We start from the raw sequence: 141,009 nt of genomic DNA, 5'->3' as shown, positions 1-141,009 counted from the left end.
CTATCACTTCATGCAGAAGACGGCTGATGGGATGACAGCGCACAGCCGCCAAGACAAACAGAGCAGAGGCCAAGGAAGCAAAAGCTGGCAAGCCCATGAGCCATCCATCCATCAGTGCATCCATCAGCCAATCTGTGCTGTGGCATCTTCAAGTGACAGAACAGGCTCCTTTATGGGATATGGGGGGATCTAGGGTTTGGCAAAAGCAGAGGTTTCCATGGGATAATCAACTTCTGGGGAATCAGGGGAGCTTGACAGCATCTCATCGTGGGTAGATGTCCCGGGGTTGGTATACCTCCCAAGCAAGCCTCTCCCACTCTTCCTTTCTGTTTCTAGCACTGCTGGAAGGGAGTTTGGAGCACAGAACAACCTGCCTGATTTCAGAGCAGGGAGGACGCAAGTCGGAGCCATGGAGAGCCAGCAGGGACAATCGGATCAGCCATGGGGTTCCCAGACATGAACTGGCACCTCAGCAACCCATTCCTCAAGCTGGGATCTCCAAGGGTTCCTGCTTCCCAAGCACAGGAGCTAGAACTAGGGGTGCTGGGGTTGCTGCCTGGCTTGAAGTGGTTTCCATCATACAGAGGGTTTACAGTTTGGTCTAATGGCTCTCAGTACCCCCACTGTACAAATTGTTCCAGCACCCCTGTTCCCAGGTGGTTGTTGTGCTGGCCTTCCTGCCTAGGAGGTACGGGGGCATGCCAGGGGGCTGGGATGCGCCAGAGTTGTAAGATGCTGAAAAGTATCCCACTTCCTCCCCCATACTTCACCTCCTGTCCCGTCCTCTGCAACAGCCCCAGAACCCCAGAAGGGCTCCGTCAGGAGAAGACCATTGGGACAGTCCAGGTGGAGATGGCAAAACTCTGTGTCTTGTATGGGTGAATCTAGGTGATGGCCAGGCTGGGTGGGGATGGGGAGGATACCTGAGACATCCAGGACCGTGTGGGTGGCAGGTAAGGTCGCAGCAGGATGGCCTCTGGGATAGATCCAAAAGCTCTTGGAACAACATCGACCCCTAAACCTGCCCCTGAAACTCAGGTGCCAATTCCTCCAGTGGGAACAGGATGCTACCTGAGCCCTTCCCGGGCAGGCCATGAAGTGGGGGGAGGACGCTTGTTGGGGCCTGCTGCCACGAACACTGGGTGCTGGGTGGTAATGTGCTGCATCTACTTTGCTGCTTGTCTGGGGACCCAGATCCCCTGGCACTGGGCCCGTTGGGCAGCTCTGTTTGGGCTCCAGGAAGCTCTGATTAATGGTGTTTTTTCCCTACATTTTTTGGCCCAGCTGTTATTAGCAAGTTGGCTGGAGCCACCTCCTGCTTCCTACAATAATAAACCCCCATTAAGAAGGCATTTGTCACTGCAGCAAAGGAGTAAAACAGCCCAGATGCATCTGCACGAGGGGGTGCTGTCAGCTTTGCAAGGAGCCAGACACTGGTGGGCTGGAATTTAAAGGGGCAGGCACTCTCGCAGGGCACAAGCTAACAAAGCAAGGTAGAAAAAAGTATCCCATTAAGGACCTCATGCCAGTGACACATGGGGCTTGGAGCTGGTGCTGAGCTACTCCTGGTCACTGCCCCCTCTTTAGAGGAGAGAAATTTGCCCTGTTTCCCTTTTCACCCTCTCTCTCTATCATTTGTGTTTTTCTTTCACTATGAATAATGGCTTGGTTTATACTTGTTCTTGGATTAAATATTAAACTGATAAGACTTTTCAAGAGTTCTCCAGTGCTGAAAACAATCCAGAGGGTTGTTTGTTTTGTTTTTGTATCCCAACAGCTGGGCCGAGAGCCCATAAATAGCTCAAATGAGTCTCCACTAGAGCTAAATATTGACACAAGGCATCATCAATTGCATTCTTCATGGCCAGCCAGGAGAGAGATGGTGTCAGGACTGAACCCCCACTCTGGCACTTCGAGTGCAGAAGGTGGAGGCCCACAAGGATTTTAAAAATTAATACTTGCCACTCCAGGCTTGTATTACACTCCCAAGGTTACTGCTTTTCTCTGACTTTGGCTTGGTAAATGCTGCCACCACCCAAATGCCAAAAAAACCCCTTTGACCACAGGAAGGAGCACTTGGGAATTCCTTCCAGTGGGGTACCCTCAAACCTTTCACCCCCTCGGGGAAGAGCTGAGAAAGGAAACAAAGGAAATTAGCTGTTGCTACCAGCTAATCAAACAACGTTCACAAACCTCTAAGGACACCTAAAATCCAATCCTGTTCTTAAAAAAGGTAAATTTTATTAGAAACAAAAAGGAAGAAAATACATCTGGAACATAGGTTTTTGCTAGATTTTAAAAGAGCAATTCCAAAAATCAAGTACCAAGAATAGCTTTCTTGGGGTCCAACTTAAAAGTTACAAGCAAACAAAAGCACCTGGGGTTAGCACAGGGGAGATCCACAAGCCAAAATAAAGAAATAAACCTGATCAAGCCTAATTAAACATTCCCTATCTAATGATTTTTTCTAGGTATGGAAGATGAATTTTCATACCTGGTTTAAGCTTTACATAGCATTCCTGCTTATAGCATTGCTGTTCCCTGTCTCCTTCTCCGGAGAACAACAGAAAAAAGGGAAGTTTTTTTTTCCATTTTAAAAAGTTCTAGCCTTCCCATTGGCTCTTTTGGGCAGGTGCGCACTCCTTTTCTTTTACCTGTGGGCTTGTTAACCCTTTACAGGTAAAGGAAACAGATAACAGACACCAAGATTTTACAGCTAACTGGGTGGCTGAGTGTCCATAAAAAGGAGCTACCCCTACCCCCACTTCATTTATCACCGATGGAGTTACATTCTTTGGACTCTCCATCGCAGATGTTCTACTCTCCACCACCCCCATTGGCCACTTGGCCACTTTCCTTCCAGATTGGCCGAGACGACCCCGAAATCCCCAGGTGAGCCAATGAAAAAGCTGTTTCCCTGGGGGGAAATTCTTCTCCGGTGTTTTGCTTTTTTTCTTTTGGCAAGGTGGAAACAAAACATTCAAATATTGGCTGGGAGATGCCTAACTGAGTCCACCGCTCTCCTTTCCCCACCCCACGACCACTGGGTGTAGAGCGCACCTTCACCCCACCACAGGAAACTCCAGCAAGAGGGAGCCAGATGCTTTCAATTAGCCACCTTTCCTCCTGACGGCTGTTTCCCGGCCCTCCTGCTATGTCACTTTCCACAAACGGCTAGCTTGTGGCTCTGAAGTTCAGGTTCCTGGCTGGAGAGAGGAAGCAATGCAGAGGGGTTGCCCTCAGGGCTGTCCCTACCTTTATGCAAAGTACACAGCTGCATAGGGCACCAGGAAATTTGGGGCACCACATTTCCTGGTGCCCAGCACAGCTGCTTGCTGCTCCAGCCCCTCCCCCGCCTCTTCGCCAGGGCCCCTGCCCCTGCTTCGCCCCAGCCCCGCCCCCACTCCGCCCCTTCCCCAAAGCCCCCACCCTGCTCTGCCCCTGCCCCGCCCTTTCCCACCCCTGCTCCGCCCCAGCCCCGCAGGACTGCAGCAGGGCCGGGACTTGCACTCACCAGAGGCGGGAAGTGCAGCAACCTGGCCCCAGCCATGCTGCTGGTGAGTGCTGGGGGGTGGTTCCCCCATGCCCCCCAAGCTAGCCCCCCCCCTCGGAGGCCTGCCGCCCCCTACCCCGTGGAGGGGCAGCGTAGGGCCCCAGAATAGCTAGGGACAGCCCTGGTTGCCCTGCCATCACTCCGGAGAAGAAGAAGGCCGCCGATGCTTGGGATTGCACCTAGGGTGACCAGATGAAACAGACAAAATATCGGGACACATGGGGGAAGCAAAAAAAAAAATGTGGCTGGAGCGGAGTTGCTGAAGCAAAAAAAAAAAAAAACCCGCCAGAGCGGCTAAAGCCGCAATATCAGGAGACAAATGGCATCCCGACCTTTCATCAGTTGGGACGCAGGACAAAGAACTAAAAATCGGGACGTCTGGTCACCTTAATTGCACCACTCCACACTTGGTAATAGAAACCTCTGCTCAAACCTCTGGGAGAAGAACCTCCATAGCAAATGTATCCCACTGATCAGTGTGTGTCATGTGTCCTGCACTGTGCCTGGGAGTCTCTTACAGCCCCACCTAAGGAGCCTTGACTCTAGCTGCAGCAGGTTGGGCTGTTAGCTCTGGCGGTCCCTGATTCAGTGCCTGGTGCGGAGGCCAAGATGGCAGCTGTTATGCAGCCACGCCAGGCAGGAGAGATCCCTCAACAGAAGGAAATCTACCCGTGCCCTTAACAAGTGGAGGAACCAAATGAGAATAATATAGACGCTTGGAACCAGTGGCCATGAGCTCTTTGCCTGCAGCATAGCAAGGAGCAGAAGCCTTGCATGCAGCAGTACAAGAATGTTAGGAGTTGGTACAGCCAGCCTGGGGAAATTAAGGAATTTAGGATTAAGGGACAATGGGAGGAAGTGATAAAACCCATCTGGAGGCCCAAGGATGGGAGATGCCCTCCAGATGGAGGTCCTCCTACTAAGGCTACTTCAAGCAATGAGAGCTGGCCAGGAAGACTCGCAAGCATATTTAGGAAAGGTCTTCTGGCCTTGGAATGGTTTTATTAGCACAGTTAGCAAAACCACAACCACTCCAACCCAGCAAAGTAGACAAAAACAATACAAAATGGTCCAGGGGTCTGGCATCTGAGTGCTTGTCTACATAGTCACACCGTCTCCTAGAGACATCTAGAATTGATGAGCCCCCAGTGGGCCGATCTCTGGCATGCCAAGAAGATCCCAAAGGCATAAGCCATAGTTAGCTCTCTGACCGGGACATGCGGCAGGCGTGAATATTCCGAAAGCTGTCTTGCCTCCTCTGTCCATATCTAAACTCCCTCACCCTAATACTTTTGGAGTGCTCTCTTCCTAAAGGTTAATACATCATTTACCTCAAGCTCATTATTTTATATGCCAATAAGTGACCATAGCTGGTTGAACATCTGCTGATGTTCATATCCTAGAATATCCCAAACTAGCATAAACTGGAATTCTGGCCCATTGACAGCTCAGGTGCACTTGGTTATTACAGCCATCTGTCTCATGATATCTTATGCCCCAGGATTACTCCTGCTTAGCTGCTTCTGCTGAGACTTCTGGGTGTTATGCTTCAACCTGGCTAGACTCTTGCCTGATGCCTGTCAGCTTCTTGTTCTAATGTATACCTTATGCCTTGCCGAGCAAACACCTACAAGCGATAGGCTGCAGATCGAAAAGTCAATGACAGTTTGTTTTGGATGAAACGTTTTGTCCAAACTGAAACATTTGTTTCGATCTCGAGCATTCAGTTTCAGGTTTGTTTTTAATAAAACTACAGGACCAAACAGAAAGTTGTCAAAACGGAAAGTTGGTTCAAACTGAAAACTTGAAACACTCGTTTTTTGGAGGACTTATTTTGTAATAGGTTTATTTCCCCCCCACCAAAACAATTTGGTGAATTCACACCGTGCTTTGGGTTCAACGAATGTTGCAGTTTTTTTGCAGGCAACAGTTTTGGATGAAAAATTTCCCCAGCTCTGGTCAGAGTTGGAGTAGGAAGTGGGGAGTGGGCTGGAGTGCTCAGCTCTGTCAGAACAATGTTTGGGAAGAAAAGGGCTTTCCCTGCAACTCTCGTCATCATCCTCAAAGCACCCTCTTGCCTCTCCCTCTTTCCCCTCTCCGAGTCACTTGTTACCCTCTGTCCCCTACCCAGTCACCCCTCTGAACTGTCTCCCCTGCCCCAAAATCTGAGCCCCCCATCTCCTCCTTTATTCTCCCCCCTGTGCCCTGCCTTTCCTCCAATCTCTGCCCCACTTTGTCCCCAATTTCCAGCTCCTCCCATGTCCCCAGCATCACCTACCCCCTGCCCTTTCGCTTGGGACCTCCACCCCGCTCTGTCTGACTCAAAGGAGGCTGGGGGCTTAGCTGTGCAATGGTTCCCCAGAGGGTGGCTCCAGCAGGGGGTTCCATCGCCAGGTCAGACAGGTCCCCTTGTCCATGACCTTTCTTCAGCCCCCCTTGGTGCAGGGAAGAGGCTGCTCAGTACCTGATGATGGGAGAGGAGGAGACGTGGGGGAAGGGCAGGCTGGGGGCAGCAGGGCCAGCACTGCGCCCCCCGCCCGGCAACCACTCAGGAGGAGGAAGGCGGGTTTGGAAATCAACCTGTCTGTGCCCCAGCCACAGGCCCCTTTCCCCTCTGTTCCCAGCCTTCTCTCTGCAGGGCTCCCTGAGCCAGTGCTGGGCCTCAGCTCTGGAGGGCGCTGGTCCTTGGGGGACACTTCCACCACTGGCTGCTCCCGCTAGTCTGTGTGGCCATGGTGGGCTCTGCTGCGTTCAGCTGAAGGCCGCCCTGGGACCTGACGTCAGCAATGGGGCCAGGCAGAGGGTTCCCTAAGCATGCTGGACTAGGGGGGACGTCCCGCCCGCTGGGTCCCCCGAGTCCACTCTCTATACGAGGCCTGGTGCCCTCCTTCCCCGGCGGGGAGGGGCCGGTGTCGCTCTGGGGTTCAGTTTCCCACACGGCAAACCCCATCAGGCAACGGTTACATGTGGGTACGTTGCTGCTGGCTGGACAGCCCGGCTGGGAGAGCCACACTTCCCTGGTGGGTCACAAGCGAGTCCGTCAGCACAACCACAGAACACTCACTTCTTTTTTAAACTCAGACAGGTGTGAAAGGGGTAGGAAGGGACATTTTCCACTGAATTATTGGAATTGGGATGTTTTTTCATTTTCAAAATTTGTGAAAATTGGCTGGCTTTCTTGTGAAACACATGCTCCCTGGCCTGAGGCCAACTGCTCCTTTTTTTCCCTTTTTTTTTTAGTCATAGAGGAGCCATTTTAAAACTTCAGACACCTTCTCATGCTGCCCAGGCAGGTACCGTGCGTCCCCATAGCGCAGCTCAGTGCTCAGGGACGGCAGCCGCACTAACTGGCCATTTGCACAGCTTTCTGGGATCTCTCCTGCCAGCAGTGGTGAGTGCAGGGGGAGGGGGCTCAGCACCGGGCTGGGGCCATGGCCTGGATGGGGGCAGCGAGTGCTCAGAACCGGGCTGGGGCCATGGTTCAGCTCTGGGTACCTGACTGGAGACCCGCGCCGCTGATCATAGAATCATAGAATATCAGGGTTGGAAGGGACCTCAGGAGGTCATCTAGTCCAACCCCCTGCTCAAAGCAGGACCAATCCCCAACTCAATCATCCCAGCCAGGGCTTTGTCAAGCCTGACCTTAAAAACTTCTAAGGAAGGAGATTCCACCACCTCCCTAGGTAACCCATTCCAGTGTTTCACCACCCTCCTAGTGAAAAAGTTTTTCCTAATATCCAACCTAAACCTCCCCCACTGCAACTTGAGACCATTACTCCTCGTTCTGTTATCTGCTACCACTGAGAACAGTCTAGAGCCATCCTCTTTGGAACCCCCTTTCAGGTAGTTGAAAGCAGCTATCAAATCCCCCCTCATTCTTCTCTTCCACAGACTAAACAATCCCAGTTCCCTCACCCTCTCCTCATAAGTCATGTGTTCCAGTCCCCTAATCATTTTTGTTGCCCTCCGCTGGACATTTTCCAGTTTTTCCACATCCTTCTTGTAGTGTGGGGCCCAAAACTGGACTCCGTACTCCAGATGAGGCCTCACCAATGTCTAATAGAGGGGAACGATCACGTCCCTTGATCTGCTGGTAATGTCCCTACTTATACATCCCAAAATGCCATTGGCCTTCTTGGCAACAAGGGCACACTGCTGACTCATGTCCAGCTTCTCGTCCACTGTAACCCCTAGGTCCTTTTCTGCAGAACTGCTGCCGAGCCATTCGGTCCCTAGTCTGTAGCGGTGCATGGGATTCTTCCGTCCTAAGTGCAGGACTCTGAACTTCTCCTTGTTGAACCTTATCAGAATTCTTTTGGCCCAATCCTCTAATTTGTCTAGGTCTCTCTATTTCCTATCCCTACCCTTCAGCGTATCTACCTCTCCTCCCAGTTTAGTGTCATCTGCAAAGTCGCTGAGGGTGCAATCCACACCATCCTCCAGATCATTCATTAAGATATTGAACAAAACCGGCCCGAGGACCGACTCTTGGGGCACTCCACTTGATACTGGCTGCCAACTAGATATGGTGCCATTGAGCACTACCCATTGAGACCGACAGTCTAGCCAACTTTCTATCCACCTTATCATCCATTCATCCAGCCCATACTTCTTTAACTTGCTGGCAAGAATACTGTGGGAGACCATGTCAAAAGCTTTGCTAAAGTCAAGGAATAACACGTCCACTGCTTTCCCCTCATCCACAGGGCCAGTTATCTCGTCATAGAAGGCAATTAGATTAGTCAGGCATGACTTGCCCTTGGTGAATCCATGCTGACTGTTCCTGATCACTTTCCTCTCCTCTAAGTGCTTCAGAATTGATTCCTTGAGGACCGACCTGCTCCATGATTTTTCCAGGGACTGAGGTGAGGCTGACTGGCCTGTAGTTTCCAGGATCCTCCTTCTTCCCTTTTTTAAAGTTGGGCACTACATTAGCCTTTCTCCATTTGTCCGGGACTTCCCCCGATCGCCATGAGTTTTCAAAGATAATGGCCAATGGCTCTGCAATCACATCCGCCAACTCCTTTAGCACTCTTGGATGCAGCGCATCCGGCCCCATGGACTTGTGCTCGTCCAGCTTTTCTAAATAGTCCCGAACTACTTCTTTCTCCACAGAGGGCTGGTCACCTCCCCCCATGCTGTGCTGCCCAGTGCAGCAGTCTGGGAGCTGACCTTGCTCGTGAAGACAGAGGCAAAAAAAAGCATTGAGTACATTAGCTTTTTCCACATCCTCTGTCACTAGGTTGCCTCCCTCATTCAGTAAGGGGCCCACACTTCCCTTGACTTTCTTCTTGTTGCTAACATACCTGAAGAAACCCTTCTTGTTACTCTTAACATCTCTTGCTAGCTGCAACTCCAAGTGTGATTTGGCCTTCCTGATTTCACTCCTGCATGCCCGAGCAATATTTTTATAGTCTTCCCTGGTCATTTGTCCAATCTTCCACTTCTTGTAAGCTGCTTTTTTGTGTTCAAGATCAGCAAGGATTTCACTGTTAAGCCAAGCTGGTTGCCTGCCATATTTACTATTCTTTCTACACATCGGGATGGTTTATCCCTGTAACCTCAATAAGGATTCTTTAAAATACAGCCAGCTCTCCTGGACTCCTTTCCCCCTCATGTTGTTCTCCCAGGGGATCCTGCCCATCAGGTCCATGAGGTTGTCAAAGTCTGCTTTTCTGAAGTCCAGGGATGATGGATCAGACAGGCCCAGCAGGGGTGCTGGGGGGTGCTGGAATGTGCTGTTCCCCCGTGTCGAGGAAGGGGCATAGTGGGGAACCTGCTGCCATGGGGCACACGGGGTCTCCCAGGCCCCGGGGAAGCTGCTCCACATTGCATTACTGTGAGCAACAGCCCTGGAAGTGCTGCCCTGTGGCTTTCCTGGAGCTCTGCTCCCGGCTCCTGCTACCCAAGCTGCCCAGGCTAGGCTCCTACTACTCAGGCTGGCTCGGCCCCACTGGGTGTCTGGGTGTCTTGTCTGTCAGGCCTAGGAGCCCAGTTAGGAGGCAGCTGATTAGTTATGGGACCTGACCCTGCTCCTTCTTAAAGGGCCAGTATCACCAATGCAGCCGAGGAGCAGGGACTGGGGGAGGATGGGCAAGAGCTGGAGGTTGGCGAGGGACCGGACAGGAGGAGCAATGCAGGGGCTGGGCTGGAGGGCTCATAGCAGGTGAGGGGACAGGCCAGATCTGCGGGGATGGGGAGGGAGGAGAAGAGGACAGGAGAGGCTGGGGGACAGGGACAGACAGGTCTGTGACCACTAAAGCACATTCCCCTCCAGAGCCTGTCTTTGCTCTAACCCCGTATAATGAGCCAGCATCCCACCCTGCATCGCCCAGCAGGGCCCAGGACAGACGGACACCGGGGAGATGCACAGACACATCGGCAGGTCCTGAGTTGTAACAGGTTCCAATAGAGGCTAGGAGAGGGAAGATGAAGAAGGTGGGAAATTGGGGGCTAAGGGGAGGGGAAGATGTGGGGACAGAGGAGAAGGGGTGAGGGAGTCCATCGGGAACAGGAAATCTCCTTTGCAGTTTGAAAGTCCCATTCCCTGGCAGCTGTGGGAAGGTTTTCCCAGCTCTCAGCAAGGCCGGGCGAGCCATGACCTTGTCGCTGTGTCTGTGCAGAGCAGAGGACACAGCACAGTTAAACAACCTTCAGGGCCAGGGGGTGGGATGGGGCGGAAGGGATTGGGTTTGGTTAATAATCAGAGATTAATTCTAAAGGTTGAACAAAATTCTGCTGATGGCCCGCTGCCCCGTCCCCCAGCTCTGCTGGTGCCCCTCAGTCTTGACTCACAGCCCCCTGCTATTCCATCCCCACCAGCTCTGCTGATGCCCTCAGTCCTGGCCCGCAGCCCCCTGCTATCCCAGCCCTGGTGTCCCTCCTGCCCCGCTCTGCCGATGCCCCTCAATGCTGCCCTCTACCCCGCTGGCATTCCAGGCCTGGCATCCCACCTTTCAGAGATGGATAAAGGCTCAGTTACAAGCCGTTGTCTAGACACGGTAAACACAGCCGAAGGCTCTCAGGCAAAGGGCAGGCAGGCAGCAAGAGGCGGCCAGGGGATAAAAAGCAGGAACGTTCCCAGCCCAGCGGGACACCAAAGGAAATTCCTGCAAACCAGCGGGGAACCCAAATCTTCTTATGCTGCTGCTCGTAGGAGGCTCGTCCGGCACAGCCGTCGGGCTGACGCGTTCTCAGCAGAGCCGCGGGAGCCCAGCCAGATGCGATGCCCTCTTCTGAATGCTGAGTCAGCACCTCATGCTGCACGGGCAGGGTGGATCCGTTTGCTGCCACACCAAGCCATGGGGCCACACGCAGGTGGAGGGGCTGGGTGTGCCCACCCCTGGAGTGCCTGCTGGGCGTGAGTGGGACACACGTGATTCCGAGGCTTCTGCCCCGGGTGAATCCCGCTGCTGAGAGGGCCTAGGAACCGCAAGGAGAGTAAAGCATGGAGGCAGCAGCCCCTGTACAGGATCTGACCACTAGAGAGGGATAGAGAACTGCACCAGGTTGGCCCATGTGATCAGTTCCCCACTCCTCCAGGGAGTCTCCCATGCATAACAGCACAGATGGGGACAGAATTTCCTCAGTTTCTCTCTCCACTTTCAAAGCAAAGCAGTCAGGCCTTTGGTTTTCTATACCCGGATCCCTCCCTCTAAATTCCCCTCACAGGTCACCTTGGGTGGAATGCGGCCTGAGTGGGATAAGCCCATTAGCTGGAGGTTTCTGTGATGAGCATCGACAGCAAGATAATTAACACTTGGAGCATATTGAAATAGCACATTAAGTTAGGCTCCCGCATTAGTCCCCCGCGGGGATGAATGGGGGTGGGGAATTTCACAGTCTCTGCATTGCTTGCTCTCAGCCTGCTGGCTCAGCAGCACCGCACAGTGCTGGGACTGTATTATGGGGGTTACTGCCGGAGCCAGAAATGTTCTGCCCCTGGAGCTCGGGCAGTGGGGAGAGCCAGCAGGGTAATGCACAGTGACTGAATTTCTACTGCCCCAGCTTGCTACCCACCTGGCTGGATGGGCAGGGAGCTGCCCCCCAGACCTCTCATCGCTCTCCTCACTGGCGTGTGCCTGAAACGAAAAGGGAGGGCTAAAGGGCTGCCAGGTTGGAGACCAGACCAGAAATGCCCTCAAGGGCTTCGCTGAGATGAACACCAGAGCCAGCCAGTCCGGTTGTTTCTCCATGTAGGGGCGTATGAAGTCCTCCTGCCAGTTCCAGTAGCCACAGAGCAGCTAGTGGTAGTGGGAGGCCCGGCAGAGCCCGGTCCATGGAGATTTGCACTCACAGCTCACTTGAGGCAAGGCCTTTCTGGGCAGCAGGGTCCAAATCCAAGGATCTGTCAAAGCTGAGTGGTGTAAGTGCTGCCTAGGAAAGGCTGAAGGAGGGCTGCGTGTCGGGAGTGAAAGGTATCCGCAGAGCTGTGTGCGGGGGGAGCCCAGGGATGGGATAGCAGGGGGCTGCAGGTCAGGAGTGAGGGGCATCAGTAGAACTGGGTCAAGAAATGTACCCAGTCTTATCACCTGGCTTTCCGAGCACTAAATCCACATGAATAACCCCGCAAGCCCATCTCTGCATGCAATCAACCACACTGCTGCTCCGTGGCGCAGGAAGGGTTAATCCCGAAGGCCCTGTGCTGCCAGAGTGGTCCCTAATTCCCAGAGATGGAGCAGTGACCTTGCCATCACCTCTTCGCTGACTGTGCCTAGCGCTCCTGGCTGGGCAGGGGAGCATGGCTGAGCAGTGAGAATGTCCAGGGAGTGGAAATGGGAGGAGACTTTCCGACTCCTACCGGAGCAGGCCAAGAGCATGACACTGAGCACAGCCCCACGGCAGCATGCCAGCCCTGAGTTACAGCACTGCTGGTCTTGCAGGGGACGAGCAAGTCAGGCCAATGTCCCCCTGGTTTGCTGGTGCCTAGGGACGGGGCCAACTCCATGCTCCTTGGCACTGGGCTTCCCCTGGGCACTGTGTCCAGATCGCCCTATGGCTGTGACTTCTGCACCCGCTCCAGGCCCTGTCTGCACGACAGCCCAGAACTGAGTTTAGAGCCAGAGACGCAGACGGCCCCAAGCCTGGCTCCGGCCTGTTGGGCCATTAGTGACTGTGGCAGCTAACAGGGCTTTGACCTGGCCAGAGGCCAGGCTGGGATGTAGGGGGAGAGGTACCTGGGGGTGGGGGGTGGGGTCAGAGATGGGCCTGGGATTCAAGAGACAGGTTCAATTCCTAGCTCTGCTGCTGAACCCCACCCCGGCCCTGTGATCATGGGCAAGTCATTGCATGTCCCTGTTCCCCAGCTGGAAAACAGAGCCAGCCTGTCCCTCCCTCACCAGGGAGGGTGAGGGCTAACGTGGGTATCAGAAGCCATGGTGAGGGGCCCAGATGACACCCGAAAGCAGGTCATTCCACTGTAGACAGAACCTCCTAACTGTGTCTGCACCGTCAGTCTGCCTTGCTCCCAACTCCCTGGTCACTCAGGGGCATCCCCCAGCACAGGGCCCCATGTGCCACTCCCCATTCATGCCCTCTGGGTGCTCTTGTCCCTGCCTCAGGAGAGCTGCCAGACTGTACCAATGCCCTCCTAGTCTACTGGACCCACAACCCACCTGCTGCGGGTTTGAGCTGGGGGAAGATCCGCTACGCGGACACAGCTCTGCCATGCCAGGGCTGGATGAGAGCATCCCAACCTGGGCACAAAGCCATGGCTGATGCTGCTGAGAGGGAGCAGTGGTCACTTCATACCGTGCCAATAAACCACCCACAGCAGAAACCCTGCCCAGCACGGAGAAGGCTGAGCCTGACAGGAGGCCCGGTGGTACACCTCTTCATGCCCATACATGGCCACAATACACTCAACCACAATGGAAAACAACATGGCACAGATGGACCCATCACCCCAGTCGGGGCACCGAGCCACATGAGTGAGGGACACTTTGTCACCACAACGTGAGTTGGAGTAAAAGAAATTTGATTGCAGAGCCATTGGTCATTGGCCATTATCTCTGAAAATTCATGGCGATCAGGAGAGGTCCCGGACGACTGGAAAAAGGCAAATATAGTGCCCATCTTTAAAAAAGGGAAAAAAGAGAAACCGGAGAACTACAGCCTCACTTCAGTCCCCAGCAAAATCATGGAGCAGGTCCTCTAGGAATCCATTTTGAAGCACTTGGAGGAGAGGAAGGTGATCAGAAACAAGTCAACATGGATTCACCAAGGGCAAGTCATGCCTGACCAACCTGATTGCCTTCTGTGATGAGGCTCTGTGGATAAGGGGAAGGCGGTGGATGTGATATATCTTGACTTTAGCAAAGCTTTTGATATAGTATCCCACAGTATTCTTGCCAGCAAGTTAAAAAAGTGTGGATTGGATGAATGGACTATAAGGTGGGTAGAAAGCTGGCTAGATTGTCAGGCTCAACAGGTAGTGATCAACGGCTTGATGTCTAGTTGGCAGCCGGTATCAAGCGGAGTGCCCCAGGGGTCGGTCCTGGGGCCGGTTTTGTTCAACATCTTTATTAATGATCTGGATGATGGAATTAATTGCACCCTCAGCAAGTTCGCAGATGACACTAAACTGGGGGGAGAGGTAGATATGCTGGAGGGTAGGGATAGGGTCCAGAGTGACCTAGACAAATTGGAGGATTGGGCCAAAAGAAATCTGATGAGGTTCAACAAGGACAAGTGAAGAGTTCTGCACTTAGGAAGGAAGAATCCCATGCACCACTACAGGCTGGGGACCGACTGGGTCAGCATCAGTTCTGCAGAAAAGGACCTGGGGATTACAGTGGACAAGAAGATGGACATGAGTCAGCAGTGTGCCCTTGTTGCCAAGAAGGCTAGATTTCAGTAAGGCGTTTGATACTGTGCCACATGGGGAATTATTAGTTAAATTGGAAAAGATGGGGATCAATATGAAAATTGAAAGGTGGATAAGGAATTGGTTAACAGGGAGACTACAGCGGCTGGAGTCAGTGCAAAATGTCTGCTGAAGGAGTCAGCTGTCAGGCTGGAGGGAGGTTACCAGTGGAGTTCCTCAGGGATTGGTTTTGGGACAAATCTTACTTAATCTTTTTATTACCTCGGCACAAAAAGTGGGAGTGTGCTAATAAAGTTTGCGGATGATACAAAGCTGGGAGGTATTGCCAATTTAGAGAGAGACCGGGATATCATACAGGAAGATCTGGATGACCTTCCAAATTGGAGTGATAGTAATAGGATGAAATTTAATACTGAGAAGTGTAAGGTCATGCATTTAGGGATTAATAACAAGAATTTTAGTTATAAACTGGGGACACATCAATTAGAAGTAACGGAGGAGGAGAAGGACCTTGGAGTATTGGTTGATCACAGGATGACTATGAGCTGCCAATGTGATATGGCTGTGAAAAAAGCTAATGCGGTCTTGGGATGCATCAGGCAAGGTATTTCCAGTAGAGATAAGGAGGTGTTAGTACCATTATACAAGGCACTGGTGAGACCTCACCTGAAATACTGTGTGCAGTTCTGGTCTCCCATGTTTAAGAAGGATGAATTCAAACTGCAACAGGTACAGAGAAGGGCTACTAGGATGATCCGAGGAATGGAAAACCTGTCTTATGAAAGGAGACTCAGGGAGCTTGGCTTGTTTAGCCTAACCAAAAGAGGGTTGAGGGGAGATATGATTGATCTCTATAAATATATCAGAGGGATAAATACCGGAGAGGGAGAGAAATTATTTAAGCTCAGTACCAATGTGGACACAAGAACAAATGGATATAAACTGGTCATCGGGAAGTTTAGACTTAAAATTAGATGAAGGTTTCTAACCATCAAAGGAGTGAAGTTGTGAAATAGCCTTCCAAGGGAAGCAGTGGAGGCAAAAGACCTATCTGGCTTTAAGATTAAACTCGATAAGTTTATGGAGGAGATGGTATGATGGGATAATATGATTTTGGCAATTAATTGATCTTTAAATATTCATGGTAAATAGGCCCAATGGCCTGTGATGGGATGTTAGATGGGGTGGGATCTGAGTTACGACAGTTTCCTGGGTGTCTGGCTGGTGAATCTTGCCCACATGCTCAGGGTTTAGCTGATCGCCATATTTGGGGTCGGGAAGGAATTTTCCTCCAGGGCAGACTGGAAGAGGCACTGGAGGTTTTTCACCTTCCTCTGTAGCATGGGGCACGGGTCACTTGCTGGAGGATTCTCTGCACCTTGAAGTCTTTAAACCATGATTTGAGGACTTCAATGGCTCAGACATATTTGGGAGGTTTATTGCAGGACTGGGTGGGTGAGATTCTGTGGCCTGCATTGTGCAGGAGGTCAGACTAGATGATCATAATGGTCCCTTCTGACCTTAATATCTATGAATCTATATTGGACTGTATTAGTAGGAGCATTGCCAGCAGATCGAGGGAAGTGATCATTCCCCTCTATTCAGCATTGGTAAGGCCACACCTGGAGTATTGTGTCCAGTTTTGGTCCTCCCACTACAGAAGGGCTGTGCACAAATTGGAGAGAGTCCAGCGGAGGGCAACGAAAATGATTGGGGGCTGGGGCACATGACCTACGAGGAGAGGCTGAGGGAACTGGAATTATTTAGTCTGCAGAAGAGAAGAGTGAGTGGGGATTTGATAGCAGCCTTCAACTACCTGAAGAGGGGTACCAAAGAGGATGGAGCTCAGCTGTTCTCAGTGGTGGCAGATGACAGAACAAGGAGCAATGGTCGCAAGTTGCAGTGGGGGAGGTCTCGGTTGGATATTAAGAAACACTATTTCACTAGGAGGCTGGTGAAGCACTGGAATGGGTTACCTAGGGAGGTGGTGGAATCTCCATCCTTAGAGGTTTTTAAGGCCCAGCCTGACAAAGCCCTGGTTGTGATGATTTAGTTGGTGTTGGTCCTGCTTTGAGCAGGAGATTGGACTAGATGACCTCCTGAGGTCTCTTCCAACCCTAATATTCTATGATTCTATGAAAACAAAAAAAAAATTCTGCCAAACTAAGAATTCTTGGGGCTAGTTTCCATTTTGGTCAAAATTTTTGGCCAAAATCCAGCAACTCAAACACAGGTTCTGGGCAAAAACCTTCCCCTCGGGGGGGTTTGAAAACCAAAACTCTTCCCCAAAAGTAAATGTTTATACAGAGCTATTGAATGAAAATGGTTTTCAAACCCAGATTTTTTTTTTTTTTTGGTTAAAAAAAAATAAAATGGAAAAATCCACAGGGAAAATTTCAAAAAGGAAACAAGATTTAAAAGGAAATGTACATGGAGAAATAATCGGCGTTTTCCAACTGGCCCCTGCCATCAGGACTGTGAGAGGGTAATAAGGTAGAAGGGTGGACTCAGGGCGAGTGTGCCCCCTTGTGTCTGGGTATGGCAGAGAAGCACGCCCTGCTGATGGTAACTCCTGTCCCACAGTGCTCTGCCTCATCTGTAGGGCCCTACCAAAGTCACGGCCAGGAAAAACTCCTCACGGACTGTGAAATCTGGTCTGCCCCCGTGAAATCTGGTCTTTTGTGTGTTTTTACCCCATGCTATACAGCTTTCCTGGGGGAAACCCGCATTTCTCAAATTGGGGAGTTGCAGGCGGAGTTGCAAGGTTATTTTAGAGGAGTTGCAGTATTGCCACCCTTACTTCTGCACTGCTGCCTTCAGAGCTGGGCAGCCAGAGAGTGGCGGCTATTGGCCGAGCGCCCAGCTCCGAAGGCAGCACCCCACCAGCAGTAGTGCAGGAGTAAGAGTGGCAATACCATACCATGCCACCCTTACTCATGCACTGCTGCTTTCAGGGACAGCTGGAGAGTGGTGGCTAGGGACTGAGGGCCCAGCAGCGCAGAAGTAAGGGTGGCAATGCCATACCAGGCCATCCTTACTTCTGCGCTGCTGCTGGCGGTGGCTCTGCCTTCAGAGCTGGGCTCCTGGCCAGCCGCTGCCCTCTCCAGCCGCCCAGCTCTGAAGGCAGCGCCACCACCAGCAGCAGAGCAGAAGTAAGGGTAGCAGTACCGCAACCCGCCTCCCCCCCCCAATAACCTTGTGACATCCCACAACTCCTTTTCGGTTCAGGACCCCTACAATTACAGCACCATCAAATTTCAGATTTAAATAGCTGAAATAATGAAATTTATTATTTTTAAATTCCTATGACCGTGAAATTGACCAAAATGGACCATGAATTTGGTAGGGCCCTACTCATCTAACAGCTCAGCCCTCTGGCTGGGTGACGTTTTGGTCCCATCCCTTCCAGGGTACCAGAAAGGCCAACAAATAACAGTCCTTACATCAGGTCTGTGGCCCCACCGCATCCCCCCTTTGCTCAGGGCTTCCTGGTGTTCTTATCCCCTTCCCACGTCCCTTTATTTCCCCAGTGGCTAGCAGAGAAACCCAGTTGCAGCAGCTCTGTGAATAGTTCCCTTAATAAAGGCCTGGAGCCCGCTCCTGCCACTCTCCAACCCATGGGGCAAGAAACGAGTAGGGCAGGTAACAGCGGGGATGGGGGAGGGGCCCTGGCACCCACGCCACCGCAGACATGTGGGGTGAAAGCAGCGTTCCCTGGTGCCTGCTGGGCATGCTGGCCTCTGAGGCTGGGGAGGAGCAGCAGGGAATGGGTGCTTTGGAAAGTAGGAAGGTTCCTCTGGGAGCTGCTGGGACATTCGCCTGGAGGGACCCGGGTGCCCCCTGTTCCTCTCTCCCGGCCATGCTCCCCAGGGCTGTCTGGTGGGCACGCTGTTCACCAGCCCATCAGCCAGGGAAGCCCCTCTCCTCTGCCCCCCATTTCACTCTGACCTAGTACAGGCCGCTCCCTGATCAGCTTCCCAGCTTCTAGGCTCCCTGGCTTAGTCCTGGCTCTGCCTGTGTGTGGCACAGGGAGCCCAGGCACCTCACTGGGGCTAAGGATTCCCCTGGGCTGCCAGCCTACCGGGTGAGGCATTGCACTGCTGAGCCATGGAACCTGTAATGTAGACAGGGATCAGGCCCTCACATCCTCTGCCCTTGCTCCACACCCCAATCCTGTCCCCACATTGGCCCCGTGACAGGAGCAGCCTGTGGGGGAAGTCTTGAGTTCTCCCCAGGGCTCTCAGCCTGTGGGATGAGACCAGGGCAGAGCAGCATAGGGCTGGCTAGTGAGGGCAGGCTTTGGGCCTCCGAACAGCTGGCCCAGAGGCACAGGGGCTGAGCTATTTGCCTGGGGAGGGCCCAAGCGCTCTGGGCCCAATTCTCCAAGATCAGCCCACCGCCACTGCCCATCGAAGGCCAGTCCTCTGCGCACCCCAGATCCCAGGCATTCGCACACACTGGCTCTTCATGACAACATTGGCCTGAGTGATTTTCCTGCAGCCACAGGGCACAGTGGGGCCAAGTCGCAGCTAGTGCCTGGCCCCCAGCCCCTGGCTTCTAGCCCGTGCTTCCCTCCTCTAGCCCAGGGCTGCAGGACTCGCCAGTTCCCCTTTCGCTGGAGCAGGGCCATCCAGCCTGGCTGAGGGTGGTTGACAGGAGTCCTCTGGCTAATGGACATTGCGCTCTGCTGGTCCTTGGCTACCACGGTAACTCTCCAGCCCCCAGCACAGCCCACCTGGCAGGGTAGGGGCAGGGTAGGGTGACCTTACCTTCCTTCAGCTAGGGGACCCCGTGGCATAACATAGAGCAGCCTGGCTGCGGCTCTCATGCTCACTGGCACCGGGATCAGCGCAGGCCTAGGGTAGAGGGTGCCGCAGGCATTCCCCAACGCCCCTTTCTCTCCCGGCTGAGTGGATCTCGCTCACAGGGAAGACCCGGCACACTGACCCGGCCTGGGTGGCAAATTCACAACCCTGAGGAGCCATCCCTGAGCTCCCCCTGCAGGCAGGGCGTGCAGCCATCTCCCCATGGCCAACCAGGCTCTGCCCTCTCTCCCCCCCATGCCGCTGCCAGTTCACATTCAGGTGACACACTCCCCTGCCCCCCATGCTCCTAGCCAGAGGCTGTGAGAGGGTGGGGCAAGGAATGGCTCACTGCTCCGCGGGGGGGGGGGCGGGAGGGACTTGTGAGTTAGTTCTGCCTCCCCTCCCCTCCCCAGTGCACTGCAACTGACCTGGCAATTAACAGGGCTGTTATCCAGGAATGCCCAGGAACAGGGAACTACTTAATGATTACATTAGATTAACCCTCTGAATCTTACCTACCTTTGCAGGACTCTCTCCCGCAGGTGCTCTCAGCATCTTTAAGCCCCAGCGGGCCAGAGACAGAACAGCAGAGTTTAAAGCCGACCCGTCGGATTTAAGCCTGGTCTAAGCTATGAAATCCAAGGGCCTCTGCAATCATGCCAGCTGACTGGGATTTGCTTATTATTAGTCAGGACCCCCTTGCACTCGGTGCTGTACGGACCCAGAGCTCTGCCCCGAAGAGCTCACATCTGCCAATGAGACAGGAGACAACCAGGAGCCCAGCAAAGAGCCAGGGCGCCCCACACTGCTATTACAACCAGTGTCATGAGGGCCTGCCACAGCTCACCAGCTGCCTAACCACTACCGAGTTCTTTGCAGCCCATGCGGCAGAGGCGAGTTGTCAGGGGGGTCGGGAAGAGGACAATGAGGCTACTGTTGGGGGGTTTACTGGGGGACTCCTCTGTGCACAGGGCGGTGTGGAAGAACACACAAAGGGGCTGGTGGGGATGAAGAATGGGAATGTCATTGGAGTGGAGCTGCTGTTTGATCCCACAAGATGGTCCCATCTAGTCTTGGGATCTAGGAATCTCAATAGCTTATACCCCATTCCACGAACAGCCAACTGTCTGCAGCCACCACTGCACTGGGGATGAAAGGAAGAAGGCAGAAAGGGAGATGTGGGTGTGCAGGGGGTTAGGAGAGGAAGTGTAGCCTTACGGTTACAGCACTAGGCTAGGAGTCAGCAAATCCAACTTTGATTCCTGGCTCCACCACAGACAGCTTGGGCTGCCTTGGCCCACTCCCTGTGCCTCAGTTCCCCCCGTAATGGGGGAGAATGATCCTTCTTTTCTTCCATCTTCTGGCTGTGGAAACCCTCTTCTCTTTGGGGAAGGGACTGCCTGTCACTGATCCTGCCCTGATCTTGATTGGCACAACAGTTATAATCCCACATATGTTCTTATACCATGCCTAGCACTGTGGCATCTGGGCACCAAAGAGAAGACAGATAGATAGATAGATAGATAGATATTACTGTGGTAATATGAGGCTGGATCCAACATTAGCGAGGGTGAGTCACTCCAACAGCCGAAACCCAATGTGTAATAATCCTCGCAATCGGCGCGTATGTTTCGCAAGTTGACGCATTCTAAAACTATGTATAGATTTCAGGAGCCAGCAAAGAGGTCGTCACTTCCTCTCCAGCTGTAATAATACCACAGCGGAAGACAGGGAGGGGGAGCGGCCCAGAGCCTGCAAAGGTATTTTCTGTGCAACCCCTTTGAATTGCACGAGAGAGAGAGATTGGAAGAGGCCGAGCAGAGGAGCTGGTTAATGATTTTTGGCTCTGGAGGGTAGGAGCTAAATGCTGGTTGATTTTACTTTAACCTTGAATAGCGGCAGGCAATTGACCAAGTGCCTCCATCTGTTTCCATTCTGGAGGCAGGCTGGGGCAGAGACATCCCAACTGGCTCACACCAAGACATTCATGAAGTCCCACTTCTCCTTCTAAACACAGCTCCAGACTGGGATGTTCCCTACCAGACAGATGCAGCTGCCCATTTCCAGAGGGAAGGTCCTGACGCGGGACACCCTACCTATTCCTGAAAGGGTGCTACAAAGAATGGCCAAAGAAGCGTTTGGGGTTGGGAGCATGGCACCAGATTTTGTCCCAGTGCTGGCTCCCCCGGACAAACACCTCCTCTGCCCCTCATGCATTTCCTAGCATGAGCATGGAAGATCCTTTGGGGGAAAGCCCCAGAAACAGCTTCTTCACTCTTCCCGGGGAAGATCCCAGCAGCCCAGGTAAAACCTTCCTGACAGGATGGCACAGGCTCCTGCCAGGGGGGCAGAGCACATTGCTTGCCTGCATCAGAGCTCTCAGTGGTAGCCTGGCCAGAGGCCTTTGGTGCTACAGTCATGGGAGGCTGGAGCAGGGGGAGTGGAGAGGACCTACTGCATATGGGCCAGCCCAAGGGGAAGAAGCTCAGGGGAATTCCTGGATCCACCTGGAGCAGATTCAGGGTGCAGGCCCAGGGTGAAAGTCTGAGCTGGGCTCCTGTGGAATAAATTCCAGGGACCACCCCGGGAGAAGTGCCTGAACTGGGTTTCCATGTTCCTAGGGAATGGACTCCAGCCTGGCTGGCCTAAGAGCTGGAGCAGGATACAGTCCACACCCGGCTTGTCAGGAGTGCTCTGCTGGGAGGCGATGGCAGGGCAAGGGAAGGGCAGGGCTGCTTGGTGACAGCTGTGGCTAACAGGAAGAATTCAGGCTGGACGGGTGCCAGGGGCTGTCAGCTGCAGGGAGGGCAGGTGTGGCTCTGAGATTAGCTGTAGATAAGAGTGTTCACGTCATGGGGTGTGGTAGCTACCTAGTCCCAGGGGACCTGGCCTTGATGGGATGTGCTGGAAAACATCCCCAGCAGAACCAAGAGGATCCCAGCAGCTCCCGGACCGTGGCAGTGGCACGTCTACACAGCAAAAACAGCTCCGCGGTACCGAGCATCAGAGCCCAGGGCAGTTGGCTCGGCCTGGGGCTGCACGGCTCGAAATAGCGGAGGAGACGTTGCTGCTCGGGCTGGAGCCTGGGCTCCAAAACCCAGCGAGTGATCCCGAGACTTGCTGCTGCAGGGGGGGTTTGCAGCGTAGCCGTGCTCAGCGACAACTCCTCATTGCAGACAGCGGCTCCAGCACCTCTAGCAAGAGTCACTGGCCCCTTCAATGGCCTTTTGACAGGCATAGCAAGCCCGACTCACCAGCGCACGGTCCCTGTGTGACAGCTCTGCCTGTGCACAGGCTGGTGGAGCCAGCCACTGGGGAATTCAGCTAGCCTGGGGGAAGGTCAGGAGCCAGGGCCTGCGGCAGAGCCAGGCTTGGGGCAACCTAAGGAGCACTGTTGGTCTGGAGGAGGCTTCCTGATTGGCTTTGCCACCTGAATGGTCGGGAGAGTCAGCAGCCTGTTTTTTTAGTTCAGCAGCTGCTCAAACCATTTGCCCAGGGCTGTGATATCTTCTGCTCCTGCCTTGTTCCAGCCCTGCTCTCGGCTTGTTCCCAGCCCTGCTCTTGCCTCACCTCACTTCACTTCAGGGAACCCAGCTCTGACTCCTGACTTCAGCTCTGACCTCCGCTCTCGCATCCGGCCTCTGCACCAGCTCTGACCCTGGCTACCAACTCCTTCTCTAACTATGAGGCGAGGCTTGGCTGCCCACAGGCTGGTCCCTGACAGGGCAGTCCCTGTGTAGCATAGAGCCAGCGCAACAGCTTGATAGCACCCCTTGCAGCGCAGGGGCTTGTGGCCAGGAGCAAAAGGGCCCAGTGAGAGAACTGCTGTACTCTGGTTATTCATGGCTAGTGCGATGGCTGCTTGGTCCCCCAGAGAGCCCGGTGCAGGTTACAGCCACCCTGAGGCTGCTCTATGTTGCGCTGGAGCTGAAGACTACCAGAAAAGGTGGAGCACAGTCCCCCCGCATCTCACCCCTACCACGCTTTGCACCAAATGGTGCTTGGCTGCACCCCAAAACTGATCCCCAGTGGTCTAAGCACCACCACTTTGGGCATCCCCCCAACCCCATCCACACTGAAGGTCAAGCCTTAGGAACCATAGCTGAGACCTAGGAATAATAAGGCCTAGTGGAACAATCATCTGAGGAGGGAGACAAGAGAAGTTTCCATCAGAGACCTCAGGGGTGTTTTAAAGATGCCAGGGACCAGTTAATCTCATTAGTGAATTAGGACAGGAAACAGTGGGTTTAAGCTGCAGCAGGGGAAATGTAGGTTAAATAGGAGGATGATTTATAGCGATCTGCACTTGGGAACAAACCATTCCAGTCGGATACCACCAAACCCTAGGTTAGCCGTGCGGCCGAAGCCCGAAGAGCAGTCTGGCTAATAAGACCTGCCAGACAATTTGCCTTGTCTCAGCCCTAACGTTTAAACAAAGTTAGGGGTTCAGTGGGATGCCATTAATTCTGCAACCCACCCTAACACACTAAAGCAGTCTAAGAGCTGGGGAACGTAAGCTCTTTAGCTGCTGCAGGGAGTTACAGTGGTTTAAAGTTTAAGTCAGTTTAATGCCCTGTTGCAGTTCAAGAGTTTAAGCCACTCGAGATTTAAGGTGGTTTAAGGCAGCTCGTGACTTAACGTGGTTTAAAAGCTTATGGAGCAAAGCCATTTTAAGGAATTATGATCCGTTAAGCCTTCCACGATCAATCGATTTGTAAAGATCCATTCAACAAAGCAGTGAATGGGGAGCCCTGAGATCTGGGTTTGAGTCTTGGCTCTGCTACTGATTTTCTGGCTAACCCTGTGCAAGTCACATTAACCACAGTGTGCCATAGTCTCCCCATCTAGACTGTGACACTCGCCTATCACATTACAGCTGCAGCATGGGATTGTGGATGATGGTATCATCTGAAATCACTGAAGGGAAGCGGGACAGAAGTGACTCAAGAGGGCATCATGGACTTCAAAGTAGGATCACTTAATCTTAAAGCCCACATACAATAAATCAGGTTGACTTACAAAGAGTTGAAATAGAAAAATTCAGGCAAGATCTGTACAGACCCTTCCTCCTTCTAAAGGTAAGCTGCCCAAGTCTAGAGCACTCCCACCTGTATCTCAGGCCAAGTTTGAGATCAAACCAGAATCAAGGTGTGACATATATTAACTTCCATTCCGCATTGAATTTATAGTCCTTTGGCTCCTCCCAATTTTGATTTCAGCCAATCAGAGCTTTGCTGGAGGGAAGGCGGGGTTTCAGAAGTTCCCCTCCACTTTTTTTTTAAATGTCATTTGGTGCATAGATTGTAAATCTCCTTGAGCCAAAGCTATTCGCCTGTCAGAAGGTGTACACTACATGGGGTCGGCAGAACTCCGACAATCCTTTGTAGCCATAGCCTGCAAGCCAGAGTCCTGCACCTCCACTGTCTGGTCTGTAGAGTTTACAGACTCCGCAGTTCGTATGTGCAGGCTTTATAAACGCTGCAACAGCTACGGAGAGAGCAACAAACTCGGCATTCCGAAATGCAAATATTCATAACTCTCGAGTTAATGAGCCAGCCATCTGAAACCAATAAGAATCCTGTGCATTAATGTGCTGTTGAGAGCACATGAATTAAACAATATTTGGAATTTCGATACCAGGCTCCTCTGCGGGGGATGACGATCCTTTAAGGTTTGGTGTTTAGACAAGGTTTTCGGGGCTTTTTCGGGTTCAAAAGGGAAACATCTCTATGTAAAGTCTTGTATCTCAGGAAGCCCCTACATTTCACACAGCTTATTTTCACTCATGATTAGAAGATTACAGGTGGGGGAGTTAATTGGCACAACAATTAGAAATTTCAACTGATAAAAGGAAAGGGCTTTTTCACGCAACACAGTTAACCTGTGGGACTCCCAGCTACAAGGTGTCATTGAAGTCTAGAGTTTAGCAGGACTCAAAAGAGGACTGGAAAAACAAAAGCTTCCAGAGTTGCAACAGTAAGGATTTAACACAAAACAAAATGTGACTTTTAGATGGGCTTTCTATGCCCGCATGTATGAGGGCAAAGCCAATGAGGAGGGCTGAGCCATTAGGGAAGGATGAGTCATTGTGGAAGAACAGCCCAGTGACTGCAGGCTAGTCTGAGACTCAGGATACCAGCATTCAAGTCCCTGCCACAGATTTCCTTGCAAGTCACTCAGTCTCTGTGCCTCAATTGCCCCATCAATACAACTGTGATAATAGCCCTGCCCCACCTCATGGAGGTGTGAGGATAAATACATTAAAGATTCAGAGAGGGTCATGGTTCTGGGGTCATGGAAGCACCAGACAGAGAGAGAACCTCTGACTAATAGGGGATAGGAGGAAAATTTCCCTAGGGTCAGGTTACTCCGTAGCTGCCTCCTGCAGAGTTTCTTGCATCTGGCACTGGCTGTGGTCAGAGACAGAACGTCTAATAGGATGGATTTCAGGTCTGATCCAGTCTAGCAATTCCTATGTTCTTAATAATCAGTCTCCTGAATGGAACTATGACTACTGAGTGCATCTTCTCTACCATCCCCTGGATGACACTGGGCCAGGGACTGCCTTTGTCCTGTGTTTGTAAGGCACCTGGCATCCCGGGGTGCTGCTTAGGGACTGGGGCTCCTAGAGGCTGCAAGTGACCAGGGCAAAGGTGGTCTGGCCTAGTGGTGTTGGCTGGAGCTGGGATCAAGAGGCGAAAGTCAGGGTCCGAGCCAGGTCAGGGTTGGAGACCAGAGATCAGAAAGAGTCCCAAGCTGGGTTGGACCAGAAAACAAGGTGACACCTGGAGTTCACAGCAGTCCAGGACAATTTCCTGGCCCATTTTCCAGGGTTAAATAGTGAGCATTGGCCAATCAGAGGGCTGCAGGGTGCTGGTCCCTTTGGGCAGTACTTCTTGTGGTGCCTAATCTCCACAGTGCTGCTTGGAGGTGGCTCTGCCTGGCCTCCCAGTGGCGATGTGGCAGCCCCAGCTGTCCCAAGCTCCACAGCCCCACTTCTAGCCCTGCAACTCCTCACAACAACACAGCTATTTCATGTCCATGGCATGGGGACTGACTTTTAGTTTTCCCCAAGGGGTGCTCCACCCTGCTCCCCCGCTCCCACTCTGCCCCTTCCCCTGATGCCCAGCCCTCGCTCTGCCCCCTCCCCCGAGGCCCTGCCTCCCGAGGCCCTGCCCTCACTCTTCCCGCTACGCCCCCTCCCCGATGCCCACACCCTCCACTGGCTGCTCTCCACCCTTCCCCAAGCCGCCAAACAGCTGTGACTGGGGGGTGCTGGAGCACCCGCGGAGTCGGCGCCTATGCAGCCCCAGGGCAGCATTCTAAGGCAGTACTGTCCCAGAGGTGACATAAAAGTTACCAGTCCTCCCCGAATCACACCAGCAGCTGATTCAATATGAAGACCCGGAACACCGGGTGAAGGCTGCCTTTTAGGGATGGCAAGATATATCATTTCCCTCTGCCGCTGTTATCACGTAAGCTTCTCCGAGCCATGCACGTTCTGATCCTTCTCTTTCGTTTAATCAGCCAGACTGCAGACGCGCGTAGCTCAGCTCCCCTGGTCATAATCCTCACCTCTGTGCCGCGCTGCCTGTGAAACATGGGCCACAATTTCTACAAGGGCTAATTGGTATTCTCTCCAGCTCTTCCTTTTCTTTAGGAAAGTCACCTGCTGGGGACGTCCTGATGTGAGGGAGAAAGGTAAACAGGAGAGACGACTGGCTCTCTTTAGCTCATTGATCATTTCATATTCCTTGCTCATATCTCCTCCTAGGCCTAGCCTCTTTCATCTCTCCTTCTGCAGAATGTTTTCATCGTCTCTCTCACCCTATTACATATTTCTGCAGTCTCTTCTTTCGGGACGAAGTGAACATACTAACAAAGGGGAAGATGTATTGCTGATTTTGTGCATCGAGGTTACGGTATTTTCCAGATTGCCCTCTCTGTACAGCACAATTTGATCTGGTCCATGACTGAAGAGGACAGCTCTATGGAAAAACCAGCTGGTGTAGAAGCAGCCTGGTGATTCGGTAGGTGACACACTTCTCTGTGAAGATGTACACCCTGCACTCTGTGAGAGGGCATGGGCTATCTTGCAGACAAAATGTAAGCCTAATACTCTGCCCCCCTCATGGTCATTAAAAGATTCAGTGGCAACATAATTAGCCCCAGTGTCCCGCTCCAATTCCAATGCAGGTAATTCCATTCTTCTGCAACCTAACGTTCCTCCTGGAGTTTCCACTTGAGAAGTTATTCTTCACTTAATGATGCAGCAAGGGGCAGAGTGGTGGGGATGTTCTACCTCAGAGGTGGCTATGTTTTAGCCAGTGGATGGAATGAGTGTCAAGTGGTCTGAGCTCCTCCAGGATGAAGGGACTCTGTCTTGTGGGGCTTGCTGGAAAATGGGAAGTATTTGCTGGAGGAAATTCCAAATAAGTGAAAAAACTATTGTGTTTCCACTTCCTTTTGTAGAGACTTTTCAGGTGTGTGTGTGGGTTCTTTTGTCTGTAAAACCCCCTCTTTTTGGCAAAAGAGACCCCTTTTTCACTGAAAAAAATTCAGCCCCCTGTAATAAAGTGATCCTGCAAAGTTCAGTGGCTAGCCATGTGCTCCATGCACGTAACAGGGTGAGTACAGAACTGCTGGACTCTTCTCTTTCATTGGCCTCTCCTCATTCCACTGACCTAGGCCAGTTACTCTCTCTGCATATGAAAAATTGCGGTCTCACCTAGGAGCCGCAGTCCCAGATCAGGACCCAATAGTGCCAGGTGCTGTACAAAGAGAACAAAGAACCGGCAACCTAGGTTCTGGCTTTCCTGCACTGGCGCTGGTTTGGTGCTTTGACCCACGTCACATACTCAACTTTGCTTCCCATTTGTCCTATGAGCCTAAATTCCCCTTCCACAGGGACTAAATGACTGTTGATGGTCTGTGACCCCGAGATGAGGTCCCCCCACCACAAGCTCTGCTGTGGCCTGCAGTTCCATGGGACCATGCTGGTATCAACCCATTCGTAGGGCGCTCATTTGCAATAGCCCCCTTGGTGCAGGGAGACCATCTCTGGTGCGCTGAGCACCCACAGCTCCAGCTGATGGCCCAGGGAGCCACAGATCAGAGCAGCGTTGTTTAAAAATGCGTTTCCTAGGAGACGGGGTGGTAGCTTCCTTCCTTCTTGTTTCGCTTCCCGTTGTGCTGGAGCCAAGCCATCTCCCTATTGCCCAGAGCCTGTTCATGGGGGGTTCAGACTGAGCAATGCATCCAGTCAGCTGGAGCCTATCCCGTGGATACGAGCACCCCACACACAACTGCTCCCTGCTGGTGTGCCCCTCAGCTGGCAAGACCATCTCCAGGGGAAGAGAGGAGCTGTGACTGTGGTGAGCCAGATTATGAAATGAGTCTGGGTGAGTTTAAATTGTGATGACTAGCACCATCTCCCAGAACCCTTGATGTGCTACCCCAGCTGAGATTCCTTTCCTTAGACTCGCACCCACTTACCAGTATGTATACCCCTCCCTCCCAGTCCATATCACAGCCCAGGGTTTGGAGACAGCCACTACACACCTACCCCCCATGCCATCAGGTCTCTGACCCTACTGGCTTGTTCTCCAGAACCTCAGCTTTCCTGTAGAATAAAAAGTCTTGTTTTTAGTTATTCTGGCTGCAAAGAAAACATGAAAAATGAGACCCGGGCGTACTTGCTGCAGCAAGGGTCTGCAGAGCCCGGAACAGTCGCTTGGAGAGGTGTGAACTTCCCGGTCAGCAAGGACTGACCACCAGGGCTGATCATTTCAGTGCTCCGTGGCTCACAGCAGAGAGGAGAGGGCAGGTCCCATATCTGCGCCCTCCGAGAGACATCTCGTTTGCATGTGGGTGGTGTTTGGAAGATACTGTTTTCCTCCCTGAGCCCAGATTTTAAACATCCCCATGATCTACTGTGCGCAGCGTCTTATTGGGGCATCCCACATGGGCAGAGCTCACTGTGTGACTGGAGCTCGGAAGAGTCCCACGGCCTTTCAACCCTGGGCAGGCCTAATCATGTCTGAGCTTCAGCTCCGCTATGGTAGTTAACCAGCTCTACAGCTCACCTTCATATTGCAGGAGCCTGGCAGCAACTCACCAGGGAGGGCTGCATCTGAGATTGGTCTCCAAATTCCTATTTTTCCTCTAAATGTAGGCAGCCGCTGGGTGGGAAATGTCACCTAGGGTTCATTTTCATGCCTTTGAATATCCTCCATCATTTTTGCTTGGGTTTTCTTCATAGACATTTTTAATAGGAAGGGTTTGAATTTGGGCTCGGGGTGAAATTTTTCCTCGGGAGCCCTACTTTTTATTTATCTCTCTTTTAAAACTTCACCTGTCTGCACAAAATGGAGCAGGAAGGCCAAGCCCAGCGAGATCTGATGCAAGACGGAGTGATTTGTTAAAGAAAACATTGGCTCTTGAGTCATTTTCAGCCACTGTTCATGTTCTGTGCACACAAACCTGGCTGATAGAAAACCAGGCACATAGAAAAATCTTCTCCATGAGGAGCTACAACTGCCGGTCAGGTTTTGTCAGGCAACATCCCATGAGTCACGTGCAGTTGCCGATACACAAGGACTCATGCATGGCTGCTGGCAGACAAAGCGTTCTCTTTCAGCCACTGCACGTCTAACCCCACAAGTCCACCCATCTCAAAACACTGAGAAAAAGCCCAAAGAGTTAATAGAGAACAATCTCTGTTGTAAAGTAGTCAGGATTAACACACGCACAGCACAGACCCACAAAAGCAAGGCAATGAAAAGTGAACTTACTCCCCTACACCTTCATCACAAACACACATTGCCACAGCTACTGGCAGCACCACTCATCACAACCTTAACTCTGCCCTGCTTCATCACAACCTTAACTCTGCCCTAGTAGACACACCAGCCTTCCATTGCCTCCTTGACTACCCTTCTGCACCCACCCCTTTACTCAGCCCTCTCTCACTACAGCAGCAAGCCGGGGGCTAACTCGCCAGCTCAGGGAGGGTCAACGTCACATCAGAGTCTGTGTCAGGGCCTTGCCTCATACAACACAATTTAGGGGTTAAACCAAATGCTTAGGCAAACTGCCAAAATAAAGCAGCTCCTCTGCCCCATCTGGCTACAGTTTCTGGAGGCTTTTCTCTCCACTCTTTCAGCCCTTTGCCTTAAACCCTCAGGGACACCCGCAGGAAACTTTCTACTCCTTGCACTTCCCAACTCCCCAGGCCCCGTGCCAGGTGCCAGCTAAGAGCTGGATCCTTTCCCCTGATACAGGGTCTGACCTGCTGTCTGCAGGCCACCTGAGAGGCTGATACATGAACTGGGTTCTTTCCCAGGATCCAGGCGCTCCCTGCAGCTCTCCAGCTCAGCTGAGCTCATGCTGGTTCTTCTGGGAATCATCCATCTCTCACCTGCTCCTTGGCCTCACTGGGAGCCAGCCTGCTAGTCACAGGTGGGGGCCAAGCTGGATTCCCATAAAGGGCCAGCCTAGTCTGTGGCCACAACCAACAACTGCACCAAACACCAACCACAGCTAGCGAATTGGGCTCTTCTCTTGGTTACCATGGGGGACTGAATCACAGACATCTAGAGTGAATCACTAAAGCAGCACATCCCCTAGCCGACAGCTATACTAGACCCATGTCCTCTGTGGGTCCAGCACACTAACACACACCGAGCGCTGGGCCATGCATCGATTTGCTTTGGAAGCATACTTTTGCTTGTTTGCTTTAGTTCTTTCCTGGGGAAATGACGGCCCAGGGTTGCCCTGCCCCCCAGGACAGCCGTTGCAAGTGATTTGGACATTTCCTTCACAACAGTGGTTCCTCACTCCCTGGATCATCTCAGGAATGAGACACATGTTTGCAGCACAGATTCACCCAAAGCACAGGCTGGGAGAGAGCAGGGAAAAGACGCAACCAGACCTGAGCCTGGCTTTGGGATCATATGGGATAACTCCAAGAGGAATGTCTGTGACAACCCAGGCTCCCAGCTCTCTGCATTAATCACAAGAATCTCTTGTGTCTCATCCTGACTGCAGGTTGCTCAGTTTTACTGTGCAGAGAACAATCCTGGGCATTTGCAGAACACCTTTTGCCCCAAATGATCCCCAGATGCCCTGGTGGCCACACAAATCACCCCACCCACCACTGACATGCAGCCACCTCTGGGGAGGAAGCGATCAGCAGCCATAGTTTGACACCTCATCGGAAAGACATGGCTTCCAGTAGCGCAGAGTCTGCCAAAAAATGTGGATCAGCATCGGGCTTGCTCAGAGGAAAGAGCACCACCTACTGAATTTTGAGGCAGGGCAGGGGCCCGGAAATTTGCTGGAGATCCCTAGCACCGATTCCACTGATACTTTGAAGCCTTGCCACTCCAAACAACTTCCCCAGCCCCACATTGGGGTTCACCCCGCACCTCCCTGGGAGCTTGCCTTCTGTCTCGTGTAGGTGACGGCTCCGAACCTCCTCCCCCGAAGGGTTAACCTGTCTTGTCTTGGGGAGCTGATGCAAGGAAGGAGGGGGGTCGGGAGCTGAGATAATGATGGGAACACGCTTGGTGCTGCTGTCAGTTATGCCTGAGTTTTTCTTTGTTGTAGGATATTTGGCTGGCTGGATTCTGCAATATCACAAAGGCCCCTTCCTCCCCCCCCTTCCCTCCCTCTCTCTCTCTCTCTCTCTCTCTCTCTCTCTCTGTCTCTGTCACTCACACTCCTCTTCCTCCTCTCTCTCTCCCCCACCCACCCCAGGGAGCCAGGAGGCTCCAGTGCAATAGGCTGCAGAACTAAGCCAGACAAAGGACTAGCTTTATTTATTTAGATTTGCTAGGTGACACCCCCCACCCCGCCCTTTTCTGGGCACTCCCCCTAGAAAACAGGCACCAAAGAATCGGTGGGAAGTGAAGAAAGGTACCAAGGGTTTGTAAGGGGCCGCACTAGCCAACCCAGGCCCCAAGGCTGGAGCAGGGGAGCCGAGCAGGGCTGGGAGGGTGGAGGGAGTGAGGCTGGAGGTGAGCTGGGCAGGGCTGGGGGGGTATGTAAACTGATCCGGGGGTGGGGAGGAGACCAAACCAATCCCCTTCCAAGCATTCCTCTGCAATGCTCCCTCTGCCAAGCCCTCCTGAGGCTCTGGCACCAGCGACTTCAGCGGGGAGGGGCGGTACAGGTGGAAAGGGGTGGGGGTGGGGGTGAAAGAGAAGCCTATCAATCTAGCCCCTCGCCCCGGGCGGGGGAGGGCGGGGCTATGCAAATCGCAGGCAGCAGAAGCCAATGGGCTGCGGCAGGGCCGCGGGCTCAGTGCGAGTTGTGGAGCCGGGCGGGCCGGGGGGCGCACGGGGCCGGAGTCTGCCATCGCTGCGCGCAGTTCTGCTCGCCTCGCCAGCAGCCAGCGCTCCGCGCACCGAGCCGCCAGGGGAAGGCAGCGCAGCGCAGCCCGGCCCGGGGAGCCTATGGCTCGAGGGGCAGAGCCGGCTCGCCCCTGAGCGCCGGCACCCCGCAGCGGGACTTCTGGGGGCGCCCGGGGATGGCGCGGGGACTGTGCCGCCGGGCACCCTGCTGAAATGCGCTTGGGCTGGCGCTAGGGTCCCGCTCCCCTCCGGGCTGGGGCTGCGCCTGGATCGGTGCCGGCTCCAAGCCCGCAGCTCGCCGCGGCTGGGAGCCCCGCGCGTCCTTGCTGCCCCGTCGGGGGGCTCGGGCCCCGGAGCGGTCCGAAGAGGTACGTATCCGGCGCGGAGCAGGGTGCGGGCATGGCTGCGTCGGGCGAGTGGGGACCCAGTCCCTGGGGCTCGGGCCCCTGCCCCGCGGGCCCCCCAACTTCGCCAAGGCTTTCGCGCCGGCTGTGGCTGCAGAACATCCTCCCCTGCTGCGAGGTGAGGGTCCGGGGAAGCCCGTTGGGCTGCACCTCCGGAGAGTCGGCAGGGATCGGGCCCCGGCAGGGACCTCCCGTCCCGATGGGGCTGAGGGGGGCTGGGAAGGCAGAGATCCAGGCGAGCGCTGCTCCCTACAAACTTCGGGCTGGTTTGAACTCCCCAGGACAGCGCAAGTCGTCGGGTCGTTCTGTCCCGCGCCCGCGGGGGCACAGGAGGGGAAAGGGGTCCTGACTTCCTAGGGGCTAGCAGGGCTCAGGGAAGCTCCAGCAGCCGAAAAAGCCGTGGGGGAAGCTAGACCTGCCGAGTCCGCCGGCTCCCCGGGGAAGCTCAGCGGCTCTGTGTGGCTGGCTAGAGGGAGCTGCCCTTGGCCGGGGAGGGAGTCGAGTAGGACGGCAGATCCGCGTGGGAAAAGGAAAGGGATGGCGTGCCAGGGCTGGCCTGGCTCCCCGCAGCGCCCTGGTGGGGCAGGGCTCTGGATAGCCACCCACAACCCCTGCAGCTCAGAAAAGTCTGTCTCCCTTTCCGAAGTCTCCTGCTGGTGCGAGGAAGGGGCTACCTCCAAACCGCAGGCTGGCTTGCACCTTTAGGGGGTTTGTTTCTCTGTCCCCTTCCCAGGCCGCTTTGCCCAGCCCCCTTGGCGCTGCCCCAGGGGGAGGTTCTGCTCTCAGCCACTCCAGGGCCTTTGCTTTGGGCCTGGAGTGACCCAGCACAGAGCTAGGCGAAACCCCTGGGTCTGAGCGATCTTGCGGGCTCTTTCACCTTTATCAGCTCTTGAGTTCCCTGCATTTGTCGTCCATTCTCCCTTCTTTCCTCCCCCTGCTCCCTCCTCGCCCCCTTGTTTGAATTCTTCTCCCAAGTTCTGGGCCTAGGGGCAGCGGTGTGTTCCCTTCTCTGCCCTGCCCCTGGTGGGGCGGTAGGAGAGGGTTAACCAGTCCCCCACCTCCATCATCTCCCTACAGCGTGCATTGTCAGACGGGGAGGAGAGGAGCTCTTCCAGGTTCTGCTGCCAGCCTCACTCCCACATCAGCCTGTTTGTTTTCCCTTTGGCTTTCATTTCCCCAATGAAAACACAACTGCTGGGTAATTAGTGGGAGACATTGCCATGCCTGGGGAGCTGCGGCCGCCCTGGCTAATTGCGTCAATTTGTTAGACAGGGCAAAAACCCCAACCCCTTGTTCTCCTTTGCTGCGGCTCAGATCTCTCAGTGCAGCTGGAGACATCCCTGTCCCTGCCAACAGCTGGCGCAGGTTGCTTGGGCTGGGGCCCTTGGGCCAGAGCATCAGGTGTCTGTGTGGACACTGTGGAGCCAAGCCCTGGAATCGGGGATGTCTCTTGTTTGGGTTAGCAACAGCCGCTGGCATTTATTTCAGCATCCCCCAATTCCTGTCCCCTTCCTTTCTTTGTGCAGCCTCAGTCGAAACCTGTTTTGCCTTCTCCCATGCAGGGACCTCTCTCCTCGTCCATCTCTGGATGGCCTGTGGTCCAGTTGTCCCTGAGTTGTGGGGCTCATAGAGAATGGATGTTGGGTAGGGAGGCTCCTGAATCCATGGGAGAGGTGGATCTGCCTGGGGGGAGGCGTGGAGCGAGGGGAGAGTCAGAGGGCTGACAGATGGAAAGAAGGGACCCTGAGAGGAAAGAGGGACCTGCCAATGGGGAACGGAGGGGCACAGACATGCCAGGCCCTTGGCAGTCTCACCCTGGAGGAGCCAGTGTGCCCAGACCCAGAGCACCGGGAGACTGTTAATGAGCAGGGGGGAGGTAGGGAGGGCAGCTTGGCTGTGTCCTGCTGGAGGGCCAAGGGGTTGGCTGCGGTGACGACTCACATCTGGGTCGGCAGAACACCAGGGCAGGGGATGGTGTATTGGGGAGAAAGCAGTGCTTGACCCTGGGGTATGCTGGGTGCCCCAAGATGGCTGGTTTGGGAATGTGGCAGGGGTAGCCCTGGAGATGGGCAGAGTGCTCCCGCGGGTCCAGGCTTGGGGACCTGCCGGGCTCACTGCCGTGTCTGCTCATTGTTGGGCCCTGGCTCATCCTGGCAGGTTTTCAACACCAGTCCCCTCTGCCTCCCCTTCACTCTGCTTTCTCCCTCTGCGATGAAGGTGTGTGTCTCTCCTCCCCACCAGGCCGGGAGGGAGGCCGATCTCACCTTGGGGGAATAATCAGGAGTCACATGGCAGCCCCAGCTCCTGCCAGTGCCACTGTGCAGGGCACGGAGTGCCGTGGACTCCCTCGGAGCATGGCTATGGTGGGGAGTGACAGAGGGTGGGGCAGTGGGGTCGCAGATCAGAGTGCTAGTGGGGAGCCTCCAACCGTCCCCTCGTTCAGGCTCAGGGCGCTTCCTCTTCAGAAATACAGGCCCCCCCCACACTGCCAGCCCATGCTGTTAGGATGCTGGGGGCCATCAGCAGAGGGGGCCACATGCAGCTTGCCTGCTCTGTTCCTCTCCGCTGGGAGCAAAGGGTCCTGGGACAGCAAATGTCTCAGGTATAAGGGCACAGCATCAAACCCAGGACAAGTGCCTTAGTCAGGTGACCCCGCTGACCCACCCAACCTATGATGCCCACCTGGCCTGGTCTCCTAAGTGCCCCCAGGCTGTCAGCCCTTGGAAATGATCTAACGCAGTGGCAGCCCTTCTTCTACCTGACTGATCCAAGCTCCATGCACATGGGGCTAGAATGGTGCTGCTCTCCTGGGTGGGTGGGTGGGGGGAGGGTACTAGGAGGATGTTTTGTTCTCCCAACCTTCTCCCAGCCCTGACCCACTGTCAGACTCCAAGGCGGCCCCCTCCCACCACAGGTCAGACAGCTGAAAAGAGAGAGGAATATCCCATAGCCCGACCCCAAGGACCAGAGCCACACCAAGAGACCCCTCTTGGGAGAGGACGGGGCGTGAAGAGGCAACGGAGGGTTAAATGTGGCTGTGGAGGAGTTATGTAGGGGGAAGTTATCTGTCCAGTCCGAGGGGCTGCAGCGTTTTGCTGATGTCATTGTGTGCGTGTCTTAGTTACGGAGTTCTTAAGAAGTCCCTTTTGACTCCTGAGCCTGCGGCTTTCTTTTTCTCCCGGAACACTTCCTGCTCTCGGAGCCCCTTTCTTGGACACACGCACACCGAGAGCCAGGCACGGCGCAGGCCAGCCGCTCCCACCCCCTCCGAATGGGCATTTCAGCAGCAGAGCTGAGATCTTTCCCTTTCCGCCCAATTGCCTCGGCTCCCAAACGTTTTGGCTAATCTTTATTTGATTTATTTTGGGGATGGGGAAAATAGCTATGCTGTTTATAATGAAATAAAAACAATCTAGAATGCCCAGTCTCTGAATTTCGCCTGGCCTGCCCGTGCCAGGAGAGGAGGGTGGCTGATTCTTGTTGAGAAACAAATCTGTCCAGAGCAGTTGAGTTTCCACATTTGAGTGTGAGCGACATTGGAGAGAAGAATCGCAGCGCTAAGATGCACTTGGAGATTGGTCTATTCCCCCTGCTCTCTCTGGGCATTTGTTTTCCTCCCAGCTTTGGACCCTGTTTTCATTTCTCATTCCTTTTCCCAATCCCTCTTTCTTTCCTCCTCCTCCTCCCCCTTCTTTCCATTCTCGTCTTTCTCCTCCTTTTCTCCTCTTCCCCCTTTTCCTTTGTTTGCCGTTTCACTCCCTCTCTGACGCGCACACAGCTCCATCCAAATGAAATAGCAGGATCTGCCAGAACTATTTCCCAAAGCCGGCAGGGGGGTTTATTTAACTGCAGCCGACTGTAGCTTTTATATCGCAGGGTAATTTGGTTTTTAGACGTCCCGGCTCCAAAACACATGGCATTGTGCTAAGTGCAGAATCTCAGCCGGGAGACGCTGACATGGAAATGAGCGAGAGTACAATAGACTCCAGAGAGAGCTGTGTGTGCGGGAGAGGGGAAACAGATCGATGAGACAAATATTTACGAACTCCAAAGGCAATAGCAATATAGTAGTGACTGGGAGCGGGGAGCTGCAATTCCTGTGATGGTGGGGCCCACAGTTGAAAGAAGCTCTGTACTCCCAGGGGCTCAGCCTGTACTGCTAACATCCTTCCAGCCATTCGTCTGACTAATTTGTGGGATTTTCCTATCAAATCCCCAAAGTTAGTTTCCACCATTTAGACTGTCTCCTCCCGTCAGCTCCCTGTAGTTTGCTCCTTGGGCACAGGGGGCAGCACTGAAGGCCCCCCTGTCCCCCGCTGCTCCAGAAGCAGTGTCAGGGCATGTTCTGCCCCTCTCAGCCAGCTCACCTGCCATCTCCCTGCCCTACTACCCTCAGCACCTGCCCCAGACATCAGGGCCTCAGACGAATAGTGCAATGGCCACATCCTAGGGCTTGAACCTTCAGAGCGCAATGTGGGACCTGCTGCAGAGCCAGAGCTCCTGAGCAGGGCTGTGCCAGCCTCTGGACTGGCAGAAAGGGGGACCTGTGGCTGCCCAGTGGGGGACAAGCACCAGCTCATGTGATTTCCCCCCTCCACTCTCCCAGCCCAGGAGGGTTTCGTGCAGGCACATGTGATGATTTGTGGTACTCTGCCTCCCCCATGCACACTTGCTGGCCTCATCCATCTGGCTCAGGTGGGCTGATTGACCAACAAATACCCCAGTGGAGACAAGGCCCTTGGGCAAATGTCTGAGACCCACCCCCCCCCCCCCCATCTCTCCATCCATACCCCTGTCAACAGTGCTTTGCCACCATCTATTTCCCTGGTGCGACATGTGGCCTTGGGATCTGTGGTGGGAGGGAGATGGCTGGATCTATCTCTGAGCCGGGAAGAATTAATAACCTGGTGCCTGCAGAGCACGGAGCTGTGAAACGAACCCGCTTTCCCTCCCCCTTGGCAAAGCAGATATACCCAGACGCCGGCAGTGTCGCCACCTCCCGTGCATTTACGGCAAATGTCCCGGAATTTGGGGTCCGTAAAGCTCCAGCACCTGGATTCATGTGAGCATTTGAGAGCCTCCCTCTTAGATTGGAAAGAAGGAAGTTTCTGGCCCTGCTGGTTGCAGAGAAAAGTTGGAAAACATGACCTGCGAGTGACCGTAACACCTCAGAAATCAGAAGGCAAAGGGGAAGAACCTCGTTTTCTTATTGGCTTAAATCTCATGAGATTTAAGCCAATATCTCCTGATTGGTTGGGGCCTGACTCCTGACTGAGCACGCTGTCTTGGCCAGACTGCAATGAGGAGCCTGCCAAGTGATCAGTCAGTTCCAAACTAGTCCTCTCAGGCCTACTGTGGATGCGCCAGCTGGAGGATTTGGGGGCGGGCCAATGCGCTCACTCTCGGGGCAGCTCTGATCCAACCCAACTCGTTCAGTGCCCACAGGCTGTTCCTTTTCGTTGTTGCTTATCCCAGACGAGACCAGATCCACCCTGCTTGTCCAGGACACCTCGCCGAGCACCTCTCCCACCAGCTGACCCCGTTCAGCAGGGATCCATCCACAAGACGTTGGATGCAGCTGGTCCTTGAAGGGGCAGTGGGTCTTGGCCCAGTTGTGCCACTGTGCCTCCCTGGGGGTGAAGGGGAGATGAAGATGGTCACGTGACCCAGTCAGACCCCCTGGACTAGATGAGGGACTGGGCTGGCTACTGGGGAGATGGAGAGCAAGAGGGGAGAATGGGAGGAAGGCCGGGGGGCAGCTGCTGAGGAAAGGGCAGGAGGCAGCCCAAAGAAGGCTGAGGGTAGAGATGGAGGGGAGCCTGGCAAGACTCTGTGTTTTGTGTTTGATTTTGGACTCACACCCTCGAAGAGGTGGGCTTAGCTGAAGGCCTGAGTCACTGAGGGGAAACTGAAGCAGCGATGTTTCAGGAACCCCCCTTCCCCATGGCATGAGGGGGTGCTCTGGAGGCAGTGACCCTGTTAGAGAGCCCCTCCCACCTCCTTCCAGCCACTTGCTGAAGCAGGGAGGCCTAATGGGTGGGGCACTAGCATAGGACTTGGGAGACCTGGGTTCAAATCCCTGCACTGTGGCAGACTCCCTGTGTGACCATGGGTGAGTCACCTGGTCTCTCTGTACCTCGGTTCCCCACCTGCCCAATGGGGGTAACAGCTTGGTCCCCGAGGGCGTGTGAGGAGAAATACACTACAGAAGGGGAAACTGAGGCAAAGCATGACCCACCCAGCAGGTGCATGGCAGAGCCAGGACTAGAGTTCTGATTGCCCAGCCTGTGCTCTGCTCGCCGGACTGCGCTGCCTCCTTTCTAGCAGATAGGTTGCCATGTTCAGGGGCCGTGAGTGAGGGTTGGGGTATGGCCCACATTTGCAGGTCGAACTAGAAGGGGAAGACTGAGCACGGGCTGTGACTACCGCACTGGGGAGATCTCTGGTAGCAGGCAGCTCTCCTCGAGCACAGGTAGCCAGCGTTGGCAGGTGACGTTCGACCAGTTCCCAGTGGCAGTAAGTGGCGTTGCTGACAGTGAGGATAATTAGCCAGTGGACTGAGGAGTGTGGGGGAGTCTCCCTCATTGCTGGCTCAGCACAGGGCTAACGCGGGAGGAGCCCTGGTCGGTCACTAGGGTCCCATCTGGATTTAAAATGCTCTCCCTGCCGCATTAAGATAGATCAGCTTCAATTCCCGCCACACCCCCTGGGAGCTACATCCCATGTGAGCCTGATGGTTCGTGCATGGCCCCCAGCTCTCCCCTTCATGGTGTTGCCGGATCCCCACAGTGCCCAGCCAACCTGGCACATACGGACCTTCTTTTTTTTTCTCCAAAGTGCCTTTTGTCTCTTTTTGTTCTGTAAATAATGAAGCCCAGATTTCCCCTCCGCTCCCTGGGTCGTGTGCTTCTTTGCTCGGTGGGGGGCGTGAAGGGGAGGAAACAATCATGATCTGGGCCAGCAGCTGCCAGCTAGTGGGCCAGCCAGGTCCTTCCGTGACTGCCGTGGGGTCGGGCCAGGAGGGGGCTGTTCAGTCCTGAACCAGCCGCTTGGATTACTGCCCCTCAGTCAAACCCCGTTTGCTTTGGCAAATGAGGCCAGCCTGTGAGCTGGTTAATTACAGCGGTGCTGCACCTGGGGATGCTGGCTTGCTTGGCAGAGTCCACTGTCCTGCAGGGACTGGGGACCCCTTCCTGAAAAGCGTCTGGTCATGGGGCGAGCATTTGGACCTGCCCCATCACCCGCCTCCCCTTAGTTCCACGTTCAATGAGCGGCGGGTGAAGAGTTTGCAAACAAAAATAGTTTGCACCCCTCCCACCAGATGGCTAGGGACAGACTGGTCAGAGAAGAGCTGGGTTTGAAGGCCGCTTTTATAAATGGGGACCTGGCAAAATGACGGGAAAGATACGAAGGAGCCAACTGCCCGGGCTCCTCTGTATGGGCCAGACAGCAAGAGACGTGGAAAGGAATGACCAAGCATCCTGTCTGGTCTGCTCAAGCCCTCATGGGGGGCTGCCCCACCTCCCCAAAAGCGGTCTCCCCAGCTTCTAGCCCTTCCTCTGAGCACTGGTGCAAGGGGAAGGGAAGCTGAGCTGTGGTTAACCCCTTGTTCACCAGGTAGTGCCCCCTTCGTCTAACAGGTCAGCCCAGATCAGTGCACCCTGGGAGCTGGGCAGGGGCTGGGGAATTACTCCAGTGGTGGCCCTAAGACTTGGGGCCCCATCTCCCCACTGCAGGGTCTGAGGAACAGTCAATAGGGCTTGTGCCGACCATCAGACCCCTTATGGACTCCTAGACTGGCTCCCTCCCCCCACCCCCCACCCCCAGTTCTCGTCCATCTTCTGATGCGAGGGGGACTATGTGGGAAGGAGCCTGGGAGGTATGTGTGAGCTGGGTGTGGCCCTGGCAGTGGTCTGGGGTGTGTCTCTGGATGGTGCTCCCCACAGGAGAGGCGGATGGGGTGAGAACCACGTCCCCTCAGTGGGCAGGCTGCTCCGTTCTTAGCCCCCCAAGTAACGCTGCTTTCTCCTGCCCGCTAGGCTTCCCAAGGACTCTGTCTGGACTTAGACCCACCCCACCATGCCCCTCCTTGGCGTCGTCCTCTGGGTCACCCTGCTGACGCTGGGCTGGCGGGTGGCCCATGCCAAGGACTACGTCTTTGCCACCCCGAGGGTGCAGCTCTCCCTCAAAGGTAAGACACTGTCTCCTTCCTTCTTGAACCTAAAGCTGGGGGTCCTGTGTCTTGTGCTTTGGGGTCACTGTAGCAGCTGGGTCCAGAGTCCATTCCAGGGGCATGGGAATCCAGGTCTGGTTCTTCCCCTCCCAGGGGCTACACCAGAGTCCATTCCAGGGGCTCAGCAATCCAGGTCTGGTCCTTCCCCTCTTTAACCTCCGGGCCATTAGCACATCCATCAATCCCTTCTGTGTCCAGCCTCTTTCTGAGCCAACATGTGCCCTTGGGGCACAGGGAAATCCTGGCCAGGATCATTGGATCTTGCTGGAATGGATTCTAGTCAGTTTCTCTGGTGCCAATCAGATCCGCTTGGTGCTGTGGGCAGTGCGGGGGAATTGCATTGTGGCACAGGGAACATTCCCGCCATTCCTCAAGTCGAGCGTTGTGACTGGTGGACCAGACAGCGGGTGGAAATGCGGTGAGCCCAGACTGGTCCTGGCACCTAGGACCTGGTGATGCCCAAGAGTGGGCTCTCTCGGAAGGGGGGAGGGGTGACGCAGTTCTTCTGGCTAGTCCCCCCTCTGCCCATGCGGTGGGGCAAGGCTGTTGGATTCCTCCGTGCCAGACAGCTAGGGTTTGGAGCACGCAACTAGTGGCATCTGTGGGCCGCAGCTGAGATAGTCCTAGAGGGGAGCCCTGTGTCCAGTCCCACAGCACCCCGTGGAAGGGAGCACAGGCCCGGTTCCCAGTTGACGTAGTTGAAAGGTGAACTGGCAGGATGTGCCGGCTGCTGTTGCAACACAGGGTGCGCAGTGCGCGCTTCTGCTTCCCTGCCCTTCCTTCCCATCCCTGCAATACAGAACGACTTGGGCCTTGGGGGAGCCGGCAGGGTGGATTTATCTGCAAGCCCCAGCCAGGGCGAATGCAGAAAGCACGAGTGAAGGATCGGAGCTGGCAAAGGAGGGGGCAGGTGCAGAGCCCTGGAGCAGGGCTCGCTAGCCTGTTGCAAATTAAGCCACCTGCTGGTGTTGGTGCCTGTATGGGCTGGGACCTGCTCTCCCCCACCACCCCCCGGGTCCGTTTGTGGGATCTGCTCACTGGCTCTGCACTTGCTCAGATACGTGGATGCTGTCCAAATGTACATGGCCTTTTGCGATCGCCCCAGGGGTGTTGGACCCCAGGCCAGGAGGCCTGCTGCCAGGGTGGGGGTTGAGCTGGAAAGAGGAGGGATGTGAGTGGATGCAACAAGTTTCGGCAGGGCCAGGATTTGCACAAGCAATTTGAGATCATTGTGAGCGCCTCTGACCAGTCGCTGGGTGAACACTGCATGGCGCCTGTGTCCTGGGTGTCTTTGTCACTTGCCAGCTGGGGAGAATCCGCAGGCTGGCAACATGGCCTAGCGGGCAGGGCACCACACTGGAACTCACTGTGACCTGGCTTCTGTTCCCACCTCTGCAACCTTTGCAGAGTCACTGCCCGTTCTGTGCCTCAGTTTCCCCTCTTGCTCCTCCGCTCTTGAGACCGTGAGCTCTTCAGGGCAGAGTGTCTCTCACTGTGTTAGACAGGGTCTGGCCCAACAGGACTCCGACGTGGGTTGGTGCTGCTAGGAGCTACTGTAGACGATAGGATGCAACCCAGGGAGAGTCCCAGGCCTCTTCAGCCCCTGCCTCTTCTCTCCCCTGGAGGGGTTTGCCCTTTGGGCCCCTCCCATCCTGGTACTGGAAGCCACTTGGGACTCAGCTGGGCCTGAGCAGAGTGGGTAGGTGCTGTGTGGACAAGGAGCAGGTGGATGGCTGGGGCGGGAGTCCTAGAGGGTTGTGGGAAGGCTTTGAGGGTTTGCAGCCCTCAACAGTTGTGCCACGGCGCTAGCCTGCATCCACACTAGAGGGAGCAGGAGGGACGGTCGCTGTACCCCGGCCATGCCAGCGCAGTCCTGGCATTGCCGCCACTCCGCCCGTGTGGGGTTTGTGCATGTGGACAGGGTTGGAGTTAATGGGAACACTCAAGTGATAACTCGCGTTCACTCGCTAGTGGAGGCCAGCCCACAGCCCCATTGCAAATGAGGTCCCGTAATGATGCCCGCATGCCCCTGCATGCCCGCTGGCTCAGCCAGGCCCTTCGCCCCTTGGTACCACTGGGCAGGTGTGCAAATCTGTGCAAATGGCTGCAATCCGTACAGCCGTGGCTCCTCGTTGCCCCCACCCTGTGCTGCTAGGGCGTAGAGCTTTGTTTCCTGCCTGGGCCGTTGGCCAAGGAAGCAGGACACTGCATGCCCCCGTTTGTGGTACTGCTGTTGTGCTAGCATGGTGCAGACAGGGTAAGATCTCCCCTCGCCAGGCCTGGGTGGCACCTGTGTCCCTGTTTTGCTGATTTTGGTGTCCAACAGGGCGTGTGCCGGCCCTCAGTGAATTTCATTTCACGCTGTATGTACCTGATCCTGCGTTGCCCTGCTGACTCTAGCGGTGTTCCTGCTGGCTTACGCTGGGGTACCCGAGTGCAGAGCCCGGCCCTTTATTTCTCAGGAAAACGTGAACGGAAACATTAATTCAGATGGTCTCAGGGTGGGGGTGGGGCGCTGTCAGGTGGGCTGGAAAGTGGGTCGACCACCGTCCCAGACCAGCCCCGTGTTGTCTGGGAGATGAGTGGCCATGGCGATGGGCTTAGCCTGGCCTCGAATAACATCTCTGCTAATGGACTGGGAGTGACCCACACGCCGATCAAGGCGAGCTGGGAGGAGGCGAGGAGAATGAAACCACACAAAGGCGCACGGCAGGATTAGGCGCGTGGGCAGAAAATGGAGGCTGATTTCAAGGGGAGCGTGGTGGTGGGGCCGCTTGGGGAGCTGGGAAAGGAGCCGAGTCCTGGGACAGATCTAGCCGGCAAAATGAAAAGTTCAGCTCCACAGACTCTTTGCAAAAGGCCACTGCTCTCTGCCGTGTGTAAACCGCGGGGGAGGAGTTATTTGACACGGTACTTGTGGGTATAACTCGGATGACGCTCAGGGGAGCTGGGCTGGGGACAGTCCAGCCCTTGGGACTTCGGGTGTGTTTTGTGCACAGGCTGGGAAGTGGACTCAGCTACTAAGGTTTTTGCAGGCCTGTGGTTCTGTGATACGCTGCAACAGGGCTGCATCGCAATGTGCGGTGTTCCCAGCTGGTCTGGGCTCCAGCATGGAGCGAGAGCCAAGCCGGAGTAAAATTCAGGCTTTAGTCCTTCCTTCCACCTACGCTGCCCACTCCCGGCAAGCCCTCACTGAATGGAGAGGCCTCGCTGCCCCGCTGCGTAATCACCCAACAGCGCCCCCTATTGGGAAGCTGGCTATCACAACACCCAGGTGTCTGTGCTGAGCGAAGGATGCAACGTTGCAGGATGAGAAATGGGAGGTGGGGGAAATTGCAGCCACCTGCTTCTCACTTCGGAGACTAGACCAGGCAGCGTGTAACCGCACGCTGAGTTTCCGACAGCATGTGCGTTGCTGCAGTCCCCGTGCCGGGGCATGCCGGGGGCAGCAGCTCTAGCACAGTCCGGACAAGCATTGTTAAGCGTGGTGTGCGGCGGGAGTGTCCACATGCAGTCGCTTCCATGGGAGCTGGGCGTTGTTTGTACGTCTCTGGTATAACGGCCAGATCGGGCAGTTGTCAGGTGGGATTCCCTTGACTTAGGAGCCCAAATCCTGTCACCTGAGGGATTTAGGAGCACGGGTCTTATTGACTTTCACTTTCCTCTGGAAATCCCACTGGTTTGGGACTCAGGGTGGCGTTTCCAATTTTCACTCCTCTACTTGCCTCTGCTGCCCCCATCAGCCGCTCCGCCTCCAGGCGGTACCCGCTGGGGATCTGTGTGGCTGCGCTGGTTGATAGCTGCGCGCCTGCCTCAACAGCTCTCCAATGGCTGCAAATGAGGGGCACTGAGGGAATTGCTGCTTCCTTTTATCCCCTCCCTGAAAGCCACCCACCCTAGGTGCTGGTGGGCACGGATGTGATGGGCAAGGAGGGTGCAGTTTACACGTCGTTGAACTGGAGTAATTTTTGGAGCGTCTTTTTGCCTTACTCCGAATGAGCAGGTCACCTGCCCCCTGTCCATTAGGGGTTCTCTCTGCCCTGCTGCTGCGCTCTTTCAGTGTCTCCAGTCAATGAGAATTAACCTCTCGCCTTCCTTAAGAGCCAGCTGGGATGCTGGAGCTGTAAACTGAGCTGGCTTTAATCGGCTTTTACGAGTCGATAATTTCTCTGTGTGTCTCTCTGCACCGAGGCTGCAGGGCGAGTTGGGGAGGGCGGCTGCAGGGAGACCTGCTAAGCAGCGCAGGCCCTCATAGCCAGCTCTGTGCATGAAAACAACTCCAGGGCTGGGGGAAAGGTGAGGGATTCACTGGGCCAGCTCTCTCCTCCCCCTTGGCCCAAATCCCACCGCGGATTAGCCGGCAGAAACAGGCCCTACCTCCACAGGCAGGAAAGGAAAGCAAGTGAGCAAAGATAAGCCCTGTCGGGGTCGTCGGTGCAGATGGCGCAGGCCCAGCAGGCACTGAAATGGGAGCCTGGACTGCGCCTCTGCCGAGCTGTCAGGGCTAATGGCATGCCAGCTTTGCGGGACAGGGATCCAGCCCTGCTTTTATGTCACCAATGGAATGAGTTTAACGGTTTCAACCATGGGCCCATTACGGGGAACTGGTCATGCCATGAAAGCCGTTGTCCAATATGACACAAGTTGTTGGGTTTTGTTCAAGAGAAAATTATTGGAATTGGGGCAGCACCGCAGGTCAGGAGTGAGGGCACCGGCAGAGCTGTGGGGGGAGCCCAGGACTGGGATAGCAGGAACTGTGGGTCGGGACTGAGGGGCACCAGCAGAGCTGTGGGGGGGAGCCCAGGACTGGGATAGCAGGAACTGTGGGTTGGGACTGAGGGGCACCGGCAGAGCTGTGGGGGTTGCCCAGGACTGGGATAGCAGAGGCTGTGGGACGGGAGTGAGGGGCACTGGCAGAGCTGTGGGGGGGAGCCCAGGACTGGGATAGCAGGAATTGTGGGTTGGGACTGAGGGGCACTGGCAGAGCTGTGGGGGGGAGCCCAGGACTGGGATAGCAGGAACTGTGGGTTGGGACTGAGGGGCACTGGCAGAACTGTGGGGGGAGCCCAGGACTGGGATAGCAGAGGCTGTGGGACGGGAGTGAGGGGCACTGGCAGAGCTGTGGGAGGAGCCCAGGACTGGGATAGCAGGAACTGTGGGTCGGGACTGAGGGGCACTGGCAGAGCTGTGGGGGTAGCCCAGGACTGGGATAGCAGAGGCTGTGGGATGGGAGTGAGGGGCACTGGCAGAGCTGTGGGAGGAGCCCAGGACTGGGATAGCAGGAACTGTGGGTCGGGACTGAGGGGCACCGGCAGAGCTCTGGGGGTTGCCCAGGACTGGGATAGCAGGAACTGTGGGTTGGGACTGAGGGGCACTGGCAGAGCTGTCGGGGAGAGCCCAGGGCTGGGCTAGTGGGGAGCTGCAGGTCAGGAGTGAGGGGCACCGGCAGAGATCTGTATGTGGGGAGCCCAGGGCTGGGCTAGTGGGGGAGTGTTAAAGGTTCAGGAAGATGCCCAGAGCTGGGGGTGGGGGACTCAGTTCTGTGGGGTGGCTGCAGGTGGGAACTGAAGGGCACCTGTGAAAGGGGTGTCTGGGAGTTTAGCAGGACTCCAGGTGCCAGGAATGCCAGGAGCCTCAGACAGCTGGACTGGCCAAGCCCTGCGGGGGTCCCAGATCTGGCTACTAACTCTGTGCCCAGCCAGCCAGGTCTATCCCTTGTGCTGCCCAGTCTGGCAGGGCAGAACAGTGGTCTCCAAGGCCAGGGGGTGTCCAACTGGGAGAGCAGCGGAGAGTGGGTGGGAGCTAGGCTGTGATGGGAGGGGGCTGGTGGATCAGGTTTGGAAGGCTTGGTCACCCCACAATGACCTGGAGAAAGGGGCTTGCTTGGGGTGGGGTGGAGCAGGGGCCATGGCAGCACCCGGTGGCTCTGACGGTAGCAGAAAGAAAAGCATTTTGCCCCCAGAGCAGATAAGGGGAGGTCAGGAGGAGAGGTGAGGATGGTCACCTGCTGGGCCTCTCCCACAGGCCTGCAGTCTGATTCCATGTTTAAAGTCCCCAGGCCCAGCTCCCCATCTGGCTGCAGACCACGGTGGCAGCCAGTTACCCTGTTGGGATCTGCCTGTAGAAGGAGGCTGATAGACAGCCCAGGGCAGTTGGCACCTGGTTTTCATCCCTAGATTCCACAGCAGGAAGGGACCACTGGGATCTGACCCCCTGCCTATCCCAGGGCAGGGGTCTTTTCGAAAACCGTCCAGTCTTGCTTTAAAAATGGGCAGGGACGGAGAATCCCCCTTGGCTGGACCCTGGGCTCCTGGGGACCCTTTATGCCACTGGCTCTGGTACTTTGACCTGACATAAAGGAGCTAGAGTGGGGGTGAGGATCCCACCCTGGGTTTCTGTTCTCAGCTCTGCCACTGGCCAAGTCACTTCCCGTGCCTCAGTTTCCCCTCCCAGCACTTGTCTGTGTGATCGATTTTGTTTGGAAGCTCTTCAGGGCCAGAGCAGCTCTTGCTGTGTGAGTGTACAGCACCTAGTGCTGTGGTGCTGTGATCTCTGTGAACCACCTGCCAGGGACTCCTTTGCCTGCTTTACACACAACATGTTGACCTAGCCATTAGCAGAATGGAGCTGTGTCAAGGAGCAGGGAATTTGGGACTGTGTGTGGAAGGAGATTCCTTAAGCCACAGCTGGAGCTACATTGCTAGGGATTGCCTGGGGACTGCATAGTCAAATAAACATGGCAGGGCCTGGGAAATCTCGGGGGCGGGGATCGCTGGCCAAGGTCTGGAGAGAGACCGGAGCGTCAAGGCCTGCCGACTTAGAGTATCTAGTCACACCTGGGGAGCTGCGCGCCGCTGAAGGGCGTTGGAGAACAGCAGCCCGCGCACCCAGAGCACAGTGAGCCGTGGCCTGCTCTCAGCCACAGCCATGACCCTCCTGCAGTCCAAGGAACCTCAAGGACTGCTTCAGTGTTTTTAAATGCCTGTACCGTTACAGGGGCTGGACAGCTGGCGCTTATTCCACAGAGGACGGACTCCAGGACCGGCTAGGAATTGTAACTGGTTTTACGCTATTTGTGTGCATAAGAATGCAGCTCCCCCAGGTCCTTGCTGATGGACTGCATCCAGGCCTGGTCTCCCTCCCATGTGACTCCTCAACACTCTCAAGGGATTTCCCGTGGCCATGTCCAGTTCTGGGCTGGGAACAAAGAACCGTCGGCCTACAAGGACATTTGCTCCAGAAGCACCTGAGAACAGGTTGCTGAGGAAAAGCCCTGCACAGCTTACCAGGGCTCCTTTCTGAACACGGCTGTAAGACATAACAGCAAATGACCTTATCTTGAAATCAGAGATGAATTTGAGCGCTGGAGAAAGGATCAACAGCCCTGGAGACTAAGACCTGTCCAGCACAGGCTGTGCCAACCAATGTCCTTTGATCCTAACCTCGAGGGACCCCTGCTAGAGTTCAGGGGATGACACTCCAAGGGTCTGTCCTGCCACCCGCCCCAGGGGTGCTGCTCCAAGGGTCTGTCCTGCCACCCGCCCCAGCCTGCTCACCTGGCCTGTAACGAGCCCAGCCAGCCACTCATCGCTGACCTGGCTTGGACTGAAGTTGGTGATCTGGAGCTGAAAGACTCTGTAATCTTGTTGCCAGTCTGCTAAATGCCTGACTAAAGTCAAGATATAGTAAGTCCCTTCTCCTCCCTTTGTCTACTAAGCCTGTTATCCTATCAACGTAATAAATAAAGTTAGTTTGGCTTAGTTTGTTTCTGAGTAACTCCTGCTGCTTGCCACTCATGGCTTGCATTGCTCTATGTGCTTGCTTCCAAAGGGACAACTTTGGTCACTACCTCAGCCCTTCCTAAAGCAGTGGACTTCCTTTGAGGGTTCTTGTTTCTCCTCTTGTCTTCCCCTCGCTGCTGTCTTTAACTCTTTCCATTCCTTTGGGTCAGCTGTGCCCAGGAGTTCTCCAGAACTATCCCTGATGCTTTAAACTATTGTAGAGGATGCAAGAAGGAAGCTGGCTTGAAAGTGTTCAGGTTCGCTCTGCATTCAGCGTATCTGTAGCCATGTCGGTCCCAGGATATTAGAGGCAGGTTAGCCAAGTATTCTCGTAAGTGTTGACTAATGGGGGCCATTGGAAATGCCTGTTGTGAACGCCGTTCATCGCACCAACCTGCTTCTCTTTAAATCCACTGCCTCTTTGCAAGGGCTGGCTGCATGTCATGGCAAAAGTCTGAATTTTAGCTTAAAAAAGAATCCTGGCACACAACAGCTGATATTACTAAGTTTGTTTTCCATTGGAACTAGCTGTCACGCACAGTGTAAAAGCACTGCACCACAATCCTCATGCTGCCGACTAGATCTACAAATCTTCTAAAACATTTGCTGGTGTGTCTTGTTTGGATAAAGCATGTTCTGCGTTCTGAAATTATATGCTTGAAAAACCAAAGTTTCTCTTCCAAGCCCCACTAGGTTGGACATGGACAGAGCCAGATGTGTAAACCAGTTCGTGGAGTGTTGCTCAGTTGCACGCTGACTGGGATGACAGATTAATTTTTTTTTTTTAAATATGGGTTTTACCCCAAAATGACTTGGACAAACAGGCTTACTCGTAACTCCTCACCAGGGCCTGATCCTGATACCCTTTCTCCAGTGAACTTGCTCCGTCAATGAGACTTCTCACAGACTAATCAAAGTATGGAAATGTACCACAATCTTTTCTTAATAAGTTTATGGGTTGTTTCTTTGGACTTTTAGGCACGTTGCATGGCTGATCAGCTAGGTCACATGCACGTTTACTCTCCCTAATTGGACAAGGGGAACCGTTTTAAAGGGAGAAATAGGCTATAGCATGCTTTGGGGATGAATTAGCCTTTGGGCCTAACATTGTGCAGCTTGCTGGAGGGGTAGCTGGATTCACCAAGGCCAGGGGGTGTGCCTAAATTCTGGGGAGACATAACAAGCAGTGGTGAGCTGGAGCCGGTTCGTACTGGTTCGCGCGAACCGGTTGTTAAATTTTGAAGCAGTTTTAGACCCGGTTGTTAACCCTCTTCCCTGCAGGGGGCGCTGAGGCTTTGATGGGCTCCGGCCGGGAAGTGATGTTATTCCTCCTCCGGCGCTGGGGGCGCTGCACTGGTGGAGCCATGTGGGCTGCCGCCTGGCCCTGCACCTGAGCCCTGTTGCTGCTGCTGCTCCCCTGGTCCTGGGGCTCCCGCTGCTGCCTGGTGGGTCCCCGGCTGCTCTGCTGGGCCTGGGCTGCGTCCTGCTGCTCGGGCTGCTCCGAGCCGCTCTCCCCGTGAGTACCCACCACCCTGCCCGCAGCCACCCCCTGCCTGCAGCCACCCCCGCACCCTCTGCCTGCAGCCACCCCCGCACCCGCTGCCCTGCCCACATCAGCCCCTGCCACACCCCCCTGCCCAGCCCGCAGCCAGCCCCTGCCTCCAGCCACCCCCGCACCCGCTGCCTGCAGCCAGCCCCTGCCTCCAGCTGCCCTGCCAGCAGCCAGCCCCTGCCTCCAGCCACCCCCGCACCCCCTGCCCTGCCCACAGCCAGCCCCTGCCGCACCCCCTGCCCTGCCCACATCAGCCCCTTCTGCACCCCCTGCCTGCAGCCAGCCCCTGTCTCCAGCCACCCCCGCACTCCCTGCCTGCAGCCAGCCCCTGCCGCACACACCCCCTGCCCTGCCTGCAGCCAGCCTGTCTCCAGCCACCCCCGCACCCACTGCCCGCAGCCTGCCCCTGCCGCACCCCCTGCCCTGCCCGCACTAGCCCCTGCCGCACCCCCTGCCCTGCCTGCAGCCAGCCCCTGTCTCCAGCCAGCCCTGCACCACCCTGCCCTGTCTGCAGCCAGCCCCGCACCCTCCTGTCTCCAGCCAGTCCCGCACCCTGTGCCCTGCCCGCAGCCAGCCCTGCACCCCCTGCCTCCAGCTAGCCCTGCCCCACGCTCCTGTCTGCAGCTGGCCCCGCATTCCCTGGTGCCCTGCAGTTCCCAGGGCAGTAACCCTGCACACCTGCTTCAATGAGGGGGGCAGGGAGCAGCTGGGACCCACGCATGTGCACACCCTAGGGTGACCAGACAGCAAGTGTGAAAAATCTGGACAGGGGGCAGGGGGGGTAATAGGAGCCTATATAAGAAAAAGACCCCAAAATCGGGACTGTCCCTATAAAATCGGGACATCTGGTCACCCTAGCACAACCCCAGGGAGTGGCGGGGACCCACACATGGGAAACAGAGCTCATTTCTAGTTCAGGCCCATCTTTTTAAAAAAGAACTTTAGCCAGGGTTAACATACATCCGTATTTTCCCGGACAGATCAGGCTTTTTGGTTCTTAAATCGCCGTCCGGGGAAAAAAAATTCCTCCCAGGAAAAGTATGGTAACCCTGTTGGTACAAAAAATACATACTGGGGCACATCCCTTAAATCAGAACTTTTTATAGGGAACTGGTTGTTAAGATTTTGGCAGCTCATCACTGCTAACAAGTAAACCTGGCCTCCAGAGTTAGCCCTTTTGTTCACCACAGTAAAGCCCCCGTCGTTTTACTGTTTGGGCCTTGTTTCTTCTAGAGCCCATCAATGGATACAGTCTGAGTGGGTGTCTAGGGTTGAGGAGTGGTTCCTCCGGGTGCACATGTTTCTCCGTCTCTTGCGCTCTTTAAATCAAGCATGGGTCTTTCTAAAAGCTCCGTGCCAGCTCGGCCACCCGTTATGGGGCTCAACACACGAATCGCTAGGGGTGCAAGGTCAAACTTGATGATCCCAATGGGCCCTTCTCGGCTTGGAACCTGTGGGTGGAATCTGGCCCTGGAAGAAGGTGATGGGAGTTTTGCTGCGGGGGCCAGGATTTTGACTCACATAGCTATGAAAAATGAATATTCGTGGCAGCAGCCTTTCAAAACCAAACCAAACTGGGCAGTGAAGTAGCTTGTAAATGTTTAATCAGAGCGGATCTGTTCAAATAAGTAACCACAAGGGCGGCCTGTGGCCAAAGTCCATTAGTGCTACTTCAGCAACGCTGGCTGACGGCATGGTCTGTGCGGCTGACTCCTAGCCAGTTTGTTCGGTTTGGCCATGAGGGCAGGCACTCAGACCTCTGTTAGTCCTGGCGATGTGAGTCTAGGTGCCATTTGCGCATGCACTGCAGATGTTAACCTGCGGAACGCCCTGCTGTAGGATGCTGTTGAGGGAAATAGCTTGGGGGGGTCGGGGGAGGATTTGAGATTTATATGCGTTAGCAGCTGCAGTGCCTGGCGCTGTCAGGAGCAGGAGGGTGGGTCTTTTCCAGGCCTGCAGGTTCTGTGTCCTGCACAGAGCTATGCAATTCTCTGAGGAGAAGCTGTGCTATCCCACCCCTGGAAACGCCACTTGAGGCCTCACCCTCATCATGGAGGGCTGTCCCCTTACCACCCCCTCTGTTCCCCCTTGCCTCTTGAGTGCTTCCCCGACATACCAGCTGCTCTGCCCCACCAGCAGGAGTGTTCTTGGGAACTGCAGCTAGAGGCCAGCTGGAGTCTAGGGACGGGCCCGGCGGCGAAATGCTCCTGCCAGCCCCAGCTCCACGGATGAGAAGTGGTGGGCTGCATGGCCACCGTGGGGAAAATTCCTCCTGCTGCCATGGCTGTTCTCTGCATTTACAGCAGTGCTGGGGGAGCAGAATTTGGCCCTTGAGCGGCTGAGGTGCCAGCCCACTGGCCAGTGGAGTACAGGGTTAAATAACAAGTGGCCCAGGCCTTGCCTCCTAGGATCCCAGCCAAATCCCAAGGTAGAATATCAGGATCATAGAATATCAGGGTTGGAGGGGAGCTCAGGAGGTCATCTAGTCCAACCCCCTGCTCACAGCAGGACCTATCCCCAATTTTTGCCCCAGATCCCTAAATGGCCCCCTCAAGCATTGAACTCACAACCCTGGGTTTAGAAGGCCAATGCTCAAACCATTGAGCTATCCCTCCCCCCCATCCCGATGGCTGAAGGGCTGTGAGGATGCTGCCGCTCTCTGAGCACCTGGCCCCTTCCCTGCGAGAGGGGAGTGGCAAACCTGGGGCGGGGAGGGGGCTGGGTCACTGGGAACCAGTGGAAAATGCTCCCTGTGAAGGAGTGATTTATTGATCTCAATTAGCCGTGGAGAGTTTGTTTCCGTTAGGCAGGATAATGAGGTTGAGCCTGGGGGTGGGGTACTCTGCCCAAGCTGCCGTGTGGTGCTACCGGGGCTCAGCTGGCTTCAAGAAGAGCACCCCCCCCCCCCCCCCCACACACACCCTGTGAAAACTCGCCCGGGTTCCCAACGTGCTTTCCAAGCAGCGAGATCCAGAAGCCTCATGAGGGATCAGAGGGCCCCGCGAGCGCTGCTCCCCTGGCTTTGTTATTCCTCATGCCCTCCTCTTTTACTCTCCGTGCCTGTCTTCCTTCCTTCCTTTCCCTCCGGCGATCTGAGTGCCTTCCTTGCTTGGACAGTGGGCAGCTACCCTTCTCCAGCCGCAGGGTGGATGGCTTCTCGGCTTGCTGTTGGCGGTGGGGGGGCAGTCTGGCGCCCCACAGCTGTGTCTAACCCCTTCCGAGATGGCCGCTCCCAAGGCCTCTGCCTCCTGCCCCCATGAGGCTGGAGGGGCCCTGGCCCCAGCCTCGCTGCTTCTGGGATGTCACCATCGTTCACAGTCACATGGTCTTCCAGGTGCTATGTGCCAGTCCCACGAGGGGCTTTACAGTTGAGGCCTCCCCCAGTATTCGGTAGGAAGGGGAGCGTCACGGGACCTGCTTGTGGGGCCCTGTATTTTCATTCTGGGTAGCTGAGGCAGTCGAGAGCGCCCCCTCCTGGCAGCTCTGCTCTTTCCCCTCCCTGCCCGTCTCCAGTCCTGATTCCCCCCTGGAGGCACTGTGCTAGTTTTGAGGCAGGTGTTAGGTGATCATGCAGGGCAGAGCAGCCCTCTGGGAGGCGGGAGCCACTTGCAATCAAAGCAAGCGAGCACCAGTAGCACAAATGCTCAGCAGAGCCGCAAAGAAGCCAGTCGTTTCATCTCCAAGGCATCGTCAGCGTTCCTCCGTTCCCTCCCACCTGTGAAGTGGTTAAATAGGAAAAACGCTTGGCTCAGGGCCATGGAGCCGCTCGCATTACATGTAATTAGCTTAATTACATCATAAATAACCCATCAAGGGGGAGCGACGCTCAAACAAATCAGCAGTGCCACGGTTAGAATGCAGTCCACGCTGCTTTCTGATCAGTTCAATGGCAACAAACCATTTCAGCGCACGAGGGGACGACCCCATGGCAGTGGCCTCCACCTCGCCAGCAGCCCAGCAAACTCCTGGAGCCACCGTCCGACCTGGGGAGCTCCGATGTCAAGGATCCAAGGGGATTTAGGTGCCTAAAGCAACTGCTAGGCACCTGTAAAGCACCTAAGCAGGGTAGGCACCTAACTCCAAGTGGAGTCAGTGAGAATTAGGCACTTTTTGGAAGTCCTACAGGCTGTGTATCTGTGTCTTTAGGCCCCTAAATACCTTTGTCAGTCTGGCCCTGGGCCCCAGTGGGAGGCTGGAGGCTTGGGCTCTGTTCCTGAGCTGCTGGGTGACGTGCCTCAGTTTCCGCAGATGTACAATAGAGAAAACTCTTGTTACCCTCATACCTTTGGGCACACAGCACTTTACAAGAGGGTAAGGCCCAGACCCACAATGTAATTATCAATGTTCCTAACTTCCATTGTGTCTAACTCTTTATTATTAGGCATGCTCCTAGCTCAGTGACATGACCCCCTTTAAAAGCAGCTCAGACAGTGCGATGACAATTTTCTGAACTGTGCCCCAGAGGCGTGGCCGGGTGCTGCTGGGCCGCTGGGCTCCCCTGCCGTCACGCGCACACAGCAGCTGAAAGTGGCTTGGGGCAGTGTGGAGAGGGCCGCGGTGGGTTTGCTGGGGCCCCTTCCCCTCCCACGAGCTGAGGCCAGCGCCCCTGGGGTAAAGCAAACACAGAGTGTGAGTGTGATCAGAGGCTCAGACAAACTGGCCATCCTCAAGCAGTTGGGAACCATTTGGAGCTGTGTAAAGAAACCCAGCCGCACACCCTCAGCGTCGCCGGCCCATACAGTCCCCAACTCCAGGGCTGGGCCTCCCCGACTTGGCACGCCATAAAAGGGAGTATGGGTGGGATTGTTGTTCTCCTCCTAGGGGTGCTGGCACCTTTCCAGCTTTGCGATGCAGCCCCAGGAGCTAGACATGGTGGTGGTTAAATTGAAGCTACAGGTCTGTCATCACCTGCCTCCCAGAGCTGTGGCTTGAATAGTGTAAGATGCGGAGTCCAGTTGTGGTTGGTTGCAGCCCCATGTGCCCATTGCCCAGCTAGCTGTGCTGCTGATCTGACGCTCTGGCTCGTGGCAAAGCATCGAGTCAGCAGGAAAAGATGACGGGCTCTGAAGCAGGGCAGGGGGGCCTCCCCGGAAAGGCCACGCCCGGGTGCATTCCAGGCCCGCCTCTCCCACCTTACTGCCTTGGTTCAGCACCGCAGAGTCAGCGTGGGGCAGGCTGGCTGTCAGCTACCCAGTCAGCCCTGAAAGCCCCATGCCCCCTCGTGACAGGGATGGGGGAAGGGGGCAGGGGGAATGAACCTTTTATCCCAGGGGGCCCACAGGGGGCGGCATGTTTACTGAGAGGGGTTGGATGTTCAGCCATGTGTGAATTCCCTCTGCACCTGTGTTTGTGCCCCACGTCCCAGGAGAACCCCATGCTCGCTGCCTTTTGATCACACAGCAAGGCTCTGCTTCCCGTGGATTGGCCTTCCTGTGGCCGCTCGCCTCATCCAGCGAGAGGCAGGATGGGCACATGACTAAGTCACAAGGGCTGGGTTCTGATGCTACACTGCCTCGGTTATGTCCCCTCCCTGGGCCTCAGTTTCCCCATTTGTTGAATGCTGACTGCACAGCAGGGAACCTGCATCCTGTGAGGCTCCAGGTCTGGCAGCAGGTGGCTGAGGGATGATGCCTGTAAATAACTAAGCCCAGGGATGGCTGCGCGACCGTGTTAGCCCCAGGTTACAGGTCTGGTGTCCAGCTGGCAGGCTGTCCTGGGATGTATTTAATGGCTGAGCCCAGTGTTTCCCAGCTGTAGGGGTTGGACTGGAGCAGGGCAGGGGAAGGTTGCTGCATGGCTGAGCAGCGTGTCTCTTTCCCAGAGCTGGCTGCTGTGGGTGTGGCTCTCCTTGCAGCACCAAGGGGCAGGAGATGTTAGCACAGGGCCTGTGTTGCCGTGTTATGGACCGTGGGTCAGAGAGCATGTGCTCCCCACTGTGCTGAGTAGTGGGGCTGTGGCTGGGCACAGGTGGTAAGCTTGGTTCCAGCAATGGTGCTATGCCTGCAGCAGCTGAGAGCCCTGTGTCTCTGGTGCCCTCTAGGGATGAGCAGGCCATTCCCTCTCTCAGGGGCTCCCTACAGGTTCTTGCCATTGTCCCACTCTGTGCAAAGGGTTCAGAATGCACTTCCTCCTCCCCTCGAGCCCCACAGCTTCCCAGCTGGAGGGGGCATCATGGCTGCGAAGGAGCCCTGGGGGCTTAAACCAGGCCTCAAAATCCACCGCAGGAGCCTTGTCTCTGAGCATCCTGAGTCTGGGCATGGAGGGGGAGTTAGTGTGTGTCTGGCTACAGCTTCTACCCCATACCCAGTGCCGTCCCTGGGACTATGGTGGCTGGAAGGACAGTATGTGATTCTGTTCATGTCTAAGGGCACTGCAATACCAGTGTCACATCCCATAGGGGTGCTATTACGTGGGGCAGGAGTGACAGCTGTTATCTTGGCTGACGCTCTGGGGAATTGAATCAGGGCTAAGAGCCTGAGCTGCTACCATTTGAGCTACAGAGCCAACTTCCCTCCCTTGCCCAGGGTTGTAACACTCCTAACCTCTGTGGCTCGGGCCCTGAGGGGGCCCATCCTGCCCTGGCCAGCGGGGTGCACACACACTTCGCACTCTGCTGTTGTGCAGATGGGTACAGATCGGAGCCCATGCCATGTGCCCACATGCAGGCTAGGAGCCGGAGGCTTTTCTGAGAAGCCAGCTGGGGCCAGGGGGATGGACGGCTGCGTGGGAACAGGGAGCAGACGCTGGCAGCAGGAACTGGGCTTTGCAGCCCGGGCCTTCAGCTGTCCTGTTCCTGCTTCCAAACCCTCCCCAGCTCAGCTGGGTGCCCTCCCCGCCCATCTCCCAGGCTGCCGGAGAGCCAGCCGGGTTCATTAGAAAGCACCCGCTCAGCTGAAATCTCAGCTTGGTTTGCTGCAGGGACGGATGGTCCCCGTGTTTGTTTCCCAGCTGTGCAGCTAAGCGATTATTGGGCAGATCCCGTCTCTGAGGGGAGGAGGTGGGGCAGGCCTGGGGAGTCCCTCATTCCAAGCAGGATTTCAACCCCTTTTCAGTGATCTCTGAGAGCTGGGTGTTCCCTGCTGGTGCCCACCCACCCCCTACCAGGGCTGCCTGGTGCCCGCCCCCCGCCCTCCCTTCTCCAGGGATGTTTTCTGTGGGAGCCATGTGCCATGCCTGTGGCTGCCCACAACCACTGAGTGAGAGCCGGGGGTCTGGGGAGGGTTAATATATGGAGCTCCCTGCCCTTGGGGCCAGTTCCACCCACGCCCAGCTCCCACTAAGAGCACCGAGCTCTGCCCTGGGCTACGAACCGGAGCTGAATCAAACCTGCCATGCAGGATATGGGCCTGTGCAATTCCCAGTGCAGGTGCAGACAAGCTCGCCTGAGTGAGACAGCCCTAGGTTAGCGCTAATGCCGGGGCCAGAACCTCTCTGCTGAGGACGTAACCTCCCTGCCAAGCCGCAGCCAAGATCTCCCAGGCTACGGCCTCCCCTCTAAGGACACGGTTACCAATGAATGCCCTGCACTCTAGGAATCTGGCCCAATGCAGACCCGAGGCTTGATTCTTAGTTACACCTCGGCCCCTCTGGGTGTAAATGACCCTGCCTGAGTGGTGTAACTGAGACTAACACAGCATCCTGGCCCAGACCCTGCACCGCCCAGCTCGGGATATTTTGCCATCAACCTTTGCAGAGGCAGGATCAGCCCTTTCTGTGAGCGCTTTCCCACTCTGTCTGTGCAGGCTTGTGCTCTTCCCTGCTTTCCCCTTCTCTTTCCTCTCCTCCCCTCTGTCTGGCTCCTTTCCCATCCCTCGCTCCTTGCCTGCCTCCTAGCTCTTTTCTTCACTCCTTTGTCTCTTTCCCCCACCCATCTCCTCTCACCTCCACACATTGCTCTGCTCCCTTAGTTTGGAAGCAGATTGCTCTTTGCCTTTTCCCAGCTGTGACTTCCCCTTTCTCACTCTGCCTTCCTTGTGTGTGTGTGCACACGAGCGTGAGTGTGGTTGTGGGCCTGTGAATGTGTGCACGTATGCATGTGTCTGCCTACGTGTGTGTGCATGTGTGTGTGTGTGCACGCGAATCCTGCTGAGAGACACATGCAAGGTGTGAATGATCCCTGTGTACCAGCCGTCATTATGGTGTGCGCCTTATAGCTAGGGAAATACAGTATCGGCTACTCTGTTGGCATTTAAATTAAATTCAGTCACCCAGATTAAAATAAAGCAAAGCCCCCTCCCCAAAGGCAGCACCATCCCTGCAGCCGGGAACACTGGGAAGTGGTTATTGAATATAAACATGCCGTGTAATTTACATGTTAATTACGTTGAATGCACTACAAGGCCGTAATTAGAAACTAATTGGGTGAGAGCGCATGTAATTGGTTTTGCGGGCGCAGCGGATGGGTTAATGGTGCACCTGGGGAAAGAGCTGCCTCACACCCCAACCGGAATTAACCCTTGATGCCCGCCATGCCAGCTCCCAGCAGGGGCCCTGTGTAGGTACCAAGGGAGGCGGGCAGCCAGCGGAAAAGCCTCATGGGGGAGTGGGAGCAGGTAGAACTGCCCTGGGCAGTTAGTGATTCTGGGTTCCCTGGGAGCATGGTTCTTTGTCCACAAACCAGTCCTGGCCTCTGCCATCATATCTATAAACAGACCCTGCAAACACATTCCAGCCTGTGGGGCATTCGCCTGCTGGGTCGGTAGTATTTCTCTCTTCCTGTTTGGTGATTGGTCACTATTATCCCGATCCTGGATTCGATGCTTGAAAGTTTGAAAATGGGAGAGTATCCAGTGACACCCTTCCAGTGTGAATTTTTGGGATCCCTCACATTCACGAAACCTTTGGAGTCATTAGGCAGGCTGGTGGCTATCCAAGCACTGGAATACGCAAGATCAAGAAACCACACAGCCCGTGGCTAATGGGGAAGCAAAGCCACTTTGGCTATCCACGAAACCACATGCCAATTGCTTTCTTGCATGTCTGGCCTGCCTCGGGGCTGGGTTCTTCTCTCTCCACCTGGACGGGGTTTTTGTATGTAATTAGAGAGCCAGATCCTCAGTGGATGGCATCTCCTGATTTATACCAGCTGAGGATCTGGCCTCCAATGCGAGTAAGATGCTTGGGAGGTATTAAAAAAAGGGGGCGGGGATAGAAAATAACACAGAACATGCTATTGATAGGGCCAGAAGATTGAGGCTCAAGGACTTGGAGCAGTTGTGAGCGGGCCATGCAAACTCCAGGAAATGCCTGTTTTCAGGTGGAAAATGACCATCTGCGCATAGGCGTCCACTTTCTGACCATCCTACCCACCATGGCATCATCTCAAACATGGCTGGAAAGTGAGGGGCAGGGGGGGAATCCAGTCTGGGTCAGCTGTCCGCAGGAAGGAAACTGGCTTGATTGGAATGCACCAGAGAACGACAGTGGAGATGGCTGTGGGTATGAGGAAGCTTCTCTCTGCCAAAACTGGCAAGAACTGCTTTGCCCAGCCAGGAGAAGGCTTAGACAGGACAGGACTGAGGGTGGAATGAAAACTGATGGGCAAGTTCTTTCTTTGCTGCCCCACAGTGGGGAGTGGTTGGATGAAGTGACGAAGCTGGAAATGTAGAACAAGTCCAGGGGAATTCTGCTTGAAGGAGCATCTCATCAGCCGGCACGATTCACTGCCGGGAGGGCGCATTGAGTCCCGGAGGCTGGGAGATTGATTCTTTAAAGGTCTGGATAATTTCACGATCACCAGCGTCATTTGTAGCTGTTCAAGAGATGATGACTCGGGTAATTAAAGCTAATGCCTGAGGGTGGAAAATGTTCTCCTGGATTTCCCCACTGCCCATGTTCAGCATGGCACACGGGGCGAGCTGCATCCTGGGCAGGGTGAGGTGGGTACCAGGTATTGGCTCCTACCAGGCTCTGGATTGGCTAGACCAGGGGTCTGATCTAGTGTATGAGGCAAGATACCGGACAAAGGGTCTGCTGCAGGGGAAGGACACGGGCTTGGATGGGTCACTGCATTGTCTGGTGGAACTGGAGGCAGGATCGTGGATTAGATGGGCCAATGGTCTGATCCAGTCAGGGGACTTCTGTGTCCACCTGCCATGGGATGTTGGTTTGGTGGGATGGGAGAGAATGGATCTTGTACCAAGGAGGAAGAAATTGCTGAGGCTGGAAGGCCGTGATCTGTGGCTGCAACAAAGCCAGGCTGGAACGCCCTTCACAGCACAGCCAAAGAAGCAAAGCAGCATGGCCAATGCCAAGAGTTCAAAACCCCTGAGCCAGCCCCCTCTCCCCGACCCTGCCCAAAAAAATCCTGAGATTATCTTTAAAATCCTGAGATTGTTTTAAAAAACAATGTTGGGGGATTCTTATTTCTTGCTGGTTTCTGAGAATTAGGGGCTCATGTTTTCATGCCGCAACCAGAAGGGCTAGAAACTTCCTGGGGTTTTTCGCCCCTGAAAGTGGTCATTCCCCCATAATGATGGGACTCCAGGATCTGGAGCCTTCTCAGCCCCAGATATTGCGAGAGGGGAAAGAAAATCACAACACTGCTTGACATTTGGGATGTCCTGTTGTTTGAGTGGACGAAGCGGGGCTTTAATAGCAAGCACCCCAACACGGAGGCCCCCTACATCAGAGGCCACTCTCACAAGTTGGGGTGGCACCGTTCGCTGCTTGACCTCCGGGAGGGTGTCTGCCCAGCAGCTTGACAGCACCCATTGTCCCCCATACGCTCTTCCCGTCCGCGAGGAGCCTGGCCCAGGACTCCGCGCCGCTGGCTAATTGGCTAGCCGGGCAGAAGACATTTGGGAGTTCCGGGATTTTCCTCTGGTGGCAGCCAATTAAAAGGGGATTAGGCTGCTGGCCAGCCCTGGAAATGGGCTGCTTTGTTGGTCTCCCTTGGTGCAAGGCAGGGCTCTGGGATGCAAGAGAAGATATGTTGTCAGGAAAGCGACTCCACTAATTAGCTGTTTTCTTTGGCATGCCTGTGTTTCGTTTGGTTACATGGGTGCTGGGGAGACCCCAGCAACGCTGCCTCCATCCTGTGGCCAGGGCTGCGGCATTTCCCAAGCTCTGGGAGCGGAACCGTACCAGGGACGCCGACTTTCCCAGGCTGGGAAAATGCTATCTCTGCTCGGGAGCGCATCCGGAGAGACAGGACAATGGCTCAGCAAACTCTGCTCTCAGCCGTGCCCTGTCAAACCCCTGGGGCAAGGGAGTTACGCTGGATTTATGCCCCCACTGAATTTGGCCCACAATGTCTCAAAATCCTTGTATGATGTTAAAATCCAAGGTCCAGCTCCTCAGCTGGTGTAAATTGGCAGAGCTCCATTGGCTACAATAGAGTGACACTGACTTACCTCAGTGGGGGGCCTGGCCCCACTGACTCCAATGGGGTGCTGGTGATTCCCCCCAGTGTGGGAGCTGGCCCTACCATAGGACGTTGGGTTGCAGAGCCAGAGGCAGGTGCTTTGCCGGGGTGGAGAAGGGCAGGACTAAGATGGGATGGCAGGACTCTGGCTCTGTGACACAGGTCGAAGGGCTGCCAGGCTCAGTGCCTGGGGGCTGCTTGTGCCCAGCCGGGCGTTCAGTGCCTGGCCGCCCTGAGGGGCTGGGCCTGGCCACTGTGCATATGGGAAATGGCATGTGCTGAAAACTAAACATGGGGCATTCCATAGCGAGGGGCAAGAGAGGCCTCCTCAGCCTGAGCCCAGACACACCTCAGGGCCCCACATACACCCCCACAGCCTACCCCCTGAGCCCAGACACATGCTAGGAGCCCCCATACCTTCTAGCCTGCCCCCCAAGCCCAGACACGCCTTGCCCCCCCAAAGCCTGTCCCCTGAGCCCAGACTCACTCAGGGCCCCCCATGTCCCCTCAGGACTCTCACAGCCTGCCCCGCCCAAGCTCGGACACACCCAAGGGCCCCACATGTCCCCTCAGGAATCACACAGCCTCCCCCCCAGAGCACAGACACCCCCTTGGACTCCCTCACACCCCCCAGAACTCATACAGCCTGCCCCCCAGAGCCCAGATATACCCTGGGGACTCCCCACATACCCCCAGGACACTCCCAGCCTGCCCCCCGCAGAGCCCAGATATGCCTTGGGGAACCCCCCATCACACACTTATTATCTGCACCGCTTCCTCAGCGCACCCCGGATGGGCATCCCTGTGACCCACACACACAGCCTGATAGGTCAGATCCCAGACCCCAGCATTTATTCCCGGGGCACCCCAGCCACTCACACTGTAGACCAGACCCACACTCCAAGCACCCACCCAGCTTCGCAGCCCGGTGGCGAGAGGGTGGGTCTGTCTGGCAGGTCGGGGGGCACGGGGTTTCCCTGCCTGTGGGATGGCATTTTAAGGCAATGATTTAGCGAGGCACAGGGCAGCAGTACCCCCCCGCACACACACCTTGAAGAAGCAGCATCCTGGCTCGGGGTGTTGCCACGGGATCTGGGTCAGGTTATATCCCACCCTCCCTTTATCTCCCACTCATCTGCCCCATGCTGAGTCTGCCTTCTAGAGCTGAGTGCCCGGGCAGCTCTCAGAGCGGCGTCTAGCGCCTGCTCCCCTCAGGCTCAGCACTCCAACCAGAGCCCTGGACCAGGCCTGGCGGAGCTATTGGGATCCATACAGGCCCTGGGATCGCAGAGTAGAATCGCCCTGCCCGGCCACCAGTGCCGCACTCCCTCTCCCAGCATCTTGCTACAAACCCAACTCTGGACTGAGACTTGAACCTCCAACCTTCCCAGTGAGCCGCAGGCTGGTGTGCCTGGCAAAACACTGCCTTGTGAGTACGGGGCACTGCTGGAAGGAGGCCCAGCCCCTGGTATGAGCCCACTCTCGGGGAGCCCATTAGATTCCCAGAGTCTAAGGCTGGAAGGATGTGACCGTCTAGCCTGACCTAGCTAACCAGGCCAGAGAACGCCCCCCACAATCATTCCTGGAGCAGATCTGTTAGCCAGCCAGCCAGTCTGGATTTAAATAGTGCCAGTGATGGAGAACCCACCCTGCCCCTTGGTAAGTGGTCCCAGTGGTTAGTTACCCTCCCTGCTAAAAATATACACCTCATTCCCAGTGTGAATGTGTCTAGCTTCAACTTCCAGCCATGGATTGTGTTAGACTTTCCTCCACTCAGTTAAATATCTGTTCCCCACGTAGGTTCTTATAGACTGGGCTCAAGTCACCCCTACGCCTTCTCTTTGTTAACCTAAATAAATCAAGCTCCTTGAGTCTACCACTATAAGGCAGGTTTTCTAATCTTTTCATCATCCTTGCGGCTCTTCTCTGAAGCCCCTCCACTTCATCACCATCCTTCTTGAACTGGGAGCACCAGAACTGGACCCAGGGTTCCAGCAGCGGTTACATCAGGCCAAAATAGAGGTAAAATCACCTCCCTGCTCCTACTGGAGAGTCCCCTGTTTATGCATCTGAGCATGGCACTGGAAGCTCCTGTTTAGCAGATTAGCCCCCCCACCCCACTCCAGATCTTTTTCAGACACCGTGAGGAGGAGAATTGGTCTGTCCCCTGGTGGGAGCTGCTCAGGCATGGCCTGACCTGAGTGTGTTTAAAATCTGTGACGAGCTGCTGAGATCTCTGCTGTGGGTGACCCAGGCCCTCAGCCCCCCTCCCCATAGAGCTATCTGAAAGGCAGGGATTAAGCAGCAAGGGGCCCGCCCACCTTAGTTGCGCTTGTCAGCGGTTCCTGGGGATTTAGGGTTGGGGGGGTCAGAGGTCAGTGCGTGGGCGCGGCTGGCTGTCCATCACCTTTACAGAGCTCAGATCAGCGATTGCTGAGCTGTCACCGGGCGTCAAGCGAGCAGACAGGGGAGTGACGAGTGTCCATCAGGACCACGGCTCCCTTTGTGGGCACCTTAACTGAATGGGTGTGTCCGCCCACCGCTGAGCACTCAGCCGTGGGGCTGTTTTGTCTTGGCAGCCGACATTTGACTGGTGGGGCGGGAGGGTGAATGGAGAGCTTAGCTTCTGAATGGGCTGAGCAGTGGGGTCTGGAGCCCCACAGAGCCCTTTGTACCCAGCCTGTCCCATTCTGTTTGCAGGGATACACTGAACAGAACCCAGGAAAGCCCTTAGAGACAAACCTCTGATTCACAGCAGGGTCCAGGGAGAGCGGGCGGCTAGATCGGATGATTCCCAGCTCCCAGCATGGACCTTCTCTGGGAGAGTCCAGCACAGACCCCAACAGGGATGGGGCGCCCATGGCTCTGCGATGCATTCAAGATCCATAGGAGAGGGGAGGCTGCTTCCCCTTCGGAGCAGTGTAAACCAGAGAGTTTGCTGGGTGTGGGGACCAGGGGGAGCCCAGCCTCATAGAACAACTTAGAAAGATGGGTGGAGAGATGTAATCTATCTATCTATCTATCTATCTGTCTGGTGCAGCGTGGCCCCTGGGCAGCTGTTGGGTCCGGAGGGGGATCCTGTGTGATCAGCCAGCTCTGGGTGGGTGTCAGGGCGATGCCAGCACTGGGCATAGACAGGGCAGGTAGTGCACACCGAGGCACATCCCCGGGGAGTCCCGTTTGACCCTGAGGCCTCAGCACTGGCACTAGAGAGCAAATGGGTCATGGCGAAAACAGTGACCCCTTGCCCCGCCATCAGAGACCGCTGCCTGCACCCCACGCTCGGGGGCATGGCCCTTACAGCGCTGGGGCCAGCAAAAGGGGTTGGGGATGCTGATTGGCTAGAAGGTGTTGATGGCTGGACAATGCTGATGGGCTGCAGGCCTCTCATGGGTAAAGAGCACTGGTTGGCTGGTCCAGGAGCGCTGGTCGGTGGGAACATGCTGAGCAGTCAGAGTGTGTCGACCAGCCAGGTGCCACCAGGTGGTGCCGTTACACATCATCCACCAGTTCTTTCTCCTAGTGTGCGAGCAAGTTTTGACTCTTGGGAAGACAGTCTGCCTTGTGATTAGTTTGGGATTACGCCAGGTTTTGTGTAGAGGCATCTTTGGGGAACTGTATAAGTAGCAGAAGAGTTTGCTCCGAATAGGCAATTCTTGAGGCAGAGTCACTGGTTGGAAGCCAGGAATTTGGGTTGAGCTGATATCCCTGAGACAGCATTGCACTGGCTGCTGTTTGACTACTGCTGTTCCACACCTGGTGTATCTGTGTAAATAAAACCTCTTACATTTAGCATTCACCCAGACTAATCATTAACTTCTCCTCCACTGGGAAGACAACTTTCAGAGCCCTGCTCAGCAGAGAGGCAACAGAACAGGATGTCAGCTGGTGTCAGGAGAAGGGGCAACACTCGCATGATCAGATCATCAACTTAGAGTAGACATTGTACCTGTGAGTTGTAGCAGGGGGCTGACTTTGGGGACACCTCCAGTGGAGGTGGTAGGTGATCGATGGACTCCTTGAAAAGCATTGAGCTGTGGCTACTTTCCCTGTTTAAGTCCCCTGCCTTGCTTGAAGGCCTCTGCTTGCACAGTGTTTCTTTTTATCCTGTGGCTGATGATTGGTGGATTGATGGTTTTTAATGATGTCGTAAGCTTTTCCATTGATCCCATTCTGCAGCAATTTAAGGAGCCTTCTAAAAGTCTATAAAAGCAGACAAGTATCTCCCACCGCCTGGTTTGTTTGTCTCTTGTTTGTTAATGAACATCTGTGTGGTCAGAGATGTGCGTAGTGGTTTGTTTGTCTCAGTGGAATCCAATTTACCTTCCCGGTATAATGGTGTTACCTATCGGATATTATGTGTGTCTTTTTTTGAGGATTCTGCAGAACAGTTTGCTGACATTAACACAGATGCCTCTGCCTGTGTTTGGGGTGAGAACATCTCAGTTTGGGTGGACTGGGGTAATGTGGCCACCTGACAGTATCTCTAGGAAGTCTCAAAATTGAATAGTTGGTGAACTTTAACAAGGGTTCCTGCAGTGTTTTAGCACCTCGCTTGATCTATTGCAGAGGTGGGCAAACTACTGCCTGCAGGCCACATCCGAGCTGCGGGACCGTCCTGCCCTGCCCTTGAGCTCCCAGCCCCTCCCCTGCTCTCCCCCCTCTCCTGCAGCTATGCCACCGCGTGGGCAGAGCTCTAGGTAGCGGGGCTGCTCGCTCCTGTCCTGCTGCTCTGAGCGGCATCGTAAGGGGGCCGGGGCCAGGGGGTTGGATACGGGGCAGGGGATCCCAGGGGGCAGTCAGGGGATGGGGAGCAGGGGGCGGTTGGATGGGGTGGAGGTTCTGGGCCGGCAGTCAGCGGACGGGGAATGGCGGGGGTTGGATAAGTGTGGGGTCCTGGGGGGCCTGTCAGGGGGCGGGGGTGTGGATAGGTCATCAGGGGACAGGGAGTGGGGGGGTGGATAGGGAGTGGGGTCCTGGGGTGCAGTTAGGGGCAAGGGGTCCCCAGGATGGGTCGTTTAGGGGACAAGGGGACAAGGAGCATGGGAGTTGGATGGGTCGGAGGTTCTGAGGGGGGCAGTCAGGGGACGGGAAGTAGGAGGGGTTGAATAGGGGGCGGGGGCCAAGCTGTTTCGGGAGGCACAGCCTTCCCTACCTGGCCCTCCATACAGTTTTGCAACCCCAATGTGGCCCTCGGGCCAAAAAGTTTGCCCACCCCTGGTCTATTGTCCGGGCCATAGAACTCCCTGAAGCGGGATATCTGGTGGTAGTTTGGGCATTTTCAGGTGTAACCGGCTCTTCCGCGATGCCGTTTTGTTCTCTAATACGTCTTTGGAGTTGGATTGACTAGAGAGTGGCCCCGTTCTCTCTAGGTTTCACCGCGCTGGGATCAGATACCTTTCCCTGGTTTTAGCTTCTTCTCAGCTTGGCTGGCAGAAGAAGTTGCACCTTCGGTTTGTGCTAACTTTCCTTTCCCGGGCTCTGTCTGATTCCTGTTGATTTGGGGCACTGCAGGGAGCACAAGATAAGTCAGCCTCAAGTGGCTCTCGGAGGTTTCAGCTGGAGAGCTCCTACAGTTTCTCCCATGTTTTTTGGCTGTTTGTGTAAACCATTTCCCTTCTTTCTTTGCCAGTCGCAGGGCTTGTTCTCTGGCTGTGCGGTTGGGGGCTGCTTTGCCCTGTGCAGATCTACCCACAACACTGCTGTGATCTTGGCCAAGTCCTTTCACCTCTCCATTTCCCCTCCCCCCATTTGTTTATTTTGATTGTAAACTCATTGGGATGGAGGCTGTTACCATGTGTCTGTGCAGCGACCAGCACAAGGAGGCCCTGATCTCACTCTGGTCCTCTCGGTTCTAGTGCAATACAAATATTAAGGAAGTAGGTAGCTCAGGCATGCCGCTGGGCACCAGCCAGCGCAGGCGCAGCACCGCCACAATGTCCGGCAGACCGCATCTGTGCAGGCACGGCACGTGGTCCAGCTCCGCACCCATGTGGCGATGCCACGCCAGGCCAGCAGCAGCGTGGGGCCCGGCTCCAGCCCGCCCTGCATGATGCGCAGTGGCAGTGGCTCCCCGCCCCAGCGACCCACCCATTGACTGTTCTGCCCTGGGGCCCGGAATTGCTGTCAGTGAGCCTGAGGTAGCTAGAGCCAATGTATTTACTTATTTAGTGGCCAGGCTGGTATCACTAACCAGCTGGCATTAGGGCTTATTCAGCAGCCTAGCAATTTGCTCTTTTGATGATGGTCATTTTCACAGCACCTCGGTCACTTTCCTTGGAGTCCCGACCCAGGCGAGTTCTTTGGACAGAGGTTTTATGGGGCCTGATCCCAACTTGAAAGGTATTTCAGACTATGGGTTTCCACTTGAACTAATTAGCTATAACTGTTCAGAAACGGTACCGGCATGCTGTATTATTATGCTGCTTCCATTCTGAAGCGCTGCTCTCACCCCCGGCTGCACATTGTCCTAAATAAGCCTCTGGCATTCTGGGCAGACTTCCCATGGTGCAGTGCTCTATGGCTCCAGGGATTTCTCTGGCGGTGCATTGTGGGATGCCACTGGCGTACATGGGTGGTGACGGGCTGCTGTGTCCGGTGGCATCTGTCTCACTGTCAGTAGGGCTTGGTGCCCCACAGCACATTTTTTCCAGGGAGATGTAAAGTGAGACTCTCATTGGAGGATGGGGCGGATGCAGTGCGAGTAGGTTGGCACTGGGCTCCATGCAGCTGCTGCAGTCCATTCAACCTGAGAAGGAACCCAGGTATCCCTGGAGCAGCTGCTCGCTCCTTCTCTCCATGTTGCCCCCCACAAACATCATATTCTCAGCCCAGGGCTAGTCAATGTCTTTATCAGTGATCTAGAAGATAATATAAAATCATTGCAGGTGAATCAAACGTTGGTGGAGCAGTAAATAATGACGGGGGGCAACAGGTCAGCTAGACAGAGCGAGCCAGGCCGCTTGGTCAGGTGGACTCAGTCAAACAACAGGGTTTTGAGTGTGTCAAGTGCAATCCCATGCATCTAGGACCAAATAATGCAGGTTGCCCTTACAAGATGGGGGACTGTGCTCTGGAACACAGTGACATTGCAAAGGACTTAGGGGGCATGCTCAGGAAACAATTGAACACGAGCTCCCAGTGGGATACTGTAGCTAAGAGGCAAACACAATCCTTGGCTGTATAAGTCACAGAACATCAAGCAGAAGTTGGGAGGTGGTGTTACCTCTGTACATAGCATTAGTGGGTACTGTGTCCAGGTTATACACTTGGAAAAGGACATTGAAGAATTGGGGAGGGGTCAGAGAAGAGTCACGAGAATGACTGGAGGGTTGGGAAACCTGCCTAAGAGTGAGACACTTAAAGAGCTCAAGCTGGGTAGTTTATCCAAGAAGTGACTTGAGCATGGTGTACAAAAACCTACATGATATTAGATGGTACCATAATCTAGTAGGCAAAGGCATAACAGGATCCAAGGTCTGGCAACTGAAGCGAGACAACTTCAGATTAGAAATAAGGCGCCCATGTGCAACAGTGGAGGTAATTATCCCTGGGAATGCGAGAGCCAGGGGCATGGTGGGTTCTCCCTCTGAATCTTTAAATCAACCCTGGGGGTCTCTTTAAAACCCATGTTCTAGCTCAAGCTGTTGTTAGAAGCTGGAGGAAGGGATCCCTGAGTGAGACCCTCTGGGTTGGGTTGGGTTGGGTTGGATAGGTCTGGCTGGATGATCAGAAAGGTCCCTTCTGGCTGTACAATCTGTGAATCCCGCTACTTCAGTGCAACTGCACAGGAAGACGACTTTCTTTCTTTCTTTCTTTATTTCTTTCTTCCCTCCCCCCATCCACCCCCTCTATCTGTCTATCTGTCTATCTCCTGCCTGGTGCAGTCTCTTTGCTGTCACATTGTATCTGTTTACACAGAGTGCTCCCTGGAGGTTGCAGTCTCTGGAGAAGAGAGTCATTTTGCTGTAACTGTTCTGCACCCAGCCCCATGACTCCCCCTCCCTCCCCGCACAGAGCTGAGCCCGCCTGAGCCTCCTGGGCAGGTTTGAATGTCCTCCGTCTTCCCCTCGCAACCTACTCCACACCAGGGGAAGGATTTTCACAAGGGCTAACTGCCATCAAGAACAAGGGACACTCCTCCCCTCTCCCACCCCATTGAAAACAATGGAGACCCCCCCCCTTCTCCCTCCCAACAAGAACAACGGACACTCCCCCTTCCCAGCGAGAACAATGGAGTCCCCACCACCACACTGAGAACAGTGGAGGCGCCCCTCAGGTGTAATGGGAGCTGCTCAGTGCTGAGCTTGTGAGAATTGGACCCAGTGTGAGGTGGGCAGCATGGCATGGGAAGGGCTGGCACTTCACAGCCAGTCTGTGGCTGGGTTATCAGTGGGGAGGATGGACCCACTTAGTAAGTTCAGAGCCAGGTATTCGGGGTGGGGGGCACTGAGGAAGGAGGAGTCCCTACCCTGCTCCCTGGGAGGGTGCTGGCAAAGGAGGGGGTCCATGCCCTTGGAAGGAGCAGTGGCTGCTGTCATGGGCCAGCCCCACTGCAAGGGGGTGGCAGGACAGAGGCTGCTGTGCCTCTCTGGCCTGGTGGAGGTAGCTGATGGAGGTTGCTTTCCTTGGTAGAAAGGCTCTGCAGGGCTCCCAGCTGAGAGATGTTGGCATACCAATCGCAGGGGCCGCACTGCTCATGTGGCGACCCCTGGCCCTACGCGGTGGGACTGCACTGGCTCCATTGGCACAGGCTGGTGCAGGGCGAGCCCCTTGGGGCAGCAAGCTAGACGCAAGGTGGCTCGGTAGGATTTGGATCAGAGTGGAAAGGAGCCGAGGAGCCGGGCATGCGATCAGATGCAGAATACATGGCCAGTGCGTTTACTGATTTGTCCAAAGTGGTGCTGCACCCCACACGACTCCAACCTCTCTCTCCCTTCGCCCCATTGCCAGCCCCCTGGCAGGACACTGTTCCGGCCCCACAGATTCTGTTTCCAGGGTGAGCCTTTTGGCTCAGCCAGCTGCTCGGGGGATGAGCCCAGAGACGAGTATGGGGCATGGCTCCCCCTTCCCAGGGCAGCGCAGGGCAGGACTGTCTGAGGCTGGGGGTAGGCAGGGGGACCAAACGCGCAGAGAAGGAGGTTGTTCATGGGAGGGGGGCCATGAGAGAACTGAGGCGATTGGAGCAGTTTGTGGCAGGGTAAGGGGTTCAAATCCAGCCCCGGAGCAGAAGCAGCCAGCAGCCTGTGAGCTCAGGTCCGTACCCAGTGGGACAGCCATCCACTGGCACCCAGCGCCCATTCGCTGGTGGGCTCAGCTGCTTGGGCAAGTGGCGTAGGTTCCTCTCTGTCTGTGGGGAGAAACATGCTACGCTGGTGCCTATGCTGTGACTGCCCGGAGCATCTTTCATGGAGTCTGCGCAGCCGCGGCTGGGCGAGCACGCTGGGAAGCAGGGCTGGACATACGCTGGCCTGTCTCTCGAACAGGGGGCTAGTGGAACGCCCAGCCCTAGGGAGAGAGTGGGGCTGCTTCCCAGCCCCAGCTTGTGGCCCCCGTGGGTGTGCTGCACGGGCGGGAGAGCATTCCCAGCCCAGGCACAGGCTGTGCCGTGTTTGGGAAGGGCAAAGAGCCCTCAGCCAGGCAGTGCTGGGTGACATCAGTTTCATTGGTACCCAGCCCCCCACGCACTGCGCCCCCAGCACACCAGAGACATGGCCCTTGGCTGGCATCTAGCAAGTGGACTTCTAGCGCGTCCATCTCAGCTCCCACTGGCATACAGAGCCACTGCCACCCTGGTGCACAGTGACTCCATGGCTGGCAACACCCAGCCTGCCTGACCACCACCCTCCTCCCCCCGATTTACCCCAGCCTGCTGGTCCTCAGAACCCGCATACAGCCCTCCCCCAATCTACCCCAGCCTGCCTGACCTCATACCCCCCTGAAAACCCCTCCCCAATCTACCCCAGCCTGCCTGACCTCAAAGCCCCCATAGAGCCCTCAGCCAATCTACCCCAGCCTGCCTGACCTTATACCCCCCTGAAAATCCCTCCCCAATCTACCCCAGCCTGCCTGACCTCAAAGCCCCCATAGAGCCCTCAGCCAATCTACCCCAGCCTGCCTGACCTTATACCCCCCTGAAAATCCCTCCCCAATCTACCCCAGCCTGCCTGACCTCATACCCCCCTGAAAACTCCTCCCCAATCTATCCCAGCCTGCCTGACCTCAGACCCCCCCCGTACACCCCTCCCCAATCTACCCCAGCCTGCCTGACCTCAAAGCCCCCATACAGCCCTCCCCCGAGCTACCCCAGCTACCCTGACCTCAGACCCCCCCATATACCCTGTCACGGAGTGTGGGGGAGTCAGGGCCCTGCACCCCCCACTTCCTGCAATTCACTGTGACTCTCAGCCAGCTAGTAAAACAGAAGGTTTATTAGATGATAGGAACACAGTCTAAAACAGAGCTTGTAGGTACATCAACCTGCATTAACACCACACCCAGCCCCATGTCTGAGGTGTCGGTGAACACCATAAAGGGCTTGTCAAAGTCTGAGTTTATCAGAACTGGGTCACTGATCAGAGCCTCCTTCAGCGCACAGAGAGCCGTCTGGCACTGCTCAGTCCAGACCACCTTGTCTGGCTTACCCTTCTTGCATAGCTCAGTGATGGGGGCGGCTATAGAGCTAAAGTGTGGCACAAATCTTCGATAATACCCTGCCATCCCAATAAAGGCCTGGACCTGCTTTTTGGTTTGGGGAGCGGTCCAGTCTCTGATCGCCTCCACCTTGGTTGGTTCTGGCTTTAGGCAGCCGCTCCCCACCCAGTGGCCCAGGTAAGATACTTCAGCCATCTCCACCTTGCACTTCTCAGCTTTTATGGTCAGCCCAGCCTCCTGGAGTCGGTCCAGCACTTTTTTAACCTGGGACACATGGTCCTCCCAGGTCTGGCTAAAGACACAGATGTCATCAATGTACACCATGGCAAAACTCTCCATCCCCCTCAGTAGCTGATCCACCAGGTGCTGGAAGGTAGCAGGTGCCCCTTTGAGGCCGAAAGGCAGGACCAGGAACTCATAGAGCCCCAGAGGGGTGATAAAGGCAGGTTTCAGCCTGGCATCTGCATCCAGCGGCACTTGCCAGTAGCCCTTTGTAAGATCCATAGTGGTAAGGTAGCGAGTTCCTCCCAGCTTGTCTAGGAGCTCGTCAGTCCTGGGCATGGGGTAGGCATCAGACACAGTGATGGCATTAAGCTTCCGATAGTCTACACGGAACTGGATCGACCCGTCCTTTTTGGGGACCAACACCACAGGAGAGGCCCAAGGGCTGGAAGATGGCTGGATCACCCCCAAAGCCAGCATGTCACTGACCTCTCTTTCCAGGTCCTGAGCAGTTTCCCCTGTGACTTGGAAGAGGGACCATCTTATAGGAGGATGTGATCCTGTCTCCACCCGGTGGACAGTCAGATTAGTGAGTCCAGGCTGGCTGGAAAACAGCCGTAGGTACAAATGCAGCACCCCTCTGATCTCAGCTTGCTGGGCTGGTGTTAGCTGATCAGAGAGGGGAATTGTCTCCAGGGAGGAGCCAGCTCCTGTCTCAGAGACTAGATCTACTAAAGGGTCATCTCCCTGCTCCTCTCAATGCCTACACATGGCCAGCACCACATTCCCTCTGTCATAATCTTGCTTCATCATGTTAACATGGTACACCCGGTGGTGTAGGCGCGGAGAACCATCACCTGATCCCCGGTGGTGTAGGCGCGGGCCCACGCTGTGCGGTCATACCAGACCTTCTGCTTCTTTTGGGCTCTGGCCAGATTCTCCTTGGCCAAGCCCAGGAGCTCAGCAAGTCTTTCTCGGAAGGTCAAGACATACTCCACTGCTGATTCTCCATCGGGAGTGGCCTTCCCTTCCCATTCGTCTCTCATCAGGTCCAGGGGCCCCCTTATCCTTCTTCCATATAACAGTTCAAAAGGCGAAAACCGGGTAGACTCCTTGGGCACTTCCCTGTACGCAAACAGCAGATGAGGTTAATACTTGTCCCAATCCTGCAGGTGCTGGTTCATAAGGGTTTTCAGCATCACCTTTAGGGTTCCATTGAACCTCTCCACCAGCCCACTGGACTGGGGGTGATATGCTGAGGTCCAGATATGCTGGACCCCACATTTCTCCCACAAGCACCGGAGCAGGGCTGACATGAAGTTGGATCCCTAGTCTGTCAAGACTTCCTTGGGGAACCCCACTCGGCTGAAAATGGTCAGCAGCACATCTGCCACTGTGTCTGCTTCGATAGAAGACAAGGCCACTGCCTACGGGTAACAGGTAGTGAAATCTACCACCACCAGAATGTATTTCTTCCCCGACCGGGTCATGTTGCTGAGAGGCCCCACTATGTCCACAGCCACCTTCTGAAAAGGTTCCTCTATGATGGGCAAAGGTCTCAAAGCCACTTTCCCCTTGTCCCAGCCTTCCCCATCCTCTGACAGGGATCACAGGATCTTCAATACTGTTGGACAGTATTAAAGACTCCAGGCCAGTAAACATTCTGTAGCAGCCTCTGCCTGGTATGCCGGATTCCCTGGTGTCCTGAGAGAGAGATGTCATGGGCCAGATACAGAAGCTTGAGGCAGTACTTCTGGGGGACCACCAGCTGCCTGTGGATTCCCCATGACTCCACTTCCCCTGGGGGAGCCCATTCTCGGTACAGGAATCCCTTCTCCCACAGGAACCTCTCCTGGCAGCCTTTCCCCATGGTCTGTGCTGCACTGAGGCCAGCCAGGTCCTTAGCTTCTGCAAGGAGGGATCTTTCTGCAACTCGGCTGGAACTCAATGGTTGGGGGCCTGCTCCCTCTCGCTGGCTGGGTCTGAAGCCGCAGCCCCTCTGAGCCTTGTCCTTGGGCACTCCCTCCCCACGAGGGTAAGGTCTTGTGCCTCCGGAGTGGTACTCTCCCCGATGTCAGGGCATAGTGCCCCTCGCCGGCTCTGGCTACAGGTCACAAATAGGGCGTTCTGGGGGTTGCCTGGCCAATCCTCTAGGTCACCCCCCATCAACACTTCAGTGGGCAAATGATGGTGCACCCCCATGTCTTTGGGGCCCTCCTTGGCCCCCCATTTCAGATGTACCCTCGCCATGGGCACCTGGAATGGGGTCCCGCTCACGCCCATCAGGGTCAAGTAGGTATCAGGCACCACCCGATCTGGGGCCACCACCTAGAGCCGGGCCAGCGTCACCTTGTCCCAGTATCCATTGACCTTCCTCCCATCCACCTCCAGGGGAACAAGGCAGTCTCTCTACAGGGACAGCCCTGCGCCCACCCTTTAAACTGAGAACCTTGAGTCCAGAGCATCAAGCCCCACAGAGGTGTTGGTCTGGGAAACTCCTCCCTCCTGAGCAGTTGGTAAGCTGCCAGCCCCTCCTGCCTGGGAAGCCTGCCCCTCCTCCGGCTGGGTCCCTACCCAGTTAACCCTGTGAGGGTTTGATTTGCTCAGTCTGTCCTTGAGCGTGGGGCACTGGGTCTGTTTGTGGCCTCTCTGCCCAAAATAATAACAATTCACATTCCGTTGGTCGCCTCGAGCTGGTCGGTTGGTCCTGGTGCCGGTTGTTCCCCTGGAGAGGGGGCTCTCCACATTCCCCCTTTTGGGGGTCCCAGGGTGACTCTCTCTCTGCACCTTGGTGGGCTTATTCTTTTGGGACTCCTCCGTTCCATCCCCTGACTGGCTGTCCACAAATTCGTCGGCCGGCTGCCCTGCGCTCTGCAGGTCCTCTGGCTTTTTGTCCACCAACCAAATCCTCAGGTTGGATGGGCAATGTTCATACAGGTGCTCCAGTACAACCAGTTTAACCATGTCCTCCTTAGTCTGGACCCCATCTGCCCACTTGACATATCCCTCCATTCAGAGGATCAGTTCTAGATATGTGTCCTCAGGGGTTTTACGCTGACTTCAGAACTTTTTCCAGTACGTCTCGGGAGTCATCCCAAACTTGCATAACAGGGCCTTTTTGAACAGTTCATAGTCCCCTGCCTCCACCCCTTCCATTCGGCTGTACATCCCTATGGCTTTGGGGTCCAGTAAGGGGGTGAGAAACCAGAGCCTGTCTCCAGGGTCAACTCTGTGCAGCCCGCAGGCCTTCTCAAAGGCCATCAGGCATTCATCTATGTCCTCCCCTTCCTTAAACTGGGACAGGATGTGCTTATCAAAGTTCCATGTAGTCCTGGGTCTACCCAACTCACCGCAGCAGGGATCAGCTCCTCCAAGCGATCCTCCTCCTCCAGCTGGGCAATCAGCTGTGCTTTGGTGGCCTTCCCTCTGCAAAGCCCCCTCTCCTTGCACAGCTCTACAAGGTCCCTCTTGAGGAGATGGTTATAGATCTCCCCGCTGTTCCCAAGGTGTTGTGGACTCGCAGGCCTGTGTGCTCTGAGCTCCCCACGGTTTCCAGGAAGAACCCCTACTGTGCCAGCCCTTCTCTATGACATCACCTCTCTCCCAGGGTCAAGCCGCAGACTCCTCCGCCCCTGGAACTGCTCACTGCAGTCCCCAGGGGGACCCTGTTACTGCAACAATCCTTCTCGCTGGTCCCACACTCCCAGGGGTTACATGTAGCTCCTCCACCTCCTGAAACTGCTCCACTCTGAGTCTTCAGCACTCCTGGTTCTCGTTAATCCCCCTTCGTTTTACTGCTCCCCAGTCATTTACTTCAGGAAGCGCCATCCACGCAGTGCAGTACATCCCACCGCTGCCAGCAGTTGTCACAGAGTGTGGGGGAGTCAGGGCCCTGCACCCCCCACTTCCTGCAATTCACTGTGACTCTCAGCCAGCCAGTAAAACAGAAGGTTTATTAGATGACAGGAACACAGTCTAAAACAGAGCTTGTAGGTACAGAAAACAGGACCCTTCAGTCAGGTCCCTCTTGGGGGGTCGGGAGCCCAGATCCGGTTCTGGGCCTCCCCCCGTCAACCCAGCCAGGTCCAAACTGAAACCTCTTCCTACTGCCTCACCCAGCCACAACCCCGGTCCATCCTCCAGCCTTTGTCCAGTTTCCTGGGCAGAAGGTGTCACCTGGCCCCAACCCCATCCTGGGCTCAGGTTACGAAGGTCAAGTATCATCCCTCAGTGAAGTCCCACCCTTATTTCCCATCACCATCTAGTATTGGTGCAGTACCCCAGGGAAACGGAGGCACACCCCGCATTAGCAGAAGACAGTAAATTAGTAAAACTCCCAAGCAACATTACCAGGTTAATACTCCCTACTCCATCACACACCCCTCCCCAATCTACCCCAGCCTGCCCAACCTCAGACCACCCCGCATACCCCTCCCCAATCTACCCCAACCTGTCTGACCACCACCCTCCTCCCCCTGATCTACCCCAGCCTGGATGACCTCACACACACCCCGTACACCCCTCCCCCTTATCTACCCCAGCCTGCCTGTCCTCAGACCCCCTTACCCGCTCACCACGGCCCCTTCTGTCCTCACCCCACCTGTCCCTGCCCACACACCCCTTCATCCACTTGTTCTCTTCTCCAATCCCAGCCTCCGTGGCCCTCTCCCACCTCGCAGAGGGTAACTGTGCCCCCCCCCCCCCAGGAGTTGCTGATTTGCCCCTCACTGGCTCTCGGCCGTTGGCTCCAGATGCTGGTTGTGATGTCGGGGATGGTGCTGTCACATGGACAGGCCGTGCATCGGAGGGCACCCATGGACAAGCAGCAGCAGCAGTGCCTGGCTGCGGAACTATGGGGGAGCGGGCGGCCTACCGGGTCCTGGCATGTTCTGCATCTGCAGGCATGGCAAGAGGTGCCAGCAGGCAGAGCTGAGCAGTGGCAGCAGAGACCAGGTTGGCTCAGGGATGGCTGGTCAGTCTAGGCTCCGGGGTGGCCCTGGAGGTTGTGTCCTCACAGCACCATGCTCTTATCCCCATTGCATCAAGGGAAACGGAGGCCCAGCGAGACTGAGGGTCCATCTGCGCTGCAATTGGGAGCCGTGACTGCAGCCTACGTAGCCGTGCCCGAGCGAGCTCACATGACAACAGCAGCGAAGGCATGGCAGCACGGGCTAGCCTCCCTCACCCAGGGCCCTGGGCACACACACCAGGGGCCCCCCGCCCAGCTGCAAATGCTTCACTGCTATTGTTACTCAAGAGAGCTTTGATCTCGCTAGAGCAGGGCCTGGTTGGGTGTGTCTACCCGGGCTGCAGCCAAACGTCCAGGGCACAGTGCAGGCGGACCTTCAGTCTCACAGGGCCTCAGTTTCCCTCTGAGTTCAAGGATGGGTATTAGCCTGGACTAGCCCATGGCCCTTCAGGAGGCTTCATGCAGCTCCCACAGCTTGGATGGAGGCTCCGCCAGCTCTGTCTAGCCTCCCCTGAGCATCAGAAGCATCTGCCCCATGCTGTGGCGTGGTACCCACAAGCACAGAGCAGATGCAGCTGAGCTGCTGACACTCGTCATCCTCTGGGCAGGGCAGTGGGTTGGGGAAAGCAGAGGAGCCCGTGAATCCATGGAAAGCCGTGGGGGTGTTTGCACCATAGTGCTGTGTGGCTGCGCGGTCTTGTGATGCAGTGCCAGGGCGTCTCTTTGTGGCTCCCTGCTAGGGACCCAGGATTTGCAGTCTCCTGGCTGGACTCCCCTGGTACTGGGATTTGCTGGCTGGTGTGGATGCAAATCTGCAGGGCCAGGTTCAGTGCTCTGGAGTTTACCCACTAACCAGCATCTTCTCTCTGAAAAGCAAAGCAGTGTGAGAAGCTGCGGCAGAGCCCATCCTGTTCCCTCCTGCCAGCCGCTCTCCTGGCCCAAGGCTGCAGGAAATGCTCAGCTGGCAGCGTCCCTGAGACTGGGAGCACCGTGTTCGCTCACCGCGGGGCCAGGAGGCTAAATTTAGCTCTTGAGGAGAGACCTTGGGCAGGGTGGCCCCGGTTCCCTTTCCTGCCCTGCAGGACATGGGAGAGAGTGGCCCAGCCATGCCTGGAACAAGAGGGGATTTCGGCCTCATCCGTCTTGGAGCAACCCTACCTCTTCTGGCCTGAGCCAGGGGACGCCCCTCGGCTGCCATCTTGTTTTGCAGGGATGCGATGGGCCCGGCCGGGCCAACAACATTTCCTCCGTTACCAGGCTCAGTGGCCCCGGACGGGCGTTTCCATCCCGGGTGGAGAGAGCAGCCCAGTTTGCATCTGGGGTGCTGTGGCACACAGCGGGCAGGACATTCCACACAGCGCTGTTTTGGCACCCAGAGCAGGTCTGTGTTCCGGGGCCATTCAGGGGCCCCTGAGTCAGGGTAGGGGTCCCGGCGCTGGGGGAGCCAGAGTCTGCGGGGGGAGGACTGAGCCCCCACTTTTACAGCCCTGGTGCCTCATGGCAGTCCATAGGTGGGTGTCTGTGCCCACATGAAACCAGCCCCAGAGTGCCCCTGCCAGAGGGGTACGGCCCAGCCTTCATCGGGCTGCTGGATGCCCGTCTGCACAAGCGAGGCTACGGAGGAGAAACGCTCCCTGACAGTTCACTTGGGTGCGTGCTGCCCCCTGTCACCCACTGGCATCGGGGCTGGTGGTGTCCTACAGATGAGCCGTTTGACTTGGGGTAGGGGTCTGAGTGTGTGTAGCCCCCAGCTCCTTGGGCCGTCCCAGAGCACCACTCAGGGGTAAGAGATTCCCAACAGGCAGGACTGGCACACACATAGCTGACCCCGCCCCGCCAGCCCCACACACAGAGGGCACACTGTGGACAGAGAGGATCACCTTGGGGGCGAGGAGGGGCAGATGCAAACTCTGGTGTTCCTCACACTCCTGCTCCCAAAGGCGAAATGCCAGGGAGCCAGGCCCAGGCCAAAGATTTTAAAATGCCTCTGGTTGGGGTCCAGACTCCAGGCCTTGGGATAGAGGGACCCTGTCCTCTGGTGGCCCCTCCTGCTGGATCCCCCTCTCCAGGCAGTGGGGAACAGCACCTTCCAGAGCCCAAGCACAGCTGCCTTGGGCCCCCTGCTTTTCCCTGCCCTCCCAGGGAGGATCCCGTGAGCTCCAAAACAATGTCAACAAACCTGCCACCCACAAACAATCCATCACCCCAGAGCTGCAGCTTATTGAAAACAGATCCGACGGCCATAAACAATCCAGGCCCCGGCCCTGTCTTTGCTGTGCTTTTGTTTGCTGTCACAGGTTGGGTTTCCTTGGCCAGCTGTATTGAATAAACCCAACTCGAGTTCATCAATTATCCAGACATGCATCTGCGGGTCCCCCGGGGAGCACACCAGCCCCACGAGCCGGCCTGCCAGAGGTCAGGAAAGGCACTCGTCCGCCTGAGCCCTTGGGAAAGCAAACAGGGAAGCCAACCGTCACGGCCAAAGAAGGCTGGTGAGCTCACATCCTGTGCCCGTGTTTCCTGCAGTGGAGGTGACCGTGGCACGGCCCAGAGAGGAAACGGCTGATGACTGCCCGAATCACAAAGGGAAGCAGCCAGCTGCTCCCCTGACTGTTCCTACCCATTTTCCAGCTCACAGTGACTCATTTGGGCATGCATGTCAGCCAAAGAGGCAAAAATCTGCCACTCCCTGCTTTGGGCCGACTATGGTCCCTGGGCTCCACATCACCCACCCGATCCTGCCTGACCTTTGCTGGAGGAAGAAGGGATGAGTCATTGGGAAGACGATGGACATGCTGCCAGCTGCTGTGTCTCCCTGGGCTGCACTCGGATGCTGAGCAGTGTCCAGGCTGGGCTGGGAGACGCCCAAGGAAACCCAGGGGCTTCAGGAAGTGGTGTTGGCAGTTTAGCTGGGTGCGTGCTGCCCCCTGCCACACACTGGCATCGGGGCTGGTGGTGTCTTACAGATGAGCCGTTTGACTTGGGGCAGGGGTCTGAGTGTGTGTAGCCCCCAGCTCCTTGGGCTGCTAGGCACTCCAGGGGTAGGCACAAGAAATAATGATTGTTAATTACAAACCTCCTGGCACTTTCCAGCAGTGCCACTGGCTTTCCTGGTAACCACACTCTGACTCCCGAAATTTCCCCCACGATTGCAGCTACATTCGATCCTCTCCCTGCCTTTATGTCCCAAAACGGGTTGCTGGGATACGTGTGTACCCCTTTGAGTCCAAACCAGACTGGACCGTGTGCGGTCACACCCTCAGAACCTGCTTGGCACCCCCTCGGCATACCCCCGTTGTCTCCCTCAGCGTCGGGTCCACTGGAGCACCAGGTGGGGGTTCTTTTACGCCCCTCCCGTGGCAGCATTAGCTCCTGGCCCCACATGCCTAGCTTTAAGGGCAGGGAACTGGACATTGAGAGCTGTAGATTTCCTTCCCAGACCCCACAAAGGCTGAGCTCAGTGGGGAGTGCCCAGAGCAGGTTGCTGCCCCAGCACAGTGCAGCCAGAGAGCAAGGAGGGTAGAATTTGGGCCCCAGGGAGGGCTGGGTAGGCTGGTCAGAGGGGCAGGAGAGCTGCCTTGGCCTCCCGCCAAGGGGAGACCTCAACCCCTCCGAGTGGTGCGGGTCTTTGGGAACCTCCTCCTGGAGGCCTCGGAGGGAGCGATTTTGAACCCTGGCACTTGGGCATGGACAGGGTCTTCTGGCCGGGGGTGCAGGATCCTGGGGGAGCTGTCACTGTTGGCTACCCCAGTCATCTCCTCCTCATCTCCTGCACCTGTCCTGTGGGGGAGGTCACAGGAACTGGGGGGAGTCTCTGGATTCAGAACCTCTTCCTGTCCTGGCAGCAGGAAGAGCAACAGGAGCAGGCCTGAGAAGGCGGTGAGGGGCTCTCCAGGGGATTGGTGGAGAGACCAGCAGTAGCTGGAGCATCAGTGGGGATTTAGTGGGTGGTTATGAGTGCGTCAGGCTTGGCCGGCCGAGCAGGTACATCCCCGAGCTGCTCCACGCCAACCCTGACTGCCAGCCGCAGTCGGGGCACCACCAGCTGGACCTACCGCTGGCCCCAGCCACCTGTAATTGGCTCCCAGCAGGACGCTGGAGGGGCTGCAGCCCTGCAGCCCTTCCCCAGGCCCCAGGGAGCACTGCCTTTTGGCTCTGTGGTTGGCGCAAATCCCATGGGCATCTGGAGAGGGGGTGCGCAGGCTGACAGCCCAGGGAGCAGGCCCTGTGTCAGGATGGCATGTTTGTGGGGGCTGAGGGACGTCCGGTGATTCTGTGCGACCTTGGAGGGGTCACCTCAAGCGGCTGGGGCGCAGCTTCCTCCAGACAGGGCTGATAGCCCTGCGCTGCCCCGCCCCGGGGTGTGTGGGGAAAGGGCCTGGCATCACAGTCCCCATGCTGGCTCTGCGGCTCTTGCCTTGGGATCAACAGGCAGCGGGTTTCTATCCCAGTCCCGGGTGGGGACACCATGCCCGGGGCTGGCCCTGCGGGATAGCATGTGGCCAGCTAAGGGGCAGCACTAACCCCAGGCTCCTGGCCAAGGCGCCCCCAGTGGAAGGTCACAGGCTGTGTGTGGGGCGCTGTGAATGCAGATGGCATTGCAGGCTAGCCCAGGAAACCAGACTCCAGGCCGAGCATGAGCAGCACCGGCACCTGTGTGGATCAAACAAGCCTGTTCGCGAGGTGTGCTGTGAGTTCTGAGCCCAGCCTAGTCCCCAGCCTGGCACCCCACTGCAGCGTGGGCCCAGTGATGCCGGGTCCGCAGGGGAGAGGCTAAGGAACCTGGGTGCAGTGGGGGGTCACTGGCAGGTCAGCGCCTGTCCCAGGGCAGGGAGGGAGCGAGGGGGGCTGGGCCGGGACAATAGCTTTGGTGGCAGGCGGTTCCCTACGGGTGTGCAGAACTCTGGCCATCCCGCTTGGCTGAGTGGGCCAGGGACTGGCAGAGCCAGGGGGTCAGGCTCACAGGCCCCATGGCTTGTGTTGGCAGCAACGCACTGGGCGCGCAAGTGCCTTGCAGTGAATCTCCCCGCGATTTGTTCCATTTCTGTTTGGTTTTGTTGTCGAAAGCTTGGAAAGTTGCTGTCTGTTGAATGAACGTACTGATGCAATAATTTCAGCCAGCTCTGGTGTGTGGGTAGGTCCCTGATCGGGGTCGTGGAAAGGGAAGCAGAGAGGGAGGAAGAGCAGGTGCTCAGAGGTGAGGACAGGTCTCCACAAACCACACTAGCGAGGGGCATTTTGCATCCCTCTGACATTGGTGTGGGAAAATTTGCAAGTGCTCACGGAAAAAGGGTCACAAATACTCGTGCGTCTCCCCCATCGGCCAGGAGCCCCGGATCCCGCCCTGTGAGCCAGCACAGATCCATCCCACCCACAAGTGGATTATCCCCAGGACCCCGCCATGGGTCTGCCAGCCCGCTGAGAGCCGAAAGCACTGGCTAGCCTGGAAGGCTTGGCGCGGCTTCTGTCTCTGCCTGCTGCTAACCACAGGCATGATCGCAGGTGGGACATCTCCACACATTCCTCACCCAGGTCTCCAGAGCTGCCCTGCTCCCTAGGGCGAGCTGTGCCCCTCATCTGCTGACACAGCACCATCCTGCCTGCCTGTGCCCAGTTCACACGCATCACCCAGCTGGGACACCCAAGTTAATGAAAACCTGCCACAGCCTTTGCCTATGCCATTAGCACAGTGATAGGGGTGGCCCCCCATGCCTGTTACTTTCACGATGGCTTTGCTAATTTAAAGGGACAGTGCCCCCCATTTGAGCTGTCAGCCCCGGTGCCTGGGGAGAGTATCGCCAGGGCTACCCCGATGAGGTGGAACAGGCTAATTCACTCTAATTGGTTCTCGTCTAGAGCTAAGAGGTGGTTGCAGGACGGGTGCCCCGGCCTCACGGAGTCAAATGGACACTTGAGTATTTCCTTGTAGCTTTGATTATTGTTTATGTGCAAGCTGATTGCACCAGCCTGGTCTCGGTCAAGGACCCCACTGTGCCAGGCGCTGGACAGACACAGAGCAGAGCAGTCCCTGCCCTGGGGCGGGGAGGGTTAAATCACCTCTTGGAAGGTCCTTTTCTGTTTGACTCACAAACACACATAGTCTCTGTTCCTGCAAACACAAAACCACACATTTTCCCTACACACGCACACTCTGTTCCTACACACACAAACACACACACACTGTTCCTGCACACACACAAACACACTGTTCCTATGCCCTCACACACACACACACATTGTTCTTTCACCCCCCCCCCCCCACATTGTTTCTATGCGTCTCAAGCTTTGGTGTCAACTGTCTACTGGGAGAAGGATGTCAGCCCGGCTTCCCCTCAGCCCTTCCCCAGGCTGCCCCAGTGTGAGAATCACCCTTTGCAGACCCGGTGGGAGTTTTGCCCTGTGCCAGAAATGCTGCGGAAAAAGTTAATTGGTAAGCTACGCCCTGTTGCCTGTACTGCCTGAGGCCCAGGGGAGCAGTTCCCAACCTGGCCTGGGGGCACCACCGAGGTAGCTGGGAGAGCGGAGCTAGCTGCACAGAGCACAACAGGCTGGACTCAGCAAAGCTGCTCGTTCTTCACCTTAGTACCCAGTCCCACGGTCAGACCATCCAAGGTATTCTGGTGCCTAGCTGCCCTAGGAATCAGCTCCTTTGCAGACCTGGCCTTAGTATGTTCAGTGGCCCCAGAAGGAGCTGGGTGGCAGCATGGATCAGGTCCTGCTGTGCCCCGTGTGGCAGAGAAGGGCCAGGGCCAGGCTGCAGAGGGAAAAAGCAGAATTCATTTTGTGGCTGCGGGACACAGACAGACCCTGTGGTTCCCTCTGGCTTTTCAGCTCACAGACTGGGGGTCCAGGGCTCCCCATGGACTAGCCTGGACTTGGCAGTCACGGAAGGGACAGTGCACTAGGACAGGGCAGAGGGCATGCCTTCTGGGAGCCAAGGGTGGCAGTGAGCGACTGATTGAGGAGTCACTCACTTCCCCTAACCACTGTTATTTGGGAGCACACCAGAGAATTGCTTTGCTTCCTTTCCTGCGGCTGGGGGAAGAGCAAAATAGACACATCCCTGGGGTGGTTTGACTTCCCATATGCGTATGTGTATGTGTGTGCATGTCTGAACATGTGCACGTCTTTGCGTGCATTTGTATTTGTGAGTGTTCACGTATGTGCATGCGTGTGCACACTGACCCTGCTCTCAAACACTGTACCACAAGAGCAGGTTTCAGACACTCCCTAGGGCAGAAGATCTCGAAACAGAGGGTGTCTGGTCTGTTATGCCCAGCTACGGAGCTGGGCCCCACATCCCGTCTCAGAGGACGGCTAAGCTGAGAGTGTCTTTTATTGGCTGACTTTTCTAGAGTCTTGTACAGTCTGTGTTGTCTGGGCTGTGGAAGGGTGCGGGGTGCTGGGGCTGGCAGAGAGAGGGAGATGGAGGGATGGTACCAGAAAATATGTCCCAACTCCTACGACATTAGTGCACTGTGCTTTTAAGAGATCTGGAGGTGGTGCATGCATGCACACATACACACAGACTGGGAACACACACATGCATGCACTGGGAACATGCACAGGCTGGGAACACACACACACAGAGGGTGGGAACGCACACACACACGCACCCACACTAAGGCTGGGAACACACACGCGCACACACACGCACACAGAGTGGGAACGCTCATGCGCGCGCGCACTGAGGCTGGAAACATGCATGTGCACATGCGCACACGCGCACACGCACACAGAGGGTGGGAACGTGTGCACATGCACGCACACCAAGGCTGGGAACATATAAGCACCCACATGTGGACACACAGGCTGGGCGGGTGAGAGGCTGCCTGGAAATGGGGTATGGGCAGAGTGGCTCCGAGAGGCTGCTTTGAACCGTCCTGGTCTGCAGGCCCCAGGGATGTTAGTTGTGCTGAAGGCTCTGCTCTGCCCTGCTGCCCAGCCCCAGTGAGTCTCTGGATCCTCATGGGATGTCGCTGCTCAGGGCCCCCTTCCAATCCTGTGCCATGCACCTAGTCTGCACCGAATTCTGGGGAGCAGCTCTGACAGTCAGGTGGTGCCGTGCCAGGCTCTAGATATCCCAGGCCTGCCATGAAGCTGCGAGTCGTGGGGCTGTGGCGGTGGGCACTGCTAGGACAATGGGGAACGCGGACAGGTCTGGGAGCAGGGGGCACTGCAGGAGCATGCGGGGGCAGCCGGGCCCCGTTCGCCTGTGGGGTAGCAGCAGCTGGGGAGGATGTTGGAGCAGCAAGCGCCATGCAACATAAACAGAGCTGGCCAAAGCCGCCGGCCCCCCTTCCCGCGTCTCCTACTTGGGCGATCGCTCAGCCCAGCTGGGAACCAGATGTGGGAGCCACCCACCAGCTCCCCTGCCAGATGTTTGTTTGGGAAGAGTGAGGGCAAAGGCATCTGCTCCCAGCGAGGGACGTGCTGGAATATCGCAGCGGGCAGGGTGCCAGCCCCCTGCCATGGCCCCCCCTGCACCCATCCCACCAGGCATGGCCTGCTGTGGCAGCTGGGCAGGCAGTTCCCTGCAGCTCCCAGGTAGTGCACGAGGACACCAGGGTCAGTGTGGGGGCCCCTCCGGAGAGCCGGGGTCATAGCACAGGGCTCCCAAGGTGCAGCTGGGCCTGGGGGCTGGGGCTGGGCCTGGAAAGGAGATGGACTGGGAGTCTGGTGGGGAGAGCCCCCGATACAGATTTGTTGCTCTCCTCAGGTTCTGCTACGCACCCCAACTCCCCCAGTCCCCTACCCCTCCCAACTCCCCTCAGCCCCCCTGCCCCTCCCAACTCCCCCTCCCAATGCCCCCACCCCACCTACTCCCCCCAGTCCCACTGCCCCCTCCCAACTTCCCCCAGCTCTCCCTTCCCCATCCCAACTCCCTCCTGCCCCCACCCCTTCCAACTCCCCCAGCTCCACGGCCCCTCTCAACTCCCCCCTTCCCCCTCCCAACTTCCCCCAGCCCCCTTGCCCCTTCCCAACTCCCCTCTGCCCCCTCCCTATTCACCACAGCTCCCCAACTCTCCCACCCAACTCCTCCACCCCCTCCCAACTCCTCCTGCCCCCTTTGCCCCCCCCCCCACATTAGACAGGGCAGGGATCTATTCCCCCCACCACCACCATTACATGTCTGCCATTCCCAGGGACTCATGCCACTGACTTCCCCCTCCAGCCCCCCCAACCTTTACCACCCCACCAGACCCTCCCCAAATTTCTCCCCCCTTCCTCCCCCTCCCCCCCCGGTCTGTGTCTAACATCCATTGGCACAGGCCCACCCTGGATTTCCCAAGGGGTCTGGGGTGAATGGCCTTAGGGCTGGTCTGGAGCCCGTTGCCCTCCTACATCCCCCTTGTGCCCTTTCACAGCTCAGCCTGTGTAGCTATATAGGTATAGTCAGTGCATTCATCAACCACTTAAGGATCTCCTGCCCCGCTCCCCACAGCGCCCCCTGCTGAGAGAGGCTGGGGCCGGCGTAGCTAGGAGCTGCCCCCACAACCAGTGCTCCTGTACTACTCCCCACAGCGCCCTCTGCTGGGAGAGGCTGGGACCAGAGTAGAGAAGACATCTGTCAAAAGAGTTTCCCTTTCTGGAGAGGCTTCGGAGGCATCCCTTGCACGTGGACATCCTTGGATGACCTTGAAAGGATTTGTTATTTCAGCCGTATCTGGCAGAGCTGGGATTGCAGGGACGCGGAGGAGAAATCCAAAGGGCGCAGCTGGTCGCAGGCCTGCGCCTGTGCTCCTGGGTTCAGTGTTTGCAGGGAAGAGGGGACCTGGCTGGGAGGCAGGGGATCGAATCAAAACTCTTGGGATGCCCTTCCCACTTGTGTGAGGCCAGTGCAGGGACCTGGGGGATTTCAGTGAGTGACACAAAGAGCTGGCTGGGATGGGAGCCGAGCGGGAGCCTGGCAGTGCCGTACGCCATCCCAGAACAGTCCCAGGAGCTGGGTTACTAAGACCTTGCAGAAAATGCACTCCGATCAGTGCATAAAGGGAACAGAGGTCCAGACCCTGTGCGAGCCCCATGCTATTTTGGGGTACGGGCGGAGCCGGGTTTGTGGTGGGGCGTCAGGGCTGGGACTCGGCAGAACCAAGCAGTGACAGAGCAGAACGAAGCACAAGTGTCCCTGTGACACAGGTTGGGTGTCCAACACTGACTCTGCCCTTCATGCCATGGGCACTGCCAGGGTATGACTGTGAGGGACCTTGCGTGCCCAAATCCCGGCTGGCACTGGAGGGGCACTGCCAGAAGGAATTAGAGTAGCTGGGGGCTCCCCCACAGCCAGGGCTCCTGCCCCCTCCCCCAGCACCCCCTGCTGGGCGAGGCTGGGGCTGGAGGGAGGGAGCTCACTCCATTCGTGTCCTGGTTAGTGTTGATGAGGCACTGCTGGGAGGAATCCCCCATCTCCTGTGGAGTGTCAAGTGCCCTTGGTGAATGGAAGCATACGCCTTGTACTGATGAGCCAGCTGCAGTCTGCCCATGCTGCCCGGCTCCTGATGGGCATCCTGGGACATGCCCTGAGAGGTGGCATCACTCCGTGCCCCCAGCCAACGATCCAGGTGGCATCATTTCAGTGCCTGTCTAAGCACACCCCTCATGCAGGTCTTTCCTAGCCTGGTGCTGTTGCTTGTGGCCCATGGATGTAATCTGGCCTGGGACTCTGCCATTCCTAGCTGCTCCCTCCTGGGTGTGCCATGGCAGGAGGGGTGGGCTGGCTGGCTGGAAGGGAAAGAAGATAGGAAAGTCTGAGGGATGGACGAGAGGATGAACGGACCTGTGGATGGACAGCTGGCTGACCGACTGACTGGATGGATGGATGGACAGATGGATGGAGGGACAGACGGATGGAGGGAGGGATGGATGGATGGACAGATGGACAGGAGGGATGGACAGAGGGACAGATAATGTAACCAGCCTGAGTCCTGCTGTAGCACCAGTGACACTGTGTGCTTACAAAAACCTGGCTCTTGCCCAAAGCATCTGTAGCACTCCTGACTTCCATCTGTCTGCCTCATTTAGCACGTGAATATTCATGACCCTCATTATACTCTCAGTCGTTTCTCCCACACTCAGGCTAAAAATAATTTCCCAAGGGGGAATATTTCCTTCCTAGAATATACAGTGCCTGCGCCCCTGGTTCACCGGTTCACAACATTGCATGCGGGGACCATTAGACGCCAAGAGAAGCTCCCAGAATGAGAGACCACCTACCCCATGAGGACATTACAGACCTACCCAGGTCGGCTCTTTGTCCTTTCAACCACTCACTCTCTTCTCGTCCTTTTGGGCTTTCCTTCCCCTGGACTGGTTCCAGGTCCCCCCCCACAGAGCTCAGTGCGAGGTGGATCAAGAGAGTTCTTCAGTTTCAAGAGCCTGTGATTTCAGTGTGCTGGTGCTGATCAGAGATAAAAGGGCATGAGGGTCATTGCTGGGTCCCTCGGGGAATCCATCTCCAGAGAGGGAGGGAGGAAGGGAAAGAAAGAAAAAGAAAGAAAGAACAAATGAACTAGCAAGCAGCATTCAGCCTAAATGGCCAAGGGTTGGAGCCATCTCTGGTGTCACTCCATTGAGGGCAGGAGATCTCAGGTGTGGCCTGGCTTTGGGAAGAGCTCTCTGCCTATGAGGCACCTGAGTAAGGGCCAGATTTCCTCACACACTCCACACCTAGTAGTTCCTGCCGAGGCACCTCAGGGCCTGGTTCTCAGGGTGCACCCAGCATGCTGAGCTCTCGGTCAGATCTGGTCACATCTGGTCCCTCTGTGCAGTTTGGACCCAGTACCTCTTTCTGGGTCACTGCATTCCTGGCATTCATCCTAGAAGGCCCCGCTCAGGTGGGGGAGAAGTACAGAGGTGTGCACCTGGGAAGCTTCTGAACTACGAGGAGGAAGTGAGAATGGCAAGATGGATGGGCTTTGCCAGCTCAGGCATTGGAGCAATTCTTGGCATGCAGCTTGTGGGATGACTGTGGGGGGCTCTTCCCAGGGACCCCCCATCCTGAGTGCAGTCAGCCAGCGCCCAGGGAGGGGGTCTCCCAGGCACTGATTGGCTGGGAGGTGGCATCACTGCTGCTTTTAGAATTGCCCATCCCCAGCAGCCAACCAGGTAGGACTGGCACTCGTGCATGGTGCTCAGCCCCTGGAGCGAGGAGTCCAGCTCAGTCCTGGCCAGCACCCATTGGCATGGAGCCATGGTTGCTGGCCCAGCAGGCCTGGGGGGTTGATCTGCTGGCTGATGTATGAGTACACCTTGGCAAGATGTCTGGGGTACGGCCCACTCAGCGTTGTGTGGGTGGCATTGCTGGGGAATGGAGCTCTATGAGGAGTGCCGTGATGGTCAGGAGGCAGGGGAGTGCAAATCCCCTGTTAATATCTGTGCTGGCTCCATACGGGGAAGGGCAGCGCGTGGTGGCCATGTGGGAGCTGGTGCCAGCAGGGCTTGGGGGTGACACATGGCTCCAGGGTGCAAGCGTCATTAAAGAGCCCATCAAGCCACACCCCATAGGGGGTTTAATGCCTCTGTGGGGAAGGAGAGGGCGGGGGGCTCGGTGCTGCTCGTCCAGGGTGAGCGGAGGTGGCTGCCATGGTGTGAAAGTTTGCAGCCCTGGTGCCCACAGGGGGCAGGCAGGTGGGTGCTCTGGTGTCTGGGCAGTGGGTGTAACCCTGGTGCCAGGCTCTGGGGCTTGTTTCCCTTGCAGGGAGGTTGGGGCAGCTCCTGGCAGAATGCAGAGTCCTGCTGCAGCCAATGGTGCACCTGGGCCTGCCTGGCACGGGAGCCCAGCCGGAGGGGGCCTTGGGGCTGGTCTGACCTGGAAAGTGGGCACAGATCTGCCCTTTGGGGAAATCCTGCACCAGTAGCCTGGGCAGGAGCTAGCTGATTCCCTTGCATCCAGCGAGGCAGGTGTTGGGCAACCCCCCTCCCCCCCCCGCCACAGCACGAGCAGCTTGGCTAGTAACATGGCAAAAATAGCTGTGTCCTTTGCAGTGCTGGGGCATGGGGGAGGGAGGTGTTCAGAGGCAAACCAGGGGCTCCCAACAGTCTCCACTCCTGCACTCCCTGAGGGACACCTGCTGCAGACAGTGTCCTGAGCTGGGGTTCTTCAATGAGTTTTTGCTGTGCCACCCAGCCCTGCCCCCTTGTGCCACCCAGCCCTATGCCACCCAGCCCTGCCCCCTTGTGCCACCCAGCCCTATGCCACCCAGCCCTGCCTCACTGTGTCACCCAAGCTCTGCCATCACTCGTGGATGGATGGATGGGTGTGTATGTACAGGGAGGGCGGGATGGATGGATGCATGCATGCATGAGGGGTGGGTGGATGGATGATAATATTCTACATTTCCACGGGGCCGGCCAGAGTATTTGACTGCTTTGCTTTCTGGCGTGAGGGGCCGGAGCCTTATTCTGAGCCCAGGGTCTCACTGCGCCGGGCGCTACACGTACACATAGCGAGAGAGTCCCTGCCCCCATGGGCTACCAGTCTTAAATACTCACAGGCTGGGAGGCGGCACAGAGGGGGAAGGTATTGCTGACGGTGCCAGGCACAGTTGGGCATAGACCCTGATGCTCGGTCCGCTCTGCCTTACGACCCAGCTCCCCAGGGGGCACAGAATCCACTTTCCCTGCATCCCCCCTTCACTGACTGGGAGCTGTGGGCACAGATGCCCGTTGCATGCCCACTTCCTGGCACAGCTCAGCCAGCCTGTCGTGATGGGATCTCCAGTATGACTGGACTCCCAAAGTGATGACGCGACCTGGGCTGGATGGACCTTTGGTCTGACCCAGTATGGCCATTCTTATGACCTGGGTGTCTATAGGCATGACTGAAAGGGCTGTGGGCTGGGATCTCCAGTGTTAGCCTTCAGGAGAGCGAACAGAGGTGGGGGAAGGGGGGATGGAGGTGCAAAGAGGGATGGGACAGGGAAGGGGTGGGGGTGTCCAGATCTGTCCTATAGGATGGTGGCCAGCCTGAGTTTAAGGATGATCAGTCTGAGGAGTGCGTTAAACATAGGCCACATGGTGCCACGGCCTGGGTCATTGTAATCCCCTGCCAACCCCATCCCTGCCCAGCCCAGGGGTACCTGGGCCTGGGTCATTGTAATCCCCTGCCAGCCCCGTCGCTGCCAGACGCAGGGGTACCCAGGCCTGGGTCATTGTTATCCCCTGCCAGCCCTGTCCCTGCCCGGCCCAATGATATCCGGGCTTGGGTCATTGTAACCCCCTGCCAGCCCTCTCCTTGCCTGACCTAGGTGCCCGGGCCTGAGTAGAAGGGCTGCTTCATGCCCCTGGGTTGATCGGTGGAAGATCAGTCCAGGAGTGAGGAGGGAATGCTGAAGGGTCCTGGCGTGTGGGTCAGGTGCTCACAGCCTGGCAGGGCCCTGGCCTGTGGGTCGGGCGCTCAGAGGCATGTAGATATTAATATTGTCCATAGTATAGAAATCTTGGCATTTAGCCATGAAAGCAATATGGTAGTGTGCCTCAGTCTTCCTTTTTATACAGCACATTAGGTTTGGAATGTCTTTTCCCCTGTGAAAAGTTCCAGTATTGTTTACAGACACTAACTGTGCAACATCCATATAACAAGGCCTTTTAACATAAAGTGTGTAATCCTTTTAACATGTTCAAGGGTTTTTCCAAAAGATTAGGCACATTGTACATTTTTACAATTCTTGGTAACAGCAACACATTCGTTACAAAAATCACCATTCGCAATAACAACAAATTCATTGCAAGTGTCCATCTACAATCATGTTTGTCATGCCACACCTTTGGCTCAATACCATTGGGGTTTTGGCATTTTCGGGTTTGCCTTTGGCTTCCCTTTGCAAAATTAAGGTCTCTTTTTCTTCCATGTCCTGAAGGATTAAACCCTGATTTCTCTTGCTTAACAGAATTCACTGGCTGATTGGGTGTGCTCTCTGTGCTACCAGCTATTAGCAAGTCTTTCCTCCAGTCAGTCAAGTAATTTGCAACAACACAAACACTAGCTTTTAAATTCTCAGCCCTTACCAATTTTAAGGCTGGACTCTGTCTGAAAGAGATACCATCCATTTTTACCAGCAAGTTAGACTTAAAGTTTTGTGGTCCTACCATTACCAACCTCTGCCTGGATCCCAATAGGACCATTACCAACCTCTGCTTCCACAACATGGAATCAGATGTTAAGTTCACTGAGAGACTACAAGTCATATCCAAAGTGTCTAGAGATGAGAGTATACCTGCCCTCCCCTGTGTCCTCCAGAGATTAACTGCACAGCTGTCCTGCTCTGCAGACTCAGCTACCCAGTCTTCCCTCTGAACCCGAGAGACAGACTGTTCACTTACAGAATCAGCATGGAGACATTCCTCTCTCAGCAACCTTGACTCCACAACAAGCTGGCCACTTGCTTATAGGGCTGTTTAAATTCCTTAACAGTTTTACTCCATCTGAGACCTTCTTAAAGCTATCCACACTGGATCTTTCAAAAGGAAAGTCAGTGGATCCATTCACAACAGAAAATTTCTGGCTGTTAGGAACTGAAACTTCCACACTCTTCAGCTACAGCAAACTGCTTGCCCGCATTACCATGAGGTTTCCTTTCCATAGGAGCTTCTCTAAGCAACAGTTCACCCCTCACAGAAATTCTGCCCTTACCCTCTTCACCTAGGGCTTGCTCTAAAGCCGTGGTTCCCAAACTGGGGTCCGTGAACCCCTGGGGGTTCATGAAATGTTACAGGGGGTTCTCGGGAAAAAAATTCCCTAATGGCTGTCCCTAGGAACCCCTGGACTTCCAAAAGCTAAGCAGATCAAAGCAAGCATATCTATCACACAGAGGAGATTTAAAGTTCAAGACTCCTTATAAGAAATGGAAAGGGAGGTGGATATATTTTCCTGTTTTTAAAATTAAATGGGCAGCTAGTATTGTTTTTAAAATTATTATGAAGAATAAGTTTAAGCTTTGTTGTAATGTGTGTTGTTTGCCTGGACTGCTCAAGACCTGAATGCTTGTGTAGGAGGAACTCTTTGAGTTGGCTTCTTAAATACCTTCATGCTGTTTCACATCTGATGCTCCTTGATGAAACATAGGAGCCTTGTCTTATAACTGGCTTATTCAAAGTGATACAAGCTACGAAGTGAGATCTTGGAAGAGTGTTGCTGTTTTCATAATGTAATAAAAATACGGTAATGATAAATCATAATTAATAATAAATAGTGTGTAATAAGCATGTCATAAAAACAAATTTTATATTTCCAAGATCACTGCTTTTATAATTTATACTCAGGTAAAGGAGAAAATCCCTGGAAATATTCATTTTTAGGAGGGGGTTTGCGAGCCTTGACATTTTAGTGAAAGGGGTTCGCAGGTTGTTAAAGTTTGGGAACCACTGCTCTAAAGGAACACGTTCCTGAGCAACAACAGACTCTTTCTGGATCTTACACCCAGGATCACCTCTGGCTCATCAGGCGGATTTCTACACAATTCCCTTTCTGGCAAACTGCTAGATTTCATAGTTAAAGGTCAGAAGCATTCTCCTTCCCTTTGCCACACACAAGCTCAGGAATTTTTTCCTTCTTGTTACAAGTTTTCAAACTGTCAGTGGGTAATACAATTAAATCACCTTTATGCTCTCCTTGTGCCCTGGCTAGGATATCACCCTGATTAGACCAAGTTGCTACATCCTTTTTCAGCCATACATTAAGCAACAGGCAAAATACAAGCACCAGAATTGTCTGGTCTCTGGGATTTTGCTAAAACACTACTGGCTTGTCTACACTTACATTTTATAGCGCTCTAACTTGCTAGCTCGGGTGTGAAAAATCACCCCCATGAGCGCAGCAAGTCTGAGCACTTTAAAGCACTAGTGTAGACAGGCTCCGAGCGCTGGGAGCTAATTCCCTCGTGGATATGGATTACCAGGAGCGCAGGAGCGTTCCCGCAGCAGCGCTTTTAAGTTTCCAGTGTATACATACCCTAACTGGATGCAACCTAGTTACAATGCCATTCTCCCTAGCAGACACAGACTTAGGACCATTCCCTTCCTGGGCTTTAGTTGAATTCAGAACCAACTCTGAGACAACTGCAGTATTCTCAACCATCACAGGTTGAAAGGCACCTTCTGTCTGCTTCACAGACAAACTGGAGACACATTCTCCTTCACCAGACACACAGCTTGGGATCTTATTTTCCTTGTCCCAGCACACAGGGCTGTTCTCAGACAACTGCTTAGAGACCGGGGTAGCTCCCTCCATAGACAAGTCATTACTCCTAACAGACAGGCACATTTTCTTCACTGTCACAATTCTCCACACAGGTACCAGGTAAGGTATAGGGTCACTCATCTTCATTAGATCAAGCACAGAAAGATCTCCTTGATCAGGAGAATGTTTCTTGGGAGCCCCTCGCCAGGCACATTGCCACTCCCAACACATAAACTGCTGCTCTTCTCACTACCCTCAGCTACTTCCAGTAAATCAGTTACCTTTTTCAGGTTCACTTTTACAAGCTGTACTTGCCAATAATTCATCACCCATCAAAAATCTACCCTTTCCTTCCTCAGTTAGGGCTTTAACCTGACCATCCACTTTAATCTGCTCCCAAGAAACATTTTCCTGATCAAGGAGATCTTTCTGTGCTTGATCTAATTCCAGATTCACTTCTGAGATATTAGACAGACATTCCAAAACTTCATTCACACACAAACTGCTCTTTTCCTCAGACAAACATTTGGCGAAACCCTCCCTGGGCAAATCATTGCCCATAATAGACACAGGTTTAAGATCATTCCTTTCCTGTGACCGGCTACCTGGACTGAACAAAGCTTTAACATCTTCCCCAATCAAAAGATCCTTAGGCAATAACTTCCTTACCTCAGCTATAACTTATTGGTTAGTCTCTAAGGTGCCACAAGTACTCCTTTTCTTCATGCTTAGTACAATTCAATTCAAGGTAGATTCTGGCTAAAGGCACTCTTACAGTAAACTCATTCACACTTTGATTTGGTAAGTAATCTTCCTCTTTGACAAGATCTGCTTTAACAAGAGTGATGTTAAAAGCCATAATTTGCCCTAAACAGCTTTTACCATTGTCTTTTACACTATCTATGAATTTTTCATTACTACCGCCATACATAGCACTGGCACAATTTATGGGGTCTCTACTGAACTTACAGTAACAGCATTTACATAAAAGGTGTCAGTGTTGGGGTACATTTGGTTACACCCAGACAACTGCTCAGAGTTATACACCATACCAACATTGTTAGAAACTGGACAGATTCTGTCCCCAACTTTGCTATTGAGAGAAGCTGGCTTTCCATGATGATACAGTTCCTGTTGTTCCTTTATTCTCTTTAGTTGGAGCTTAAGTCTTTCCACTTTTGCCTTAGCTTCTAGTTCCTGCTATTGAATTTCTGCCAGTCTTTGTTCATGCTCAAGTTGCAGTTTACTTGCTGCCTTTTGCATTCTAATTGCCTCTGCAGCTTCTGTAGCATCAGGTAAGGGCTGTGCTCCTGCCTCCTGATCACTGGCCATTAACAGATCTCTCAGTCCTTGATTTGTAGTTTTCTTTTTAAAGCTTATCCCCTTTTCTGAACACAAATCTTCCAGGGCTTTTTTGTCAAGGCCCTCATATGCTCTGTGCTCACCCATTGCAACTGCTCTTTAACCAGCCAGACTCTCACTTCCAAAATCCAAATGTGGATAGCGTGGGGTTCTGACCCAAAGCTTAATGGACCTGGTTCTGTGGATCCTAGCATGACTACGCCACTGTAACAGTGCTGGTTCTGGTGGGACCCAACTGAGAGTGTCAAGTCAGGACAAATTACTTAAAGCAGGGCAGTTACAGCCCAAGGCTGGGGTTTTTCCACCTCTAAGGCAAACCAAATGAGCCAGAAAGAGAGGGCTTTGGTTTTACCCGACTGGTTAACCACAAGTCACACAAGCAATTTCCTTAGACACTCCAGTTTCCCAGTATCACCACCAGTGCCACTCATTATGGGGACAAATGGTTATGAAAACCAATATCCCAGTAAAAGAAAAAAGGTTCTCTCAATCCCAAAAGACCAAGCCCCAGACCCAGGTCAATATACAAATCAGATCTTACCCACAAATCACGCTGTTGCCAATCCTTTAGAATCTAAACTCTAAAGGTTTATTCATAAAAGGAAAAAGATATTGATGAGAGCAAGAATTGGTTAAATGGAATCAATTACATACAGTAATGGCAAAGTTCTTGATTCAGGATTGTAGCAGTGGTGGAATAAACTGCAGGTTCAAATCAAGTCTCTGGAGCACATCCACAGCTGGGATGGGTCATTCAGTCCTTGGTTTAGAGCTTCAGTTTTTAGCAAAGTCCCTCCAGAGGGAAGAAGCAGGATTGAAGACAAGATAGAGATGAGGCAGCTGCCTTTTATAGTCTCTTCCAGGTGTAAAAACACCTCTTTGTTCTTACTGTGGAAAATTACCACAAAATGCAGTTTGGAGTCTCATGGGCAAGTCACATGTCCATGCATGATTTAGTTCTTTACAGGTGACAGCTATTGCATACATGCTATCTTGAATGTCCCCAGGAAGACTTCTTATGTGGATTGGGGTCTCCCAAGGTCTATTGTCAGTTAAGTGTTTCTTGGTTGGGCACTTAACTTGCAAATTCCTTTCTCAAGAAGCTGTCCAAATGCTTTGGCTTGGCTACACTTGCAAGTTAGAGCGCATTAAAGCAGCCCCGGGAGCCCTAGCTCCTGAGGTGTCCACACTTGCAAGGCAGGTAGAGCACCTGGACTCTGCAGCTGGAGCACTCCTGGTAATCCACCTCCACGAGAAGCATAAAGCTTGCTGCACCCCGGCTGAAATGCCCGGGTGTCAGTGTGGATGACGTGTTGCATTACTGCACTGTGATTGGCCTCCGGAAACATCCCATAATCCCCTGAAGTCAAGTGGCCACTCTTCTCATTGTTTTGAAATCGGCTGTAGGAATGCAGATATCCCCTTTCAAAGCTCCGTTTCTGACAGCCGGAATGCTTATCTGCCCCAGGACAAAGCAAACCATTAGTATGGAATGCTGCTGTTGTGAGTGTGTGTGAGAGAGCGGGAGGAGACAGGAGGGGGGTCAGCTGCTGTCTGAATTTACAAGACAGCATGCTGACATGCTCTCAGCCCCCCAAAACACACTGTCTCTCCCCCCACATACACACAACACACTCCCTGTCACACTCCACCACCCCACATTTGAAAAGCACCCATTGCAGCCACTTGGACACTGGGATAGCTACCACAATGCACTGCTCTTTGTGGCATTGCAAGAGCGGCTAATTTGGCCACACCAGTGGGCTTGCAGCTGACAGTATAAACACACGGCAGCGTTTTCCCTGCTGCAGTCTCCGAAGGCTGGTTTAACTCCCAGCGCTCTTCACCCAAGTGTAGCCAAGCAAGGCTACTTCAGAATTATAACACATTGAGATACAAGTACATAGCCAATATTCATAACTTCAGGTACAAAAATGATGCATGCATACAGATAGCATAATCATAATCAGCAAACCATAACCTTTCCATAGGTACCTTATATGACAACCTTTGTACAATATTTGCTGCAAATATATTACAGTGGTTGCAACAATGATTTATATTGTCCCAGGTTATGTCAGTAATGTCACAGGCTGGCAGAGCCCTGGCATGTGAGTTGGGTGCTCAGAGCCTGGCAGGGGAGACCCTGGCATGTGTGCCACAGTCCTATTGCACCCCAAAGCTGTGGGGGTTTGAACCTTGCGGCTGCTGAGGCTGTGGTGGGCATCGTGGCCCTGTGTTGCAGGCTGGCTGATTCCGAGCCATTGGGTCATTGCTCTCTTGGGTACCGCTGCACCCAGAGCCCTGCCAGGAGGAGCCTGACCCCCCTGTCTGTGCTTGCCCACAGAGCTGAAGGCCACTGGCACCGCTCACTTCTTCAACTTCCTGCTCAACTCCACGGACTACCGCATCCTGCTGAAGGACGAGGACCATGACCGCATGTATGTGGGCAGCAAGGACTACATCCTCTCGCTGGACCTGCACGACATCAACCGGGAGCCCCTCATTGTAAGAGCCCTTCTGACCTGCCTCCGCCTGGGGGGCCCGGTAGGGATGCAGGGCTAGAGAAGTGGGGCAGGAGGGGGAAGAATGCTAGGCCCCTGGGCTGGAGTGAAATGAGTTGGTAGCCACCATCCATCCCCTGCTTTGCCTGGCTCCACCTTGTATTGAGTCATTGCCGGTGGGAGACCAGGGCCCCAGGACGTGAGACCCTTGCTGGGGATTGTCCAGTTTTAGTTTGCACTTCCCTCAGGACCTTGGCAGGCTGGGAAGCCGAGAGCCATTCAGGGCCCTTTGCTGACTGATTTAGGAAGCTCCAGCTGTTTAATTGATCCCAGAGAAGGTTGATCCTGGGTGATGGGAGCCTGAGCGGGGAGGACAGATCCGGTAGCAGAGGGTCTTGGGCCTAGCAGACAAAGGCAGAACCCGCCCAATGGCTGGGAGCTGAAGCCAGAGAAACACATGCTAGGAATAAGGTACAAATTTCTCTAGGTTGGGGTTCAAAGCTGGCCCATGCCAGTGGTGACCGTGTCAATCCTACGGCCCTTCCTGGCTCTTTGGGGACAGGGAAATGGGCTCCTGTCTCAGTCTGGGTCTCCCTAAAGCCCCCTGACCCAGTGCTTTCTGGTATCTCAGCAGAGAGGCTGAAGGTTAAATGGAGACTTGCCCCATGGGCTGGCTCTGCAGGAGCTCTCTGAAGATTCCCCTTTGGCGCTAGCGAGAGTGGAAGCACTAGAGCAGACGGGGCTCCTGTGCCTGTGTTCCTGCACTGGCTAATCCTTCTCTGAGAGCAGATGAGCCACCCAGTAAAAACATCAGCCTCCATAGGCAGCCTGAGTACTCCAGTGCAGCGGTGGGATATGGACAGGAAAACCTCCGAACTGAGGAGGCCCCCATGGGGATGCTTTCACTGAGCTGCCAGCCAGACGCCTCTGACCAGCACCAGCATCACCCCCAGCACGCCCACGCACAGCCATTAGGGTTGCCAACTTTCTAATTGCACAAAACCGAACACCCTTGCCCCTGCCCCTTCCCCAAGGCCCTGCCCCCACTCATTCCAGCCCCCTTGTTCCCCCCCATCGCTCGCTCTCCCCCATCCTCACTCACTTTCACTGAGCTGAGGCAGGGTACGGGAGGGGGCTCAGGGCTGGGGTAGCTGGTGGGGTGCGGGAGGGGGTGTGGGCTCTAGGAGGGAGTTTGGGTGTGAGAGAGAGTTCCAACCTGGGGCAGGAGGTTGGGGTGCAGGTAGGGGTATGGAGTCTGGGAGGAAGTTTGGGTGTGGGAAGGGGTTCCGACCAGGTGCAGTGATTGGGGTGCAGGACGGGGATCACTCCATCTGGGCAGCGCTTACCTCAGGCGGCTCCCGGTCGGTGGCACAGCGGGACTAAAGCAGGCTCCCTGCCTGCCTGCCCGCCCTGGCTCCGTGCAACTGCCAGCATGTCCGGATGCTAGGCAGAGGCATGGCCAGGCAGCTCTGCGTGGTGCACGCTCCCCAGGCCCCTGCAGCTCCCATTGGCTGTGGTTCCCGGCCAATGGGAGCTGTGGAACCAGTGTTGGGGACAGGAGCAGAACTTGGAGCTTTCCTGATCGCTCCTGCACCTAGGGGACACAGGTACATGGCGACCGCTGCTGGGAGACACGCAGAGCCAGGGTAGGCGGGGAGCCTGCCTTAGATCTGCTGCACCGCTGACTGGACTTTTAATGGCCCAGTCAGCGGTGCTAACCGCAGCCATCAGGGTCCCTTTACGACCAGGTGTTCCGGTCGAAAACCGGATGCCTGGCAACCCTAATGGCCGTGTGGTGATGGAGCTGTGGGGGAGGGGAGCATGAGCTTGCCCATACCCTACCTCCTCTCTTCTTAGCTCTTACTACTGCATGTGGGATGTCACGTGGCAAAGCCACCCCCAGAGCATTCCCAGGTCCCTCACAGGTGCCCTGCTGGCCCATCAGACTGGGCTCAGTTGGGCCCTCTCTGGAGGAGCTTTCCCCAGCCCTTGGCTCCTGGGGCCTGGCCAATGGGGAGCCATGGAGCAACAGCAGCAGATTGTGGGTCCATGCCTGAGGCTGGACAGGGGCTAAAGAGCAGGATAAGCTGAGCGGGAAGGGTGCCAGCCCCACTTGGGTTCTTTATCTGCGCCTGAGCCGCCTCCCCCATCTGGCGCCTGAGCTGCCGGGGAGGAGACCAGGAGCAGATTTACCATGAAACAAACCATGCAGTGGCATGGGGCCCCCAACAACAGGGGATTCCCCAAAATGCAGGACGAATATCTGACAACCTGCCCCCGAGTCTCAGCCAGCAGCTCAGCAGAGCTCAGGCAGGCAGGCTGCTTGCATGCCATGGCCAGTGGCCCCACGCCACTCCCAAAAGTGGCCGGCTGCTGGCATGGCTCTGCACGCCCCTGGTGGGGGGAAACAGCGCACGGAGCCCCATTGCTCCTCTCCTCCCAAGGGACACAGAGACGTGCCAGCAGCAATGCAGCAGGGCTAATGCGGCTTCCTCCTCGCTCTGCCTCCCTCCCTCCATGCCGCTTTGCTCCCGGAAGCAGCTGGCATGTCCCTGTGGCCCCTGTGCTGCCCCCGCCCTGAGCACCGACTCTGCAGCTCCTACTGGCTGCAGTTCCCAGCCAATGGGAGCTGTGGAGGCGGTGCCTGCGGGCAGCGGCATGCGGAGACCCCCTGGCCTACCACCCCCACTGCCTAGGAGCCACTGCGAGAGGGGGGGGTGTGCCGGTCACTTTGGGAGCCGCGCCACCCAAGGTATGCGCCCTCCCCCGTCCCCCTCCTGCATCCAATCTCCCTGCCCCAGCCCAGAGCCCGCACCCTGCACCCAAACTTCCTCCCAGAGCCTGCACCCCTCACCCCTCCTCCCACACCCCAACTCCCTGCCCCACCCCAGAACCCGCCCCCAGCACCCAAACTTCCTCCCAGAGCCCACCCCCCGCACCTCCTCCTGCACCCCAACCCCCTGCCCCAATCAAGGTACCTCACTTTATTTTCATTTACTTCCCATTACTTAGAGGAGAAGGAGGAATGAAAACCCAGGGGTGGTGGGAAGATAAGAGAGAATGTTCTTTTTCTTGGCTGGGTCCCAAGTGGGGGCGGGGGGGGCAAAAATGAAGCTGCACACAGTGCCCCACTAGCTTTAAATCCGCCACTGTAGAAGATGCCTTCTCCGTGGGCCGAAGTGGAGCCACCCCTGGGGAGAAAGGAATTCAGCCTCCCCGTCTGTCAGTCCAAGGCAGCTTCTCCCGGCCCCTGGAGCACGGTGAGATGCAGAGCCCTGGTTCAGTCCCTGTGTGCTGGCCAAGCTGTTGGCTGTTCCTGCCAGGAAGCCGGTAGCAGACCCTGGCGTGGAGCTCTCTGAGGGGCCCAGGCCTCGGCTGCGTGGGTTCAGCCAGATCTAAATTTAGCCCCGGTGGAAAACCCCAGGTCACAACCGAGCGCCTGTTGTTTTGTCAGATTCACTGGCCCGCGTCCCAGCAGCGGATCGAAGAATGCATCTTGTCGGGGAAGAACAACAATGTGAGTCCTTCTGGGGGCGTGTGCCTGGGGGATGGGCAAAGGCACCTGCGGTCATGGAGAGCCAGCCTGGGCACTCCTTCAGGGGTTGGCTCTTTGAGATCCACACTCCGAGTCAGCTGACAGACTACGGGCTCTAATGACAACAGGGAATCTCCACCCAGGTGCCTTGCATCCCAGCCGTGTGATACTGGCACGTGGTTCAAGAGGCCGTTGGCTCACCAGGGGAACGTACGTGTGACCTTCCCCGGCGCGTTGCTATGGTAACCAATCGACCGTGGGGAGAGGATCCAGGTTGCCCGGGCCTGGTGATCGTCCCGTCATTCAACCCATGGGAGGGTCTGAGTTCAGTCCTTGCTGTGCTGGGAGGCTAAGTGATCACGGCAGGACGCTGAGAGCTGGGGACGTCCTCCCGTTCCAATGGACATCTCAGGGCCCGAACTGGAGAGGATGTGGGCGTGGGGGGCAGAGGCACCTCCCAGAAATCTTGCCCATGGGACGCACCTGTGGAGCCATTCCCCCTGCAGCTGCTGCCCCCAGCACCTTGCCCCCACAGCCCAAGCTAGGCTCAGGCCCCACCTGCCAGCCTGGCCCACCCAGGTACAGCGTCACTCCCCGTCCCTAAGAGTGGAAGTGGGGCACCCAGGGGGAAGGCCTGGTGCAGGAGCCAGCCCCATGGCAGCGGCGATAAGCAGCACTGGCTGCCCCCTGCCCAAGCAGGTTTGGCCCTGTGGCCCCTCTGTCAGGGGTATAGGGCCAGGAGGGGGCGGGGGGCAGCCAGCACTGTTGCTCCTCACCATGCCCGGCAGTACACACCGTGCGTGCCGTACGGTCATTGCTGCTTGGGGCACAGCCAGGCTTAGGCTGAGCTCCTGCTGGTACCAGCCGGGCTCCACCTGAAATCCCCAGTCCACGTGTCCCGCAGTTCCCATCTGGCCATTGAGCAAGTGTGCCTGGTTCTGAGGAAGCGAGGGGTTGGCGGTCACTGAGATGCCTCCACCGGAGCCAAGCCCCACATGCCTGGCAGCCACCTGACCCCCAGTCCTTCTCTCCACTGGTCGCTCAGCTGCTGTCGGTCCTGTCCTGCTCTCCCTGATGACGAACGTGCCTGAGTCCCCACTCGGCCCCCCAGTTTGCCAGGGCTCCTTCGCTGGCTTCCCGTGCTGCACTCCCAGGCTCCCCTCCCCCGATGCGGAGGAAACAGGAGCTGCAAACAGGATGCCTGGCCCTGACCCTGGGTCGTTAACTAACAAGCCGGGCCCAGCAGGACACCCAGCCATAATTGCTGTACTGCTGCCTCTCACCCGTTGGTAATACAGCCTGACTGGCCCCGGAACGCGGCCCCAGCAAGAACAGTCCGGCATCCCCTGCCTGCGCCCTGGAGCAGAAAGGGGTGGGGCACCCACTGGCCTGCGCCCTGGGGCAGAGGAGGTGTGGTGCCCGCTGGCCTGTGCCCCAGAGCAGAGGGGTTGGGGTGCCCGGAGCAGGGCAGGAAGCGCTGGCTTGGGGGAAGCTCATGGCTACGCCAGCCCCATCCGCTCCCAGTGGGACTCCATGTGGGGAGAAAGTTCCTTCACTGAGTCCTCGGGGCTGGATCAGCTACAGGCCACGCAGCGGGGTCAGTCCTGGCCGTACCTACTGACCCCCACCATCCCTGGGCTATTTGAATCCCTGTGCTCTGAGGAGCTCCAGGCCTGGGATCAGACTACACCACTTCTCTGGCACCGGGACACCCTCCTGGCTACATGCCAGTCTCCAGCAGCCCTGACACCTGAGGCCTGAGCATGCACCATGCAAGCAGAACTGGGGTGGGCATGGGGTGCCGAGGATCCTGCGCATGCTGCCCCAAGCCCCCATAACCCCTCTCATTCTCCTCCTGCTTCGCAGGGCGAATGTGGCAACTTCATTCGCCTGATCCAGCCCTGGAACCGGACCCACCTGTACGTCTGCGGCACTGGTGCCTACAACCCCGTCTGCACCTTCGTCAACAGGGGGCGCAAAGCACAGGTGAGGCGTCGGAGGGCCATTGCTCAGCCACACTCCCCCAGCCGGAGTGGTGGCATCCCCTCTGCCCCAGGGAGCTGGCCTAGGCATGGCAAGTCCTGCCAGGGCCCCCTGGGTGGTGCAATATTTGCTCCAAAAGGCCATCACCCTGGCTCAGCCTGTGGACTGCAGCTGCTCTCAACCCAATGGACCCTGCAGGAGGCCCATAAGAGGCCTGGCTGAGGTCTCCAGCACAAGGCCAGGCAGCTGCTCCTCTCAGTCTGGAACCTGGGGCCATTGTAGCCAGCTCAAAGGGGGGCACTCATGGAATAGAGCAGCTGGCTGGCCATCCTGGTGTCTCTGAACTGTGTGTGGGGTTCGCTTTATGGATTTCCTTGCCAGGGGGCAGTTTTCAGCTCCTGGGCTGTGAATCCCCTTTGGACAGGATCCTCAGGAAGGGAAGGGCTCCATCTGGAAAGCAGCTGGGGAGCCCCTGCACTGCGCTGAGATGCGCCAAGCTCCTGGCTCTCGCTGAAGATCTGCTGGGAGCTTTGCACACTCCTTGAGGTGGGAGAATCTCTGCTTTGGGCCTGGCTGCCTGCAGAGTCGTTGGCGCTGCTCGGTGGCCTAGCTTGGGGTAGCGAGTGATCCCATTGGGGGGCTGGAATGTCTCTCTCCCCTTGGAGGCTGATGAGTTTTGGCAGCATGGGGCACATGGGAAATGCAGAAATTTTTGCATGGCAGGTGCTCAGGTAGCTATGGGGAGGGAGGGGTAAATGAGGTTTGGTACATTTAACTTCAGTTTACACTAGTGAATTCTTTGCATCTGTATCTAAGATGGGCTCATGCCCCCGAAGTCAAGGATGGGGACACATATTAAACAGTGAAAAATGAAGTCATCAGGTGCTGCTCCTCAGCTCGGCTCCACCAGGGCTCTGGTAGCGCTCGGCTCTAAGTTATTCTATCATGTGCATACAGTGAGGTGTGGAACAGGGAATCTCAGTTTTTGCGTCGCAGCTGGTTGGGGTTGCCAGCGTCCTGTGTTACTGGAGAGCTGCTCCCACGCACGAGTCAGCGCCTCGGTCCCATTGCTAAGCCTGCCTGTGTCCGCGAATGGCTTCATTAATACTGCTGCCCCTCTGCCCCTGCAGAGCTCTCTGCAGAGAGCCCTCTGCAGAGCTTGGGGCCTGCAGGCCAGCCTGCCAGTGGAGGAGAAAGCAGTGTATCCACTGGGCCTGGAACTGAGGTGGGCCCAAACCGCCCTTCATCTGAGAATCTCGCCCATGCACCAATGCTCAATTCTTCAGCAGCAACTCGCCCTCCGGACTTGACTCTAGTTAGAGTGGATGGGGCGGCGAGCAAACTGCCCTGCTGCTTGCCACAGCTCCCTCCTACAGAACGTGCATCACAGCACCCAGCCGCCCCGGCATTTCTTCCAGCTGGCCAACTTGTAAGTCTGGGGAACAGCGTCACCCAGTGATGCCCTCTGTGTCGTGGATTGTGCCTGGCTAACACCTGCCTTGTTCTAATTGTGTGATTTGGGTTCATCACTCACAGCCAAACAGGCATGCATTTTTGCGCACTCTGTGCAAGAAATGGACGCACATCTTCCTGGCTTTCTATTGGCTGTTTGCCCTAGAGGATGGGGGCTGGGACAGAGGGGCTCCCCCACATCCATTCCAATCCAGCTGTGATCCCTGACAAGCAGAGGCTGTTCTGTCCCCTCCTTAAGGCTGTTTGGGGGCTCATGGGGATCTCAGTGCGTTTCCCCTGGGGCTGCATCCCCTAATTGCCGTGAGCATCAGGGGCCCTAATTGACCTCGGGCCCTTGCTGTCAGTCTCCTCCGAGAGGCCAAGGCAGGAGGGGGTCACCCCCCAGCTGGGGGGGAATCTAGTCCCACTCTTGCCCATATAGTGGGAGTGGGCTTTTCTTTTGGAGAGGCTCCGCCCACCACCTCCCAGGATTCAAATAGGCTATGGCTGTCGCTGGAGGGGGCGGGGCCTGTCGTTTGCCATGGGCTCTGCCCACCGGTCCTGGGGTCCTGGAGGGGTGGTACCTCCTAGCACCGCAGTCCATTGGAGAAAAGCCAGATGGTGAAGCTGTGCATAAAGTGAGTAGAGAGGGAGGAGCTGGCCCCCCGCAGCAGCTTTGTGGGATTGGGGTAATCCCGGAGTTCCTCATTATCCTCATGATTCAGGGCAAGAGCTGGGGTCAGGAAGGGATTTCCCAGCCGTATTATGGAACTGTGGGATCCACACTATTCCCGGCTGAGAATATAAACTTAAGTTTGGGGTTGTTGTTTTTTTTTTTTTAATTTAAAATTGATACACCATGACTAGAGAACCATATGCCTTGTGCCCATCAGCCAGGGTGGCACCTCCTGTATAGCACCCATGGGCACCGCTGGGCAAGCCTGGTTGAGTGTGGGGTAAGGACTGGGAAGCACTGAGGCTCCTCAAACCGCAGGCCACATCAGGGCATTTGCCACTGTCCTGGCCTCTCAGCTGCCTGGGGTTCTCAGTCTGGGTGTCACGAGGATGCGGCAGGCAGAGCAAAGGGCACGGTTATGAGTACTGTGTGGCAGGCCTGAGCCAGGCATTTGGTCACACGCAGTCCCAGAGCGGGGCCAGGACCCAGCCCTGCTGGAGCCAGGATTCCCTGATGTTTAACCGAGGGTCTTGGTCCCTTCCTCTGTCCCCGGGCTGGGGGAGGGGGCTTGTCACAAATTTCCACATCTGCTGTCAGTGTCAGTACGGGGCAGGAGGAGGCCCATCCAGTGTGTGCCACACACACGTGCCACGCATGCTGGCACACACCATGCCCACACATGCCATCACAAGCATGCCACCACACTAGCACATGGTGGGCACAATTGCATGCGGCACACACAAGAGCCTGGGCATGCTCACAATGCCCTGGGCTCAAGAGCGCTGGCTCTGCCCACGGGGGCACTCTAGGACCAGGGGCAGGCGCGCTGGCTGGGGGCAGGGGGAGTTTCTTGCCCTTCCAGGTGGGCATGATCCCCTCCCGCTGCCCTAGTGACCATCCCCGCCCACCCCCTGGGTGGCCTCTGTCCCCGCCAGCTCTAACTCTCTGCACTGCTCCTTCTCCTCAGGCCTTTGCGCTGACCCAAAGTGTCCAGCCGGGAGGACGGGGAAGCCGAGCCGCCGACTCCTCCCACAGCCCGACACCAGCAGAACGCAAGGTGGGACTCGCGCTCAGATTCCCCCCCAAGGGCAGGAGCCGGCTCCCTTCCCAGGGCATGCCTGGGCTTCCTAACCCTCCTCCCCCATGGCATGCACCTAACCGCTAATCCCCAGCTGGGCACGTCCCTTGCAATGGCTGAGCTGTCTGTGCCACCGCCTGGCACAGGGCAGCTGGTCCTCGCATCTCCTCTCGGACTAACACCTTGTTCCCCCAGGCCTTTCTCCAGACGCTGCGGGGAGGAGGGACACTGTCAGGGGCCCTGTGCCAGGAACGGAGCCACAGGCTCTTGATTCCTTTCAGAACACCGGCCGCTCGCAGGGGTGGGGGAACGGTGGACCTACAAAAACACTCCCCCAGCTGGCTCTTTAAGCACGGCAGTGCCCACCACCCGGGCAGGAAAGTTGACAACGCTCCAGCTGGAGACGGATCGTGTTGTTTAATTGGGAACGGGCCAGATCAGGCGAGGGAATGGGATGCACAGCTCTGAGGCCCTGCCCCTGACAGTATCTCTTCGACGAGATCATCTTCCCACCGGGCTAGCGGCCAGGTTGGCTCACTGCATGGAGATGGGGTTAGCCCAGGTTCGCGTCGCTGATGCCATAAGCAGCTCAGGGTGCCGGGAGGAATCAGGAGCTCATGGTCTCAGGGGAAGTTCAGCTTCTTCCAAGATTTGATTTTCCCTGTGCCACGAGCGACACACTCAAGGCTCCTGTTCGAGGGCATCTGCTCTGCCCTCCTGACTCCAGCTGCCTCCAGAGCATGTTCCAGGAGCTCAGAAACCCAGGTCTGGTCCTTACGTCCCCCCACAGGAGCAGCCAGCAGGGGGCTCTGCCAGTCCATGGGCATGTCCCATGCCCCAGCACCTTCTCCACGGGACAGTTTGCTTTGGGGAGGTTATTCGCTGAGAGCCTAGAGACCAAAGCCCCCCACAGAGCTGGTGGGCAGGGCCCAGCGAGATCCAGCAGTGCCCCTTACACACACATGCTCCTCCTGGGCTCAGAGCACCCCAACTGCCCACGCTCAGCTAGCGTCTCTCGGCTGTGACCCAATGCCAAGGGTTGTGGATGCCTGTCCCTGTGCAGGTTTCAGACCGGCCACCTCCCCCACCCTCCAGAGGGGTCCAAAGCATGGGGGGCATAGAAAGCTGCCTGGCAGGAGGCACCATCTGCCACCCAGCAAGGGGCCGAGACACTGACATGGGGACAGTTCCCTAAAGCAGCCGTGGGGCGGGAGTGGGGGTGTCATACAGACCTGGGCACCCGCCTCCCACGGCAGCCTTCTGGGGTGGGGCCTGGTGTCATGTTCTCCTTCTGCCATCCCAGGGCAGGATGGGGGTGGCAGCTTCCCCATTCCTGGGTCTTCTTAGCCCCTCTCTCTCCCCCCATGAGTATCTCCTCCCACAGCCTGGCTGCAGTCCAGCTCTCCTCCCTGGCTCCCATGTGGGAGCTGGCTCCTCATGTGATTGTGCGAGGCCCCCCATGGCACATGGTTCTCCTCCAGGCACCTGCCTGCCGCAACTCCAGTCCCTCAGCATCGCTGCACCCCGCCAGAGAGGAGCTGTGTATCCCCATCAGGACAACAGCATGCTCTCTGCTGGGCCAGGGGCAGCCTGGGCTGGGCTCGGGACAGGAGCCCCCGTGACAGACAGACAGCAGTCCCTGGGAGGTGCCCCCTCTGCGCCAGCCCCTCTCAGGCCAGAAAGGAAGAGCTCCCTTTGATGTCTCACCACACGCCCGCTGCTGTGCCTGGGTCACCATCGTCAGAGAATGGAGGAAAAGCCTCAGTGCCCTTCCCCTGGGCTGAGAGGCGAATGTCTCGGGGGGGCGGTCACCAGGGCCCTCCTGGACAGGACCCCCCCAGCAAGAGGATGAGGAGTTGCAAGGCAGAGAGAGAACGTCATGAGGAAGAAACAGGAGCCTCTGGTCAAGCTCTACTCAGCACGGAACTGGGGCAGGGGGCCACTGAGCTTGCTGGATGCCATATCTGTGCCCCTGAGCTCTTGGGCTGGCCGGAGCTTTAATCTATGCCAGTCTGTAGCAGCCCCAGCGCACCCACGACCAAGCCAGGAGAACCCTCTCCAGTGGGAGAACCCAGGCCTGCCTGGCCATGAGCAAGAGACTATCGTTGGGCTGGCCCCCTGGATATCTCAACGTTACCACATTCCCCACTAGCACCTGGCGAAGCCTGCAAACCAGCGTTTGCCGATGGGCCTTGGGATTCCAAATGGCTCAATTCTCGTAAGATTTCAGGAGGGGCGGTTCTTAAAGTGCCAGTACCTGGAGTCAGGGGTTTATGGGAGGAACTCAGCTTGCATCTTTGGGCAATTTTCTAGCCCTCAGTGATGTGCTTGGAAGCATGGAGGCCAAAGGCTCCAAGCCCCAGAAGGCAATGAGTTTGAAGCTGGGATTTTTTTTTTTAACTGCTGGTTATTCACGAGTAGGTTTTACTTGGTTTGAATATTCGGGGGATGGTGCCCTTTATGATCCTCTTCATCACGCAGTCTCTCGCTTAAAAAGTTTAAGTCGTCCAATCAGGGAGCAGAAAAAATATCATGTGGCTTAGGGGACCATCACGCACTTGAGAAAACAGTGGTGGTGAAGTTTTCTGAAGCCATTGTCTGAAAGTGTCTGGCCCAAATGACTGGTCTCACCATTGCAAATAGGCACTCAATTTGGGAAGATCAAAGTCTGCTTCAGAAGGAAAAAGAATTATCCACAATAAATGAGTTGCCCAGCGCTGGGTCAGTCTCCAGTAACCTTTAGTGCAGCTCACCTGCACCACTGAATTGCAGGTGCCGTTCATGCTAGGAGAAAGTGCCATAGTGCTGCATATGCAGATGGCAAAGGAGTACTTGTGGCACATTAGAGACATATGCAGATGGGGAGCCATGTGTTTGTATTCAGTGCGGGTGTGGTGATAGCTGTTGGATTGGGATGGTTGGATATACACCAGGGTGGGGGTCATACATACCCAGTTTTACCTCAGTCACATTGATGTGCATGCTCCCAGTGAAGCTAGTCATTTGCATTACCATTGTCACTGCGCTAAATGCTTTTCATCCATCCATTCATCCCAACTAGGGCGGATTAAGACCTTAGAGGCCCAAGCACTGAAAAGATTATGGTGCCCCTCCATATGTAATTCAAAATAAAACAAACTATACCGTAAAATAAAATTTTATTTTTCAAAATGACACAAAAAACTTACATGTTTGCTGAAATTAAAATAGCTTCTTTCTAGATTTTCTGATTGCAAAATTCTGGATAAGTTCATTGAAGCTGAGAGAGTAAAAGATTGAAGAAAAGAAAGAGACTCGACGAAGCATGTCCACTTCCATACACAATAGGGAAAGTGAATCATGTCTGTCCTGACACATTGCTGTTCTCTGAAGGTTTTTTATTCTTTTCAGCTGAGAAAAAGAGCGTTCTGCGGAGCAGTTAGTAATCATCAATGTTAGAAAAATACGTAGTGCGATCTCTACACTTGGAAATACACATTGTATTCCATCTTTCAATATTGTGTCATGAAGATCAATGTGACTGAATTTCATTTTTCCTGTTTCATTAAACTTTGCGCACATATAACAGTGGAACTGCTGTACTTTTCCACAGAGATTCATGTTCAAGTCAACAGGGTATGAGTCAACTAGCTTTTGGGAACCTTGTGAATATTGTTCATCAGATAAGTCCATATCATTTAGAAAAGAAAATCTACTTGATACTTCTTTGTACACGTCACCTCTCCTCTTCATATGAGCTTCAAGTGTATCAATTATAGCGTAGTAAGTAGATACGCGAAATTTGTCTCTAGGATTCAATGCTGTTTCTGTTGCACTGGTATCATTTGCTTGTTTTTTCCTGATTTGCTTGTGGGACTGAGCTTCTTTGTAGTTAGTATCAGGCAAGATATCTTTTGATATGCCTTCAAATCTTTCGAAATCATTCCTCAACGTGTGTACGTGGTCTGCTAATGATTGACAGAGGTCTGCACATGTTTTCAAATCCAATTCTTTTTCTTGGAGAGCTTGACTTGTGTGGTAAAAGTGTTGTAAAATTCATTCCACATGGTCAACATGAATACAAACTCTAGTTCTTGCATCTTGTTTGCAATGTTTTTTGCCTCTCTTATAGTTTCTCCCTTTTGTGATTGGTCTTCATCTATACTTTCTAATGCATCCACAATCTTTGAGTAGGACTCCAGAATTGCACTTGTTGCCACTGCATGTGCTTCCCAGCGAGTATTAGAAAGAGATTTCAACACGCGAGCATTGCCCAAATATGTTTTAAGAACTGTCCATCGGTGTGTTGAGGCAGAGAAAAATGTATAAAGTAACTGGACTGTTGAGAAAAAACTTACTGCCACCGGACAACAATCAAGAGCTCTGCAGCCAACAAGACTGAGAGAGTGTGCAGCACATGGTATGAATATGGCATATTTGTTCTGTTCTAAAAGCTTCTTCCGCATTCCTTGATAACGCCCTGACATGTTGGCAGCGTTGTCGTAAGATTGACCTCTGCACTTTGAGAAATCTCTTTTGCAAACTTGGCACAGATAATGCAGTATTTGATTTGCCATTTCTTCACCAGTGTGGCTTTTCAAATTGAGGAATGTTATAAATCGTTCAACCGGTTTTCCATCTGTGGGAGACACATATCTTAGTACAATACTCAATTGATCAATAAGTGAAAGATCAGGTGTGGAGTCGACAGATAAACTGAAGTACCCAGCAGTACTTATTTCATCCACAATAGCTGAACACACTTTGTCACGCATTAGACCACTGAGTTCATCACATATTGTTTTGGGTAAGTATGATGGGTTACCTTTGCCAGCATTCCCATCTTTTGAGATATGGCCTGCTAAAAATGGGTCAGACTGAACCACAAGCTCCAACAATCCCAAGAAATTTCCATTCTGAAATGATCCAAATGTCCAAATGTCCCATTAGTAGGACCCCCCCCCCCGGTTTAGGTGGGGATAAGTAATAAAAAGAGAACAGAAAAACGGCGGGAAGAGTGTTTAGTGGAGTGTAAGGAAGTCTAACAAAGTTCTGATTTTTCCCATGATGACTACTTTGATGCTTTTTTTGAAATATCAAATATCAATTTTTTTTTTTAAATCTCATTTTTTTTGATGCTCCCTGCTTTGCTGGGGCCCTAATCACATGCTTAGTCTGCCTATTGGGTAATCCAGCCCTGAAAATGCCCCTATATGACTCCATGTTATAAGAGCACCTCCTGCCCTGACTCAGCCCATTCCACGGAAAGGACCTGACATGAGCAAGTCCTCAGGTAAAAGAGGGGTCAAGGGAGGGAGATTAATTCTGTCTGATCCAATCCATCTTGAAGACAACTTCAGCACAGCTCAGCAGAGCTCGTCTGTGTGACTCTCTGAGACAGGGATGAGCTCAGCAGTTAGCTATCTGAATCCTGTGTCTTTCACTTCCAGCCCTTCAAATCCGGCCACTTCCAAAACAGTTACCATGCTCTGAAGCCCATAACCGACCCTCCTTTTCATCCCCTTGTTAGACAAGTATTCGCGGAACATTCCAACAATCAACAGCAATTATGTTACCAACAGCTTAGATGCAAGCGGAACATCTGGACTAGATACGGTTGAAATGTTCCAATGGAAAGTTTTTCTATTGAAAAGTAGCATTTTTTCATAAATGCCCCTTTTTTCTTTTGGTAACACACCATCACCAGTGTTATTTTTGGTTTCCAGCAAATATTTTTTTTATCAGAAAGGTGATCAAAGTGTCAATTGCATTTTTTGTTTCCCAACTTTCAGGCAATGAAAAATTGCAATGACCATTTGGATAAGGATTTCAATTTAAAAAAAAAAAACAATTGTATAACAATTTGCAAAGAAAGAAAAAAATGGGTCAATTTCAAACCATTCAAAATGAAAACAGCTTCAGCGGTTTTCACTCCACTGGTTTTTCAACCAGCTTTAAGCAGGACTGGCTCTTGGATTTCAGACAAAAAGGCAGAAGACACCTTGTCAGGTTCTAGGAATGGGTGCATGACTTTTCCTCGAAACACCGAGACTGATACCCATGGCTCTCTACTCACAAGTGCTGGAGTGGCACGAAAGCAGGCTAGCTTAGGGCAGTTGGGCTGGTATGACTTTTCATTCAAGGATGGTTTGTACCATGCTGCCATACAAAATATCACTAGCCAGGGATGAGATACCTTGGACTGCCCAGATACATGGGAACATGGGCATTGCCAGGCTGGATCAGAACCAAGGTCCATCCAGCCCAGTGTCCCATCTCTGACTGACACTGGCACCAGCTGCTGCAGGGGAAGGTGTAAAAGCCCTGCAGCGGTCGAAGTCGGGTAATCTTCTCCCCACATAGGTCTCTAGTAGCCAGCAACTGGCTCATGCCCTATGTACAAGATGGAGTATCCCTACCAAAAGTTATTGTGGGCATAAGGTGGCGATAGCATTGCTAGGGCGGACAAACAAGGCAAGCCCATTGCTGGTATAGGGCTAATACAAGGTGCTATAGCAGATCGCACGGTGGTAGGCTGGCTGCCATGGAGATTGCCTGGGAACTTGGAGCGAGTTCAAAGGGCCGCCATCCATTTGAAATCTAGCCCGTTTCAGTCATGAGTGAAATGTCTCTCCCGGCCCCGCCCCTGTCAGTTCTGTGGTATTACATTCACATTCCCTTCTCTGTGATGCTTTTCTCTGCCGTCACTGTGTGGGGACCCACTCAGACTGCAGGAGAAGCTGGCTAATGCCTGGGCTGAATGGAGGATGTCACCCTGCTGTACACAAGGGAAACGACAGCTGGCACAGAAGCAGCCAACCCAAATGGCAAGCAGGGGTGGGCTCAATCCGTGCAAATAGCTACTTAGCCCTGCGTACACTAGGAGTTGCACTGGTTCAGCTACAGTGGTGGCTGGCTGGACTCAGGGGAAATCGCTAGTACAGACCAGACCTAATTAAATATGGGCCCCATTCAGCAAAGCACTTAAGCACATGCTTGAACTTTATGGTTAAAAGTTAATACTGCTGCCAACTCTCACAGTTTGATTGTGAGTCCGGCAGTTTCTGGAGTATTTGTTTAAAGCTCCGGCTGGTGGCATCAAGAGATCGCAGGAGAGTCTCGGCTTTCATTCAAAGTCAAAGGCAGTTTCTAGCCCTCCTGGTTGCAGAGGAAAGCTTGAAAACATGACATACGTGTGCCCCAAAAGCTTAGAAACTAAAAATCTAAGAAAAACAATCCCACAATTATTATTAGGTTGTTTTTTTTTCAGATCTCATGGTTTTTAAAACAATCTCATGATATTGGCAGGCCAGATTAAGGATTGTTCTGCATTTAAAGTTGGCAACACCTGAGTTCAGCAAAGCACTTAAGCATGTGTTTAACAGGGATGGTTTGCTGACTTGGGACCTACTTTATGGGGAAACCAGGGACTATTTCCCAAGTAAGGTCAAATGTACAAAGTAAATAAATTGCCACACTACCTGGAATGCCATCCTAAGGGGCAGTACTTCCTGGATTGCACTACTGATGAGTGGAACTTCCTGGAATGAAATCACCCAGTACTGGTGGTATGATGTAGTGTGAGGGTAGGACGTGTAGCCTGATCTCACCATTTGATCTTCTAACACCCATTTACATAGAGACACTTGCCGTCCCACTTCCTGTGCTTCCTACTCAATGGAGTTTAATTAGCAGACAATAATCGTGGTATCGCATGCAAAGGATGAAGGTGGATGGGAAGCTGGGAGGCAGTGACCATGATATGATTGAGTTCAGGATCCTGACACAAGGAAGAAAGGAGAGCAGCAGAATACGGACCCTGGACTTCAGAAAAGCAGACTTTGACTCCCTCAGGGAACTGATGGAAAGGATCCCCTGGGAGAATAACATGAGGGGGAAAGGAGTCCAGGAGAGCTGGCTGTATTTTAAAGAATCCTTTTTGTGGTTGCAGGAACAAACCATCCCAATGTGTAGAAAGAATAGTAAATATGGCAGGTGACCAGCTTGACTTAACAGTGAAATCCTTGCTGATCTTAAACACAAAAAAGAAGCTTACAAGAAGTGGAAGATTGGACAAATGACCAGGGAGGAGTATAAAAATATTGCTCAGGCATGCAGGAGTGAAATCAGGAAGGCCAAATCACACTTGGAGTTGCAGCTAGCAAGAGATGTTAAGAGTAACAAGAAGGGTTTCTTCAGGTATGTTAGCAACAAGAAGAAAGTCAAGGGAAGTGTGGGCCCCTTACTGAATGAGAGGCAACCTAGTGACAGAGGATGTGGAAAAAAGCTAATGTACTCCACTCCTTTTTTTTTGCCTCTGTCTTCACGAGCAAGGTCAGCTCCCAGACTACTGCACTGGGCAGCACAGCATGGGGAGGAGGTGACCAGCCCTCTGTGGAGAAAGAAGTGGTTCGGAACTATTTAGAAATGCTGGACGAGCACAAGTCCATGGGGCTGGATGCACTGCATCCGAGAGTGCTAAAGGAGTTGGCGGATGTGATTGCAGAGCCATTAACCCTTATCTTTGAAAACTCATGGCAATTGTGGGAGGTCCCAGATGACTGGAAAAAGGCTAATGTAGTGCCATCTTTAAAAAAGGGAAGGAGGAGGATTCAGGGAACAACAGGACAGTCAGCCTCACCTCAGCCCCTGGAAAAATCATGGAGCAGGGCCTCCGAGATAACTGGCTCTGTGGATGAGGGGAAAGCCGTGGACGTGTTGGATCTAGAATGTTCTCAGTGGTAGCTGATGACAGAACAAGAAGTAATGGTCTCAAGTTGCAGTGGGGGAGGTTTAGATTGGATATTAGGAAAAACTTTTTCACTAGGAGGGTGGTGAAACACTGGAATGCGTTACCTAGGGAGGTGGTGGAATCTCCTTCCTTAGATATTTTTAAGGTCAGGCTTGACAAAGCCTTGGCTGGGATGATTGAGTTGGGGATTGGTCCTGCTTTGAGCAGGGGGTTGGACTAGATGACCTCCTGAGGTCCCTTCCAACCCTGATATTCTATGATTCTATGATTCCTTGACTTTAGCAAAGCTTTTGACACGGTCTCCCACAGTATTCTTGCCAGGAAGTTAAAGAAGTATGGGCTGGATGAATGGACTGTAAGGTGGATAGAAAGGTGGCTAGATCATCAGGCTCAATGGGTAGTGATCAATGGCTCCATGTCTAGCTGGCAGCCGGTATCAAGCGGAGTGCAACAAGGGTCGGTCCTGGGGCCAGTTTCTTCAATATCTTCATTAATGATGTGGAGGATGGCGTTGACTGCACCCTCAGCACGTTTGCAGATGATACTAAACTGGGAGGAATGGTAGATATGCTGGAGGGTAGGGATAGGATACAGAGGGACCTAGACAAATTAGAGGATTGGGCCAAAAGACATCTGATGAGGTTCAACAAGGACAAGTGCAGAGTCCTGCACTTAGAATGGAAGAATCCCATGCACTGCTACAGACTAGGGACCTAGTGGCTAGGCAGCAGTTCTGAAGAAAAGGACCTAGGTGTTACAGTGGACGAAAAGCTGGATATGAGTCAACAGTGTGCCCTTGCTGCCAAGAAGGCTAACGGCATTTTGGGCTGTATAAGTAGGAGCATTGCCAGCAGATCGAGGGACGTGATCATTCCCCTCTATTTGGCATTGGTGAGGCCTCATCTGGAGTACTGTGTCCAGTTTTGGGCCCCACACTACAAGAAAGATGTGGGAAAATTGGAAAGAGTCCAGCAGAGGGCAACAAAAATGATTAGGGAACTGGAGCACATGACTTATGAGGAGAGGCTGGGGGAACTGGGATTATTTAGTCTGCAGAAGAGTAGAATCATAGAATATCAGGGTTGGAAGGGACCTCAGGAGGTCATCTAGTCCAAACCCCTGCTCAAAGGGGATTTGATAGCTGCTTTCAACTACCTGAAGGGGGGTTTCAAAGAGGATGGAGCTAGGCTGTTCTCAGTGATAGCAGATGACAGAACAAGGAGCAATGGTCTCAAGTTGCAGTGGGGGATGTTTAGGTTGGATATTAGGAAAAACTTTTTCACTAGGAGGGTGGTGAAGCACTGGAATACGTTACCTAGGGAGGTGGTGGAATCTCCTTCTTAGACATTTTTAAGGTCAGGCTTGACAAAGCCTTGGCTGGGATGATTTAGTTGGGGATTGGTCCTGCAGGGGGTTGGACTAGATGACCTCCTAAGGTCCCTTCAAACCCTGATATTCTATGATTCTATGACTGTGGAGGCTTTAAACTCATTGCTGCTTGTATTGGAAGGTCATTTCCTAGCAGCCAGTCAGACGGGCCCTAGCTGTGGTTGCTTCTGTTTTTGTTCTAACCCAGGCTGCCATCAAAAGGCTTGTGACTGATGACCAGCAGCATTCCTGCAAATCAGTCACTCTGTAGCTGTAATAACATGCCAGGGGCACTGACTGTCTCTGCTCTCACACGCTAAGCAGGGCCAGGCCTGGTTGATATTTGGATGGCAGATTGCCCATTAAAAATGAATGATTAGGCCCTTTTAGCTTTGGGTCAGCGCCCCCAGCGTGGCTGAGATGCCGTTGCTTAGGCGAGATGACAGAGTTGTCAGCTTGTGGCTCTTACTACTGTAATAACCCTGCATGCAATGCTACTCTGCATGGAAAGCCAGGACAAAGGTGTGGCCAGACGGGGGCCACACTACCACAGATGCCCAGCCACTGACTCCAGCGAGATTAATGGTAGAGACAGAAGGACAGGTGCTGTGATGGGGCGATCGCTGAGCAACCTGAGGCTTGTGCCATTGAGAGCTTTGTCTAGGCTCAGCTGGAAGGGAACTGGGCACTCGCAGCAGCAGTGGAGTAACAGCCCCTCACCGTTCCACCGTACCAACACATTCTGTTTCAGCTGGTGCTCCCAGGTTGCCTCCGGGATGCGCCCCAGCTGGAGTTTGGTGCCATGACAAAATTCCCCAGAGGAGAAGTGATAACCGCCGTGTCCCACTCAGATTCCTCCTCGGCAATGGGTAATTCCTTTCTGCCTCTTAACTTTGCCTCTGCAGTTCCAGTGGACCCAGCATTCTCCTTCATTGCCTACCATTCGGTATGTGCAGCATGACTGTGGGCTGCTAACAGCTGCCATGCTCCCCCCCAGAGGGGGCTGCATTTCACTTCTGGGTAAGGTGAGGCTTGTGAGCGCTGTGGAGTTATGAAAGCGCTTTGGGTTCCTCTGTCCTATGGAAATGGAAGGGGCGGGTGTAATGGGCTCCCTCCTATCTCTGTTCCAGGATTATATCTTCTACCTGGAGCCGGAGAAGCTGGAATCAGGGAAAGGGAAGTGTTCCTATGACCCCAAGGTGGACAGCGTCTCAGCCTTGATAAGTGAGTCCTTCTCTCTTGCGACTGCAGCACTGCAAGGTGGCCAAGGGGACCGGGGCTGCTCTGGCTGGGCCCTGTGGTGCTCCAGAGGGACACCCAGCTGGTTCTCGGCACTGATTCCAGGACCATAGATGGACCTAGACCAAGAGGGGCAAAGGGGTATAGTGGTGTCAGCCATTGCCAAGGCACAAGACCAGGAAAGGGCCAGAGCAGCAAAGGGGAAATGCAGACAGGGCTGTTGCCTAGTCTCCATGCGGGGAGATGTCTGCAGGGGTGAAGGTGGAGTAGCCAAGGCCCGGGGGGCACCAGAGCCCAAAGATCTAAGCTCGGCTGCTCTCCAGAACCACCTCAGCCAGGGCAGGAAGGTGCCTGAGCCCTCCCCCAAGGGACCAGGAGACTGGGAAGGTGCCCAGGCATGTCAGAACCCAGTTGTGGCCTTTAATTCATAAGCTCCGGCCCGGAGCCAGGAGGGACCTGGCTGGTTGGCTCACGGGGAATGCAGCCGCTGCAGATAACGTGTCAGTCTTGTTGAGCTACTCTGTCCTCCCTGCTGCCACCAATTGAACCCTGGGTCACACTCTCCAGTGGTGCCACGCAACCACTCTCGCTGCCCAGGGAACACCCAGGGGAACTCAACAGCCACAGAATGCCTGCTGCCTGCTCTGGTCTCGGCTGCTGGCGAGCCCTGCCTTGCGCAGACATCGCTGCACTGCAACCCATGCGAACTTGCCACTCCAGCGAGAAGCAGCCAGTTGCAGGTTACGGGGAGCTGAAACCAGGAAGTGCATGGGCTGGGGTCCAGGTTGAGGAGGAAGCTCCAGAACTCCTGTCCAGGCTTTGCCTGGGACAAGCCAGAGAGCAGAGCCCTGGGGAGCCGGCTGTTCTCTTCCCGGGCCCAGCACACACGGTTCCCCTTGCATGAACCTGGCATGGCACTCACCTGAAACAGATGCTGCTGGCCTAACACAAGGCTCCACCATGACTCTCCATTGCTCAAGGCTGGGGAAGTCTCTCCCCATGAGCTCCCATTTTGTGCCTCCCCTAGGCTGTCCCCCACCCCCTTGAACTAGCCAGAGCCACAACTGCGTGGGGGTGGCCCACAGACCCCTGCTCTCCCTCCCAGCCGCATTAGAGCGGAGCAGTGGGCCAGGGAGGGACCTGCACCAATCTGAGTTGAGTGCCAGGGCTGGTTGCATGCCAGGGAAATATTAGGTGGTTTGAGACCAACGTTAAAATGAGAGGTGATGAGAAGCTGTTTAGGACTGCAGGGCAGGTGGCTGCTGGGGGGCTGCTCCCCCCTCCCCGGAGACATTAGCCTGGCGGCATTCTGCAGCTCTACTGAAGGTGGCTGCCCCCAAGAAAGCCAAATAGGGATCTGAGTCCAGGGCCCAGCGGCTGTGGGGCCAGCAAACCCAGTCCGGGTGTGTGGGAGGGAAGGCAGCAGGTCGAGACACACGCAGACGGGGCACTTTGGCCCAATGTGAGGACTTGGAGGGCTGTGGCATGGCAAGAGGCGCCCAGATGCCACGGTTTTGGGTGTGGGACGAACCTAGGTAGAACAGGGTGGAAATGGGGTAGGAGAGGCTCCGACAGCCACCGACAGATGATGGAAAAATCCCCAGGGCGTCTCTCCCCTCAACAAGGTCAGATCCAACCCCGGGGTAGGAATGGCCACAGTGAGTCAGCCCCATGTGCTAGGAGCATCTCCACCCCAACTTCCTGTCCTATTTCTGTCCCTATTCTCCCCATTCACCTCCCATTTCCTATTCCCCTCCCCACCCCCACCCCCAGCTGATCAGGCGCAGCCCCGGGCACTGCTGGTGCCCTCCTGGAAGGTGCCAGGCCACAGCGCATGGCAGCCCTGGTGTCCATGGTGCTTTGCCCCTGGGGTGGCGAGGGGCAGGGATGGCTGGGATGGGGTTGCAAAGGGTGGGAGACCGAGTCGGAGCAGTGAAATAATGCGGGTCGGTATCGATGTCCTGCCGTCCCCGGGCCTGTCTGGGCAACAGCTGTGCCGGGCTCCCCCAGGAGCACTAGCCAAAGTTCTCACTTACTGCTAATCCCACCCGCCCCCGCCCCCAGGCCTTGCGGGGCCTCGGCTGCCTTTGATCCTCTCCAGGCACAGGTATTGCCTTACACACCAGCCCCAGCACTGCTTCGTTCATTGGGGAGCAGCTGTGAAGCAGGGGGATGGCAGCCAGACCTGGGACCGTGCCCCCGCCACAGTGCCAACCGGGCACCATGTGGGAGATGGAGACCTGTCTATGAGCTGACAAGGAGCTGGGGTCCCTCTCCCCAGAGGGGAGATGGAGTGCTCTCAGGGCTGCCCCAGGCTCTCTCCCCTGGGCTTTCTCCCCACACCCAGGGGCCCCGCGCCAGCCCATACACTCTAGGCTGAAAGGGCATTTCTCCTGGACAGCCTTTGAAGCAGCTCATGAGTGGCACAAGTTGGTGATCCCGGTGTTGCAGGAGCAGCAGGTTGTGACTCCCTGTCTTTGTCCCATGGCGTGTGCTGCTCGCAGTGGACGTGGGCAGCGAGGACCTGCCAGCTCCTGGGGCGTTGTGGGCACCAGCCGTCTCCTCACTGGCTCCCATGATGGTGTCCTGCATTCCACCCCCGGCCCCAGGATGTCCTGGCGGAGAGAGGGCATCAGCCAGCCCCCCATGCCAATCAGCACCACCACCGCCCGCAAGCTCCCCCTTTGGGCAGGGCTTGGGGGCAGGACAAAGGGTCTGCATGAGGAGGGGTTGGGGGGTCCTCAGGCCCCACACGCTCCCCCTTCAGGAACTGCTTCCCCACACACCCCAGTCCCTGCTGACCTCTGCCTCCCACCTACAGATGAGGAGCTCTATGCTGGCGTCTACATTGACTTCATGGGCACAGACGCAGCCATCTTCCGCACCATGGGCAAGCAGACGGCTATGAGGACTGACCAGTACAACTCCCGCTGGCTGAACGGTGAGTCTGGGGGAGCTGCGGGTGGGGACGGGCCAGCATCATGCATCTCCAGGACATGTCCAGCAGTAAGAGATCCCTGGCTGCCCTCTGGCCTGCCATTCCTGGGGCTTCTCTGGGGCTCATATAGCATGAGCACTGCATCCAGGGTGGGGCCCACATCCCACAAGTGCCCTGGAGATCCCCACCCCCTGCAGCATTTCAGGAGAATCTCCATGGCTTAGCCCCGGTGGAAGTCAATCGTGGCCTCGTGCCAGCTTGGCAAGGCTGTGTCAGGTACATGGTGTAACGATGCTGGCTTTGGTGGGACACGACTGAGATTACCAATGCAGGACAAATTGCTTAGAGCAGGGCAGTCACAGCCCCAGGCTGGTGGTTCTCCACCTCTAAAGCAAACCAAACCAGCCAGCCAGAAAGGACTTCGGTCTCACTTCACTGGCTAACCATAAGTCACACAAACAATTCCCTTAGACACTACAGTTTCCCAGCATCACCACCGGTGCCACTTCTTATAGGGATGAATGGTGATGAAAACCAATACCCCAGTAAAAGAAAAAAGGTTCTCCCGATCCCAAAGGACCAAGCCCCAGACCCAGGTCAATATACCAGTCAGATCTTACCCACAAATCATGCTGTTGCCAATCCTTTAGAATCTAAATTCTAAAGGTTTCTTCATAAACGAAAAAATATATAGATGAGAGCTAGAATTGGTTGAATGGAATCAATTACATACAGTAATGGCAGAGTTCTTGGTTCAGGCTTGTAGCAGTGATGGAATAAACTGCAGGTTCAAATCAAGTTTCTGGAGTACATCCACAGCTGGGGTGGGTCATTCAGTCCTTTGTTCAGAGCTTGTTCAGAGCAAGGTTCCTCCAGAAGTAAGAAGCAGGATTAAAGACAAAATGGAGGGATTTCCAGGGCCTTTTATATCCTCTGCCCTGTGGAAGGACACCCCTTTGTTCTTACTGTGGAAAATCACAACAGCAAGATGGAATTTGGAGTCACATGGGCAAGTCACATGTCCATACATAACTCCATTCTTTACAGGCCGATGCCGTTGCTTACATGTTAGTTTGAACATTCCCCAGAAAGCTCAGATGTGGATTGGTGTCTCCCAAAGTCCATTGTCAGTTAAGTGTTTCTTGACTGGGCACTTACTGAGAATAGTCCTTTCTCAAGAAGCTGACCAATTGCTTCACTGAGGCTACTTAGAATTAAAACACATTGAGATACAAGTACATAGCCAATATTCATAACTTCAACTACAAAAATGATACACACATACAGATAGCATAATCATAACCAACAAATCATAACCTTTTAATAGACACCTCACATGACAACCTCTGTACAATATTTGCTGCAAATATATAACAGTGGTTGCAACAATGATCTATACGGTTACAGTTTATGTCAATAACGTCACGCATGGGGCAGCCTCGGGGTGCAGTTTTCCCTTTGCCCGTGGTATGCCAGGCAGAGCTGGTGAAGTCACAGCCCTGGGGGCTCAGGGCAGGAGCAGGCGAGGTGCGTTTTAACCAGGGTGAAGTGAACGACAAACTTTCCTCAACTTCCCTCCAAGCCCCCAACTTCCCTTCACCCCCCCTCAGCTTTGTGCCTTCTCCCATGCCGCCCCTGTGCTGGGAGCCATCACTCTCTTCCTTCAGAGCCTGGTGCCAGGGCATTTCCACCCTTCTGAGCTGCTTCCAGGGCCCCCTGAAGCCTGAGGCCTGCACATCTGCCCCCTTCTGATTCCTGCTGGCAGTTCTGCCTCTGCCAGCAGAGCCCGCGACAGTGGGCTCCGGCCGCCAACCCGCTCACGGCTGGGGGCATTCATAGGCAGCAATCCCCACTCTGGGTGTGTGTCCAGCAGTAAGAGATCCCTCTGCAAAGACCCATCAATGCACGCTTGGCCCACTCCATCTTCAGCGGGCACCGCAAAGGTGCTGCCTGCCTGCCTCCTTGCCAGTTTCTCAGGCACTCCCACCATGGCAAACCGCTGTGAGGGCCCCAGCAGGAATGCCGAGCCTCCTGGTTCTGGTCACAGCGGGTCTAGACATCCCAAAGGCCTCCCACGCAGCTACCTGCTGTGGAGCTGCGGCGATGCTGGTGCCGGGGGGCAGTTCTAAGGCTGGGCCCGTCTCCTTCCCTCAGCAGTTGTGCAGAACATGGATGAGCGCAATCGCTGGTCCACTGGGAGCAGAGAGAGATTCTACTGCTGCTCCCCTCTACTCAGGCCAGAACCAGGCTCTAAGTCCTTGGGTGCCCTGCTTGGGAAGCTTGTGAGCACTGGAAATACCAGAAGAGCAAATGGGATGGCCACCATCTTGGCCTGGGGACCTCCAGAGCTCAAACCAGGAGCTGCTACAGCTTGAGCTAGAGCCCAGGCTGGGGCTGTGAAAGCCTCACCTCCTGTGGCCCATGCAACCCAGGAGGAAAACAAATCGGAAGGTTGATATCGTCCCAGGACACAGAGCAAAGCAATTGGCATCTGGCTGCATTCTCCCCTCAAAGGCGTTGTCCTCATTGAGCAGGAGAACCTGTCAGACTGGGAAGTGCTACAGACAGGACATGGCTGCCTAAGACCAGCCGTTGCCTAGGACGGGGGTCAAAGTTTCATCCGTGACATAGAAGTGCCCTGCTGAAGGGGGTTCTTACTGAAGGACCAGGCTAGTGCTGGAGCTGAGGAGGAACTCTGAAGCATCCCTGACCTGTTTTGCCAGGGCAGCCCTTCCCTGGTACAGTGATCTGAAAGTGTGAGACCTGCCCCAGGTGCATGACCTGAGACACTTGCAGGTGTGCACCCAGACTCACCAAGATTCAGGCCAGTCAACCCAGTAGTTGCCAAGCCCTCATAGCTCCATCCCTGGAAAGTGGACAACCAATCAGCAGCACTATGTCCTCAGCCACCTTCAGACCTGGTAAAACCCAGAAGAAGTGGTGGCCATTTCATCAGGCAAGGACAAGAATTCCCTCCCAGCATGTGAACCTCAATGAAAGGGTCTTACCAAAGGAACAGGGAGTCCCTTGAAGACCCATGTGGGGTCTGGGGGAAGTGCCCACACAAACTCAAGTATTGCAGAGCCAAGTCCTGGAATAGAAACAGCAAAGGGCAGAGAACAAGTAAAACTGATAGATAGATAGATAGATAGATAGATAGATAGAGGGGGGTGTGGGGATCGATAGATAGATAGATCTGTATGGGAATGGATGGGTGAGGATGGAGGGATATGTGGGTCTGGATCGATGGAAGGGTCTGTATAGAGCAGGGGTGGACAAACTTTTTGGCCTGAGGGCCACATTGGGTTTCCAAAATTGTATGGAGGGACAGTTAGGGGAGGCTGTGTCTTCCCAACCAGCCAGACGTGGCCAGGCCCCAGCCTCCTATCCAACCCCCCACACCTCCGCTTCTCGCCCCCTAACGCCTCTCCTGGGACTTCTACCCCATCCACCACCCCCTGCTCCCTGTCTCCTGACCACCCCCGGACCCCTCTCCCCTGACTGCCCCCTGCCGCCCCATCCAAGCCCCCCCCCCCCCCCATTCCTGACTTGCCCCCTGGAACCCCTGCCCCATCCAACCACCCCTTCTCCTTGTCCCCTGACTGCCCCCGGAACCCCTGCCCCTGACTGCCCCCCACCACCCCATCCAACCCCCTCTCTCCTTCCTGACTGCCCCCCCCAGGACCCCTGCCCCATCCAACCCCCCTGTTCCCCGCCCTCTGACCACCCCGCCCCCTATCCACACCCCCAACCCCTGACCACCACCTCCAACTTCCCTGCCCTCTATCCAACTCCCCCTGCCCCCTGCCCTCTTACCACGCTGCCTGGAGCACCAGTGGCTGGCGGTGCTACAGCCGCGCCTGCCAGAGCACCAGGTCAGGCCACGGCTTTGCAACTGCGCTGCGCACGCTGAGGCTGTGCGGGAGGGGGAACAGCAGGGGAGGGGCTGGGGACAAGCCTCCCAGGCCAGGAGCTCAGGGACCTGGCAGGAGGGTCCTGCGGGTTGGATGTGGCCCACTGGCCTTTGTTTGCCCACCTCTGGTATAGAGGGATAGATGGTTCTGCATGGGAATAGTTGGATGGGTCTGAATGGGAATGGGGTGTCAACCCCATCATCTGCAATAACCAATCCAGAACATTTCTCTCCTGCTCTCCCTCCCTTCCCTGCTGCAGCAGAGGGAGATCCCTGGTGGAAAGTATGCCTGGCCTTCTCCCAGTAGCACCTGCACCTGTGACAAAGCCTCAGTGACAGCTGAGTAAACTGAAGTTGGAGCGATCATATTATACCTCTGGGCACAGTAGCTGCAATTGAGAAGGCAGAGCTGTCACCGTGGGCTTGGAGGCATATTGATTGATGATGGACAGAGATTCTAGCAGGAACAGCACTGGTCACTCCACTTCCAGCTGCCAAACAGTTTCCATTCTAACTTCCTGCTTCCAGTTGCTCGAAAATTGCTGGAACTTCGGGGCTGAAATTTCCCAAGCGTGGGCTCCTTCATGTGAATTGATATCCAAACGTTTGAGCAAAACACTGTCAAGCCATTTTGGAGTCCAGGGAGAGTTGGGAGCTGAGGGGGGATACACTTTTCTCATTATTAAGAAAAAAAATCATCGGACTTTTGTACAGCACCTTGAGCACTGGCACAAGTGGGGGTAGGCCACTGACGTATGGTATGAGGCATGCCAGTGAGAATGCATGAGCATCAGTCTGCATTATGGCCTCAAGAAAAGGAGGACTTGTGGCACCTTAGAGACTAACCAATTTATTTGAGCATAAGCTTTCGTGAGCTACAGCTCACTTCATCGGATGCATACTGTGGAAAGTGTAGAAGATCTTTTATACACACAAAGCATGAAAAATACCTCCCCCCACCACACTCTCCTGCTGGCAATAACTTATCTAAAGTGATCACTCTCCTTACAATGTGATCACTTTAGATAAGTTATTGCCAGCAGGAGAGTGGGGTGGGGGGAGGTATTTTTCATGCTTTGTGTGTATAAAAGATCTTCTACACTTTCCACAGTATGCATCCGATGAAGTGAGCTGTAGCTCACGAAAGCTTATGCTCAAATAAATTGGTTAGTCGCTAAGGTGCCACAAGTACTCCTTTTCTTTTTGCGAATACAGACTAACACGGCTGTTACTCTGAAACCTGTCATTATGGCCCCAGTGAAACATGCGTGCCAGATGGTTAACCATGGTCGCCCTAACCACAGTCAATGCTCCTGTCGGAGTCAGTGGCAAAAGTCCCCCTGGCTTCCATGGGATTGGTCACAGGATATGTTGTTGCTGCAGTTAGCCTGGGGGCTTGGCAGCTAGGTCTGAGCAGCCAGGTTAGCTTCGTCTGGGTCTGAGCGTCCCCACTGCAAGGCCCAAGCTGTGCTACGGTGTCTTCACTCACCCGTGTGCCTGCAGCAAATCCCACAGTTATTTGTGCTGTGGAGTCCTTCCTGGTCATTTGCAGGAGAACTTGTCTATCCTTTGGGAGGACTTGTGGGAAGGCCCTGGAGGCTTCTGGCTAGGAGTGCATTCCCCCAAAAGACAGGGAGTTCTCTAGCTAACTAGTTCCACTTTACGGGCTTCATTGCTAGCTAAAAACTTAGGATATTACATTAAAAACTGTTAAGAGAAAACTAAGGTTGCCTTGCTGAGCATTCCAAAGCCACAGAACCTTAACTGCCCTGTGTGTGGGTATTGCCATAGGGTATTTCTTGACAAATTCACATGTTGTTTTGCCAGCCGGGGGGCAGCGGGGCCACGTACTGGCCTCTCAGTAGATTGCAGGGCAGGCTTACAGCGCTGGCATTTCTGGTTGCAGACCCAGCGTTTGTTCACGCCCAGCTCATCCCAGACAGCGCCGAAAGGAATGACGACAAGCTTTACTTCTTCTTCCGGGAGAAATCGGCTGATGCCCCACAAAGCCCTGCTGTCTACTCCCGCATCGGGCGCATCTGCTTGGTATGTACCTGGCTCCCCATGGCGCCTCCGGCTGGGAATGGCTGGGAGCTCCCCCCACAGACAGAGTTCCTGCTCCATTCTCTACAGTGCCCCCAGCTGGGCCTGGAATACCAGCAGTGTCCCCCACATACTGAGCTCCTGCAGGGAGAAGATGGGATTTGAATAGAGTAGCTGGGGACCAGCAGTGTCCCCACACAGCCAGCACTCCTGCCCCCTCCCCGCAGAGCCCCCTGCTGGGACAGGCTCGGGGCTGGAGTACGGGGTTGCCTCCCACACCAAGCATCCCCTGTCCCACTCCCCACAGCGCCCACTCCTGGGAGAGGCTCGGGCTGGAGCAGCTGGGAGCTCCCCCACAACCAATGCCCCCTGTCCCACTCCCCACAGCACCCCCTGCTGGGGGAGGCTGGAGCTGGAGTAGTTGGGGAACCCCCAACAGCCAGCGCTCTTGCCCCTCCCCACAGCACCCCCTGCTGGGAAGCACAAGCTAGGAGGACGAGCCTAGCTCACATTCTGGTTGCCCGGGTGCCTGAGGATGGTATTTTCCCCTCTGGTTTAGAATGACGACGGAGGTCACTGCTGCCTTGTCAATAAATGGAGCACGTTCCTGAAAGCCCGGCTCATCTGCTCCGTTCCAGGGCCTGACGGGATCGAAACGCACTTCGATGAGCTCCGTAAGGGCCGGTGGGCAGGGGGCATGCCGGGCAACGAGGTGTCTGGGTGGGGCAGCGGCTGACTACAGACCCCAGAGGTGGTAGCAGACAGAATCTCTGTGCTGCCCGAGTAGTCACTGCAGGCTGCAGCGTCTCTGAGCAGGGGCATCACTTGTGGCAGGGCAGCACCACATCTGGGTCCCCAGCGCCTCCTGGGGAGCTCACAGGGGCCTCCCTACCCAGCCAGGAGCGAAGTCGCTCTCGGCAGAGGCTGGGAGGCAGCGCAGTCCCCAGCAACTTGTCAGCGCCTGCCGTGGCACGTGATGGATGGGCTGCACCCGGGAGCAGGATGCACCATCCCATTGCCAGCTGGTTCCCTGCGCTTTGCTTGCCTAGATCAGAGGCTCCCCTGGTTCCTGAGGGGCACTGTCCCCAGCCTGCATCTTTCCCACTGGTGCATGCCCTGCAGCCAAAGCATCCCCTGTGCGACAGTGCCTGGGCGAAGCCGGATGTTCCCCCCACAGCCAGCACTCCTGCCCTGGTCCCCACAGCAGCCTCTCCCCTGATGGGAGAGACTGGAGTAGCTGGGAGCCCCCAGACAGGCAGCGCTTCGGCCACGCTCCCTGCAACGCCCCCTGTTCTCTCTCCATCTGCCCTGTGTTCCCCAGTCCCTGCAGAGCTCTGGGGCGTCTCCCCGGCTGTTGATGCTTTCTCTTCTCCCCTCAGAGGACGTGTTCATCCAGCAGACCCAGGACGTGAAGAACCCCATCATCTACGCCGTGTTCGCTGCCTCTGGGTGAGCCCACCGGGAGGGGTTGGGGATGGGTCTCCATGGGGACCAAGCTGGGTGCAGCCCCTGCTGAGTGAGTGCATCCCCATGGGAGCAGAGGGGGAGGCACTGCAGCAGGCCCTGAAGCCCAAGGATGACATGCAGGGGCTTCTGGGGGGAGGGGAGTAGATATCGGGGGTATCACACTCGGGGGCAAATCCTCCTGGCGCAGGGCACACTGGTCAGGCATGTCCCACCACAGGCAGAGGGTTCTGGTTCAGGCCTGTCTTAGCACAAGCAGAGAGGGTTCAGGGTCAGGCCTGTTCCAGCACGGGCAAAGAGGTTTCTGAGTCAGTCCTGGCACGGGCAGAGAGGGTTTGGGGTCAGGCCCATGCCAGCACTGGCAGAGAGGGTTCTGGCTCAGGCCTGTCCCAGCGTGGGCAGAAAGGGTTCAGAGTCAGGCCCATCCCATCGCTGGCAGGGAGGATTCAGGGTCAGGTCCCCCCAGGTGAGAGCAGTGCCCTGTTGGGCCCTGTTCCCCACTCCCCCTGGCAACCCCCACCCCCCTACCAGCATGGCCTCCCGTTGCACGATCTTAGCTCAGGCAGGAGGGGCTCCATGGCCTGAGACTCCCTCTTTCCTGCCTGCACCAGACCCAGGAGTGGGGATCCCTCTCGGCTTCCCTCCCCAACCTTGGGAACCCCGCAGGGCCGGGTGCTGGCCTGGGCAACGTTGGGCTCTGCCCCATCTTGGCATGGGCCTGGGGCTGGCACTCCCTATCTAGCCACATGCTCCCCGGGGCTTCGTGGGCGCAAAGGGGTCTCTTTTCTCCCACAGAAGCCTGCCCCACCCATCCAGCTGATGACTGAAGGGGGGCAGGGGTGTCGGGGGGGGTCTCGTACTACCCCAGGGGAGGGGATCCCAGCCCGACTGGGGATTCACCCAGTGTCACCCTCGGCAGGGAGGCACGCACTAGTTCACAGATGGGGAAACTGAGGTACAGAGAGGCTAGCGACTGGCTCAGGGTCACACCGCAGTCCTGCGGCAGAGCCTGGCATGTAACCCAGGAATCATGGCGCCCACGCTGGTGCAGTAAACATGCGGGCAGCCTTGCGGTGTGCCAGCTGGCGTCACTGAGTCAGTCCTAGCTGGAGAGGTCATGCCGGGCAGCCACTGAGGACCTTGATCCCTCCGGATCTGCCTCTGCAGAGATCCAGAATCACAGGCAGCTGGGTGGCGCTGTTTGTTGGACATGTCCGGGCATCACTGTGCCATCACCTTCACAGCCAGTGGTGCCCGGACACCCCCATGCCAGGCTAGGATCCTGGCACCCTGGGAACAGGCCCCTCACACACGTTTGGGATGAGCGTTTCTGGATCCCACATGAGCAGAGAGCTCGAGGTGCTGTCCCAGTCCGACTGGGCAGGGTCCCTGCCAGGCAGGGCAGGGCGGGGCATGGGTTCAGGGTGGGTCTGACAGAGGTGCCCCCTGGAGATAACGTGATGTTCCCCTGCACCTCAGGTCTGTGTTCAAAGGCTCCGCCGTGTGCGTGTACTCCATGGCTGACATACGCATGGTCTTCAATGGGCCCTTCGCCCACAAGGAGGGACCCAACTACCAGTGGATGCCATACACGGGCAAGATGCCCTATCCGCGCCCAGGCACCGTAAGTACAATCGGGGCCTCCTGCCAGAGCACCCAGCCAGGGCAGGCAGCAGGGGAGCGGGGTCCTCTGGGGATGGCTGCAGTGATGGGCACCGGAGGTGTGGGGCCAGGGGCACAATCACAGAGTGCCCGCCAGTTTGTGTGTGTCTGGGCATGGACCGCCCCTGTGCAGAGACTCTGATGCTTCCTCACCAGGAGTTCTGGGACCTGCCTCACTAAAGGGCCTAGAGCACTCCCCCTGGAGTCTCCCAGGAGGGCCAGGGGGTGGCAGACAGGCTGTGGCTATGAAGGGATGCACCTTGCCAGGGCTGGGGGGCTGGGCAGGGGGATGAGGGAAGGGCCACGAGATAGTGCACTCAGTGCCAAGGGAGTGGGGCTGGCACTGCCCAGCCCTGTGGGGAGCTGACTGGCTCCAGGCTTGGCCATGGCCCGTAGAGCCTTTGACCACTGCCTGGGCTCCTCCTAGCCTAGCCTGGCTTGGGATCAGCCCCCTGTCAGCCTAGCGCTAGGTGGGCTGGGGTCCCCTGCCGGGACCGCCCCCACTCTGAACACCCTCAAGCCCCTCTTCCCAGCAGAGAGGCCAGGGACTGAGAGGGGCCCAGGGAACTGGGGAAAGGGCACTTTGGCCCTGTGGCTGCCTGGCCACCTGCTGCGAGGAGAGGGCATCCATGTGTGGGGCGCTCAGCCCAGTGCTGGTCCCATGCTGGCCTTGTGCCAGGCCTCTGCCAGCCCCTGCACCAGCGGCACGCAGCCTGCTCTGCCAGGGCAGAGGCTCCCCCTGTACCACAACCTCCGGCCTGGGCAGAGGCAGGGGCAGGGCACAGGGGCAGCACGGTGGGGAACGAAGGAGTCAGAGGCTCGCCACAAAGGGGTCACACATGAGATGGTTGCTTTGGGTCGGGGTCTCATGGCACCTGATGCTGGCTGCAGGATGGGTGCGCCGATGCCTTCAGGAAGGGAGAGGTGGGCAGAACAATGCCCAGGGGCATGAGCTGTCATGCAGGATGGGTGGGGTGGGGGCCATGCCCTGGGGGCATAGGGGGGCCATGCCATGTGGTGGGGTGGGGGGGCTGTGCATAGGGAGGCAGGCCATGCTTTGGGGTGGGGGGGCTGTGCATCGGGAGGCGGGCCTTGCGGTGCGGCGGAGGGACCATGCCTCAAGGGACTGGGCGGAGGCGGTATCATGGGGTGGGGCGTGGGGAAGCCAGGCCACTGGGTGTGGGGAGGGGGGGACAGGTCGTGGGGTGGGGAGCGGGGGGAGGCCGGGCCGTGGTTGAGAGGAGGGAGGTCAGCCTGCCCGCTCTGTGTTTCAGTGCCCGGGAGGCACCTTCACCCCTTCCATGAAGTCAACCAAGGATTACCCAGACGAGGTGATCAACTTCATGCGCACGCACCCACTGATGTACCACGCCGTGTACCCCGTGCACCGCCAGCCGCTGGTCGTGCGCAGCAACGTGCACTACAAGTTCACCACCGTGGCCGTGGACCAGGTGGACGCAGCCGACGGGCGCTATGAGGTGCTTTTCCTGGGCACAGGTACCCGCATACGTGCGCTGGAGACACACACACCATGGACCCACACAAGCCATGTGGGAGGGCACGCTGCCTGGCACTGGGCATGGCAGGGAGCTTAGTCCTGCTCTGGGCCGACTCGCCAGGTCAGCGTTGCCAGGGCTGCCCTGCCGCGCTCTCCCCGTCAGACGTGCCTGGCCACTGCGAGAGCTGATGATCAGCTCGTTGACAGAGGAGCCTGGCAGAGAATTCCATCTGGAGTCCCCCCACCCAGGGGCTGCCCCAGAGCCTGTTCCGGGGGTGCAGCAATCCAGGCCAGGCTGTGTATTCAGGATGAATGGAGTGGGTGCCCTGTGGTGACTCCAGCCTGGCACAGAGCAGGGGAGGGTGTGGGGATCTGGAGGTGAGTGTTCGGCCCCCCCAGGCTCCTGGCGTGAACAATGCCCAGGGGCATGAGCTGTCCTGCAGGATGCATGGGGAACGTGGTGCCCTCAGTAGGGACTCAGCCACCAGAACTGGGCCGCACACAGCGGGGCTGTAGGTGGGGCAGGGTCTGCACTGGCTGTTGGTTCCCCACCTCTCATGGAGGGATTGTGCCAGGCTGACGCCCTGGGCAGATCCCAGCCCACCCTGTGCTGGGCAGCTTGGCACTTGCTGGGCCATGTGGGGTCTGGGTCATCTGGGGCCGTAGGGGCAGGGTCTGCGCCAGGCCCCCAGGGAGCCAGCCTAGGAGGCAGAGGGGCTTGTTTAACTGGAGGGCTCGTGACAGAGCGGCCAGCGCTGCCTCGGCCCCTCTCAGGGAGCCGTGCCCTTGGCTGCCAGCCGACCCGGGGAGCCCAGCCGGCACCGCCACACAGGTGGCAGGGAATGCTAACGACCCAGAAAGATCCCATTAGCTAACGAATGCGCTGCCTCCTGGCCAGCTGTTCACTCAGCCGCCCCTGCACACGGCAGCCTGGCCAAATCCTCCCAACACCTGTCCCGCCCACCAGGGAATTTCCTCCCTGCCCCAGCATCAGTGTAACGAATCACCAGAGCTCAGCTGTTCCTTCCCCCGGGGGTAGGGGCTGCAGCAGCCTGTGGGATGGCGTGGGGGGTTCGGGCCGGTTCCCGGATGGAGACGACTGTGCCAATGGCACTTGATGGTAGCGAGGAGCTCCCACACCTGTGCCCCTGCCCTGCCAAGGGTGGGGTGCCCAGCAGGACGTGGGGGAGGGGACAGGGCTTCCCCATCGCTGCCTGGGCAGCCCTGCCTGCGAGCCAGCTCTCCCCAGGCCCAGGATCAGAGTCCCAGACCAGCCTCGCTCTGCATTGCGCAGCTATGTTCTGTTCATCCATCGCGCACTCCACCCCAGAGGCAACTGGTTTGAGTGACGGGAGTTGGCCTCTCCCACCCCCAGTCAGTGGCATGTGCTGTGAAGTGCTGGGCGACCCACGGGTGAGGGGCCAGCCGGTGCCATGTGCGTGTGTTCGTTGGAGCAGCATGTTCTGCAGCGCCCCACGTGCGTGGGGCCCATCTCGGGGGCCCACACTGAAATCAGAGCAGACGCTGGCAGCTTTGTGAGTTCCTCCTGCTGGTGCTGCCTGCAGGGCCCCCCGCCTCTCCCTGGCACTCCAGCAGAGGCTTCGCCTCAGAGATCCCCAGCCAGGCGCAGCGGCTGCTGGAGAGATCCAAGCACCTGAGGCAGCACTGGGCAGCTGGATCCCCCTGGGGAAGATGAAGCCGTGACTCTGGGGTTCAGTCCAGGCCCCAGAGTCCTGTGCGGGCTGAAAGCCTCGTGCTGATCCAGCCTCGGCGTGTTTATAAAGCTGTGATGGCGGGGTGGCCTCTCCCTTCCCACGCCATCCCCATCGGCACGGCCCCGCGCCCCAGGCTGTGGCAGGGCGGAAGGGTCCATCCCGCATGGCGCTGAGTGCTGGCTGTGCCTTGCAGATCGCGGCACAGTCCAAAAGGTGATCGTCCTCCCCAAGGACGACTTGGAGACCGAGGAGCTGATGCTGGAGGAGGTGGAAGTGTTCAAGGTAACGTCTCCTGGTTCTGTGTGCATTGCACCATTGCACTCTCAGGCCTTGCTGTGCCCCCCCCCCCCCGCCCCCTCCCGCCATGGCCTGGGACAGTTCTCCCTCCCTCACCCCCAGCCTCGGGGAACCTCTCTTCTTCCCGCTGCTGCAGCAGCAATGTGCAGCAGGCTGCCACTGCAGCCTCATCTGCGGCTTCCCAGCAGGCACCTGGGCCTTGATCCAGCACTTGCTGGTGTCAGTAGGGGGTGTCACGGGGCCCCGTCGGCTGCTATGAGGTGCCCAGTCCCATGGGCTCTGACCTCCGGCATGGTCAGTGGCAGGAGGTGAGCATGCCATTCGGCTGGCTCCACAGGAAGTATGAGAGCCCTGCTACCGCAGCTTGCTGAGGGAGCGCTCCAGTAGATCATGTGCCAGCAGCCTGTTCCCGGCGCTAAGGGGCCGGGGTTGGAGCCCTGGCTCCCTGGGGCATGTGTGACTGCTCCAGGGAGAGGGTTTGGTGCCAATGGATTTGTTTCTGACTCTGTCTCAGCCCTTTGCTCCCTGTGATCAGGAGCAGCTCCGAGGGGGCTGAGTGACCCAGACTAACCGCTGTGCTCCCATGCTCTCATTCCAGGTTCCAGCCCCCATCAAGACCATGACCATCTCCTCCAAGAGGGTAAGCCGGTGGTGCTCTGCAGGGGATGGGGTCCTCACGGGGGTCACCCACCTGGTGCAGATGCCAGCCCAGCCACGGCACTCCTGCCTGCTGAGGAGGGATGGAGATTCCACGTGTTCCTAGCTGGACAGGGACTCTCCGAGCATCCCCAGGGGCTTCCACCTTCACTCGCGTAGCGCGGCTTGTGGGCTCAGACGGGCTCTGTCGTTAACTCGCAGGGGCGGGCGTGGGAAGGGCCACTCAGAGATCTGAATGCCCAGCCCCGCTTGTGGAAGCACCAGGGGGCCGGCTCGGCGGGCGATGCACGGGGCATACCAGAAACCCGCTTGCTCTGCCTCAGCCAGCCCCGGGGAGAGGGGATCTGCTGGGAGGGTGCAGTTCCCGGCCATTTCCGGACAAGCGCTGCGCTCTCAGAGAGGCAGCCCCTCCTCGATCCCAGCTGGTGGGTTTGGCACCTAGGACAGTGCAGGGTCTGCCGCAAGGGGGCATCTCACCACGTCCCCTTTGCCCCCCACAGCAACAGCTGTACGTGGCCTCGGCCATAGGCGTGACCCACCTGGCCCTGCACCGCTGCGATGTGTACGGGGAGGCCTGTGCCGACTGCTGCCTGGCCAGGGACCCCTACTGCGCGTGGGACGGCAAGGCCTGCTCCCGCTACTCAGCATCCTCCAAGAGGTAGGGGCCAGCCGCACTGTGGGGGCGGTTGTACCGGGGCCCAGCATAGGGCCAAGCAGTGCTACAGGGAGGGGCTTTTATATGGGGGGACCCTGAGCCCTGCATGGGTTCTCGTACTCACTGGCTGGCTTTGCCAACAGGGCGCTGGGAGGCAGCGTGGGGGGGCAGGGGACTCTGTATCTTCGATGAGAGGCAGGATTGGGACTTAGCCCCAATCCCCGCGGTACCTGGAGGGGGGTGACCGAGCCCCGCACACTGCAGCAGAACTCCACCCACGGGGCTGCCCCAGGTGGTTGGGGACACCCTGAGACTGTGAGCAATTTTCCATCTGTGCCTTCTCCCCCTCCCACAGGCGGAGCAGGCGCCAGGATGTCCGACACGGCAACCCCATCCGCCAGTGCCGGGGCTACAACTCCAATGGTGAGTAGGGCCAGCTGGCCACCCTGCCCCTCCTCACACACACGGCGGGTACGTCTGGGACACGAGGGATGGAGAAACGCGGCGAGAGGTGGAATATGTAGATTAGATGTTCTCTCCTAACTCTCTGGGTTGGGTCGGGTTCGCAGCGTTGTGTTGATTCCATTGTCCGACCTCCCGTCTCCTCTGCCCCACTCCAGCCAACAAGAACACGGTGGAGGCTGTCCAGTACGGGGTGGAGGGCAGCACGGCCTTCCTGGAGTGCCAGCCCCGCTCCCCGCAGGCCACCGTCAAGTGGCTGCTCCAGAAGGACAACAGTGACCGGCGGAAAGAGGTAGGAGGGTGCGGCGCTGGGGGGTGCCTGGAGGGAAAGGCCCTGCAGCCCACTGCCTGCTGTCTGGGGCCGGGGGCCAGGCTGGCATAGCGGGGGGCTGCAGGTTGGGACTGAGGCAGTGGGGGAGGCTTGCATGGAGCCTGTCTCCAATCTCCCCTCCCGCCCTCTGATGACCCCCTGCCATGCCCGACTGTTTCTCGCCCGTTCTAATGCTCTGGCCCTTGGCCTCTCTCCCGTCCAGCTGCGCACAGAGGGCCGGGTGCTGCGGACGGAGCAGGGGCTGCTCCTGCGCTCCCTGCAGCTCTCAGACAGCGGTCTCTACTCCTGCACAGCCACTGAGAACAACTTCAAGCACACGGTGGCCAAGGTGCAGCTGCACGTGCTGAGCAGCGAGACGGTGCACAGCGTGCTCTTCCAGTCGGAGGCGCCCGCCCTGCAGGCCGACGGCGACGTCTCCACCTCTGCGCTGGGCATGCGGGCTGGCCTCCCTGGTGCCCCCGGGCCCCATTACCAGGACCTGGTGCAGCTCCTCACCCAGCCTGAAATGGGACTCATCAACCAGTACTGCCAGGGCTACTGGCGGCATGCAGCCTCCAGCCACAAGGAGGCGCTGGCCAGCCTCAAAGCCAAGGAGCTGCAGGAAGAGAAGAAGCCTCGAAACCGCCGGAATCACCAGCCAGACGTGGACCAGCTCACATGAAACTGCCACCAGGGACTTTGTAATAACAGTGCTATATTTCCCCCCCCTTTTAATATTAAAAATATCTATAAATATATATATAAATATATATATATACACACACACTCCCCCACTCCCTTTCAAGACAGTATTTATTTGTAGGTTGTACATAGTCCATGGGAGATGCAGTCCCACCCTATTGCCCCATGGCCCTTTGGGCAAGATAGCCAGGTTCCCAGAGGCACCCTGGCCAGCAGCTTGTCCTTTTCTCTTCCTAATGTCTACGGTACTGTAAAATAAAAGGCAGGCACCAAGTATGGGGGTGGGGCTATGGTAAGATCCCCTCCCCCAGTCCCTCATCAAACCAGAAGCTCTCGATGCTAACGTAGGAATGAGCCAGCGCAGGACCCTCTGCCCACTCTCTTGATCCCAAGCCAGAGTGCTGGCACCTGGAGGGGCCACTCTCTCTCTCTAGCTGGGAGGGGGTGTCTCTGAACTGGGGTGCCATTGGCAGAGCTGCCATGTTCCCTCTCCCCCTGACATGGGACCCGTTGGGGAGCCTGGGTTTGGTCTGTTTCCCGCCAGTGCCCTGGGCACTGATGTGTGGTGGGCCCGAGCTGGGGGGGTGTCTGACTTAGGAATGGGAAGTCCATGCTGGGGGTGGAACTTCTTGGCCACTGACAATATCCTTCCCCTATTGGCACTGGACTAGGAAGGGACTGGCAGGGAGAGAGGGAAGTGGTCCCCTCAAGGGGACTGGGTCCCAGGAGCCTGGCACCCATTGTGCATGCATGCCCAGTTTCACGTCACTCCTGGGTGCCTCTCGAATTCCCAGGGAGGCACCATCGTTGGTCTAAACCCCATGGGGGTCAAGGGCACAAGGCCAGGCTCTTCCACCCACTGCTGGCCACATGTCACTCCTGCAAGGGGTATGCTGGGAATGATATCACAGGCTCAGCCTGGGCTGATTGGTGGATGATGTGATGCCCTCAAGGAGGTGGAGCTGCAGTGGTATAAAAAGCTGGCTCTGCAGCTGGGTTAAATCAGGGATTCAGGAAGCAGGAGGGGTGAGGATGTCAGCTGCAGCCGCGCTCCGCTGGTGCCAGCTGCACCTAGCAGGCACGCCCGTTCCCGGGCTCTGCTGCGGTGGCACCTTGGAGGGTACTAGGGAGCCTGGGCATAGGGGCCAAAGCTGCTCTCTGGTGGAATGGATGGGGCAGGCACTCCTCCCTCCCCCCACCCACCCTCGGAGGTGGGAAGAATTCCTTTCGGCAGGCGGGGTGAAGTGAGGAAAGGACAGAGCAAGTAGGGGGATGGAGCGAGGCAAGGCAGGGAGCAGGCAAGGTGGGGAGCAGAGGCAGGCAATGGGTACCTGGACAGCCGGGTCCCCCCTACTGAATGACCTTGGGCAAGTCACTCCCCTATCTGTGCCTCAGTTTCCCCATCTGATTACTTCTCATTATTTATTTAGCCATGGCCCCACTGCCACTGGACCTGGCAACACCAGCCTCTCTACTGTGCGGCTTCATGATGGGGGGGGGGGGGGCAGGGGGAGAGAGAAGGGTCAGTATTGAGTTGTGAGGCATTGTGGGTAGTGAAGTCCTGGGGCGCCTGGTTGCTACCCTGGGCCGTGTGTGGGAGCTGAGTAGTGGGTCTTCTGGCAGCTACACTGACCCAATCATGGGGATTGGGAGCTAGAGCAGAGTGTATGTGGGGAGGGGGTCAGTGGGATGGGGGGGTGAAAAAAGGGGTTGTGGGAAGGGGCTGACTGGCTGACAGCGCAGCCTGCATTCAATCCCTAGGCCTAGTGGCCACAGCCACACTCACCCTGGCAGACCCCAGAGTGCTTTGCAAACTGGACTGACAGGGGCACTTCACCCACTGCTGAAATGCACCTACCTCTGGGGAGGGTGGGGTTACAACAGTGCCTCTGCCCCACAGCTTAAGTCAGGACTCTGAAACTGCCCCGGGAGCTGGGGGAGGAGGCAAATTGGGCTCCAGGTGCCTGGGGCAGGCATTGGCTGCTGCTACTGCCATGGGAGTTTTAAGGCCTGTGCTCAAAGCACCTGCCCAAAAGGGCTGTTAATTGGTGGGGAGAGACCGAGCCTGGGGTTTAACCTGGCTCCCTTGCTCCCAGCCTGTGCTGCCCGGGGTCACCACTAGGGGCCAACCTCAGCCCTGGGTTCAGCAGGGGGCCCAGCTCCTGGGCCACAGAGCCGCTGGCATGTTGCCCACACCACCCCAATAGTTCAGGCCAAGTCCGTGGCTGGTGCAAAGTAGCATGGCGTCATGGCCTGCCATGGGTATTGGTGCGGCTTCGCCCCTTCCCACCAACTGAGGATCCAGCACTGGCCCCTCCGGAGTCAGGTGCCCATCCTCCCACTAGCGTGGCATGGTCCTCTTGCACGTGGGCACTCCATGGCCACTAGCGGCTGTAGCGCTGCCCGCTGGGGAAATCCAGGCAAGCTGGAGCAGTGGAGCCAAGCAGGGCAGGCAATGCTGCCCAGACAGCACACAGGGACACTCCCAGCCAGGGAGGTTACTCAGGCTCAGGGCAAGGGGACTGGCCCAAGGGTTGGGGACACAAAGAGGACTGGGTATCAGTCTGGGAGAAGGCACCATTAGCCACCAGGGTCACTGCCCCACCTGAGCCATGATGTGTGGGCACAGCTGCCATGGCACTGCACACTAAGGAAGCCAGGGCAGTACTCACTGCACTACGTGCTGATTCTCCCTGGGCAGGGGAGACTATAGCATGGAGATCAGCTCTCCCCAAGCAACTCCTGGCTTTTTGGGGTTGGAACCAGCTGCCTTAGGTGGCAAGTATATGGGGCTATGGAAATTAGTGGCTAGCCCCATGGAGGTCTGTAATGAAAGCTAGGCAATACTATGGATAACTACCCATGATTTCAGATGAGAGAAGAACATGTGACAGGGTCATCATACTGGGACACACTTCACCCTGCAATTCCACCACAGTCAGAGTGCCTGGGCGCCCTGGGGGCTATGCCCATCTCTATTCACATGACAGGCATCCGAGATTCATCCGTTGGTTTTCCTCTGAGATAACAATGCCAAGTTCCTTACTCACACACACCCCTCATAGGGCTCAGCTCCCCCCAGCTGAGGGAGGGTGAGAGAGCAAAGCATCCTGGGGTCAGCTATGCAAATTCCAAAGCAGGAAGTCAGGCCCTGAGAGCCTGCTCCCAGCTAGCTGAGACTCAAAAGGGTACACCATGGGCCATAGGGACAGCCAGGGAGAACTCGCCCTTCCCAGGCCAAGCCAGTGAGGCAGCAATTGTGCCCTTTGCTTCCCAGTGCTGCTAATGCCCGGTGTTAACCACTTCCAAGCAGGCCGCTCATGAGATTGAGTAGCCCACAGCTCATGTGGTGTGTACTGACAGTTACCCGCTAGGGCCATGCCCCCCGTCCCCCACCCCATGGGACAGCTGCCTGTGCCGGTTCAGACCAAGCGCATCTGCTCTCTGGTGTAAATAGTTGTAAATGGCAAATGTAACGGAAGCGGAGCAGGCAGCAAGGCTGAGCTCCAGGCACATCACACCTGTACTGTGAACTTCCTGTGGCTGGGAACGAACTAATAAACAATGGCTTTGTTTATGGAGACGCTGCCTCTTCCTTGAACCTTCTCTCAGCCATGTTCTGTCTAGAAAGGCCTTAAGCTAGTGGGAGTTCTCTAGTGATCAGAGCAACCCATTGTCCAGCTGTGCCAGTGCACATGTAACCCACCGGCGTGCTGTGTTATGAGTCCCCCTCTAGTGGCTGCTCCCCTAGGAGGATAAGAGCCTACTACTGCTACTAATGCATGGAGTTGCTCCTTTAGCTAACATAATAGCAACCCAGGCTTTTAGTGCTCACAGTTCGGGGTTTGTTGTCCAGCAATTATTCTTAGTGG

The 141,009-nt window shown here is 55.8% G+C and overlaps 1 protein-coding gene across 3 annotated transcripts; it reads left to right on the top strand.

The window, feature by feature from the left end:
• Positions 1-32,423: 32,423 nt before the first annotated feature.
• SEMA3F (semaphorin 3F) lies at positions 32,424-140,718 on the top strand. Of its 3 annotated transcripts, XM_037904567.2 has the most exons (19): positions 32,480-32,906; positions 40,982-41,133; positions 98,603-98,763; positions 102,214-102,276; positions 104,161-104,280; positions 107,373-107,462; positions 118,713-118,806; positions 121,643-121,762; positions 127,579-127,718; positions 128,275-128,389; positions 129,095-129,164; positions 130,659-130,803; positions 132,116-132,338; positions 134,248-134,336; positions 134,950-134,991; positions 135,509-135,666; positions 136,019-136,086; positions 136,284-136,417; positions 136,659-140,718. In XM_037904567.2, exons 2-19 carry the CDS (start codon positions 41,022-41,024, stop codon positions 137,115-137,117), a joined length of 2,403 nt encoding a protein of 800 aa, XP_037760495.1. In that variant the 5' UTR covers positions 32,480-32,906; positions 40,982-41,021; the 3' UTR covers positions 137,118-140,718. The 3 variants fall into 3 exon arrangements, with proteins under 3 accessions (XP_037760496.1, XP_037760495.1, XP_043407516.1); XM_037904568.2 differs by lacking the exon at positions 107,373-107,462 and having other exon boundaries at positions 32,424-32,906; XM_043551581.1 differs by lacking the exons at positions 32,480-32,906; positions 40,982-41,133; positions 98,603-98,763; positions 102,214-102,276; positions 104,161-104,280 and adding an exon at positions 104,913-105,706.
• The last annotated feature ends 291 nt before the right edge of the window (positions 140,719-141,009 follow it).

This window comes from Chelonia mydas, chromosome 7 (genome assembly GCF_015237465.2).
Source record: "Chelonia mydas isolate rCheMyd1 chromosome 7, rCheMyd1.pri.v2, whole genome shotgun sequence".
Lineage (NCBI taxonomy): Eukaryota > Metazoa > Chordata > Testudines > Cheloniidae > Chelonia > Chelonia mydas.
The sequence above is the reverse complement of the archived record's forward strand: the minus strand, read 5'-3'. Positions and strand labels throughout refer to the sequence as shown.

Coding starts and splice junctions, on each gene's coding strand:
- SEMA3F (XM_037904567.2), top strand. CDS start 41,022: ATGCCCCTCCTTGGCGTCGTCCTCTGGGTCACCCTGCTGACGCTGGGC. Junction 118,807..121,642: donor CAGCGTCTCAGCCTTGATAA/GTGAGTCCTTCT, acceptor TCCCACCTACAG/ATGAGGAGCTCTATGCTGGC. Junction 134,992..135,508: donor TGACCATCTCCTCCAAGAGG/GTAAGCCGGTGG, acceptor TGCCCCCCACAG/CAACAGCTGTACGTGGCCTC.